This window comes from Manis javanica, chromosome 14 (assembly GCF_040802235.1).
Source record: "Manis javanica isolate MJ-LG chromosome 14, MJ_LKY, whole genome shotgun sequence".
Taxonomy (NCBI): Eukaryota; Metazoa; Chordata; class Mammalia; order Pholidota; family Manidae; genus Manis; species Manis javanica.
Genome location: NC_133169.1, coordinates 6,596,637 through 6,714,833, shown reverse-complemented (window position 1 = coordinate 6,714,833; position 118,197 = coordinate 6,596,637). Strand labels below are relative to the sequence as shown.

Genomic DNA, 118,197 nt, shown 5'->3' with positions numbered 1-118,197 from the left:
AAAGAAAGAAAGAAAGAAAGAAAGAAAGAAAGAAAGAAAGAAAGAAAGAAAGAAAGAAAGAAAAAAGAAAGAAAGAAAAGGGGGATTACTCCTTGATAGGGTAAAACTATTGGTAAATCAAAGATCAATGCATGCTTTAAATATCCTTAATGTTGATCACTCAAAGGGTGTCAGATGATCAGGTATGGAGGTACTCTTTTCTGATAATATTCCTTTCTCTTAATAAAAAAAAAAAAAAGAGCAGTTACTGTGTGCTGACCTCCAATGAGTTCTGCACAGTGGTATAGAGGGCATGTCAAAGTGTGGGCAAAGGGTCTGTTTGATTCTATGCAGAAGATCAAGGCCTAGCTTGGCTACCCAGAAAATGAACTAAGATACGATATGAGGAGGAGCTTCCGGCATCAGCACTCTCTGGAGGACTTGTGCCGGGGGATGATCATCAAAAAGCCTCCACAGGGATCCAGACGATGCTGCGGTTGTGGCTGTATCCAGCCCACCGTCTCCTGGACTTGCCATAGGAATGAGGAGGGAGATGTCTAGGCTGGCATGTGCATACAGTGAGACAACGAATTTGACCGGATCTGTACTGTTGGAACTCAGCTAGGAGTTGGGAGGGGTGCAAGTTGTAGCACTCCAAAATCTTATGACTATAGACTATCTACAGTTAAAAAAACATATGGGATGTGAACAGATCCCAGAAATGGGCTGCTTTAATTTGTCTGATTTCTCTCAGACTGTTCAAGTACAGTTGGACAATATCCATCATATCATAGACAAATTTTCACAAATGCCTAGGGTGCCTAAATGGTTTTCTTGGCTTCACTGGAGATGGATGGTAATTATAGATTTGCTTTGTTTATGTCACCGTATTCCTATTATGTTAATATGTGTGTGCAAATTAGTTAGTAGTTTAAAACCTATACATACTTAAGGTACTCTACAAGAAGATATGTCCAAGAAATAATCAATCCTCCCATGTTTCCTTCCATATGCTACATCTATAGCTTTTCTTCTTTCTTCCTAATTACAACCCTTAAATAGAATTCATGCCTCATATCGATTTTACTGAGTATCATAATTCCTCCAGGTGGTAAAGATACCTCGAGACAAGTGCTGGGCATAGAAGCCACAGGGCATAAATCTGCAAAGAAGTAAAAAGCTAACCTTTTCAAACAATATGGCTTCTTTCTCACTTACCAACTTTACATTTCCCTGTATGGCCCCGGAAGATGACTGGTTAGCGAGAGACGGGTAAGATTCCTCAAGGGAGGAACAACCTAAGACAGGCACAGTCGCAGGGGGGCCATCAGGTGAGAATTTGGGGATCAACAGAGGTGAGGCTCAGAACCTCACCCCCCCTGCTTTGAGAGAAATCTTCTGCATCCGTGGATGTTTTGCTGCCCTTGTCTAGCTTGGATTAATACTTAGTCCATAGGCACACACCTGATCATCTGATCATCTACATTTGCCCTCTTACAGCACTAAACTATGTTTTCTACCTTTATCTTGCATCTACCTACCACTTCAGCATTTTATTAAAAATAAAAATAATAAAATAATAAAGGGAGAAATGTGGGATCAACATATAAATCAAGTACAAAAATCAAACGAATATTCATATTTGACCTGATTGTTTATAGGTCATAATGTGTGATCAAAACCGAAAGTTTCTGTGATGACTGCCCTTGTACTGTTCACCATGTAAGAATTTATTCACTATGTAAGAACTTGTTCACCATGTAAGAACTTGTTCGTTATGCTTCAGAAGATTGGAGACTGACGAGAATTAGACTTGAGATGGATTAATGATTGTACATTGAGCATTGACCCCCCCTATACTGAATTTTATTGTAGTTAACAACCATTTGATCAATAAATATGAGAGATGCCCTCTCAAAAAAAAATAAATAAAATAAACTCAAAATGGATCAAAGACCTGAATGTAAGTCATGAAACCATAAAACTCTTAGAAGAAAACATAGGCAACACTCTTGAATATAAACATGAGCAACTTCATGAACATATCTCCCCAGACAAGGGAACCAAAACCAAAAATGAACAACGGAGACTACATCAAACTAAAAGGTTTTCTGTACAGCAAAGGACACCATCAGTAGAACAAAAAGGCATCCTACAGTATGGGAGAATATATTCATAAATGACATCTGATAAGGGTTTGACATCCAAAATATACAAAGAGCTCATGCACCTCAGCAAACAAAAAGCAAATAATCCAATTAAAAAATGGGCAGAGGATCTGAACAGACACTTCTCAAAAGAAGAAATTTAGATGGTCAACAGGCACATGAAAAGATGCTCCACATCGCTAGTCATCAGAGAACTGCAAATTAAAACTACAATGACATACCACCCCACATCAGTTAGGATTGCCAACATCCAAAAGACAAGGAATAACAAATGCTGGAGAAAGGGGAACCCTCCTACACCATTGGTGGGAATTTAAATTCATTCAGCCATTGTGGAAAGCAATATGGAAGTTCCTCAAAAAACTAAAAATAGAAATACCATATGACCCAGTAATTCCACTGCTAGGAATTTACCAGAAGAAAACAAGATCCCTGATTCAGAAAGTAATATGCACCCCTGTTTATTACAGCACTATTTACAATAGCTAAGATATGGGAGCAACCTATGTGCCCATCAGTAGATGAATGGATAAAAATGTGGTACATATACACAGTGGAATATTATTCAGCCATAAGAAGAAAACTAATCCTACCATTTGCGACAACATGGATGGAGCTAGAAGGTATTATGTTCAGTGAAATAAGCCAGGCAGAGAAAGACAAGTACCAAATGATTTCCCTCACTTGTGGAGTATAATAACAAAGCAAAACTGAAGGAACAAAACAGCAGCCGACTCAGACTCCAAGAAGGGACTAGCAATTACCAAAGGGAAGGGTGTGGGGAGAGTGGGTGGGGAGGGAGGGAGAAGGATTAAAGGGCATTATGATTAGCACACATAATGTAGGTGGGTCAGGGGTAAGGCAGTATAGCTCAGAGAAGACAAGTAGTGACTCTTTATCATCTTACTATGCTAATGGACAGTGACTGCAATGGGGTATGGTGCGGGGCAGGGACTTGATAATATGGGTGAATGTTGTAACAACAGGGTTGCTCATGGGAAACCATAAGATTTTATATCAATGGTATCATAATAAAAAAAAACTGACCATATTATGCTATAAAGCAAATTTCAAAGGATTGGAATTATGCAAAGTATATTCCTTGCCCTCACTGCAATTAAGGTAGAAATCTACAGAATTTTAACTAGGAAGTCCCTTTATATAGAAGTTAGGAAATATGTTTATAAATAACGCAAAAAATCAGATCATGATTGGAGTTAGAAAATAATTTGAACTGACTGGTAATAAAATACCATATGCTAAAATTTATGGAATGTGCCTAAAGCCATACTTACAGGAAAGTGTATAGTCTTAAGTGCACATATTAGGAAAAAGAATCTGGAAAATCACAATTTTTGTGTCCATCTCAAGAACCTACAATAATAAATTAAGCCCAAAGAAAGTAGAAGAAAGGAAATGTGCACATAGTCTGGAAGGATATATACTTTAAATAATAGCAGCTTTTAATCTCTTCTTATAGGATTTTCAATTAATAGCATTTCTCTGTATTGTTTAAATAAGCTGGATCAAACAAACCCAGTTTTTGTTTGAGGAAAAGAAGTGCTAGAGGAAAATAGTGATAATTTGAAAAAAGTGATCTAACACCGTTGTGGTAACACAACACCAGGAGCTATGAACAGAAGACTGATAAACAACCTCACATACGACAATTTTCCACATGGTTAAAAAAACACTATGAACCAAAGCAAAAACATGACAAATAGGAAAAATATTCACAATTCATCACAAATGGCTAATCTCTACTTTTTTTAAACTTCATACAAATCAGTAAGAAAAAAATGAGTAATGAAAATGAGCAAAATAATTTACAGAAAAGGAAATACAAATGGATACTAAATCTATGAAAAGATACCCTCTTCACTCCAAATGAGAGATGGACATTAACATTGTGTCAAGATACGGAATCTCATCATGGGATTGGCAAAAACAATGCAGCTGTGACACGCTGTTTTGGGGGAGAATTTGTCATTTCATATATTGCTAATAGTAATATAAATTGGCTTAATCTGTATGGAGAATAATTTGGCAATAGTTAACAAAATTTAAACTGCACGCTTTTGAGGCAACAGTTCTATATCTAAGTATTTATTATTGCACGTGTACTAAATGACAAGACAAGGCTATTAACTGCAGCATTGTTTGTAGTAATGAAAGACTGAACACAACCTAATTGTCCATCCATGAGGGTCTAGTTGAACAAATTATGGTAGATCTCTACAGTGGGATATCTGCTAAAGGGAGGGAGGGGGAGAAAGAAAAGAAAAAGAAAGTAGCTTTGTATACATTAATATGGAACAGCCTCCAAGATACATTATTCAGTGAAAACATTATTCAGTGCAGAAATGTGTATAGTATGCTACCATTTGTGTAAAAAGTTTTAGAAGAATGTATATGTGTGTATATATTGGTATGTTCATAGAATATATCTGGAAAGATACACAAAAAATTGCCAGAGGGGAGGGGTCCCTGGGAAAGGGAACTAAGCAGCCAAGGAATGGGGTGAGAGGGAGACTTACATTTCACTCTATAGCTTTTCGTACCTTCTGAATCTTGAGCAGGTACATGAATTACCCACTCTAAGGTAAATATTTTTGAACCACATGTATGTAAAATTTTGTTCTGATTTTATCATACTTTATAAGTATTTCCATATAGCATATTATATAGAATTAATATAACAATGTTTTTTAGGAGCTTTCCCACCTTCTGTTATGAGTAATTATCTGGATAGTAGCTATTAATATAATACTATTTTCTCTCATGCCTTCCTGCCTTATACATGTTCTGTCGGCCTAGAACTCCATTCTTCCCGTGCTCACTCCTTGACGTCACATTCAATGTGCTTATCTGGTAGTTCCAGTTCAAATGCTATCAGCCTTATCCTATTCTCAAAGTATGCTTACTCACACAATGCTGGAATACCTCCAAAACAGAGATTTGTTATTTTATGGTATTTTTGTATTAGTTTCTCCTCCCCAAATATTATGTCTTTTCATTTTTGTTAACCAAATCCTCTAGCATTCCTAACCCTTGCCCTTATCTTACCAGCTACTAGATATAAGGGAAGTCACATTAACAGTATAACTCAAAGTTCATAGTTGCAAAGTCGCATGGGTGATATAAACACCTCTCAGGGTCCTGTGCAGACTTCAGCCCTTTCCGGGGACAGAGTTGATTGTCTCAAATGTGTTCCTGCAGCTCTGCTGTGCTTGGTTAGGAGCCATGAGTCTCTGTGGTTTCAGAAACACAGGTTCATTATTAGTAACTGCCCCTTTGGGGGCCATCAATGGCCCCCAGACATCCCCTCCAAATCCTCATATCCCACCTGCTAATTTCACATTGGCCTGGAAATGGTGGAAAGGCATATTAGTTGGTTAAGGATGTGATCTCTAGAGCCGGACTGTGCCTGGGATTGAATTCCAGTTCTACCATTTACTGGCTGATTGATACAGGGTCTTCTTTCATTTAATCTGACTGTGCCTTAGTTTCTTCAAATGTAAATGAGGATAATGAGAGTAACTACACTAAGCTTGCTGCCAGAACTGAAGGAGCTAATTTTGTAAAATGTTTAGGACAGTGCCTAGCACATAGTGAGAACTGTATAAATGGGTAGATATTGTCACTCTTTTCACCAAGTTCTTTTAAGTATGGTCCCAATTCTCCACAGCATAACAAAGCCAAGTTACAATTTACAGTATTCTTTTCTGAAGTCTCCAGGCAATAACCAAAGAGAAAAATTTCCAGAACTGGCCACCTATCTACACTGACCGTCTAGAGGTGGCTCCCGCCCTGTAGTAGAGCCAGCATTTCCCTCACAATTCTGAGGTTACCTTCCAGCATAATGGAGACCAGAGCAGCCTCTTAAAGACCAGAGGAAGGACATTTTTCAATTCTTTCCCTAATCCAAGATCTATTTTGCTCAATCCAGTATTTGTTTTTCCTCGCATCCCAGGAGCTACCTTTTCCCCTGATGACTGACAATAGGGCTTTCAACTACTTTCAGGGGCTCCCCATGTACCCAACTGTCCTCTCAAAATAATGGTTTGACATCAGTGCATTTCCCAGAATTAAGCTTCCAGTTAGTCCTGTCCAATTCCTTTTTATAGTTGTTTTAGGATAATATGCATGAGGGCAAGGGCTCTGCCTGCCTTGTGCACTACTGTATTTTCAGTGCCTCGATGTAGTAGGGACTTCATAAACATTTGCTCATGAATGAGTTCTTCCTTTGAAAAAAAGATGAAGTTTGGGCCTACATATTCTTTCAGTCTTCTCAGTCTTACCTTCTGATCTCTTGTGAGAATTACGTAAAGCAAGAATAAGCTAAAATAAACAATTCTCTAAAATAAATATACTGTACCAAGATGCAGCTACGCCTACAATAATAGAGGCAGCCACCATGTCTATAACAGAGATAGTCCTTTGTATTATCATACATATTACTAACTCTGCTTTATTCAATGGTCTAATAAGGTGATTTTCCAAAACAATGAAACAAAAATAAGATGCAGATTTAAAAAGACAGCTTTTCTTGTGCTTACCTTACCTATCAAGATTTTCATTTACTTTAAAAATATTGATTGAGCACTTACTTTGCATCAGGCAATACAGTAGTCGGTTTTAGAAATACGGCAGTTAACAAGATAGACACTAGGTCCCTATCATGAGCTTCCAGTCTTTCAAGATAATTAAAGAATAAAGATGTGTGGTTACTATAGAGGAAGTGTTCTAAGGACTAGAGGTATTACTGCACTTCAACAGCAGCGGTTCTGCATTGACCATTTTTGTATTTTGAAATTCCAAGCAGGATTTTGTTTGTAAACCGGGTTCCACTACAACAAAAAGTTGAAAATTACTGCCATATTATTAATCAGAATTTCACTCCGAAAGCCTATTGTGTGAATGAATGAAGAGACATTGCATATATAGTTGTAATAACCCTATAAGCATTACTATCCTCTTTAGGTGAAAAAATGCAGTTCAGAGTTAAAGTAACTTCTCAATGTCTCTTCCCCCCAATTTTATTGAGGAAAAATTGACAGATATAATTCTGTGTGTATAAAGTGATGATTTGATATACATATATGTGATGATTTTATATACATAATACATTGTGGAATGATTACCATGCAAGATAATTAACCTCATGTGGTTAACTTTTTTGTTGTGGAGACAATGCTTTAAGATCTACTTTCAGCAGCTTTCAAATATACAAAACAATACTCTTAACTATAATCACAGTGCTGTTCATTCGATCCTCAGAATTTGTCTTATACCTGAAAGTTTGTACTCTTCGACCAACATTTCCCTACTTCCTCCTCCCCCTTTCCAAACTGTCAAATCAAAGTCTCATTCCAATTTGCTACACTCTGTACCACACCACGGCGCCTGCACCCAAAAGGGAATAAATCTTTATTTCCCCAACTAGATCTCTACTGACATATTACAAAGCTTTGAAGAGATACCGTCATACTTAAGAAACACAATGCTTTCCCCGACAAATTCAGAATTCCATAATTCGACTGTTAATTCTTCAGGGCGAGACTATGTATTTATACTTTGCTTCTCCATGGTTTCCAGTAATTACCTTCGGTTTGATAGCTGCATAAGCCCCTGCTACCTCCGCCGGACTACGTGCAAGCTGAGGAAGCTTATTTTTAGCAGAAATATGTGAATTGTGCGTTTTAGGAAAACAGTGCCCGGAATCGTGCTTAGAACAGCCTAAAATTCTAAACCCCCCCAAGTTTGGGAAGGTGTCGGGAAAGGTTTTCTGAGATTTCTTCTCTGAGCATGAGCGGAAGTGACCCTTTAAGCAGTCTGCGGGTTTTTTTTTTTACAGTAAGTGCCATTTCAGAGAGCAATCCATTCCATTCTGTTTCCCCCGCTACACCCACAAGCAGGTGACCAGATGATAAATTTGTCTTCGTTACCAGAAAATAACTCATTCAAGGAAGTCTAAAGGCAGTCCAATTCCCCCTCTTCCCACAGTTAAGATGGCGGCGCCCTGAGTGTAAACTACGGGCAACACCCCTTCCGCGTTTCTCTTGCGCCCCGGTCCAAGATGGCGGACGAAGCCACCCGGCGTGTTGTGTCTGAGATTCCGGTGCTGAGGACTAACGCCGGACCTCGAGATCGGGAGTTATGGGTGCAGCGACTCAAAGAGGAATACCAGTCTCTTATCCGGGTCAGTTGTGCTTCGGCGAACCTCGTCGCAAAAGGGTTGCGGTAATAAGTGTCCTTAGGAATAGGCTCCGTGTGGAAGCCGCTTCCGGTTATAAAGTTTGACTCCTAAATTCATAGATACTGGACAATTGCGGGGCTGGGGGACTTAGGGACGTATGGTGGGAACGAGGTAGAAGAGACTCGGGCGGGGAGCTACAGTGGGGCCAGACTTTCTGGCTGAAAGCTCTAGTTATTTTAGGGATACCCCCTCCGGAGGGTGACGTGTCCCTTTGGTTCCAGGTGTTTGCTCTTCTGGATGTAGGGGAGGTAGTCAAGAGGAATTCCTGGGGCCCTACACCCCGGTCCGCATCTCTCTGCTCTCCCCTTCACGCCAACGGAGCACATTAGAGCTGAAAATTCAAGTAGGTGTTAATTGTAGAGTTAAGAAGCTGAGCTGACAATTAGGAATGAGCCATCTTCCCAGCTGATTTCCCTGCTACAGAACGAAAAGAGTTTGTCTCCTTTGCAGTGGTCTCTGTTTCAGAGACCAGCAGCTGTCGTGCCGCGTGTATTCGTTCACTAAAAAATACTTATTGTGCAGCTAGCGCCTAGAAAGGGGATCCAAAGATGAGTAAGTTGGAGCCTGCTGAGGTAGACAGAAACAAATCGTTATGGTACATTGTTTAAATGGAGAGAGAGCAGGGGAAGGAGAGAGAAATTGCTAGGATATTTTGAGAGCTGAAGTGAAAAGAGGCAGTGCATGAACTAAGACAAAGGGTAAACATCAGTCAGCCTGATAAAACGTGAAGGTAAAAGAAGGATATTCAAAGCAAAAGGGACAGCGTGAGCAAAGGCATAAAAGCTAGAAACGGCATGATCAGGTATGAAGAAACAAATATTTCAGCGTTGTTACAGCATCAAATGTGTAGCAGGGAATGGTAGACAAAGCTTGCCAGATGATCAATCTTATCCTGGAGGCATTGGGATACCTTTAAAGGATTTTAAGCCGAGGAGTAATCCAGACTAGATTTTGGGTTTAGATCAGTGGCAGTAAAGAGGGAAATAGAATTGATAGGGATAAGACTGAAGGTAGGAGACAAGTCAGGTGACTGTCATCAATGCTCATGAAAGGAGGAGGGTGATCTAACCGTGGCAGTTTATAGGGCAGGCAGAGAGGAGAAGTAGATGTGAACTTTATTCAAAAGGTAAAACCGGCAGGGCATCGTGAAGGTTTGGTGGAGTAAAGGAGAGGGAGGGTCAAGAATGATTTCCAGGTTTTTGGCTTGGTTACCCAAATGAATACTAATACTGCCACCTGGAATGATGCAGTGGAGAAAAGGGTCTGAAAGACCACGGAGAAAATGCTGAGTTTCAGTTACTACTTGTGACATGAAGGTAGAAATTTTGGTATACAGTTGGATACTGGAGTCTTAAGCTCTGAGAAAAGATCTAGATTAAACATAAAAGATTTGGACAGCATCAGCATGTGGGTGCTAGGCAAAACCAGGACTGTATGAGGTTCTCTAGGGAGAGAGTATTCCATAAAACTGGTTGTGGGCTGAGGGGAGACACTGAGAAGTGAGAAGAGAACCCAGGTGATATCATCAAGTCTTTTGTACCTGCTAAATTGAGTGGGACCCAACCATTCTAATCTCTGCTCTGGGTAAGTCCCCTGCTTGGCAGTGTAGCTTTGTCTTCAGCTTCGTTTATGCCAGAAACGTTGGGTAAACGTACTGTGAGAGAAAGTAATCACACACTTTTCATTTGAGGAAAGGGGGACTGCCCTTGGTCCCAACTGTCCCTCAATGACCTCATTCTCTGCTTTTAGTATGTGGAGAACAACAAGAATGCGGACAATGATTGGTTCCGACTGGAGTCCAACAAGGAAGGCACCCGGTAGGCAGACCCTCTTGGGCGATGTTGGGGTGGGAATCTTACATGGCTTGAGCATTTTGGTGCCCCAAAACCCACTGCCAGGCCTTTCCTCGTATTAGCTGTCTCTAGTCCCACAGCTCCAGAGTCCTCGGTTCCCATCCCATGAGTCTCCCAGGCTGGTTCTCTAAGCCAAGAAGATGTCATTTGAGTTTGAGAAGAATGGACAAGTTGAACTGAGGTATGGACTTTTATTACAGGTGGTTTGGAAAATGCTGGTACATCCATGACTTCCTCAAATACGAGTTTGACATTGAGTTTGACGTGAGTATGATGGAGTGGGAAATATGGAGGTTAGTAGAAGTGGGGGGGGGGTGGATTAGGTGATTGTTAAGCTCAACTTAGTAGGGCACAAGAAAACTTTTTAAATGGGAGGGAAAAGCTGAGGTTTGAAGCATAAGTCATAGGTACTCATCTCCATGTCCAAAGTCCTGGTATGTACATGCTGCTTGGGGAATTCACTGAACATTACAGTTTAACCAAGAAATGTGTATGCCTGATTAGATTAGTTCCTTTCTATACTGGTTTTATTAAAGCGTGATGATTCCTACAGATTCCTATCACATATCCCACTACTGCTCCAGAAATTGCAGTCCCTGAACTGGATGGAAAAACAGCAAAGATGTACAGGTAGGAATGAACAGAAGGGAAAAAGTCAAAGAAGGCCTTAGGGAAGAACTCTGGGAAGCAGGAGTTTTCCCAGAGTCTGTTGGCTAGAGGGGCTCCAGACTTCCCTCTGCCAAGCCTGGAGAAAATACTTAGCTGACCCTGTTCTCAAGTCTGATCACTACTCATCTTCCTGTACTCCCAAGAGGCTGCTATGCTTTATAGTAAACCTTACATGTCAACACCTTCTTCCTCTGGTCCCTCTCATAGGGGTGGAAAAATATGCCTGACTGATCACTTTAAACCTTTGTGGGCTAGGAATGTGCCCAAATTTGGACTAGCTCATCTCATGGCTCTGGGGGTAAGTTTGGGATATTTGGTATTTAAGCGGGGGAGGGCCTAGGTCCTAAGCAGTAAAAGAAAAGTAACTGAGAGCAAAGAAGAACTAACAGTGCTTCCCTCTTGGGCATGTTCGCCCAGAATCTCTGTAGGAAGGAGATTCTGATGGAACAAGACAGTTGACTGGTTGTTAGTAATCTCACAGGGTCTCCCTTGTATTGCAGCTGGGTCCATGGCTGGCAGTGGAAATCCCCGATCTGATTCAGAAGGGCGTCATTCAGCATAAAGAGAAATGCATCTAGTGAAGGATCAAGCCACTGAGGCAAGACAGAGGGACCTTTGATAGGATTTGTTCCTGTTTTCCTGTGCACCACTCTTCTTACTAAGCTACCTGCTTCCCCCAAATGCCCCTTCACCCGTAATTGTTACTAAGTAGCTGCAGCAGCCATTGCTGTAACAAGGACAACAACCATATTGCTACTGAATTTCTAAGTGAGGCTACACAGGAAGGGGAAAAGACTGGGGCTTTGAAAAACCAAAGGGCAATTTTTATCCCTTCCCTAGGTGGAGCAGCATGAGATCCTGGAGGGATAGGGGTGACTGAGAGTGGGTACATAGTCTTTTTGGTTTCTGAAGATAACTCATCAATAAAAGCTGCTTCCTCTTGTGGTGGCCTGTGGTTCTCATTGGTTAGCAGAGGGTGAGCAGGCTAAGACCTACCGCACGTGAACAGCTACACTAGTTTGGGCAGAAGGGGGAAAGGGAGTATTCTTTGGTCAGAGCTGGAGAATGAAAGGAATTCTTGACTGCTCTTCCTGCTGCTGAGATCTACCTTTGTCCTTCAGCGAGATGCCTTTTGTTTTGGCCTGCAACATGCACAAGGAAAGGTTTTGCAAGGCTAGCGTTCCCCGCCCTCCAGGACTCTTCCCATACCTCTGTGGAATACTGGATGCTTCTCCACTGATTTACGGGATGGACCCACCAGACCCTGCACTTTTCTACTCAAGCATCCTTGCTCCGGGAAGGATCTGTGCTGAAAGCCTGGGGGCCATGCGATTGTCAGATCTGCATCCTTGTGGGCTACAGGATGGGGCGACGGAACCCTGTATTTCAGGGACATGCTTTGAAGCAATGGTGTGAAGACAATTCTGGTCAGGGCTGGGAACTGGAGTTCCTGAAGTTGGGTGCGTTTCCATGGTGTCGGCGGTGGAGCCAAGGGGGGCGGGTTTACGCAAGCGCGGAGGAAGCAGGTGGGTGGTGTCTGTGTGGGTGCGCAGGCGCTGTGAGAGACTGTGAAGCCGGTGGCAGGTGGCCGGGCGGGACCAACAAAGATGGCGGCTGCCCCTGCGGCGGGAGAGACCTGGGCAATAGCTGCGGCTAAAACTGCAGCCAGGCCCGCAGGGGCGCTGCACAGGGGAAGTAGGGGGTGGCCCTGAGCTGGGGCCTGGCCCCGGCTGGCCTCCCCCGCCGCCTCACCGGGGGACAGGTACGGGCTGGGGTGTTATGGCGTGGGGGTGGGGATGCCGAGAGAAGACTGCTTCAGGCCGGAGAGGATGAACTCCACAAAGGCAGAGGAGAGGGGGGCCCAGCAGGCCTGGGAGAACTGGGCTGCAGAGACAGCATCCTTGGACCGTGGGGAATCCGCCGCCGGACCCTGTAGCCAATCAGCAGCCTCGGCCTTTCTGCCCTCGAGGGGGGCGGACCCGGGCTGAAGCCTGATGTGGTGGGAGGGGAGCAGGGATTAGGGGTCAGGGAGTTGTTCATCCTCCCTCCCCGCCACTGCCCCCCGAGCCCCGCCCCCACGTTGGAGCTCAGGAGTCGGGGTGGTAGTCATTCGCAAGTCACCCATTTATTCTGTTTTATTTGCATTCCGGCGGTACAGGGGTTTGAGGATGGAATGCTGTCTTTGGGGCTTGTATCCAAATTCCCATTTGACCAGAGATCCTAAGTGACCCAGGGTACATCCTACTTGACTAGCCAGTTATGGGGACCCTTGTCATGAGCACTTAGACTATGGACCTAGCTGAAATAGGGACTATCATTGGCTTTTCAGTAAAGCTGTATTCTGCAGGAAGCTGGTGAGGAATATACATTCAAAGCCGGGGACTGGTATCATTCATTCATTTATTTACTTAATGGATACTAAGTATTTACTTTGTGTCCAATACTATGTTAGGCACTGGGGATGCAATGACATATGGATCACGGTTCCGGTCTTCAGTGCAAGTAAAAGCTAGTATGGTAGCTTAGGTTCCCACCTCTGTCCACATTCAATTACTGACCCTCTCTTCTCCTCCCAGGTCCAGTCCGTGGTGTCCGCAATGCCCCAGGCCTCTGATCACCGGCTGGGCCGGACTCGAGAGCTGCCCGTCCATGTCCAGACCCGAGTGGGACCCAAGCTACCATTTGCCCCCCGGGCCCGCAGCAAGGAGCGCCGAAACCCAGCTCCTGGGCCGAACCCCATGTTACGACCTCTGCCTCCCCGGCCAGGTCCTCCCGAGGAACGGTTCAAGAAACTGGAGCTGGGACGAGGACGTGCCTCTTGCCCGCGTCCCAGAGGCCCCCTTCGGGCAGATCACGGAGTTCCCCTGCCAGGCTCACCACCCCCGACTGTGGCTCTGCCTCTTCCATCCAGGACCAACCTAGCTCGGTCCAAGTCTGTGAGCAGTGGGGACTTGCGTCCGATGGGGATTGCCTTGGGAGGGCACCGTGGTGCTGGAGAGCTAGGGGCTGCCCTGAGCCGCTTGGCGCTCCGGCCTGAGCCACCCACTTTGAGACGTAGCACCTCTCTCCGCCGCCTTGGGGGCTTTCCTGGGCCCCCCGCCTTGCTCAGCATACGGACGGAGTCCCCTGTTTCCCATGGCTCATTCCATGTGATATCTGCCCGGCCTTCTGAGTCCTTCTACTCAGATGAGAAGATGGTGAGGACTTGCCAGCACATGTGGCCTTCCATGCCCATGCTCAATGCTTCCAGCTTCCTTGCCATCGTTCGGCTTTCCTTCTCCCTTTTCCCCCAGGTTCCTTTCTTCCCCCCGCATTACAGCAGTTCCGGCTCTCCTTTGCTCAAGGACCCTTGAGCCTCACACCCTTTGCAGGTCGTGACCCCCTAGCATGGTGTGCCATTTCAGCCCCCAGGGGGTTAACCTAACCATGTGGAATTCTTCTTTGGGTCTCCGGGCCCTTACTTTGCCTTGCTGCACCTTCTCTCCTAGGACGTTGCGGAGGCCTAATTAATCTCAGGAGCTGAAGATGGGCGGGCTCAGAGCGTCTGAGCTGGGGTGGTTGCCCATTTCCCGAGCTAACTGAGCTAGGCTGGCTGCAGTTGGAGCCATCAGGAGAGGGTGCAGGAAGGGGCCACGGGGGCAGGAGGAGGCCTTGGGGGCAGCAAGGTGGGGGTGGGGAGCAACTGGGCAACCATGCCAGTGCTTGGGGAGTTGCCCCAGGAGCTGCAGCGCCGGCTAGCTTGGCAGAGGAGTAAGTGGGGAGCAGGTGGGACAGCCATGGCCGAGTCCGTGGTTCACTCAGCTGTGATGGGCTTCCTGCTCATGGCCAGTGAGGTAGGGCGTCCCTGACACCCAGTGAGGGAAAGAGGGTAGAGTTTGGGGGTGAAGTACAGGGTCGGGGAGGCGGAGGGCAGCCTGCTGCTGAAAGGCTGAAGTGCCAGGTGAGCCACATGGGGCCCTGCTGACTGCGTTCTGACCTTCCAGGCTCATCACACTTTGCTTCTGGGCTCTGGTCATGTTGGCCTCCGAAATCTGGGGAACACGGTGAGAGCCAGCCTCCTGTCCTTCCTCTCTGAGAGAATGTGAGGTGGGGGTGGGGGTGGGGGGACCTGCGGACTCGGATCAGGAGAGCACTGCGGCTCCTCCCAGCCTCCAGCGCACCAGCCTGGAGAGGTAACGGCAGTGTCTCTGCTGCTCCCCAGTGCTTCCTGAATGCTGTGCTGCAGTGTTTGAGCAGCACTCGGCCTCTTCGGGACTTCTGTCTAAGAAGGGACTTCCGGCAAGAGGTGCCAGGAGGTGGCCGAGCCCAGGAGCTCACTGAAGGTGGGACAACACCTCCTGCACCCTCCTTTCAAGGCCCCGTGTCCCCGGTCCCTTGCAGGTGCATCTGCCAGTGCTGGTGGCCCCAGTTCTTCAGTCTGGTAGTTGCGTCTGTTTTCCCCCGTGCCTGCCTTCCTAGAGGTTGTTGTCTACCCCCTGAGCCTCCTCTCGCTCGCCTCTTCCAGTCAGTAACCTGCTTCCCTTCCCCATTCCCACCCCAACAGCCTTTGCAGATGTGCTTGGTGCCCTGTGGCACCCTGACTCTTGCGAAGCTGTGAATCCTACTCGATTCCGAGCTGTCTTCCAGAAATACGTTCCCTCGTTCTCTGGATACAGGTGGGAAAGCTGGCGGGTATGGGATTTCTTTGTGGCCATGCTTGGGGGTAGGGCCAAGCAGGGGTCCTGGCGCATTGCTCTGAGCCTTCAGATGTTCTTCATGCAGGCAGTAGGGGCCAGTGTCTGGGCGGGAGAGAGGCTGTGGATAGGCGGGGATCGCTTGCCCATACTCTGTGTCTGGCTGTAGCCAGCAGGATGCCCAGGAGTTCCTGAAGCTCCTCATGGAGCGCCTTCACCTTGAAATCAACCGACGAGGCCGCCGGGCTCCACCAGTCCTGGCCAAGAGTCCAGCTCCCTCTGCACCCCGCCGCGGAGGGGCTCTGCTAGAAGAACCCGAGTTAAGGTAAGGCCACTCTCCCTCCCTCTTCTCCCCAGTAGTTTATCAGCAGCACTCATCCTTTGCAGGACTGAGCTAGTGAAGACTGAGAATGTAGGGTCCAGAGAAATGCTTAGTCTCGAAAATGGTCTGAGAAGCAGTGCGGAGGTAGGAGGTAGGAAGGAGGAAGAGGAGGCTGAGGGGTGCAGAGGGGGGCAGAGGACAGTGTGAGGGGTGTCACCATATTGAGAGAGGAGGAGGATTAATTTTCAACCAGGGACAGAGTTAAACGCCAGGTGGAAGAAGTGGGCATGTTCTTCACTTACCTACGTTACTTTTTTTCCCTCTCACCTTGGATTGCCCCCAGGAAGTTCTCCAAAGCATTACTCCTGTGGTTCTTCCTTGAAATTTAGAGAAGGATCTGGGGTATGGTGGGGCAAAGGGCGCTGTGGATCATCTCCACGGTGTTGGGGGTGCCCAGTGTTCCTGCTGTCTCATGGGTGCTTCCCACTTCCCTTGATCTGTGGTAGTGATGATGACCGAGCCAACCTAATGTGGAAGCGTTACCTGGAGCGAGAGGACAGCAAGATTGTGGGTATGGACCGTGACAAAGCAATGGGGGAAAATTAGTGTGTAGGTGGGTGCAGGCTTGGGAGAAAAACTGTGTCAAGGGGTTTGGGAGCAAGACTGAATGATGAAAATGTGGGAAAGGTATGAGGGGTTTGTTAGGAGTGTTGGTTGTAGGAAAGGAAGGGTCAGGCAAAGGGGTGGAAATCCGAAAAAGCATCTCGGGCATTCCACAACGACTATTTATCTTGCCCTTTGCTCCTATCTAGATTTGTTTGTGGGCCAGTTGAAAAGTTGTCTCAAGTGCCAGGCCTGTGGGTATCGCTCCACCACCTTCGAGGTTTTCTGTGACCTATCTCTACCCATCCCCAAGGTGGGACTCCACGGCCGATGGGACGTGGGTTCTGGGGCCAACCCTACTTACCCAGAGTGTGGGCAGGAACCCTTTGGGCCTCTGGAGCAGAACTGAAGCCTGGATTGAGTAAGAAAGGAAATGCCGGACATGCTGATGCACCCTTCTCTCTCCCCCCAGAAAGGATTTGCTGGGGGAAAGGTGTCTCTGCGGGATTGTTTCAGCCTTTTCACCAAGGAAGAAGAGCTTGAGTCGGAGAATGCCCCGGTACGTGGGAGTCCACAAGGGAGGTAGTAAGGGTGGGGGACCTGATGTGGGGGCCGCTCCATAAGGGTAAAAAGGGTTGCATGATGTTTTTTTATGGGGAATAATATTTTTTTGTCTGTGTTATAATGGAGTCTCAGATACGTTCTAGTAGCCCTAAGGCCAAGTGGCCCAGGAATACAGACGTAATGCGGAGCGGAGCATAGTAAATTTGTATGTGAATCTGTGTCAGAAAAGCCGACTGAGTTAAGGAGCACATTAACCTAACATGATTTGGCATTTATTCAGGTGTGTGACCGATGTCGGCAGAAAACACGAAGTACCAAAAAGTTGACAGTACAAAGATTTCCCCGAATCCTCGTGCTCCGTATCCTAATATTCGAATTTTTATTTCTCCCGCCCATTCTTTTTCCTCATTCTCCATGTTTGCAGAGGCTGGACATTTGGGAATTGAATTTTTCTTGGGAAAAGCCTGCCACTTCACTTCTCCCTGCCCCTACCTTGGTCCCGGTGTTTGTTCAGGGAGGGGAGTGGACAGCATTCAAGACTTCAGTCCCCCTCAGAGGCCCTCTGCCTCCCAAATGCTCCTTAACCAGGGTTTAGATCTTAATCGATTTTCCGCCTCCCGAGGCTCCATCAAGAAAAGTTCAGTAGGCGTAGACTTCCCGCTGCAGCGACTGAGCCTAGGGGATTTTGCCAGTGACAAAGCCGGTGAGTCTGGCAGGGAAGGTCCTAAGGAGTCCGGTGAAGGGGAGGGAGAGAGTGGGAGCAGGACACAGCTCTACTTGTAGAATTTGCTCATTTCTAACCGCACAGGAAGCCCCATATATCAACTGTATGCCCTTTGCAACCACTCCGGCAGCGTCCACTATGGCCACTACACAGCCCTGTGCCGGTGCCAGACTGGTTGGCATGTCTACAATGACTCACGGTAAGAACAGCCTCCTGCTCAACTCCTGCCCCATTCCCACTGCAACCTGACACCTTTCTCTAATGGAAACCTCAGGAGAGCAGAGTGCCTGGTCAAAGGGGAGGTGGGCTCTCTCATCTCTTCTTGGATGCTGAGAGGTTGATCTCATGGGGAGGGGGTAATACACATGAATGATCACAACCCCTTCTCCATCTCCCTTCTTCGTAGTGTCTCCCCTGTCAGTGAAAACCAGGTGGCATCCAGTGAGGGCTATGTGCTGTTCTACCAACTGATGCAGGAGCCACTGCGGTGCCTGTGACACCCCCTTCAAGCCCTGGCACCTGTGACACCCTTTCAACACCCTTAAGCCCCAGGCTCCCCATTTACCTCAGAGACGTCTATTTTTGTGTCTTTTTAATCGGGGAGGGGGGAGGGGTTGGTTGTAGTTCCCATTATTTTTTTTATTAAAAACTACACTTCCACCTGGAGGCTCCATTGTCTCCCATTCCCATGTACAGAGCTCCCCAGGCCCTTGACCGTGTACAGCCCCCAGACCCCGTTACAATCTCACTTTTTGTGAATAAATTTATTAAGAAAAAGTGATGTCCTTATTTGTATTTGTGGAGATTTGCATTTTAGGGGTGGATACAGAACTGGGCCCAATTGTTGTCTTACTGGGACCCAGTGCCCTCTCCGAATAGATGGGGGTGCTCTCAGACCGTCGGGTGGGGGTGGGGATCGTGGTGTCAGACCCAGACCCACGGATGCCAACGTTTGCCCAAGCAGTGAAGATTTATATTGGGAGGAAACTTGAAATTCGTGATGCTGCGGGGAAGCGTGGAACCAGAGTGCAGGCACCGGGGCGACGGGTTTGGGCGGCCGAGGAGGGCTGCCCCTCGAGGGCGAGGCACCCAAGGACCCCTGTTGACAAACACTGGGTACGTTGCCGGGCGGCCCCAGCTCCCGTAGGCCCAGGCCGTTGCTAACATCAAGGAGCTGTTTATGGAGCCGTCTCCCCACGGACCAGCCTCCAGTGTCTATTCTCCCCACAACCAACGCTCACGGGGCCCTCCCTCCAGGGTTCTCACCCTAGCGGGGTCTGGGAAGCTCGAGCTGGGGAATGCTAACCGGGATTCTGCTCTCGCCGCCCCAGCCCTGGGGAACGCGGTGCCGGATACAGCAGCTCCCTTCAACCTGGCACCGAAGCAGTTAACCTCCAGACCTCCAGCGCGGTCTTTTACCACCACAGTCCGTCCGCCTTTGCGGGAGGGCGGGGGGGGGAAGTTGCTGCCAGTTCAATGTTTTCATTGGCGGGTGTGATCCGGGGCCTTCCAGGACCCACCAATCCTGAAGCAGGAAAGATGACGACGGACGCATGCCGCGAGAAAGGAGTGGACGGAGAGCCGGAGGGACCGAAAGGGTTGGGGGCGGAGGCAGCGACTCCCGGGGAGGTGCAGGAGGGGGAGCGCGTCAGAACCCCGGCGGCGGGTCGCGGCCCCCAGCCCTGCGCCGGCAGATAGCGTGGGTGGGGCGCCTATCTCCCTCCCTGCTGCGCCGACCGAGTGTCTTGAGACCTCTACCTCCTCCATTTCCTCTGTTCCCTCAGTAGGTGAGTCTTGGACCCTGGGCGGGGACCTCACTGTTGCACCACCCATCCGTGGGCTTTGCCTTAGTTTCCCTTAAAGCTGTGAGTGGCCCGGGGTGGAAAGCGGGCCCGGAGGGGCTTGTGGAAAGAAAGCAGGGTACCCTCTGCTCAGCCTGTCCGTGTCCTTCCCCCCCAGGTTCCCCATGGGCCGGACCGTCGTTGTGCTAGGCGGAGGCATCAGCGGCCTGGCCGCCAGTTACCACCTGAGCCGGGCCCCCTGTGCCCCCAAGGTGAGTGCCCCGCAGTGCGAGTGGGAGCCTCCTTTAACACTCTCCGCACGTTTCCGTAAGAGGAGAATGCGCCGCCGCTTTGTCCCGTGGCTGTAGGTCGTGCTGTAGTGTCCCCCTCCTGTCCCCAGGTAGTGCTGGTGGAGGGCAGCGAACGCCTGGGAGGCTGGATCCGTTCCGTACGAGGGCCAGGTGGTGCCATCTTCGAACTTGGACCTCGAGGAATTCGGCCGGCGGGGGCCCTGGGAGCCCGGACCCTGCTCCTGGTGAGCGGTTTGCGGAATGCCTCGGAGGGGTTGCCTTCACCCGAGGACAGAGTTGAGGGGAGGAAGTGTCTTTGGTGGGTCAGTCCCTTCCTTAGTTTCTCCTCCTCCTGAGGACGTGTGGAAAGCAGGTTTCTGAGCTTGGCTTGGACTCAGAAGTGTTGCCTGTCCGCGGAGACCATCCAGCTGCCCTGAACAGGTTCCTGTATGTGGGTGGCGCCCTGCACGCCTTGCCCTCTGGCCTCAGGTAACACTGTCACCCCTTTAGCGCACTCCTACTATGCTCACATCCTTTCCATTTTCCCATCTCTCAGTCTATCAGCTCTGCCAGCAAAAAAAAAAAAAATCAAAGATTCCTCCTCACTCATCTGTCCTCTGCACAGGGGGCTGCTTCGCCCTTCACCTCCCTTCTCCAAACCTCTGTTTTGGGCTGGGCTGAGGGAGTTGGCCGCGCCCCGGGGCAGAGATCCTGATGAGTCTGTGCACAGTTTTGCCCAGCGCCGCCTTGGACCTGAGGTAATACTGCCCAGAGGCCCCCAGATCACTGCCCTCCCAAACCAGCTGCAGGGCCCCTTACTCAAACCAACCACCTAGGGGCTATTTTATATCATTTGGGAAGGCCCTCTTCTTCATACCCAGTAACCCCCACAACTCAGTGTTGGGGGTGAATGCCTTCACTTCCCATCCTGCTGTTGTGGTGGTACTGCTCCCAATCCAAACCCTACCCCACCGCCGTTCCCTACCAGGCAGGGACAGTGGAAATTAATCAGTGTAGCTTATTCCTTGGCCTCTCAATTCTAGTCTCACCCTTAAGGTGGCGTCTCTAGCCATGGACAGTCTCTGCCGTGGAGTGTTCGCAGGCAACAGCCGTGAGCTCAGCATCAGGTCCTGCTTTCCCAGTGTCTTCCAGGCTGAGCAGACCCATCGTTCCGTATTACTGGGGCTGCTGCTGGGGGCAGGTGAGGGGCGGATTGGTTCAAGGGGAGAGGATACTAAGGACTACCAGAGTAAGGGACTGGAGGCAAGGGGTGCTATTTCACTGATTCTTCTCGGCTTCCTCCTCTGCAGGGCGGAGCCCACAGCCAGACTCAGCACTCATCCGCCAGGCCCGAGCTGAGCGCTGGAGCCAGTGGTCACTCCGGGAAGGGCTGGAGACGTTGCCCCAGGCGCTTAACACCCACCTGATTAGTAGGGGGGTCAGTGTTCTTAGAGGCCAGCCCGTCCGTGGGCTCAGCCTCCAGGTAGAAGGGCGCTGGAAGGTAGGTGAGCCCCTAGAGTGTAATGAACCTGTGTTAGAGTTTCCGTCTTTGCCTAAATGTTTTAAGCAGACCAGGGCTGGCACGACTGAAGTTACTCATTGTTTTCCTGCCCAAGTTATTTAAATATAGGCTACCCCAGGTCCTTAGACCTTATCCGTGGACCTTCCTCCAAGACCCGTTTGGTCCAAGACTGGATGGAAGTAGTGCCTATAGGTGACTCAGAGGCAGGGGAAGGAATAACCCAGCTCTGCAAACCATTGCAGAGTGGCTACGCTGGCTTCTGTCTAGCCACTTCCTGATTAATGGAGTGATTTTTGTGCCAACTATAGTCAATCTCTTCATCCTGGGTCGGCACACAGTCTCTCCTGCCACTTGGTGCCTGGGAAATTGAGGCAAAATCCCCATTATTTCTCTGTTTCTCAAATGTTTTCATCCTGTCAGGTGTCTCTCGGGGACAGCAGCCTGGAGGCTGACCACATCATTAGTGCCATTCCAGCTTCAGGTAATGGCCACCTCCCTCTCCCCAACCAAGGTGGGGCAAACTAGATTCCTGGAGCAGCAGGACCATACCATGCCCTTGAACGTCATCCCTATGGGAGTCTAGTCCTTAGGAAGGTTATTGAAACTGTAGCAGGAAGGCCTCCTGAAGCTGGCCTCTGCCTGCTGCCCTCCAGTGCTCAGCAGGCTGCTTCCTGCGGAGGCTGCACCTCTGGCTCACACCCTGAGTACCATCACTGCTGCATCTGTGGCCGTGGTCAATCTGCAGTACCAAGGAGCTCGTCTGCCTGTCCAGGTGTGACACCGAGGAAGCAGAGACCCAGGCTCAACTGGAACCCTTCCCTCCTGACCCGGTCTCTTCCTTTTCCCAGGGATTTGGACATTTGGTGCCATCCTCAGAAGACCCAGGTGTCCTGGGAATCGTGTACGACTCAGTTGCTTTCCCTGAGCAGGATGGGAGCCCCCCTGGCCTCAGAGTGACTGTGAGAGGCAGGGGGCTTTGCGTCGTGTGGGCTTCCAGAGGGCTGCCCTGTGCCTCAGTACGTGTAAGGCCAGGCTGGTCAGTGCCATGTCCTCCCTAGGTGATGCTGGGAGGTTCCTGGTTACGGACGCTGGAAGCCAGGGGCTGTGTCTTGTCGCAGCAGCTGTTCCAACAGCAGGCACAGGAAGCAGCTGCCACACAGTTAGGTCTGAAGGAGCCACCGAGTCATTGCTTGGTCCACCTACACAAGGTGAGTTGGGATGAGCACCCCTCAGCTCCCTATTGAAAGCCTTTAAGGCAGGAAATGGTCTATTTGTCGCTGTCCACCCAGGCCTGGGACATCAATAATAAACTCTTCCTGTGTCCTTTCTTTTCTCCCCAGAACTGCATCCCCCAGTATACACTAGGCCACTGGCAAAAACTGAGTAAGTTGGGAAAACAGCTGCACGGAGGTGGGCCAACAAATCAGACCCCTAACTGTTACCACCGCTTTTATCTTTTCCTTCCAGAGTCAGCTACCCAATTCCTGGCTGCTCAGAGGCTGCCCCTGACTCTGGCTGGAGCCTCATACGAGGGGGTTGCTGTTAATGAGTGTATAGAAAGTGGGCGCCAGGCAGCTGTCCGGGTCCTGGGCACAGAACCTAGAAGTTGAGCCCCAACTCACATCGGTTCCTGCCCCTGCTGGCGGGGGATTCTTTCACTCATGAAAATAAAAATTGCTGGAGCTAGGCTTGACCTGGCTGTTGCCACCTACAGCATATAGGGGGGGTCAGAGACAGGCAAAGGGTGCCTGAGATGCAGAAAACGGGAGCAGAGGCGAGACAAAGTCCTTTATTAGAAAAATTATCAAAATCCCAGCCCCCTGAGCCAGGTGCAGAAGAGGGAGCTACTCCAGCGCCGGCAGAAAGGCCCCAAGAGGGGCTTCCTTCACCAAACACACTTCCTGGGGTCCATAAATAGAATAAATATTCACAGAGGTCCAGGAGAAGCCAGATAACTCTTCTCTCCATGGAAGAGGAAGGGACTTGGGGGCCAGCCCTGCTCCTACCCCAAGGGTGGGAGACTCCCAGGAGTCATCACATAAAATCATGACATCAGGGATTCACAGTCATAAGCCCTGGCAGGTGACCCTAGAAAGAGGGACCCCCAGTTCCAGAGGAGCCCAGCTCCAGTCCAGCCCTTGCCCCCACCACAGCTCTAGAGTTGTCTTCCTACATCCCTCTAAGAGCAGTGAGGAGCCGAGGGCGGGGGAGACTACAACCCCGCTGATTCAGTTTCATGACGAAGCGGGCAGGAAGGAGTCAGTGTGAACCACGGGGCACTGTGTGGTTGGCAGTAGGCAGGGGGCCAGGCCTGGCTGGGGGGCGGCGCTGCAGCATCTCTTGACGGAAGGCCTGGGAGGACCCAGGTGGGTAACGGGGACCAGAGGGAGTCCGGGGACCCCGAGGGTCAGTTCCAATGTCTGCTGTTATGTTGGTATAGAGAGGGCCCAGCTCTCGAGCCAGCAACTGGTATGTCAGTGAGTTCATCCCATCTTGTGTCCAGGAATTCTGGGTCCGGACCAGGAGGTCAAATCTGAGGGTTAGAGGTTGGAGACTAAGACTGACAAATCCAGGGACCTTTAGGAGTTCCCTGGCTGGGATGCAGAACCCCGAGGATCCAGTGACAATTCCCTGGCAGTCGTCCCTTCCTACCTGTGGGGATTTTCCTCGTTGCCCTTATCTCCTCGGTGCTTCACCATCTTATAATGTCCCACAGACGTAGGGGGGCGAGAGATCTTCATCCCAGCCAGGCGGACTCTGTGGGAAAAGGGCACCTTGGAGGATCCAGAGGGAGGAGTTAAGGCTGCTAAGGGAGGGACTGCATGTTTCTGCACACAAAGAACAAGTACTATTAGGCAAAAAGTGCCAAGAACTGGAAGGGAAGCAAAGTCAAAAAGAAGGATGTGGCTGAAGAGAACAAAAGCTGGATGTATACACAATGTCAGGGCCGGGCACCGTGGGCCCTTAAATGACTGGCAGAGGCAGGCTTGCACCTCCCACCTTGCTTCCTTCACGGCTCCCAGGAGCTGCCCTTGCCGCCTGGGAAGGGCAGGAAGAGGAACCATTCTTCAGAGGCCGGCACAAGGCTAGAGCTGCAGATCTGAGCTCGGCAATTCTTACTTAGAATGGGCTGAGCTGCCCCAACTCCTCTGCCCCGCATCCCCCTGTCCACACCCCCGTGTTAAGAAATGGGCGGAACCAAGGAATAGGGACCTGCAAAGGAAGAAACCCCAACTCTGACACACAGGGGCAGGAAGTAAAGATGGCCTGGGAACGCACTGAAAGAACACATATTTAGACATTGCCAGGTGCTTTATACAGAGAACAGGAATCCACAGAGATGTCATCCCAGAGGACCCAAGGGGGAGGGGAAGCAATGGGTTCAGCATATCAAGCCAAATATTCACACCACAGACAGGAAAGTGGGTCAGCTGAGGCTGAAGGTCAAAGTGTTTCACATGCTAAAAATGAACTGGCATCATGCCAAAGGCCCAGGTTCTTTTTAAAAAAAAAAAAGTGATTCTGGGCTACACTGAGCAGAGCTCCTCCTCTCCCAGCCCCTTATGGAAGTGGTCTGGATGCAACCCTAGCAGAAAGCAGGACTGGTGTCTAAGCCCCTTTCCAGTACAACCCATCCATCTTACCCTCCCTCCCAGGGACCACTAAGCAGATGGAGGGGACTGAAGGATGACGGAATGGGGAGCAGCACACAAGCCTGACTTGGGGAGACCAAAAAAACTAAGGGAGAAGGGCGGGCCCAGTGCAGAACCCGGGAGCTAAAGGTTAGTATTAAAATGCCATGACCAGGGATGGGCTCAGAGGACAGGGATCCGGGCTGGGGGCAGAGAAGGAAGGAGGGAGGTGGTGGCAGGAAGTCTGACCTGGTAGCAATGTCGTCATCCTCGCCACCCCAACCCCAGTATTCATTGGGGAAGCCATTCATCTTCAGGTACTGGTCAGGAGTGAGTGCCGATACCCCTCCAAAGTACTGGGGATACGGGAGGCTAGGGAGAGAAAGATCTTTGGATTGCACAAATCTGGGGGGAACTGCGACTTCCCTACCCACAATCCCTTGGGCTCTCCTTCCAACAGACAGTGGGTTTCCCTGCTTCCCAGCACCTTCTCATGCCCTGTACCTGTATCCAAACTTGTTCATGGCAACAGCAACATGCCGGGGTCCCCGGGGGTCACACACATACAAATTGTGGTCGTTCTCTGGCAGGAGGTCCACATCATGCAAGAACAGGCAGTCCCACTCTTCATCGCGCAGGGCCTCCCGCACCCCGACATTCAGCAGCTTTGCCCTATTAAATGTTCCATTTCCAGCCTGGAAGATAATGGAGGAGGACCAGACTGTCTGCAGGCAGCATGGAGAAAAGGAAGCAGAAGTATAAAAGTGAAAAGTGAAATCAAAGTGGCATGTGGGGCAAGGAAAATGAAGAGAAAGACAAAATAGCTTTCATGTTTTCATGCAACAAAACTTTTTATGGCATCAGTATGTGTCTGATACTTACATGCTGCTGTCGAGCATTTAATGCTGACAGTCGGCAACCATGAGAAACAGGTGTCTATTAGTTTTCACTCTCTGCCTCATTTTAGGGGGTAAGGGTCTTGCTCAAGGTCACATATGGGACAAATGGCAAAACTAGAATTTTAGCCCATATCCAATTCTAAATTTGTACAATTCCAAATTCAACAAAGGAAAAATCATGGAAGAGTATAGGGCAGTGGGAAACAGAATATGGAGAAGTACAGGACTAACAGGTTGGCAGGGCAATGCCAGCGGCTTCCCCATATTCAACAGTTAGACTCTCTTAATTATGCCAGGACCCACTGTATGAGAGTGGAGTGGCATTTACCTGAGGCTTCCCTACAAGAAAGGAGTGGGGCCTGGGGGTACCTGGTGGATGACATAGATGCCATAAGCAAGCTGCTGCCGCTGCAGAAAGGGGTGCAGGTGGTAGAGCAGGAGGCGCAAGTGGTGCTCCCGAGCACGGTGGGGCACAATGATGGCTGTTCGGGAGCGGGGCTCACACCCTGCAGGGCGGTACCGGCCGCCTGGTTCCACTCGGGGATTCCTCTCCACAATCTCCACCAGTGATGGCACCGGGCTGAAGGACACAGACACGGGACCCACTGTTGGGAAAGATTGGCAAGGTTAGGGATTAGAGGGGCAAGGAGAAAACAAGGATCACCAGGGACTGGGAACCCTGCTGGTTCTGGGGCTCAGCTGCCCCACGGGCTCACTCAGAAATCCACAAGCCTTGAGTTTCCCATCACTGGGGCAGCTCTGCATAGTCTGGAAGGTGCAGGCTCCTTACCTAGCCTGCTTTCTTTTATGTTCCATCGTCTCTCCTGCCTCACAAGGCCGGAAGCTACAGTTAGGGGATAAGGACTCCAGCTAACTAACTAAACCAGGGCTCATCTCCGAAAGCAGCAATTCCTGGCCTAAAGGAGGAAGAGCCCATAAACGGGCAGACAGTGAAAGGCGGTGGCTCAACCTAGGAGCCTGATCTCAACTGCAAATTCAGAGTCCACGTATCTCAACCTCAGCGCACCTTTCAATCACATTAACCTCCTGTCCTAAGTCCTCCTGCCACCCTATGCCCACCCAAGCCTCACTGCCCCCACACCTGGGCTCTCCCTTCACCTTCTCCTTCCATCTGCACTCACCTAAGAAAGGAGATCGTTCTGGACAGTAGGGCAGACCTTGAGGAGCTGGAGGGGGCCCTGGGGCAACAGGAGCCCCAGGCAGGTGGCTGAGGTTACTGTAGACATCATGAGGATGAGAATAGTCAAACGTGGGCCCCTGCTCTCGGCCAAACAGAGCACTGAGGCTTCGGAAGCCCCCTAGGGACAGGTACATCATGACGGCCAGCTGGGAGCCCACAAGCAGGGCCAAAGTGCAGGGCCGCTCCAGCAGCCTCCGCAGCATCCTGGGGTGAGGTCTGGGGAGGGAGGGAGGAGCGTTCTGGGGACACACAGGAGGACAGCAAGCCAGCAGAAAGATCACAGCATAGGCGCAAAGATGGGGGGCAAAGAAGAAAAAGGCAACAAAGTCAGAGAAGGGAGCACAGGGGCTACAGTCACACAAAGAAACGAAACAGCGTAACCACCAGCAGCCCTACCACCTGCCACTTCCAGCTGTTTCACTCTCTCACCTCCTCCCCAAACCACTCCTGCCATCTACTCTGTCCCCACCCCAAGGATGCTTACATTACTCAGGTCCCTCCTCCACTTGAGGAGTCTCTGCACAACCTCCCTTCCAGTTTTAGAGGGGAGAGTCTCACCTAAATTCAAGCTGTCTTCTTCGGGATCATGGGGGTCCAAGGGGTCCCAGCGGGGCAGACATGTGAGGCATTATCTAAAATTGGAAATGTCACAGAGGACAGAGAAAGGCTCCATCCAGCACTCCAACAGCAATCCTGGGACCAGCTGGAACAGAAGTGGTCAAGGATAACCAGCCACCCGTAGAGGGGCAGCAATTAGTATCCGGATGAAAGCAGTTTCAGCTGGGGAAGTGAACGAAGGGAGCAGGAAAGCAAGCAGGAGATGCTAATTCCCTGGCCTCTTTCCGGAGCTGGAGTGTCAGGTTCAATCCGTACTTAACCATTTCCCCACCCCAACAGGGCCAACCTGTTTGGGGAGAGGGGGACAGGGCAGCTAATGGAGACATTTTTCCCCCCAGGGTGTGAGGCAGTCCTGACAGGACGGTGGAGTGGCCTCCAGAGAACCCAGGGCGGAGTAGGAAACAGGCTCCTTTCTGTTCTCCACGTACCTGGGAGCTAGCTCCGCAGGTGCAGAGAGCGTGACCACCAGGGAGCTGCGAGCAAACAGCCCTGGAGCGCGGCGGGAAGTAGGGTGGGGGTGGCGTCCTCTACCGTTCTTACCTTTCCCCAGGTCCTAGAGGGGTCAGGACAGGGGCTACTGCTAAAGGGAGGGAGGGAGGGGGGCTGAAACCTGTCGGGCGTACCTGGGCTAGCTCACCTAGAGGGGCGTGGTCAGCGCCCTGCAGGGCTTTGCAGCCCAGCTCTCTGGGAGCACCTCCACCCCACCTCAACCTCCTCTAGCGTTTGCCCTACCTTGCAATGTGAGCCAACATACTTCCAGCTGGGACCCCCTCGCTGCTCAAGCTTGCTTCAGCCTTTACCCCAAACTCTTCACTCCCTCAACAGACTGAACCTTTCTCTTGGGCCTCACACCCCACCATCCTTAGCCCACAGACCTGGTCGTCTGGTTGCCGTCGTCACCGCCACCCAGACTGCCTGGCAGGGACCGCTACCGCCATCTTGGAAGCGGGCACCTCGGGGGCGGGGCGTTGCGTCACGGGGCGGAGCCGCCCGGGTGGGCGGGGGCGGGGCACCGTACGGCGGGGCAGGCCTTGGGTCAGGCGGAGCGGGGCGGAGCGACTCCTCTCGGTCTCCCGCAGTTGGAGCGGCTCCCGCGGGATTCGGTTTCTCATCCAACATTTGCAGAAACTGCCCCTCAAACCAGGATTTTCTTCGGGGCCGCGACCGACCAAAAGGCCGGCCGGACAGTTTCTGGCGTGTCTGAAGACCTCACCCCCACCGCGGGCTTGGCCGAGCCCCTTTAGCGGGAAGTCAGTGGCGCCTCTTACAGCCTCGTGCCACTAAGTATCACAACTGTTTCTTGCTCAGGGTGCACAGTTGCAGACTGCTGTGGTGCATTTTTGTATCCCCATGGTATCCCGCAGGCCTTGAAATAGAAACGGTTACTAACACAAGGAAACATTGAGTGAGGACGCAAGGGCAGAGTCTGCTTTAATGTAAAAATGTGTTTCCCCAGATACAAAAGTGGACGCTCCATAAAAATGCAATATATTTATCTTGTGTTTTGTGTTCCTTAGAAGCAGATGATCACACTGAGGAAACGAATAACTCAGAATCAGCCTCAAAAAGTCCATGGTCTTGTGAGCGTGTGTATAGGGGGAGGAGAAGAATGTATACAATGCAGTGTGATAAATACCATAGCCCAGAATTCTCACACATGGGATTAGGGAAAGGCAGCCCAGAAAAAGTGGTGGCTGATGGGAAACCTGAAGGACTTGTCTGTAGCACATCCTTCTGCTTTATAAGATTGCGTTTCCATGGGAGCTTTTTCACAACTCTGTAACGGATCTACTTGCAAATTCTGTCCTGGATCTACTTGCAAACTCTGTCCTGCGAGAGATTCAATTAACCCCCTATTCCCCACATTGTGCAAAACAGTTTTTGCTTCCATTTTCATATTTATTTCTGTAGTCTTGATCTGTAAACGTGTGTGTTCTTCACATTTTCTTTTGAACCAGTTATATAACATCTGCCAGTTCCTTTATGAGTTAAATAAAATATTTGACACGTGTTCATTTTCATGGGGCATTGACTAAAACTCTTTTCGTTGACCGAACTTTAGACAGGCTCCTCTGAACCATCTTTTCAAATAAGCCTCCCCTTGGGCCCCTAGCCACTGTAGCAAGAATCCTGCTAAGTCAGTTTAGCAAGAATATCCACCCTTAGTATCTGATCACTCTGACCTGCCTGCAGCAAGAATCCCATTAAGTCAGTTTAGCAAGAATCTCTCTCTACTTGTAATTTTCCATCCACTGACCCTCTCATTGACTCATTGGTTATAAATAACCTCTTGTCCTTACTATATTCAGAGTTGAGCCCAATCTCTCTTGCATAGAGATTGTCTTGACACCTATCACAAAGCACTGAATAAAATATTCCTTACTGTTTTTACAAATGTCAAATAATTTTTATTTTAGCAGTGTGAAAGTCATAATTTTACCTTTTTCTAAAAATTATCTTTTAACAGATGAATCATGTTCTGGGCAGAGGAAACCGTAAGTGCAAAAGTCTGGAAATAAGGAAGAAATTAGGGAGTTTAGAAAATTTAAGAAGGATCAGCAAGTCTAGACAACAAAGTGAAGGGAATGGTAAGATATGAGATGGAAGAGGTAAATTTCTGTCAGATAATGAAAAACTCAATAAGCCACATTAAAAGTCTTTGTTTTGTTTTTTATCCTGAGCGCAGAAGGAAGGCATTCAAGTGCACTAAACAGAGGGTGCTGTGATCAGAACCATCAGACGTTAGGAAGTTTACTGTGGTGGAAACATGAAGCATTAATGGAATTGTCAAGCCTGGAAGCAGGGACACCATTTAGGAGAGGTTACGGGAAATCCAAGAATGAGCTCAATCTCATGCAAAATAAGGTAATATAGGTGGGACTAGAGGGAAGAGGATACATTTGAGAACGTTATTTATTTATTTGTTTGTTTGTTTAAGTTATCATTGATATACACTCTTCTGAAGGTTTCACAGGAAAAACAATGTGGTTATTACACTCACCCTTATTACCGAGTACCTTTGAGAACTTTAGAAGACAAACAGGACTTGTTGATTCACCAAATGTAACCAGTCTGGTCTAGAGGATTCCTGGATTTCTAAAGTAGACCACTGGGTCGATGGTGGAGCTATTTAATGAGAAACAAAACTTAGAAGAGGCACATGTGGGGGAAATGGTAGAGATGACAAGTTAAACTTTGGACTTAGTAAGTTTGAGGTGACTGTAAAGACTCAAAATGAGATAATACTGTGTTTGAGTATAATGCCAGGTTTGAAACCCATTGGCTGTGTGATGTTGAGCAATATTCGCTCTGGTTTTCATCTGCAAAATGAACCCACTCTTACAGGGTTTCGTGATAATTGGTGAGAACTACAGAAAAGTGCCAGCAGAAGCAGATGTTCAATATATCTGAATTTTGAACACAGAGTAGGAGCTGAGCAAAAAGCTCTGATTTTCTAAGGAACTCACTGTGTAGTGGAAAAGACAGATTTACACAGATAATTGAAATGTGCCTCTCCCGGAGGACCCTTCCTCTGAGCCTCCGCTCCCCCACAGTTGCAAAGCTGACCTTCACCATCTAGCTACCATCTTCTGACAACTCCCCTATGTTCATCTGTAAGCTTTCTGTTTTCAAGAGCCTTCAACTCCGCCCCATGTCACCCTGGCCACACTCTGGACTTAGTCATCACCTTGAACTGCTACAATTCTGAAAGCTTAAATTCTAGTATGCTGGTTTCTACCACAACATCCTGTCTTTCTGTATTCTGAATAAATCCTGGAGCCTCTAGTAGCCCAGTCATGACACTCAATACAATAAAAGAAACCCAGTCTAGTAATCAAAAGCTAATTTAAAATCATTTAAATCTCTACTTCATTTCTGAAGGAGACATCAGAGGTACAGCAGAGGGGGGAGTGCAGCGGGGGCACATTTTAATGCACAGCCTAATGTCTTCAAAATCTTCTCTCCCATTTCCCCATTTTCCATCCTGATAGCTGATTCGCCCCAAGATTATCGCTTCCACCCTACTCAGCTCCTCGCAGTATCATCCTCCAGCTTCAGTTCTGTTCTCTTGACTTCTCTTTGGTTTTGCACAGCAGGCAAGAGCCGGGAAGCTGGCCTAGCAAGCAGAAATCTGTCTTCCTCTACCAGCACCTTACTCTCCACGGGGTCCCTTCATCCTTATCGCTTACTTCTGGAAGGGGAGGCAGGCATCTTCTCCAGGAATACTTCTGTGACCCCATATTCTGTGCTAGGTGCCCTTTGGCTGTCATGGCACCTATCAGACAGGTAACTGGCTTAACCACCAGACCGTGAACTGTCTTAGGATAGAAACCATGTCTTCCCTTTTACCATCGCCTGAATGTAATGAGAATTTTTTTGCACAAATTCTACAGAATAGCCCAACTTGGCTCTGACTAAAGAGGTCCTTGGTATAAGTTTTCCTCATGCTAATGCAGGAATGGGAAGGGAAACAGGCAAAGGAAGAGATCTGAAGCAGGCAAAAAAATCCACATTACTAGACTTACTAGAAGCCGGACACAGAGCCAAGCATTTGTATCATTAAATTCTTACAACCTTTCCATAAGGTAGTAGTGTATCTATTTTACAGATAAAGATACCGAGGCTCACAGAGATCAAATAATTTAAGATCACATCATTAGACGTAAGCAGCAAATTTTAGAGTCAGTCTGACTCCTCACAAAAGTCTCTGTCCTTTCCAGACACTGTGAGATCATGATTTGATTCCAGTTTACAGTCCAATGGCTTATTTACTGAACACACAAATGGGATAAACAATCAGTTCTCATTGGGAAAGTGGGTCAGTTAATGTATTTTCCTCCTAACCATTTTCGGGCCAACATCCTCATATTTTCAGCTTCTCAATGCTTATTAGCATCTTACATTATCAGTAGAATGTGTAGCATATCTATGAAGGTGGACATGCGTGTATATGTCAGTGTGTGTTGTTTGTATGTTACTGGGTGTGTAGGGCGTGTTGCTGGTTGCCCAAAGCCTGTGAGGGATCCCTTACATCTACTTCCTCCCTTCCCTTCCCTTCCCAGTGCTCCTTAAGTACTCTGGGCCTGTGCCCATATAAGGTCCTGTCTGGGGAAGTTCTTTGGTATCCTTGCATCGCCCCTCCCCTTACTGGCCTCTTTCTGAGCATTTTTAGAACTAGTGGTTTCCCCCAGCTGTCAGCTGGGTCCTCATGCTGCCAGTGATTTGGGCTTCCCCCAGCGTCAGTCGATGGAGAAGGTGTTCAACTGGTTCAGAAGCGTCCTCTTAGCCAATAAAGTGTTAATACATTGAATTCCTCGGTCTCCTTTCCACCCTGACCAACAAGAATGCTGATGTTGATACTCGTTGCCAATCTGGTGTTTTAGAAGACAAAGTACTGTAACACTACGTAGAGATTGAAGAAGTGGGGCTAGAGATGGAGTGGAAGAGCAAATGTGGAGCCCAACCCACCCCCACCTCCCAGAAACCCTGGCTTTCTCACCCCACCACAAAAAAAGTGCTTGGGCAAATGCCCAGATTTCCTCTACTCGAACCACACAAGCAGAGACTCTCAGAGACAGAATTTAAAGAAAATGGCCCAACTAACAATTATTGCTTCAACTCCCTCCCCCACCTCCCTCCCTCTCTCTCTCTCTTGTGCAGGTACCATCCCATAAGATGGTTGTCCAAAGTCTGCTTTAGCTTCTCCAGGGACAAGGCGCTCCCTCCCTCAGCAGTCCCGGCTCTTCTTCAGCTCATCCTTGTTCCCTCTTTTCCCGTCTAAGACCAGATACTTGAACAGTCTGTGTGCCTTCTTCCTTCCTGTTATTCCTTTTTCTGTCCCCGCCTGCGTGCCGACAACCCAGCTCGGGCCCATGAAGCCAGTAAGTGGACAGACTAGGGAGACAGGGCTCATTTTGGCATTTGTGGGGAGATATGCACTTCCCCCACCCCTAGCAAGAACTAACTGGACAGGCACATGAAAAGATGGTCCACATCCCTGATTATCAGGGAAATGCAAATTAAAACCACAGTGAGATATCACCTCACCCCAGTCAGGATGGCCAGCACAGAAAAGATTACAAACAACAAATGCTGGCGAGGATGCAGAGAAAGGGGAACCCTCCTACACTGCTGGTGGGAATGTAAGCTAGTTCAACCATTGTGGAAAGCAATGTGGAGGTTCCTCAAAAAACTGAAAATAGAAATACCATTTGACCCAGGAACTCCACTCCTAGGAATTTACCCAGAGAAAACAACTTCTCAGATTCAAAAAGACATATGCACCCCTATGTTCATTGCAGCACTATTTACAATAGCCAAGCTGTGGAAACAACTTAAGTGTCCATCAGTAAATGAATGGATAAAGAAGATGTGGAACATATACACAATGGAATACTATTCAGCCATAAGAAGAAAACAAATTCTACCATTTGCAACAACATGGATGGAGCTAGAGGGTATTATGCTCAGTGAAATAAGTCAGGCAGAGAAAGACAAATACCAAATGATTTCCTTCATTTGTGGAATATAACAACGAAGCAAAACTGAAGGAACAAAATAGCAGCAGACTCACAGACTCCAAGAAGGGACTAGTGGTTACCAAAGGGGAGGGGTGGGGGAGGGTGGGTGGGGAGAGAGGGAGAAGGGGATTGTCGGGTATCATGTTGGTGTACATGGTGTGTGGGGGGCCACAGGGAAAACGGAAAAACAGTGTAGCACAGAGAAGACAAATAGGGACTCTGTGGCATCTTACTACACTGATGGACAGTGACTGCAATTGGGTGTAGGGGGGGACTTGATAATAAGGGTGAATTTAGTGACCACATTGTTTTTCTTGTGAAACTTTCATAGTGTATATCAATTAGGATATAATTGGACCCCTGACCTCAGGATATCAGGTAGAGTTTATATTCTGTTCTGGGAAGGGTGGTAGTGGGGAAAGCATTCCAGAATGGGGTCAGGGCTGGCCCGGGACGAGGGCTAGGACGCCATCACTCCTCTTTGAGGAGCTAGCTCTCCCCCTGTTCCTCTTTCACTGGATGCCTCCTCCCACCCACCCAATCACAGAGGGGGCCTCCAAGCTCAGTCCCTTTCTGGGAAAACTTCTTCATGCCCGTCAGAACCCTATTCAGTGAGTGAAGACCTTCCTCTTCAAATAATACCTAGGAAAGTCATTTACAAGGTGCGAATGGCCATGAGCAATAAGGAAAGGGCCCGTCAGGATGACCGGTTCCTCGGCGCCCAGCCCAAGACTCACCCTCAGACATAGTGGCACGTGAAGTCCTGGGCTCAGTCGCTGCGCTGGCCCTTCCCTACAGCTCTTCAGACCATCCCACTGTTCCTCTGTGTGGAGCTGTGGTACCGACCTCCCCCTGGGATGCGCTGAGCTCCTTCAGGTATATTTTATTTGTGTTCATGCCTCACACCTGCTCAGCATGGAGCTCCGCTTATTGTGCCATGAGTTCATGGTATTAAGGTCTGTAAACATGTTACTGGTGGCCCAGTTTTGCTGACTAGATGAAAGAGTGGAAGGCCACCTTGTCCCCCTCTCCTGTTTCTACCTTGCCCGGCCTGGCTGGGAGGAGGACAGGAGGATGGGGGGCCGAAGTACAGCAGCGGGGGCCACGTTCGCTGGAGAGAGGAGAGGGCTATGGAGCTGCTCCGGCTGCTGGGAGTGAGGAGGCGTTCCGCTGGGTGTCATGAAGTACAGCCCATCATGTGAGGCACTGCCTGGTACAGAGCATGATGGCGAAGCCCATGCCCAGCGGGCACAGCACACACCTCCTCCACTGCCTGCCTCAACCCCTGGCCCCAGTTCTATCTCCCAGCAATGTTGGAGCTGGATGGCAGGGTGAAGTGCTGTAGCCCCCCATCCTCTCCTCCTCCCCTTTCCTCAGGGTCTTCTTTACCCATTGTTTTCCCCTCACCTCTATATTCAACCCTTTCCCCAATCCCAGCAGTCCCATTACTGCCAATCAGGACTCCAGGTCCTTGCAGGGTCCACCCACCACCCATTCCCAATGCTGTGTTCGCCATGACACACACAACACTGCCCAAGGTCTACCTTAAGCAAAGTCACCTGCTCAGAAGGAAAAGTAGAACTGTTGAGAGCACACTGCTGCTGCTGCTGCGGAACACCACGCTCCCCTCACTTCAGATCCTTCTCCATGCCATTCTTTCTATCCTTCTGATGATCCCCTAGAAAACCATGTTCTGCTCTTATGAAATTCCATTCTAACCTCACATCTTTAAAGGAGTCGGCTGGGTTTGCACTGGTTATGATTCTGGGGATCCTCAGTAGTCATAAGGGGTAACATACCACCTTTACTGTTTCGAAAATATTGCAACATTTGTTCCCAAAACAACCTTGTGAGAACAGGTATTGTTAGTCCCCTTGCACATGTGCAGGACCTCAGGCTCAGCAGCAGTGACCTACCCAACACTACCAGCCCACAAGATGCTGGACCCCAGCGCAAGCTCAGACCCACCGGTTCCTGCTCCAGGGCTCTTTCTGCTACATCAGTTCCCCCACGCTGCCCAACTAGCACGCTTATTGTTAAGCACTTGTTTGTGTTGAAACAATTGTTCTTAAAGCCAAGCTGGTACTATGTCTCCATGTGATTGGGGGCCTCCAGCGATCAGAGACAGAATGGCCCTTTCTCTGATAGTCCTCAGAATCCAGGTTAGGGTTCTGCCAACCCAAACTGAGCCTGGAGGTAAGGGCAGGCACCGCAGACATTTCCCAGGGACAGTGGAGGTGGATGGAGGGGTGATGATAACAACCAAGGGCAGCCGCCATTTACTGAGCACTTACCAAGGGCTAAGCATCATGCCAGTCCTTTATTTACATTATTTAATCATCACAACACATTTCCGAGGGAGGGAGGTATTATTATTGACAGATGAGGAAACTAATGTTCAGAGACGTGGAGCTGAGGTGCAACCCACATCTGTCTGACTCCAAATGGAGCACATAAATAGCAAAATTTATTTTATAATTAAAAAATATGATAAACCCTTACTCCCTGAAGGCCTATCCTACCCTGACCCTTCCTTTCCCAGAAAATACAATTCAGGGAGACGAATAGGGCGGGATGTACCTCATACGTAAACACACACACGTTTTCTCACACACAAACACACGCATATCACTTATGCCTACCACCACCTGGATTTCCTAGCCACAGTGAGGGCTGTGAGGGGTGGGGGTCAGTTTCCCCAGGATCCTAGCCCTCATCCCCTCCCCTGGTGCTAAATAAAAGTGAATAAATACTAAATAAATACAACTGGGACCCACCCTGCCTTCCCCCTCCCGCCTGTGTCCAGCAGGGCAGAGGGGGCGGCTTAGGTAGGGGACTGCCTCCCGGCCCCTTCGGTCCACCGCCCATCACTGCCGTCCAGGGCAGGAACCGCGCCAGGGCCAGCCTGCGCTGTAGGCAGAGAGGGGGGCCAGGCGCACCCTCGCAGCCCCTCCCCACTGGGTCAGCCTAAGGCGGCTGCAGAAGCTCAGTCCGAGGCCCCGGCGCCCAGAAGGGGCAGCCGGGATAGGGAGGTTATTTCCTGCCCGCCCAGGGGCGCTGCCGGAGGATCTTCAGAATCTGCGCCTTGCGGTGCAGCCAGTCCTGGGGAGTGGGGCGGGGCGGTGAAGGCGCTGGCCGGGGCACGAAGAAGCTGTATCGGAGGCGCGCCTTCTGGGGGTTGCCGGCCACCAGGACCTGCAGCGTCAAGGGCTGGGCCAGCGGCCCGTGGCCTGACAGCGTCTCCGAGGCCGCGGTGGCCCCGCTGTAGCGCAAGCTGACCGCGCCCGGCAGGACCACGTCTGTGGGTGAGGGCATCAGCGTGTATTCACCATTGAGGGCATAGGAGCCATCTGGGAGCTTCAGGGCCAAGTAGAGGCTCCGGAGAGCAGGGGTCCCTTGCTGCCGGACAAGGATATGGGTGGCCCCTGCCGGGATGGTGACCACATCGTTGTATCCGTACCTGTGTGAAGAGAGTAGATGGGGAGCTCAGCATCTTCCTGGGTCTCCTCGGCCTGTCTGAGCTGTGTGATTACGCGTGTGCTTGTGTATGTAAGGGCTTGTCTCTCCAAACGCACATGAGGGGTCCAGCCTAGATCTAGGCTACACACAATGTGCCCTCCTCCCTCTTATCTCTGGGCCTTCACACCTGCTGTCCTCTTCTTGAGGTGCCCTTCTAAGCCCTACCTGCTTGGTGCCTGACCCATTCCCACTTTCTCTCGGGGAGGGAGGCGACCTCCTGGGGAAGGCTTCCCTGGTACCCACAAGGGTCCTCACAGCAGCCGCGGCTGCCACCTGTTGAACAGGTGGGACACTGTGCTGTAACCGCCTAACCGTCTCCCTGTGTCCCCCACTAGACCATGAGCTCTGAGAGCAGAAGCCGTGTTGAGTTCACCTCTGTATCCCAGGGCCCAGCATAGCGCCCAGGAAGAGGAAATAGTGAGTGAACCTGAATTTTCTGAAGGAGCCGGACTGCTTGCTGCAGCCAGAACCATCCCCACCGCACACCATGCACTTGTCAAACTTCTTTTTGGAGCCAATGACACGGTCACAGCCAGCATGGATGCAGCGGCCCTGGACACAGACTGATGAGCTGTCTGGGGAACAGGGGGTCCCATCTACCACCTGAGGAGAAGAAAATGAGAGATGCCAAATGTTCTTTCTAAGTCAGGAAGGGCTGGTAAGCCAAACGAGACCCATGTTCCATCAGGGAGGAGGTGGCAGGAAGGCCGGACGAGGGAGCCTGTGGATGGCGTGCGGAGCAAGCCCCAGCCACCGGAAGGGATGGTAATCATAACTACAATGGTACCTGTAAAAGCCACCATTTTCTGAGCACCTGCTATGATCAGGTGCTGTGCTGTGTTTTATAAACATACATATAAATCTCACAACCACTATTTGAAGTTTCTAGAGATGGAACACTGAGGTTTAGAAAGATTAAGAAACTGCCCAAAGGGTCACACAGCTGGCAAGCAGGGGAGGCAAGGTGGGAACTGCGGGTCTCTCTGCATCGCCACACCAAGCCCTTAACCTTGATGGTACCGTCTCCGATGGACGCTAGAGGGCAGCCGAAGTGTAGGCATTCTCCCCAGGGTAGGGCCAAGGGGCACAACCATGGCCAGGGCTGGTTCTTCCGTAGCCTTCAGCCTACGGCCCTATCACAGAGAGGGAATATCGGCCCTCACTGAGCCCAGGAGTCCTGTCCAGTGAGGGACTGACTGTCCCTGAGCTGAATGAGGGACTGTAAATCACTGTGATTTGACAGAGGATCCCACCGAAAGGGGATCAAAAACTTGCCCAAAAGGCCACATATTTCCATTCTCATGAAACAGAGCTTGGAAGGTAGGAGAGAGGGGAGAAGAACCGAGGGGGAAGGAAGAGGATGGAGCTGCTGCAGATGGCAGCTTATCCAGAGTCCTGGGCTTGTTTTCCAAATGCCCTCAGCCAGATGAATCTGAGTGGAGCCCCCTGGCTGGCCTGGCATAAATGGGAATGCCAGCAATGGTGCTGTTTTGGAGAATTTTGCCATGGGAAAGTAGAGGGACTGCTGGGGAGTGTGTGAGCATGGACAGGGTCTGGGGGTGTCCTGGCTCTCACCCGAGGCTCCAGCACATAGTAGTAGCCCAGAGCCCGGGCCTGGCACGTGAGTTTGCACTGGTCCCGGGGGGCCACACCCGCGTATCGAGGGACCCAGTCCATTGGCCCTGGGAAGTTCTTGAAGAGGTCGGTGCGGTGGTTGTAGGCAGCACACTGCTCTTCACGGAAGGTCAGTGCTGTGGGGGTAAAATGGACAGTTAGGGCTCCTCTCTCCTCACAGTGCCCCACACAAGCCCCTCCACTTAGCCCTCAGACTGCCAATAGCACCATACCTCTCTTCCCCACAGACCACCAGGGAAGGTTCCCGAAAGGTAAAGCCCCTCCCCTCAAAAGCAGAAGACAGTCAACACAGCCTGGGCCCGCAGCCCTGCCATCCCTTCCTGAGCTCGCCTGTCCCTCACCCTCACCTGAGCCACTTGGGCAGTCCTGGGCGTTGCAGGAACGGAAGCGGGTGTGGCGGCCCTCACAGTACTTGCCACCATTCCGGGGCACGGGCCGCGTGCAGTCCCGGGAGGAGAACTGGACGCCCCCTCCACAGCTCCGAGAGCAGTCACCCCATGGTCCCCAGGGGCCCCAGCCTCCAGCCTGTGGGATCTGCAGAAGCACAGAATGGAAGAGTTAGATAATATACCCTCTCTTGGACTCAGGGCCAGTCTCCACTCCCCCAGGTTCTCTGCCTCACCCCTGCCCTGGGATCTCACATTGAAGTCCTGGAGCTGGTCTATGTGGAGGCAGCGGCCACCCATGCAGGCCTGTGCTGGCCCACAAGGGGTGCCATCCGCCCAGGGTGAATGCTTGGTCTGGCACATGGCGTGGCCATTGAGATGGCCAGAGCACCAGAGGGCAGCACAGGGAGGCGGCAGCTGCGGACAATGGTGTGAGTCAGGCCCGAAGGTCAGCTGGCACTGTCGATCAGCATCATAGTCCTTGCCAGGGAATGTCACAGGCAGATGCAGGGGAGCCTCTGGCTTGTCTAAGAGACAGTGCCCTGGGAAGGAGGCAGGGGTATGAAGTCAGCAATGGGCTGAGGGGGCACTGTAGATTGCCAGCTAAAAGCCTGGGCTCCCTGGGGCCTGATACAACTGAGAATCCAAATCCTAGGCCTGGAAGAAGCTTTAAATAGCAGGTATCTGCAATTTACTGGGTGCTTATCATGTGATGAGTATTGGTTAAATGCTTGACAACACTATCTCACTGAATGGCAAACACCTATATAGTTACCATTATCATACCCATTTTACAGGATGGCTACATAGAGGTGAAGTTGAGTCTTGAAGCTGCCTCGCATCAACAATCCTGTCTGGAAGTAGTCATTCTGCAGGGCTTGCACACCTCCAGGGAAAAGGCAGTCACCTCTTTCAAACCAGCCCATTCCAGTGTTGGGCTGTTCTTAGAAGGTCAGTTCTAATTCTATTGACTCAAAACTTGCCTCCCCTAGCTGTGCTATTTATTGTGGAAGGGAGTGGGAACCACAGAGAAGACAGCAACATTTCTCACTCCAACCCACACTGCAGAGGAAGCATGTCTGAGAGGGTCCACCAGGCCCATGTGGAATGCAGAGAAGGAGATCACAGGGAGGGGCAGGCTCTGAGAGCTCCACAGGGACAAGGGACTGCCACCCGCTTACCATGGCCATTGTCCAGGAAGTCAGTGATGAAGCGGGCACTGCAGGGGGACCAGGGCTCTTCGGGATCCACGTGAGCCATCACAGGAGCCATGACGTGGCGGGAAGAGCTCCCAGGCCCGTTCAGACCGAGGCATGGCTTTGAGTTGTCATGGAGCATGTTGAAGACATGGCCTGTGAGAGCAGAGGTCCTGTCAGCAGGCCAAGGGTCCCATCTCTGTGCCCCCAGGGGCTGCAAGCCCATCACAAAGCTGGCTGCAGCTGGGGACAGTCAGATCCATTCCCCACTCCACCCTGACCTCAATATCATCTGGAGCTCTGGGGTCTCCTTAATATTTGGTCCTAATGCTCATGTCTCCCCTACCCTCAAAACACATTCAAGGCACCACCCCACCCACTTTTCCTTGTAGTCAGCATTCCCAACCCTGGACCCACCCATTCTATCATGACTGCTGTGCACACCCCCTCCAAACACACACACGCACAGTCCACAGTAGATTTCTACACACTACACATTTAACAGAAAACCCTAAATGTCTGTCTGCACCTAGAGCAGAGAAGGATGATGGCCCTAGACCTAGGCCTGAGGAGGAGAAGGAAGAAACACATTGGGACCCCTACTTGCACCCTGGTGAGCTCATTGTTCCCGCACCCCACCTCGAAGTCCTCTCTCACGCATCCCACGGGTCTCATGGCCCCAACCCCACCTTACCCAGTTCATGAGCAGCAGTGAAAGCAGATTGGAGCCCATCATCCTCCACAATAGCGCAGCTCCGAGCTGGGTCACACACGGTGCCTACATCAGCCATGCCCAGGGTGTCACAAGTGGAGACCCCACACAGGTCCTGCGGAAAGGGATCAAAGAAGATGCACGAGGAGCCGAGGCACTGGGGCCCACTGGGCAGAGACCAGATCAGTGGGGACCCAGGCACTGAGCCCCCAGTGCCGTCAGAGCCCAGATGCACTGGCAGTGGGCTGGGGCCAGGCACCATGCTGCACCAACTCCAGGGGCAACATTTACACACAGTCTACACAGGGGGGCTTCCTGGGGCCGTGCAGCGTGTGGTCTACGGTGCTGACCGGGGCCTCACCTGACGGGTAAACAGAATGGCTGTGTCAAAGTGGTCAGCATCCGAATCCTCAGGGGTATTGAGTCCTCGCTGCCAGGCACAGAAGCTGCGCAGGGTCTGGGCGGCACTGGGCCCCACTTGGGGCCCTTCCTCACCAGGCCCCAAAATCACTAGCCGAGTGACCACCAAGCTGACAGGGTTTCGGATGCTTGGATGCTTGAAGGCCTTGGCTGCCGCCGCCATAACTGTCAACAGGTAGCGCTTCAGCCCTGCCCCGTGAAATGCTGCCATCTTGTCGTCTGCCACCACCAGGGTCTCCACAAATCTACTCAGCGAAGCAAAGCGCTAGAGAGAAGAAAGGAGAGGAGGTGCCTGAAATAGCCTCCCAGGTGCTAGGGCCAGTTCTCCCTCCCTCACTTCCTGGGTCTGGACCACAGCAGAGCCAGCAGGGCGCACATACCCGACGGGATCCCTGCCTGATTTTGCTTGGGCCCTCCCCCAACCCCAAATCCCAGGGCTTTGGTGGTGATGCTGAGAAATCAGCTGCTGGTTCTGAGAAGGGGAGGAGAAGGGGGGGGCTGCCACGTCCCAAGGCTGCGTGAGCCCCAGAGGTGAAAAGCAGCTGGGACAGCCTCTGGGAGGGGCTTTGGGGTCCCCCAGGCCTGAGTGGGGCTGGGGCCTGCGGGGCTGGGGCCTGCAGGAGTGGGGTTAGAGGGCTGGGCTGCAACGTGTCTGCCCTCCATGTGGTTGGAGGAACAATTCAGTCAGCAGCTAGGGCCAGGGCCAGATCTCAGCTTGGCGGGTGTGGAGGGAGTCTGGTCTGGATTAAAGCTGAAGAGGGAGGGAGGGAGGGAAGCGTGGGGGACAGGAGTGGGAGGGAGGAGAGGCTGGGTCCCTGGGCAGCCCTGCGGTCAGTGCACAGCGTGGGACGCGGCTGACCAGAGGAGGGATGGGGTACCTTTCCTGCCGGTGCACTCCTGCCGGTGTGCAGTTTGCCAGGACAAATTTGGAGGCAGCATCCAAATCCCAACACCAATCCCTTGGGTCTCAAACTTCACTCCTTTAGTTGGTTGTGTGTGTGTGTGTGTGTGTGTGTGTGTAAATCAAATTGGGGCCACAGAAAAGAGTCAAGGCCAAGGGGTGTTCGAGCCTTATTCCTGGGGACTGTGCCGGTAGAGTGCTGCGCAGTGGCCAGGCAGGCGCGGGGTGAGCGGAGGAAGCGGTCGCTCCCCGCACAGAGCCCCTGACCCACCTCTGGGAACCCTCCTTGGGATCAGTGGTCTGGCCAGGAGAAGGGCTGGGGCAGGGAGAAGCCAGCATCTTCCCAAGAAAGGGAGGCTAGTAGAAAAAGGAAAGGCAGCCTGCAGGCAAGGAAGCAGCAGAATGGCCAGAAGTGGAAGGGGGTGGAGAGAGGGCGGATGGGGGTCAGTAGGACAGACATGGCGGGAGGATGCGGTGGGGGACAGTCTCCAGGGCTGCCTACCTTGGCTCTTCGGGGCTTGGGGTTGGGGTTCCCAGGAGGAGACTTGACGTTGCACATGGGGCCCTGGCCGCTGATAGGACTCTTCCGGCGTAGGATGTGTGCCCCAGGCCCCCCAGCAGAATTAGGGGTGCCTCCCTCCAGGGGCTGGATGTGGAGTTCAGTCCCCCGATACTGCAGCACCCCTAAGAGGGCTCCCCCGTCCCAGTGCAGAGAAGCCACTGACTCCGGATCTCCGTTGATGGTGCCAGTGAGGTAGGTGCCGGGCTCTGCCCCGCCCAGCAGCTCTGGAGCCCGGCCCAGGTACTGCACCGTCAACCCCTCGACCCGCACGCCAGGGTCCTGCTCCAGCTCTAGCAGCAGCGTCTCCCCAAAGGCAGGCAGGCGGTACAACAGCCTGGCCGGGGCGCCCAAACCAGGCAGGATGCTGCCGTTGAGCTTCTCTGGAAACACGATCTCCTCCTCCCGGGGGAGGGGACTGGCCGGCCGGGCTGAGGGCAGGAGGGACACCAGCAGCAGCAGAAACAGCCGCACCAGCCCAGAGATGGGCACAGTGGGCAGCAGAGGGCGGGTCTGCCCTCGCCACAGCCAGCAGCTCGCCGAGCCCCTCTCAGGGTGCCTGTCCGGGCGGGACATGGCCCTGGCGCTGCAGCTGGGAGGGACTGAGGCCGACGAGGCACCAAATTCTCCCCGCCTAGGCTTTGGAGCGCTCCTCTCTATAGCCTGGGGGCTCAGGCTCTTGCCGATCAGAGGCAGAGTTTTCAGAGGGGCTCGGGACCTTCAGAGGAGATGACGAAAACTTGGCCCTTAGGCTTAGGAGCGGTGCCTAGTGGTCTGGCTTCTCCGCACTCGCCTTCCACAGCCTCCTCGCCTGGATCCTTGTCCTTCCCAGTCTGTCTTCTGAAGCTTCTCTGGCCTCCCCCTCTGAACTCCCTAAGACTCTGGCTTCTCCTGTCTCTGCCTCCTTCCTCTGTGCCTTTGTCTCTGTCTCTCCTCCGCCCTCTCCCGAGTCTAAGTGCCTGTGGCCCTCCGTGGGGGTTCTTCCCAGCCTCGCACCCCGCCAGCTCTTTTAAGCATGCCGAGCCTCTGTGATTGGCTGAGCTATAAGCCATTCAGTCAAGAGCTCTGTTGGTAGCACTCAGATGGGTGTCTCATTGCTTCCCAAAAATCCTAGATTTTGTTTTCCTTTTAAAAAAAAAAATGGGACTTGCCCAGGGGAGGGGAATCTCTCGCAGCCGGATGGATCCTAGGCACTGGGCCAGCTGATGACATAGCCTTTCCTCCAACTCCGCTCTCAGCTGTCTCTTTCCCTTTTTGGTGGGACAAAGCCCCAGGAGGGGTAGGAAGTCAGAAAAAGGGCCTGGCCGGCAGGCACGGAAAGAACCATGGTCCCGGGAGAATTGTTGCTCCCACTGTCTAACCTGGCATGGTTTCCCTTTTCTCAGAGCTCCCTCATGCTGCCCTCTGCCCCTAAAGGCTGGTTTCCAGGGCTGAGGCAATTGAGCTGTTGGGAAAGAGGGTGGGGAACAGGTAAGGAAGCATCAGGTGGGCAGAACAAAGAAAGGAGGTGGCTTGACACGGCTCAGGTTGGGACCCAGCAGCTGGAGACAGCATAGGAGACAGCAATGGGGAGTTCAGTGGCCGAAGGCAGGATGGGCCCTGTGGAATGGAACATGTGGGGCAGTCAGAGGCTGAGGCAGCAGGGGTCAACGACTGTGCGTCCCCTCTCTCCTTAGGCTCCCCTTCCTGAGTTACCACAACTGGCCGTCTCCAAGGCCCCGAACAGCCCTTCTGCCTCTATTCCCCCCAGGGGTTCCCCATCCCCACTTCCTGACTCCCCATTTCCCTGGCCCAGCTCCCAGCAGCTTCCCTCGGGCTCTTGGCCCAGCCTCTGCCCACTTCCAACTGCCCTAAACCCTCCCCCAGCCTCGGGTCAGCCAGCCCCGGGCACAGAAAAGGCTTGCTCCTCGGGAACCCTGGGTCAGTCCAGCGCAGGGAATCCCCACTGGCCCCACCTTGTCTGAGAACCGGATTGTTCCTGGAATATCTAGTAATCTTTTATTTCTCATTCCTCGTGGGACATGGGGAGGGAAGAGGTAGCATTGTGGTACAGGGAAATGAGGGCACTGTAAGGAACAGGAACCCACTGCCTGGGGAGGAAGGGGCAGGGTCAAGGGAAAGGAAGCCAACCAACTGTCTTGGTTCTGGACTGGAAGAGAACTCAGCAGAGGTCCTTGGGGTGGACTCTCAAGGCAAGGAAGTAAGGGGCACACAAGTGGGGGTGATTTCTGCTCACCCCTGCTCTGGCCCTTTGTGTCCCCAGGATATCCCCAGGAAGGAGAGTGCAGTCAGCAGTCCCTTTCCTTTCCCAGAGGTGGACCACCTGCCGCTGCCCCCATTCCTCTCTTCCCTCTCCGCCCTGTCACCTCCTGTCCCCCACCATCATATCCTCTAGAGTCCTTCCTTTGCCCCTCCCTTCCTGCTCAGGTCACTAATACCTGCCCCGTGCCCATCACTTCCTGAAACACCCCCCCCTCTTGTGACTGCCAAGATCCCCCTCTTGACCACATGCCCCAACCCTGGTCCTAAGAGGAGGGGGTTGGGGCTGCAGGAGTCAGACAAAGGCTGGGAGACCAGAGGGGCAGGAGCAGGAGGAGCTGTCACCAGGGGACTCTTACTGCCATTTCCACCCCCCATCTGAGATGAGGACAAAGGGGGTGACTAAGCAGCGAGGGACAAAGGGTCTCAGAGTCCCAGCAGCAGTGCGAGTGGGGGTGTTGGCAGCAGGGAGAAGGCACAAAAGCTACAGTGTCCCAGGCAGTCCCCCAGTAGCCCTCACCCCGGTCCCAGCTCAAGTTGCACGCTGGGCCAAGCAGCCCAGACTCTACCCTGACTTCTACCAGGGTGGATTAGGGCAAATGAAGGCAGTCCTCCCCATTATCCTCCTCCACCATCACATCTGCTGGGTTCCAACTATAGAGGGGGAAATGGTCTAGGGAAAGTGGGGGGAGTGCGGGGGACAGGAAGACAGCCTCTGCTGGCTCTGTGGGGGCTGTCCACTCTACCCAGGTTCCAGTCGGTTCCGCAGCCAGGGATATGGCCCCACCCTTTGGGACGGTTCCCATTAGGTCAACTGCTAGGCTGGATGGAAGTCTGGCTCTCTCCTCTTTCTCCACAGCTGAGAATTCTGTCTCTGCCACTCTCAGTCCGTCTGCCCCACCCTGCTGCGCTGCTGGTGGGCTGTGTCCCAGGGACCCGGCCTGGGGGAGATGTGCAAGGCCTCTTTCCAGGCTGGATGGGAGGGACGCAAACGCAGCGGGTGGCCCAGCTCGGGCTGGGCTTGCGGGCAGACGGAGAGAACAGGAACTAGCTTCCAGGGCTGGAAAACTGTCTCTTCCACACAGAATTGGGATTGGGATCGTACTTCTTGGTGGTATTGCTCATCTATGCCGTTAGCTAGGACTGAGGCAGGGTCGGAAAGACATGAGGGAGAAAGAGAGTGACTTAGGATGGAAGTAGTAAGTGACGTATCTCTAAGGGTGCTTCCTGGGTCTGCGACTCGGTGGGTTCTGGAAGCCTGGCAGATATCAGGGTCACCCACAGGGGGCTGCCCCGCTTCCTCGCGGGTGAGTTGGCTCCTGCACATGCCAGCAGCCCCTTCCAATGCTGGTGGCCTTGGCGTCCCACTCTTTTTTCGTTTTGGTTCGGCGGGAGCTCTCAGACCCGCCCGCATCCACTTGGATCGCTTTTCTCTAACCCGTTTAAACCATCTGGAAATTAGCTGGCTCTCCTACGCCGAGTCTTTTGGATGCAGGGGTGGGGAGGTAATTGGCAACCCCAGAAGGGCGGGGTTCGGACTCGAACCGGGAGCGAGAGCGGCCTGCGGCTGAGCGGGCAGCGCGGGGCTCCCGCAGACGGCCTGGCGGGACGGCGCCAAAGCCGGGCTGCCCCTGGCGGAAGCGGCGCGCTTCCCCGGCTCCCGCCGGCGAGGGTCAGCGCGGAGCCGGGGCCGAGCGGAACTCGGCCAACCGTTATTTAGGCGAAAGCGAAGCCGAGGGGCAGAACCCGGATGTGGTCCGGGTCGCAGTCGGCAACCTCGCCAGCTTCCAAGAGGGCGGCTGCGGTGCGGCAATAGGTGCGAGGCGCCCCCGGAGGGGCGCAGGAGGCACTTCCGCCCGGCTCTCCTTCCCGCAGGCTGCGGCGGCTAAGATGGCGGCGCTGAGGGCGCTGTGCGGCCTGTGGGGCGCTGCGGCCCCCGTGCTGCGGCCCGGGGCTGGCGGCCGCGTGCCGACGCAGCCCAGCAGGTGAGACCTAGGCTGACCCTCCCCGCGCTGGCCCAGGGTTGGGGTTTCTCGAGTTCGGGGACCCCGCGGGCCCTGTGACACCCGTCCCCGGACAGAATGACCCAGGCCTGTGACCCCGCGCCCGGGCCCGCGCCCTCGGGCTCCGGGGTGCAGTGGCTTCCGCACCGGCCGAGGGAGGAAAGAGGGTCTCGAGCTCGTTCTGCGCGGGGTGAAAACAGCTGGTGGGGAGACCCCCAACCCCTCACCGTTGGTGATAGTGCCCTGCTGCTTCTCCCAAACCCTGGCATGGGCGGGCTGCGACTGGTGAAAAGTCTCTTTAGGCACTTTAGGGGGTTTAGGAAAACCCTCGCGATGGCTTTAGTGGGGGGACACAAACGAAGACCCCCAGGGCTGACCCCAGTGTATCGCTTTAGTCAAACTTGAGCTGAGCCGGAGGGCCGGCAGGCACCCCACCCCCTTCCGTCTCTCTCTCCCTCTCCCCGCCCCCTCCGGCTTTTCTTGATCCGGTGACCTTGAATAAACACCTTTCTCGCATTCCTATCCACCAGAACGGAAATAGGAATCCGATGGGAATTTCGAGGAGCTTGAAGCCCCAGCCTTGCATGCACAGGGGTGATGGGCGAAGTGATTCTGGGAATAAGTGGTTAGCAGGAATGCAGTGTCTGGGGTCCCGGCTGGTTCTGCCAGAGCTTCGCTAGTTCTGTGTCGGGCACCTGGCATGGAAGAATTCAGCACACCCTTCCCGGGGCCCTCCTGAGAGTGAAGGGGAACAGAGGAACCCAGCACTGGTCAGGCGCTTTGCCTAGGAGCTGTCTTTCACTCCCCAGAGGTTCTCGGCAATGGCAGCCAGATGTGGACTGGGCAGAGCAGCTTGGGAGAGCTGTCATGTACCCCACCAAGGAGACGGCCCACTGGAAGCCTCCACCTTGGAATGGTGAGTGCCTAGGGCCCCTTGTCCCACCCTGCCCCAAGCGGGCATCTCAGCGCTTTTGAGCTCTCTTGTCTTTAGGCAGGTTGGAACCCCATCCTTTTTGCTTTTTTTCATTAGGCAATTTAACAAGCATAATGATGGTGATAACTAGGTATTTGTCCAGGAGAGAAGGGAAGGAAGAACATTCCAGGGGGAAAAGAAAGACTAGGCCACAGCCAGCCCTCAAAGGCCCCTACTAAATTTATATCTTTAGCTTTAGTTTTTTTCAGAGGTTGAGTATTTCCATCTCCCTTACTTGGACAAGGTGGTTTTCCCACTGGCACCTAGATGGAACCTTCCTGAATACAAAACAGTTTTCCCCACCCACACCAGCTCTTCTTTGTGACTTTTCGACTTTAAGTAGCGGCACCTTCATTGCCCTAATCTCTCAGGACTGAAACTTTTTAGTCATCTTTGGCTCTTTTCCCCGCACTCCATGTCTGTGTCCAGTAAGCCAGCAAACCATGCAGACTCTTTTCATGTTTTACCTCTGCTCCTCTCTTCCTTTCTCACTCAGATTTATTTTGTATTAAATCTTGATTATTTCAGGAGTCCCTCCCCTGGGTTCCTGCCACCGATCTAGTCCTCTTCCAGCTCTCCAGTACAGTGTCATACTGTCATCTTCCCCGAACATCATTTTACCACGCCATTCATGCTCTTCCTCAAAAACCTTAAAAGGCTCATCCAGTTACTTTTCAATAATTTAACAATAGCTGCATGCCCACTATGTGCTAAGTGGTTTTGTATGCATTATATCTCTTAGTCTTTACAACAGCCCTGTGAGAGTGGTACTAGTTTTATACCAGTTTGGGGAAATCATGGTGCAGGGAGGTGAAACTTGATTGAGGACACCCAGGCGAATTTGTGCTTGCATCTTTCTGACTCCAGACTCCACAGCGAAGAATTCTGGTTGAAAAGGGAGGCTCTGGTTTCAAATCTCAACTCTCCATTTACCAGTGAATAAAGTACTTAGTTTATAGCGTTGGTGTAAGGATTAAATGAGATAGTAGTAACATAAACCACTTAGTGTAGTGGCTGGACACAGCAAACCCTCCGTAAGTGTCATGGTTAATAGTATCAGTGATCAAACCGCTACCCCCCATTGCCTGCCAACACCGGTCTTCTGCCTCTTGGCAGATAAGGTTCCACAGGTGTTTACTTGTTCCTAAGATTTGCCCTGTGTTGCTTCCACGGCCTGGGGTGCCCTTCTTTTTACCTATTTGAGTCATTCCTTGTATATTTTTTTAATACTTATTTTTATTAAGGTATGATTGATATACACTCTTATGAAGGTTTCACATGAAAAACAATGTGGTTACTACGTTTATCCATATTATCAAGTCCCCACCCACACCCCAATGCAGTCACTGTCCATCAGTGTAGTAAGATGCCACAGATTCACTATGTGCCTTTTCTCTGCTACACTGTTCTCCCCGTGATCCTCCCACACCATGTGTACTAAACACAATACCCCTCAATCCCCTCCGCCCTCCCACACCCGTCCCCTTTGGTAACCACTAGTCCCTTCTTGGAGTCTCCGAGTCTGCTGCTTTTTGTTCCTTCAGTTTTGCTTCATTGTTATACTCCACAAATGAGGGAAATCATTTGGCATTTGTCTTTCTCCACTTGGCTTATTTCACTGAGCATAATGTCCTCCAGCTCCATCCGTGTGGTTGCAAATGGTAGAGTCTGTTTCTTTCTTACTGCCAAATAGTATTCTATTGTGTATATGTACCACATCTTCTTTATCCATTCATCTACTGATGGACACTTAGGTTGCTTCCATATCTTGGCTATTGTAAATAGTGCTGCGATAAACATAGGGGTGCATATGTCTTTTTGAATCTGAGAAGTTATATTCTTTGGGTAAATTCCAAGGAGTGGGATTCCCAGGTCAAATGGTATTTCTATTTTTAGTTTTTTGAGGAACCTCCATATTGCTCTCCACAATGGTTGAACTAGCTTACATTCCCACCAGCAGTGTCGGAGGGTTCGTTCCCCTTTCTCCGCATCCTCACCTCATTCCTTGTATTTTAAGAACCAGCTCAGATCCCACCTCCATGAAGTCTTCACAGTGTTCTTTTCTTCATTTAAATATTGAACAGCTAAGCCACTTGGTGACTTGTGAATTTGACCCATGTTGCTAGTTGCTCACATGTACCTATTTCCCAAATTAATTTACAAGATGTCATTTAGTAGTAGTAAGAATGAAGTGTATACGTTTTCCTGACGTGTTGGCCATTCATCACATGCATCTGGACGGCTGTGTACGGGGTGGTTAAGAGTGTGTGGACCCTGGAGCTGAACCCCCTGGCTTAAATCCTGCCCCAGCCACTTACTGGCTCTGTGAGAAGTCATTTATCGTTTTTGGCTTCAGTTTTGCCGATCAAATGGGAATGATAATTGTGCCTACTACTCAGTGGTTTTATTTATGAGAGTTAAATTAATTAAAATAAGTAAAGTGCTTGGAATAGTGCCTGGCATATAACAGGGTTACATGAATGTTACCTGTTACTGTTTTTAAAAAGGTGTTCTGGGAGACGGGAAGGCTGAGCCTGAGGGTCCCGCGTCAGAGAGTTTTGATCTTATTTGCTTTTTCCCATCTAGTGGTTATTCCTGGTTATGTTGGAGATTAGGAAATTCACAGGGCATGGAACGGTGAGATGGAAGATGTGTAAGGAAAGGCCATGTCCTTGCTGGCTCCCGGGGGTTCTCAAAGGAATTACCATTTGGCTCTGACCTGTTTCCTGCCTCTCAGATGTGGACCCTCCAAAGGAAACTCTGGTGTCGAACCTGACCCTGAACTTTGGGCCCCAGCACCCAGCGGCGCATGGAGTCCTGCGGCTGGTGATGGAACTGAGTGGGGAGATGGTGCGGAAGTGTGACCCTCACATCGGGCTGCTGCACCGAGGCACTGAGAAGCTCATTGAATACAAGACCTATCTGCAGGTGTTGGGGGTGAACAGGGGCCTGCTGGCAGGACCTGGGGCTGTGCTAGCCTGGGACTCGGCCAGTTGAGTGTCCCTAGAACCCCAGGGGAGGAGGGTGTTGAGGTTGGGAGGGTGAGGGGTCACTTGGTTCGAGTCATCTGGATTTGGTCTGTCCAGCACGAGTGCTCTCCTAGCTTTTCCCTGCTGACCTTTGGCTGGCTCCTTTGCCCTTACTCTGGTGCCTCAGTTTCTCTGCTCTTAACACTAGTACGTCAAAGGCAGTGTCCCTGGGGGCAGGACAAGAGGAGAGAGACGTCAGCTCCCTAGGATTAACAGCCGATTCTTGTATCTTCCAGCTGTCTGTTCTCGAAACACTTAGTGAGTCAGTGACCGAGAGGGAGTTTGTGACAGAGCTTGCCGGTTTTAAGAGAACTGACCCACGTGGTATGGGTCAGATTTGAAGCAGTTGGATCTGGGATAGGAATTTGAAGTTTGTGTCACTGTCGTGAAGAAAGGTCTTGATAACAGAGGATGATGGGGTTTAGAACCAAGTGACTAGAATGTGATTTCCCCAGAGAGTGCAGGCAGTGATGGTTTCTGGTCTCAGAGTCCACGGAGTTAACTCTGCAGTATTATCCCACGTCACGATGACATCAGGACAAGAACTGAGTGTCCCAAAACAGGGCATCTTAGCTCCACCTCCTTCCTGGAAGCTGAAATTGGTTCAGCGGAGAGGACAGCTTTCTTGGCATTCTTGGGAAAGAACCGTTTCTACCCGGCCATTCCTACCAGAAACAAATCCCTTCTTCAGTGCTCCGTCTTCCTTAAAGCCTTGACTCCCAGACACTCCTCAGACTGATTACCTTTCTCCTTTACTATCCCAGAGGCACTGTTCTTTGACAGAGGTGTCACTTGGACCAGGGAGCTGTTGGCAGTGGTGTACTGGGGCCGGCGCATACTGGCTCATGAGAACAGATTGTTCCTGTTAAACTTTAAGGAATCTTGTGAGCCAGTTGTTAAACACAGCCATTGTTAAAATCTGAATTATATTAGCTCACGATTGAAACCTGAATTATATTAGCTTACGATTTGATACATTATAGTAAAAACCAATGTAAGAAGTACTCAAACTGATTGCTTTATTTTACTACATTTTACTATGCTGTGCTCTTAAGGTATTTACTTTTATTGTATCAATTTGGTGGAAATACTGTGTGACGGTGTGTTACTCTGCCCAGTGCTGTGTTCAATTATGTAATGTTGGTAGCTTAAAACCAGCCCTGGTAGGAGTATTGTCACCATGGAAACTGGCTGACATGGCAGTGCAGGGTTCCTCCCCACCTCTTCAGAGAGCCAGTTTTTAAACATTTACTTGCACACTGCTGGATATAGGGTTGTTTCATCCTGCCTTGCTAGAGCTCCTGAGCCTGGGAAGGCTTACGTCGCACCAACCTCTGATGCTCACTGAAAGCAGGGCTTCTGCCACCAGCCTGCGAGAGGTGACCCAGGTTCTTCCCTCTCCCCAGGCCCTTCCATACTTTGACCGGCTGGACTATGTGTCCATGATGTGTAACGAACAGGCTTATTCACTGGCTGTGGAGAAGTTGCTCAATATCCAGCCTCCGCCCCGGGCACAGTGGATCCGAGGTACGCCCCACCGCCTTCTCCCTGGGACCCACTGAGAACAGCACCATGCCCTCTCACCCCCCAGTCCCTGTCTAAAGGAGCACTGAGCTCCAGCAGAGCATGCGGACCCCAGACTCTGCCCGACGTTCCCTGTCAGCCTGGATTCTTGGCTTTATTCTTTTCTTCCTGTCTTCACCTCTCTGCAGTGCTGTTTGGAGAAATCACACGGCTTTTGAACCACATTATGGCTGTGACCACACATGCCCTGGACATTGGGGCCATGACTCCTTTCTTCTGGATGTTTGAAGAAAGGGAGAAGGTATGAGGAGGAGGAAAGGATAGGAATAGGGAAGGAGGTAAGGGAAGTGGAGAAAGTATGAATGAGACGAGATTAAAAGGGGAGAGAATATTGGGAGGTCAGGGGGAAGGTATATTTAACCTGGCTTATATTAAGGAAATCTTGTGTCGTGAGAGGTTGGTTGGGCACAGGAAGGCAGGGAGGGGACGGGAGTGGCCCACTATGTTGATGGACTTGGGGTCCCAGGTCTTTGTCGCTAATTACCAGTGTGTCCTATCAAGATGTTTGAGTTCTACGAGCGAGTGTCTGGGGCTCGGATGCATGCTGCCTACGTCCGGCCGGGAGGTGTGCACCAGGTGAGCCGGCTCCCCCAGTCCCTGCCTGTGTCCTTGTGGCCACTGGAGGGCGGTGCTGGCTGAGGGACCCACCGGCCTGCCGCCCTGGGGCGGGGAGGCTGCGCTGGCTCCCCCTAGTGGAAGCTCTGCTGTGCTCACTAGCATCCTTTATGTGGCTTCTAGGACCTACCCCTGGGGCTCATGGATGACATTTACGAGTTTTCTAAGAACTTCTCTCTCCGGGTTGATGAATTGGAGGAGGTAAGACAGGAGTCAGTGGGAAAAATCCTTTTATCCCCAAAAAGGGCTTGTGGGGTTTTAGTCCCCAGTCATAAAGAAATACAGAGGTGTTTGAAGGGTGTTCACATACCAATTTTTTTGGTCAACAGATGCTGACCAACAACAGGATCTGGCGAAATCGGACAGTCGACATTGGGGTTGTGACAGCAGAAGATGCGCTTAACTATGGCTTTAGGTGGGAGGAATAAGACTTCTTTCCTTAGGAGTAAGATTCCAGCCTAGTAGCTTAGCTTCAGGAATGTGTAACACCTTCTTTGCCACACTCAGAGTTTGTGTCCCGTGCCCAGAGTGTGGGGAAGGGAAAAGGGAGACTGGAAGAGAGAACACCTCCTTTTTTGGTTTGTGGAAAGTGATCTTGTTGCCATTATACTCCGCAGTGGGGTGATGCTCCGGGGCTCAGGCATCCAGTGGGACCTGCGAAAGACCCAGCCCTATGACGTTTATGATCAGGTGGAGTTTGATGTTCCTATTGGCTCTCGAGGGGACTGTTATGATAGGTAAGGCCCAGATCCTTTCTCAGCTCACTGTCCAGCTAGTGTCCACATCTAACTTTTCTCTTGGCTACTTTCTTCTTTCCCATACTTTCCACTGTCTTTTGGAGCTCTTGTGTGTGTTAAACTACATTGCTTTTCAAAGCCCTTTGACGGGTGGCATCCAATTTCACCCTTATATTATCCTTATGTCTTAGATAGAACTAATTTGGGCAACATTGTATAGGAGAGAAAGCTGAAGCACAAAGTTAGAGATTTGCCCAGAATTACTCTGTTAGTCATGGTTGAGACTGGAATTCGGATCCAGTGCTCTTTGTAGTGGATTCTAAACTTCAAATTTCGTTCCTGTTCATGGACCCTGAATGAGATTTGCTACTGTTTTCTTTTTAAGTCGATTTGACTCTCACCTGGTCTCTAGTCTGAAAATTGTTTAAGAGGGAAATACTACAGGACATGACGTAGTCTGAGAAAATTAGGTGAGGATTTGGGGAAGGACCCAATGCAAGAATCAGAAGCTCGCAGGTTTATATGGGCGGCCAAGCCAGGCAGGAATGCTCTGTCAGGAGAAAAGGATAGGGAAAGTCGCCTGTCCCTTTTCAGGCCAGCCAAAGGCCTCCTTCCCAGACTCACATCTGGTCCTGACGGCTCCTCTCTTACTGTGTCTCACCTACCTCAGGTACCTGTGTCGGGTGGAGGAGATGCGCCAGTCCCTTCGAATCATCTTACAATGTCTGAACAAGATGCCTCCTGGGGAGATCAAGGTCGATGATGCCAAAGTGTCTCCACCTAAACGAGCAGAGATGAAGGTGGGCTACAAGGAGAGGGAAAATTCTTGTTCAGCGAATTCCTATATAAGATTCTTAGCCTCCCGTAACCTCCTCTCTCATTCTGTGTCTCCTCTGCTCACCGACTGACGTGTAGGCTCTAGTCTTCCTTAGGGTAGAAATTATTTTCTGTGCTGGAGAAGGCCTAGCAGATGTTCGGGTCTGGCTTGTTGATGCCTCTTTGTCTTCTCTCCAGACTTCTATGGAGTCACTGATTCATCACTTTAAGCTGTATACCGAGGGCTACCAAGTTCCACCAGGGGCCACGTACACTGCCATTGAGGCTCCTAAGGTGAGGAGAAAAGGGGAAGGAAAAGAGTGGGACCGGTGAGTGGAGGCAGATGTTCACATAACTGCTTGTTCTTCAGTGAGAGTGAGGACGTGAGGGTGAATAGAAGGGCTTTGTTGGCAGAATAAAATGTCCTTCCTGTTCATGAGACAGCCAACCTTCTTCCTTGGGCAGGGAGAATTTGGGGTGTATTTGGTGTCTGATGGCAGCAGCCGCCCTTATCGATGCAAGATCAAGGCTCCTGGTTTTGCCCACTTGGTAAGAAGCAGCCCCAATAATTCTGACTCTGATAAATGAGTCCAATAATTACTGACCTTGGCTGAGATTTTTATGAACTTTCTTCTTCCACCCTGTTGACCTTGCCTGACACTGTTGCTGTCTCAATCTCTCCAGGCTGGTTTGGACAAGATGTCTAAGGGACACATGTTGGCGGACGTCGTTGCCATCATAGGTATAAGGCCTATTGGGTAGTAGCAGTGTTCTGGACAAAGGGTTTTGGGACTCCAGTTGGGGACAGAAACTCAGCACTTCCTGTTCAGCATACATGGGCATGGACTCAAATTCTCAATTTCCTGGGCACAATAATGAGTTTTGGATCCTTGGTCACACCCCTTTTTTTCTCTTCCCCCTGACCTCCTAGGTACCCAAGATATTGTGTTTGGAGAAGTAGATCGGTGAGCAGGGGAACAGCATTTGATCCCCCTGCCTGTCTGCTTCCTCGGTGGAGCCTGTCCATCATCGGAAATGGGACTGTGTGTGTGTCTGTGTCTGTGTATGTATGTATACATACATGAACACTTAGCTGTCAGGCTTCCTGTGCATGTACTAGAAAAGGAGAAATTATAATAAATGAGCCGTCTTTCGGCCCCATGCCCAAATTTTGGTATATCTTTCTCAGTATTTTCCTTTCACTTTGATGGGAAACTTAAGAATGTTTGTTAACCCTCCGCTTGTTTCTCTTAGACTCTGTTCTTAGCAGTTTTTCCTGTTCATCTCCACCCCCTTCTCTGACTCTTGTCCTTTCCACTTCTCCATTCCCCATTTCCTCTTTTTCCCTCAGTTCACCCCTGTGCAAGCTTTGCTGTCCGCACAATCAGTAAACTCCTCAAATCAGGATGGGGCAAAGTTCAGGTAGGAGGGAAGGGACCCTAGTGGGGTCTTAGGGAATCTCGAGGGATGGTTTATGCCAGTGTATCTCTGAACAGGGCCGGAGTGACATGGTGGATTCAGCCTTTCTCGAGCACCTAGGTCTGCTCTCTGCACGGTAGCAGGGGCTTGGTCACTGAAGAACTGAGGTGTGGCGCCCAAATGCCCCCACTCCCTTAGCTGGCCCTTCCGGGAGCCGCCTGGTGTCTTGGGCAGGAAGGGGAAGGGGCCAAAGCCGGGGGAAGGCGTGGCAGGAAGGAGGGAACTCTGTGGTCTGGGAGACGCTTGCTGAGCACAGCTGCGCCGAGCCCTCGGAGCGTCCGCGCCCCAGCCCGCGGCCCCTCAGCCCCTTGCCAAGATGATTCTAGCAGTGGTTCTGCTTTTACTCCTTTTGGCTGAAAAAGCAGGTGAGAGGGTTTGGTGAGGGACAGTGAACCGGACCAAGGGTGGGAATCAAGGGCATGTGTCTGAGGACTGAGGCACGGACATGGAGGAAGGCTGGCAGCGGGCAGATGGGCACGGAGCTCGCCTGAACAGTGGCCCCCCAGGCTGGGCCTGTTCAGTCCTCATCGGCACACAGCAGTCAGTTCCCTCCTTTCTGTCCTCTTGCTTTTTCGGGATTCGTGCAGGTGTAGACTTCAGGGTGGCAGGGGAGGGGAGTGGTTGACATGACAAGCTGCTCTGGAGAAAAGCCTATCTCCCATGCACAGCATTCACTAGGGCCAGTGGGGTGGGGGTGCTCTTGGTGCTGCCCGCTGGGAGCTGGCTAGTAATATTCACAAAGCCCCTTAAGGGAGGTAGGGGCCTGTCTTTGTGCTTGGAAACGAGGCACGGAGAGTCAAGCAGATTAAATTGCTGCCCCCCCTGACGGGTACCTTTCTGTCAGCGGCTGATAGGAGGGTGGGCTGTGCGGTTCTAGAGACCTCAGCGTCAGCCGAGAGGTGGAGGCAGAAATGGGAAGGTCTCAGCCGCTCTAAGGTTCCAGTTACTCTCTGAGCTCACTTCTTGCTTTCTTTGGGAGGATCTGTGTGTGTGTTGAAGAGGGATGGTTGCCCTTGAGGGCTAGGAGGGGGTTAGTGAAACTTAAGGGCAAAGGGAAATTGAGAGAGGCGGGGAGGAGTTCCACAGCCCAGCTGTGAAGGTGGAGGGAGGGATTACTGCCTCGAGATGGAGCGGGCACTGCGGCGAGAAGGAACAGACAGCAGCTTTGAGAGCAGAAAGCCCGGACTCAGTTCCAGCCCTGCCACGTAACTCCGTGGCCCTGAATGAGTTACTTAGCTTTTCCGAGCCATGGTTTCGTCATCTGTAAAATGGCGATGGTGGTGTTTCCCTCGCAGGGTAGTTTTGAGATTTATGCAATGTTGTGTGTGAGGGTGTCATGGAGTAAAAAGTACTATACGGATAACAGTCACATGTCCTGAGCCCTTCTGATGGGGCCTGGGGCAGATGAGGGCTAGAACTCAGACCCTATTTGATTTTTTTAATTGCACAAAACTGCCTCTCTCAGTGGCCCCGAGTACATGAGTAACAGGGCAGAGTACCCGGAGATGGAACCCATGCTGCTCTGGAGAAAAGCTCCATCTCCCATGACCAGCATCAACTAGGGCCAGTGGGGTGGGGGGTGCTCTTCGTTCTGCCCCCTGGGAGCCTGTGGTCACTGCCCTAAGCCTGAGCTAAGACACGTGCCAGCCTCCTGTGCGGAGCCCTTGGTATCTACAAAGCCTAGGAAAGAAGACACCTTGTTTTTACATGTTTGAAGTATCTTGCGGCAGGACAGAAAGCGAGGAGGCTGCGGCTCGGAGATGACCAATAAAAGAGTTATTAATTGCCTTCCCTCCCTTCCCCAGCTCACATCCTTCCTGTCCAGCCCTCAGCCACAGGTCACAGGACTTACGAGAGACACTCCTGTGGTTTCTTCACTGAAATTTGTCACTGCCTCCCTCATTCTACACCTCTGGGCTGAGGTTTTGGTCTTAGCCCAGTGAGCTCGGATGAGTCCCTTGAGGGCTATGAAGTGCTCAGCGGTGCCTTAGCAGCCCACAGAGCTAAAAGGAGCGGGCTGGGGGCTGGGGGGAGTCTCCGGCTCTCAGCACTTGCAGGGTCCACCACAGCAGAACCCTCCCCACGTCCTGCCCTAGCCCTGCCCTCGGGTGAGGGCGAAGTGGCAGAGGCAGCGTGAACGGAAGGAGGATCCAGAGGAAAAGCACGGGTCTCCCCGGGCAGGCGCCCCTCCAGGCTGTCCTACCTCCCCGGGCCCCCTCCCTTCTCTCTGAGAGCCAGGCCGTCCCCAACGCCCCTGACCCCATGGGCCCCCTCTCCCCCCAGCTGCCCTGGGAGAGCCTCAGCTCTGCTACATCCTGGATGCCATCCTGTTTTTGTACGGCATTGTCCTCACCCTGCTCTACTGTCGGCTCAAGGTGAGGCCGGGGCCGGGGGACGAGGGCTGCGGGGAGGGCTGGGAGGGTGGTGGGAGCCTGGCTTCCACCAGAGGGAACGGTGGGCCTCCCACAAAGTCTGCAGGGAAGGGGGATGGGACACCACGCTCACCTTCACTAACCACCCTTCCCCTGCTCCAGATCCAGGTGCGAAAGGCAGCGATAGCCAGCTATGAGGTACGGCCCGCCCGCCTGGGCGTCCACAGTTTTGCAGCCTCAGGCCTTCTGAGGCTTTGGCCTCGGGTCTGCGGCCTCTGGGAGGGTGTGTGTCTCGGGTGCTGATCTGCTTTGGAGCCCCCACGCACCCCGCCTCATTGCGCACCAATGCTGAGGGCCCCGAAGGAAGTGTGGGTCTCTAATGCTTTGTTCCTTTTCTCTCCACAGAAATCAGATAGTGTTTACACGGTGAGTGAACCTGCCCTGCTGCCACCCCCAGTCCCAGGGGGTCAGCACAAGGGGGTGGGATTTTGAGTGACCTTGGGAAAGGGTGGGATCTGTGGGGGTGATGGGCTCAAGCTCCTGACTCTCCTCTGACCTCCACCCCTAGGGCCTGAGCACCCGGACGCAGGAGACATATGAGACCCTGAAGCACCAGAAACCAGCGCAGTGATTTCAGAACAGATGCCTTGTCCCGGGTTCTCCCAGCCCTCATGGCTGGTATGGCCTATGCCTGCCCACCGTCAGTGCCATCTGACCCTATGCCTGTAACAATGCTGTGCCCCCTGTTAAGAGACGCCAGTGGCTCCTCCTCCCTGTCAAAGACCTACACTCAGATGCTGTTTGTTAGTGTTTACATTCTAATCTCACCCCCTTACCTCACCTTTCTCTTCCGCATCCCCAGCTCCCACTAAACAATGGAAAGCGAGTACAACCAATAAAGCCTGTGCGGACTGGAGTCAGTTCGCTCATTCATCGTGTAGGTATTCAGCCTCCAGTAGGCGCTAAGTTGGATACTGAAGATGACGTTTTGAGTAAGGTAGACTTGGTTCCTGCCTTAGACAGCTGACAGTCTGATAGACTTTGGGGCTATTTTGCTTGACTGAAGGATGGATGCTGGCTGCAAACTGGTGGAAGGAGGAGCTCCTGACCCCAGGCTCTCCAGCATGGAGCTGGAGCAGGCAGTCATGTGTTGGGATTCTAGGCACAATTCAGAGAATTTCAGACCTAAGAAATGACTCTGCATCCAGCCTGGTTTTCTGTGTCTGAACCGTGGCAATGGAACCAAGGTTGGGTTGTGGAGAAGCCTGGCTGTCTGACACCAAACTGTCACCAATCCGGATCAGAGTGGGCTTCGGGCAGCAGCGTAGGGGCAGCTCACAGTGTACATGCATGTGGATATCCGCAGAGCTGCAAACCCAATACTCAGAAGGGCTGGTGTGACGAAGGCTTGTGTGAGGCTCCTGGGAAGGCTGTGGAAAGAGTGAGTTTTTAGTGGGTTCAGGGGCAAGAGAGATCTTAGAGGGCCAGGCAGGGGTTGGAGGCGGGTAAAGCAAAGGGGAACAAGTTGGGTCTGGATGGGGTGTCAGGGTGGGAGGGTGTGGGTGGGGGGTGAAGGAATGCCCCTTGTCAGTGTCTGTCCTGTTTCTAGCTCTGCCTGGAGGCAGAATTTCCTGGAAGTATTTGAACCCCGTCAGATGCTGCCAGTCCCATGTCTGGCCCAGCAACCCTGTCAGAAGGCCTCTAGCATCCCCTGGCAAGTCCCCTGCTGGGTAATTCTTTACACTGCATAATGCTTCACATTTTTCAATGTGTTTCCCAGCTCTTCGTGCCATTTGTTCTGCTCACTAGCCCTGTGAGAAATTCAGGCTCTCTGAAATTAATTAACCCGTCCAACGTTATCTTGCAAGTGACAGACTGAGATCTCTTTGTCCCTGAGTACTTCTGGGCATGAGAAAAACACAGATACAGGGGAGGAAAGTAATTCTCAGTGCTGAAAGTCTTGAAGGCCAGGCTAAAGAGGTTGATCAATATAGAGAAGAAAATGGAGTCACCTCTGGTGTCTGGGAAAAGGTGATTTCAGATGAACTAGAAGAAATGAGTCAGGGTAGGGCAGTAAGTGCTTTAAAGGTAAAGTGGAAATAAACTTTATCTGGGAAGTACCTCCTTTTCCCTTGCCCTACGTTTTGGGATTGTGAATCTCTTGCATCAGCCCAGCCTGATTTTCATTCCATTTTGATTTAATCCAGGCATCACAGTTCCTAGAGTGTCTCTAGTCCCACACCCACCAAGTTGGAGACCTGTCAGGTCTTTAACTGACTGTCATGCCTACTAGTTCACAGCTCTGAGATGGCTAGTAGGCCAGATCTGTGGGTAGCACCCAGACAGTGGTGGGCCAGAGGCTTGGAATGGGTGTTCCCCAGGCAGAAGGTCTAGGTGAGAGGTTTTGAGTGTGAAGGATTAGAGCACTTTTGAGGAGAAGATTGAACCCAGGCCTTTTAACTGTAGCATCGGGGGAAGCACAGTGTTCCCCTGGCTTAGGAGGGAATTGAGAGTGACATTTTTGGGTTCACTTTTGGGAAGCTTTCTCCTGTTCATAGAATGAGCAAGAGGATATTCCGAGGGGCCCCCTGATTTCCTGGGACCTCCAGGAGTCTAGGGATTCAGCTTATGAATCTTTCCTATTGTCCACAGTTCCACGTGCAATGAAGAGGCTCTTTAGTCTCAACTACAGAGCCGCTCTCAGGCTCATGGGAAGAGTCCTTGGGTTCGGAGAAGAGTCGCAGGCACGCACCTTGTTCCCTCCGCCTCTTCAACCCCCTCTCCACCCCTTCACACCAAAGCCCTCCCACTAGAAGCAGACTCCTCCCTGCCCGCCCTCCTGCTTCTCCCCAACTGCCCCGGCTTCTCCCAGTCCTCCAAACACACCAGGCTCACAGCTGGACTCCTTCAATATTTATTGTAGAAAACAGGACTGGGTAGGAAGAGGGGCTGTAGGCCTGGCCAGTGGGTATTCTAGGGGTCATCTGGGAATGGAAGACAATGGTCTGGACACCTCACTTGGCGGCAGGCTGTGTTTTGGGGTCCAAGAAATTGCTGAAGAAGTTAATCAGATCACTTCCAGCCTTCTTGACCAGGGGTGTCAGCTGCTCCTGTGTTTTCTCGAAGTAAGCCCTGGATACGGGAGGAATTAGAGGTCAGGGTGAGGGACTCTAGGCACTGCCAGGGGCCTTATTGGCAGTGGAAGGTGAGACCCAGGTCCCCAAACTAGTGCCTGGCTCCTCCTGGCATGGCAAAGCTGCTAGGTGGAGAGGCAGCCCTCCACTGGGCAGAGGAACAGACCCTAGAAACAGAAGAAATCCCTGAACCCCTTTTGCTGAGACTTACTTGGCCTGGGCCTGCAGCTCTTGGCCCTTGGCCTTCTCCATCAGCTCCTTGCCGTAGGTGGTCACGGTCTGGAAGTACTGAGAGACCAGGCTCTGCAGGCTCGGCTCTTCTGCCTGTCTCCGAACCAGAGCCCCTGCACAAACACACACACACACGCACGCACGCACGCACGCACACATACACACACACACACACACACACACACACACACACACAGTCTTCTTAGCTGCCGCCCCAACAATGAGTCCTGGCCTCCTGCCACACCTCTGCCAGCACCCAGCCCCAGCTCTCAACCCTTCCCCAAACAGGTATCCAGCTCCAGGTCTCTGGGTGGGCTTTCTGGGCTTTACAAAGGGAATGATCCTTTTGAGCCCTCTGGTTGCCAGACCTGGGCATAGGAGCACGGACAGATGGTTAGCCAGGACCCTTAGCACCTTCTCCTCCTTGGGGCCCCTTTCTATATGACACCCACCTTCAAGGCTACAGATGGTAACAAGCAGCACAGTCATCGCAAGCAGCTTCATGGCGGTAATGGCGGGGAGGGTGGCCTGGGAACAGTTGGAGGATGCTGAAGCTGAACGGGCTTCAGCCCTTCCCCAGGGGCCCTACCGAGGTGCACCCCTCCCACCCCCCGTGGTTCCCTCCCTTCCCACAGTGAAAACCTGGTCCTCTTGAGGTCCTGCTCACACCACTTGTTCCCTTAATGTACCGAGTAGGTGCGCCTGCCCTTGCCGTCTGTGCCTGGCCTGGCAGGGGAGGCAGGGGCTATATACCTGTCTGCCTCCCCACCCTCCTGTCAGGTGATAAGGACTGTGGAAGGGACCAGTGGGGCGGGGGCTATGTTGGAGTAAACAAGTTGGAGAAATGGGGGAGGAGAGAACAAGCATGTGGGGGATGCATGGGGATGGGGTGGGAGGCGGGGTGTGGGCTGGGGTGGAGGCCAAGGGGGCATACACCGGGCCTATGTGAGAGTCATGCTTTCAGGGCTTGGGGGTAGTACTCCTCACACTTTAACGCTTCAGGGAGCAGGATTCCTAGTTTTTCTCTGGAAAGCTCTGACATAACAAGCCCTCAGCCCTCAGTATCTGTCCTGTTCTCCCCAACTATACCCCCGTTATCGCAACTTGGCAGAGAGGTATTGGGGGATAGGAGAAAGGAGTTGAAATCAGGGACAGGAGTGAGGGGAGTGAGGGTTAGTAGAATAAAGGTTGGGGCCAGGGGTCAGGTGTGACTGACTGTCTCTTTTTGAGTTAATATGTAATGAGATGAGGAAGAAAATAGGAGAGCCCAGAATGACCCTCCGTGTGCTGATCAAAGAGCACACCCCACCCCCAATAAAACAAATTCAGAAAGCAGCCTCTGCCCTTCCCCTCCTAGTTGGAGGGCTCCGGCAGAAGAGGTGGATGTGAGGCTTCTACCAAGGATCAAGGTCGAAGGACCCTGGTCATTGGACCACCTTATCAGTTCTAAGTGGTGGTCAGCCAGTATGAGTCAGCAGGGGCCACACCGTCCCTCTGACCAAGGCCTCAGGCCGTGTCCCAGGCCTGATTGTGAGGGAGGGCAGAAGTACATTCCCCAGGTCTAAGGCATTTGGGTGAAATCAGCTAAGCAGATATCAGGGGCATTTGTATCTTTCACCCTGACAGGTAGAACATTCCTGAGAGTTGGTGGAGAGGTGAGGGGGCTGCAGGAGGTGACCAGAGCCCAGGAAGTCTTACTGCATCTTCAATTATCCCCCCGTGGAGCGCTCGGTATTTGAAGGGCACTCTACTGCCTTGCCCTGGCTCTGGCATGAAGTGTATTTGGAGACCCAGAGTCCATATTCACAGATTTTATTTGTCAACTTTGCTCGGGGAATCAGGGAAGGAAGTAACTACAGGGGGCAGCTGCTGTAGGGAACAGTTTTGCTAGAACGAAGGCTGTAACCCCTGCTCCTCCATCCCAAGCTCTCACGTCCGTTCTCGTTCCACCAAGAGGACAAGAGGGAGAACTTTGAGAAGGGTAGGCCTCCAAGCGGGAGCTGTGGGTCCGTGTCCTAGGAAGGGCTGTGCTCGCGAGGAGCACTCATTCGGAAGTGTGCCGTGTGCTGTGGTGTGCTGTGCAGGGCTCTGAGGCGTCCCTGGGGTGTGCGTGCGTGCGAGGATCGATATGAACGGGGGTTCGCAGGCAGTCGTTCCCTCTGCCACCCTTCGCAAAACGCCGAGTCTTCAGGCTGCACGGTGGAGGGAGCTTCAGTGCCCCAAGCCCCAACATGCTCCCGCTAGTGTCTTGGACGCCGACAGGTTTTCCGCGACCTCGGACAGGCTGGACGATCTCAGGCCAACCACTTGAGTAAGTCGAAGCAGCTCCCCATCGAGTCCCGCCCGTCTTTGAGGTTGGCGGGGTTGGAGCTCTCTGGACGGGCGGTCGGCCGCTCCTTTGCTGCCTCTTCTCCTTATTGGCCTCTGGGAGATCGAGATCGAGGCAGCTGCCCCCGCCCGTCCATCACTGGGCGGGGCCCAATCAGGGGAGGGTTGGTCTTTGAGGTCTTTTTTGCCCGGTTCCAAGATGGCGTTCACGACTACGCTGTAAATAAGGTGTGAAGCCGCAGTTCTGCCATCACTCAAGATGGCCGCCCCCATCAAGATGACCGGGGTGTGCCGGGGGGAAACGGGTTGCATGATGGCCTGAGACAGTAAGGGCTACTGCTTCCTTGCAAACCTCGCCCTGAGGTCTAGGAATGAATAGTAGAAAGACTAGGAAGCTCGGTGAGGTCTGTGATGGGGGCTAGGATTAGAGAGTGGGGGGAGGGGACAGGGTGACAGGTGGAATGAGGGATCAAAGATGGGTCGGGAGTGGGGTTCAGTCTCCCCACCGGAGCCCTCTTCCCCAACTCTTCCTGTTCCAGGTCTAGCGTCGGACCATGTGGCAGTTTCTGGGACAGGAGAGTCGGATGATGGGGGCTGGGGCCCGCGGAGGGTAGAGGGAGCAATAGCATCCTTTCCCAGGCCAATCCCAGCCCCTCCTCTTGCCTTTGGACTGAAATGGGGAACACGTTAGGCCTGGCACCGATGAGGGCTTTGCCCCGCCGCAGCCCGCGTCGAGAGGAACCTCTGCCCAACCCTGGGAGCTTCGATGAGCTGCACCGGCTATGTAAAGGTGAGAATTTGACATTTGGGTGTCTCAAATTGAAGGGATAGAAGAGAAGAGGGTCTTGAATACTGGGTGTTCAGTGATGGGAGCAGGAAAGGGGAGATCAGAGCTGGGGCATCAGGGAGGATCAGGTGCCCCACTGGAGTGGAGCATTTCGTTGCAGGACTTGAAAGGAGGTCAGTTCCTCCAAAGAGCTTCATTTAGAATGAAGAGGGCAAACTGCTTCTTGGGGTAGGGGCCTTGTCTGTGCTTATTCCTTCCCTTCCCCTCCCCTCCACCCCCTTCAGATGTATTCCCAGCACAGATGGAGGGAGTGAAGCTCGTTGTCAACAAGGCTCTGAGCAGCCATTTCCAGGTGCTCTCCCTTCTCTGGCCCCTCCTTCCGACCCCTCTCTGCCTGTCCCTGGGTCCTCCTCTTGCTTGCTTTGTGCTCCAGCCTTAACTAGCTCGTCTGGGACAAACGAGGGAGGGTGTGGGGCTCTCTTACTCCCCTTGCCTGTGGGACTTACTGCTTTTAACCTGATGGCCCTCTGTATATGTTGGAATATTTGGGATTCTTAAGAGCCCTTCTGAACCGGGAGAAGATGAAGGGTGGGATGGGGGGCTGAAATGGAGCAGGAATGCTCTCTCCTCCAGTGACTTCTCTTTCCTTAGGTGGCTCACACCGTGCACATGAGTGCTCTGGGCTTGCCAGGCTATCACCTCCACGCGGCGTATGCAGGGGACTGGCAGCTTAGCCCCACTGAGGTGAGGGCTCCACACACCTGTGTCACCTCCCTAAAAGCCCACCTGGGACCCAGGAGGAGGAGGAAATGTGTGTGTGTTATGGGGAAGACTGAGCAGGCCACCTACCTGCTTCCCGTTTCTTCTGAATGGGAGAGGGCGGAGAAACACTTCTATCACGAGCCAGTTTGTCTTTGTGGCTCCACTAGGGGGCGCTAGGGACTGCTAAAGAAATCCCACGTAGTACTCTCTAGGTTGAGCGGTGCCATCGGGCTCAGTCTTACTGTCTACACTCTTCAACAGGTGTTCCCCACTGTGGTAGGGGATATGGACAGCAGTGGCAGCCTCAATGCCCAGGTCCTGCTCCTCCTGGCAGAGCGGCTCCGAGCCAAGGCTGTCTTCCAGGTGACCTGTGGGTCCTGCCTCCATCCACTGAAGCATTTCCTCTTTCTCCGTCCTCCATGAGTGTCCTGCTCTGGGGGCTTCAGGGCTCCAGGGGGAGTAGCAGAGGCAACAGTGATCGTAAAGAGTGGGGGAGGTTTTACTTCTTGCTCTCCCTACCCAGACGCAGCAGGCCAAGTTCCTGACGTGGCAGTTTGATGGCGAGTATCGGGGAGATGACTACACAGCCACTCTGACCCTAGGAAATCCTGACCTGATTGGGGAATCGGGTGAGGAATTGGAACAGGGTTTGTTTTATCTTGGCTGCCCACATGCTGTGCCTCTTGGTCGTCTGTGCAGTTCAAGGATTAGGAAAGAAAGTTCTTGGGCAGGCTGGGGTGGGGGCTTCTGGGGGTGAGGGGACAGGTCTGGATGTGGCCTCTAAGCTGACTCCGTGTCTCGCCCTCCCCCGCAGTGATCATGGTTGCCCACTTCCTGCAGAGCCTCACTCACCGGCTGGTGCTGGGAGGAGAGCTAGTTTATCACCGGCGGCCAGGCGAGGAAGGCGCCATCTTAACACTGGCTGGGAAGTACTCTGGTACGGGATGAGGAGGGGAAATTGTGGGCTTGGCTGGGGTTCCTGGCCTGTGTCCTACTGCAATAATTCCCCTTTTCTCCTGTACTTTGCTTTTTACAGCTGTACACTGGGTAGCTACATTGAATGTGGGATCAGGTGGGGCCCATGCGAGTTATTACCACAGGGCAAATGAACAGGTGAGACCACTGATCCCACCCCCAGCCCCAGCAAGTCAGTTGGGACCCTGTACCCGTTCAGGCCATGCGGAACCTGCTGACCTCCTCCTTCCTGCCCCCACTACACCTAAACCTCCTGCATGCCTCCATTCTGCTGAGGAGAGTCCTCTGCCAGGACCCCTCCTGTCTTCATTGAGACAGACCCCTCTTCCGTCCTTGCCCGCGGTTCTTAGGTTCAAGTTGGAGTGGAGTTTGAGGCGAACACGAGACTACAAGACACGACCTTCTCCTTCGGTTACCACCTGACTCTGCCCCAGGCCAACATGGTGTTTAGAGGTGAGGACTATTGAGATGGCACTCAAGGTGCTGAGGGACTGGGTGGGGACAGAGGGAAGGAGGCGACACGTTACTTCTGCTGACCCCTTTCTCCAAGCCCTGTGAAATAACCGAGTCTGTATTCTCCCCAACAGGCTTGGTGGATAGTAACTGGTGTGTGGGTGCTGTGCTGGAGAAGAAGATGCCCCCGCTCCCCGTCACCCTAGCCCTTGGAGCCTTTCTCAGTCACTGGCGCAACAGATTCCACTGTGGCTTCAGCATCACCGTGGGCTGAGGTTGTCCCCGAGCCAGCCCGCACAGCAGCTGGGACCTCTGAGTCAGGTGCCCAGGGCCAGAGACCAGGCCCCTCTCCAGAGCCCACCTTGCTGGGTGACCTAGGTCCCAGGAGCAGTGTGGGTGGTAGGACCATGCTCTCCTCAGAACTGCAGCTGCCACAGGGGCGGCTGATGGGGCAGTGGCATGAGGCTCCCTCTTCTGCCACCAGCCTCAGTGTCATCACCTTCATGTCTGTGGCTCTGGACTAAGGGAGAAGGATTAAGGGGTCTGTCCAGCCCAAGTTTCTCCCCTCACTCCGTGTGGATCAAAGCTCCTAGCCTCCTCCTCTTCAGAGCAGCAAAGTCTGCCTGGGATTAGCTCCCCATCCTGTTTGCCATCCCAGGGTCTCCCAAGGCTGGGAAAGAAGGGCTGAAGGGCTAAATCTCTGACCTCACAAATTGGGACCCACCCATTCCCAGAAGGAGCTTCTTTGCCTCTTAGCCCTGAGGCTTCCTCCTTCCCTGTGTTCTGTGCTTCCAGAGAACAACTTTGTCCTCCTGCTAAGCCCCGACCCCTCCCGTGACTGCATGAAGAGGCAGTTTCTCTTTAGTCTTTCATTGTATTCACTGGGCTCCCTTCCTACTGGTGCCAAGCGCTGGGCCCAGCCTTTCCCCGTTCTAGTACAGTGAGTCCGGGCAGGCCGGGCCGGAGGTGAGCGGGGGCCTCAGCTGCAGATCTCCTGGAGCAGGGGCATCATGGCGGACAGTCCCCGGACGTGCTGGATCTGGTACCCATACGCGTTGTTAATGCTCCGGAGCTCAGCCAACAGGCCCAGCAGCTTCGCGTACAGAAACCTTTGAGGTCACCGGGGGAAGAGAAGGGAAATAGGGCAGCTGAGAGTCTTGTCTCGAGACCCCGATCCCCTGACCTGCCCCTCAGTGAAGCTATGTGTGAATGCCAGAGAAAATCATGCTGTGGTATGGCAAACTTATTGACGGTTCTGCAGGTCCCTACAGCGGCCTCTGCCTGACACCGTCTTCTCTCACCGTGCTGTTTTCCTGAGGGGCAAGTGTGAAGAAAGCCCCAGACTTGGCCAGAGCGTCAGCCATGTGGGATCTGAGCATCTAGCCTTCTAGAGCAGATTCTAGAAGGTGGGTGTGTTCTGCGGTGTAAAGCAGTCCTCTTCTGGCAGCAAGGACAGAGGGGGAGCATAACTCAGAGCTTGGATAGATCAGGGACTGTTGAACCACGGACTGAGTTTGGTCATGAAACTGAATGATCGTGACTTCAAGGGGAATGAAAAATTAAAGGAACTGGCCCAGAGGAGAGGAGGGGAAAGAAAAAGGAATGAACAAGACTCTCAAACAGCTGCTTTAGACTGGGGAAGTTGGATTGGTGAGATGATGGATACCATCAATTTCAGGAATGCTGTTGGATAGAGCCTGTGAGCTACTACTTTGCATCTCTCCTGAATAAAAAAAAATCTGGAAAAAAGAGATAAAACAGCAGTAGAAGCAATTTGGATGCCAGAACTATATGAGACAGGAAGGAAGGACTAGACTCCCAAGGGACTTGGTTTCCCAAAGGGCAGGACAGCAAAGGATTCATCCTGAGCTCGGTGTTTCTCCGGCCCCCTCCTGCCCTGGGCAGCCTCCAAGCCCCCAGTCTCCCACTGTACCGATCCTGGGGCCTTGGTCGCTGTTTTTTTATGTAGCTCTGCAGGGTCAGTGCCATCTCTTCTTGCAGCTGATCAATCTGCTCCCTTCGGGTAACCCCAGGCCGGTCTGTAAGATGGGGAGTGGGGAAGAGCAAGGTTGGGGTGGGGGCTTGGGCTGCAGTTCCCCAGTGGGCCGAGGCTGGGGAAACTGTTCATAGGTTTAAAGACTAAAAGGCCTGGGATGGGTGGGTTCCGGGAGCTGGGAGTTTGGGTCCAGGTGGTGGAATAAAAGCTTCTGGGCTTTTGGGACTACTTACCGGGAGAGAAGAGGGCCATGGCAGCCATGAGCACATACTCAGGTTCCTGGAGGTGCAGTCGCCGCAGTGTCCCATGGAAGTGGAAGAGCAACTCTAAAAACTCTTCCTGGAACCCCACTGTGGGAAACACGAGGCTTAGGAGCTTCGTACTTCGCCACATACCATCCCACAAGGACACACGTCCTCTACTATTCCAGCACCGTCTCACCATGGACTCCATCTTCTATTGTGTAGCGAAGAGGCCCACAGAAGAAGTTGTGTGTTTGCAGACAGAAGGTGGTATTGAGTGCGATATGACAGATTTCTACAGCTGCTCCCTTGAGAAGGGAGATCTGGTCCTCCATGGGCAGGGACCTGTGGGGAGCAGGAAATGAGGACACTGTAGACTCTACCGTGAGCTTCAGAGACAGAGAGGGACTCTTAGCTATGACTGAGATACTTAAAGTTGGCAATTCAAGACCCAGGCTTGGAAAGGCAGAGGGATGCATTAGTTTGTCAGGGACTTTGGTGGGTGGGGCAGATTGTAATTTACCAGAGTTTTTTTTCCTGAAAGGTAAGGGGAGGTCAGTACCGGAAGAGGGGCAGGTCCTTGGTGAACTTGATGATTTGCTGCACCATGAAAGTGTTGATGTCTGCAAAGTGCATGAGCAGAGGCAGTCCCGGGGCGAGGGTGGCCAAGGGCTGGTGGTGGATGAAGAGATGAGCTGGAGGCTGTAGAGATCAGAGCCTGAGGGAGGGGCTCTGGTTGTGGTGACCTCCTTTGGGCCTTGGACAGGGTCCAGGCCAAGAAGCCTGTGTGGTCTGCGGTTCTGGAGATGTCCTGTTCTCTATTTTAGTGCATGGCACACAGCCCCCTCCCTCCGGCCAGCCTCCTGGGGCACCCCTTGGTCACATTCCAACCCAAATCCTGTGGGTGCTCACCCTGAACTGCACAAACTGGTCAAACATGGCACCCATGTGGCGGGTGTGGGCCCCGAGGAGGGTGCGAACCAGCTCTTTCTGCTCCTTGCTCAGCAGCATTGGCGCGCACTGTGCCCGTCGCCGGGCCTGCCTTGCTCGCCGCAGTGCCAGGGCTTCTGCCGACAGGATCACTGTGCTCGGACAAGGGATGTGGCAAAGCCATTGAGACCAGCAGAGAACAGCCCCGCTCTGCCAGCCCCCAGTTTGAGACCCCTCAGATGCCCTTCCCAGTGAAGATGCAGAGAGGGAGAGGAGTTCCTGAGGCCTCCTTGGTCCTGGTGGGGTCCCAGAGGCTCCAGGGGGCACGGGCTTCCTGCATGCTTTCCCTACCCTGGGAGGCCCTGCAGCGGGAAACAGTGCACTGTGGAGAGTGAAGCATGCTGGGGAGTAAGGGGGGCCACCGTGAGATGTCTGGCTTCTGGGGAACATTGCCCAGGGAGAGCTCTTGATACCTAAAACATCACCTTAAGTTTGCATGGCAAAATTTCAAACCTCCCTGGATGAAACAATCCTGTGTATAGAGAGGATAGGTGATATTAACCATATATTTTAGAAATGTAAAGAGGCTGACATTCCAGTGACAGGCCCAAGGTCACAAAATATTTAAGTGATGTAGACAATTCAAGCCAAATTTTTTTTACCTCTGCAGTTTCCTTTCCACTGCTCCATATGGAGAGCAATGTGATTTCATGGAAAAAGCAGGGATTTGGGAGTCAGATGAGTTGGCATACTGACTCTACAACTTTGTAGCTGAATGAAACTGGGCAAGCTGACTTCTGCACGGCCTAGTTACATTATCTGTTGGGAGCACAGCCTAATTCCTGGCACAGAGCAAAAGCATTAAGCAGTCAACAATTATCAAGTACCTACTAAGTGACAGGCACTGTACTTGCAAGCTAGAAGAGAAAAAGCAAACCAGGAGAGTATCTAGGGGCAGTGTTCTGGGGAGTGGGTGTGACAAGTGCGAGTGCAAGTGAATAGAGAGGGCCTGGCGTGTTTGAGGGTGGCACTGGGAGTCAGCGTGGCTGGGATAGATTGAGCAAGGGGGAAGAGTAGGAAATAAAATCTGAGAGGTGGTATGGGGGTGGGGCTGGGAACTAGACCATGAGATCATGGACCGTAAGAGATGAGGAGCCATTAGAGGTTTTGAACAGAATTGTGGCATCATCTGATTTGTTTCAAGAAGCATTCTCTGCAGGCTGTGTGGAGAATACGCTGTGGGAACAAGGGCAAAGCAGAGACATAGTGGATTCTTGGGATGGTGGGGGCCAACTCACTGTCCTTCCTCATGCCAGCATCTAGGCACTTCTGCAACCTGCAGGCCTGGCAGTGGCGCCTCTGGGCCTTGGTGACCGTGCAGCTTCCAGCAAAGGGGCAGGTGAGACAGGTGCTTTTGCTAGCTGTTCGTCTGTGGGAGCCAGGGCCCGTGTGAGGGTTGGGGATAGCGGTGAGCAGGCAGGTATGTGAGGAGCTGAGATGGCATGGAGTAAAAGAACCAGTGGTTGCACGGGCTAATCTGAGCTGTGCCCAAAGGTCCCCAAGGGTAGATGGGGTACAACACATCTCAAGTATTTCAGGGGGCACAGGGTCACTCAGGAGAGCGTAGGTCGTGCTTTGCAGGCATTCAGTACATAATAAGTACTCCTGACTAAGGGATTGTGTCCATAGGATAAACGCTCAGCCTTCCCTCTGTTATTATGCTACCTGTTTATGCAGTGTTGAGGTTGGCAGGATGTAGCGGGCTAGCCACAGGATGGTGGGGCTCTGGGATGCCGGCGTAGCGTAGCCGGGCTAGCCTGGGCACGTGCCAGCACCTTCCTCTCGGCGGAGAGCTCTCACCTGAAGAAGCCCTTGCAGCCCTCACAAGTCAGGGCGTGGAAGTGATAGCCTGTAGCTCGGTCCCCGCATACAACACAGTGCCTCTGCTCATCGTCCCCACTGACCATGGCTTCAAATGTGGTGGCTGTCACAGGCCCCTGAATGAGGGAGGGGTAGGCAGTCAGCTCTGGGACACCCTTGACCCTCTCCTCCCCTTCTGCAGAGCCTCTCCCCAGCCTGCCCTGGACCTGACCCCTTGCATTATCTGTACTTTAGTGCTTTTGGTCTCTGCTGCCCTCCCTCACTCCTCCTCCCCCGACAATTTCCTACCTGTTCCTCTTAGGCAGCCTGTCACCTGCAGGCCACAGAATCTGGTGTGGGTGCCTCTCCCCAAACTCTCCCTCTGCCCCTTCTCCCCCCTTGATGGGCTGCCAGCATGTGGGGTTAGGGATTACAGCCCTCAGTACCTGGAAAACAGAACCTTCTGTTGTGTGTGTGGCCTCCAGTTGTTCGCAGTGCCTGTTTAGGTAGGGCACAGACTCTGAACCCAGGGCAAAGGCCTGGGTGGGAGGTCTTCCCAGCATGCCCATGGTGGTGGTTGCTGGCATATGGGGAGGGACCTCGGTGGGCAGAGACCTCGTGACTTATTAGATGCTGCTCCCTCTCAGACCCATGGAGATTTTCCCTATTGCAGAACTTGAGGCTAGATCTACAGCCTCCTCTGTACGTGGATCCTGGCCAAGCTGGGAAGAGGAGAGACAGAACAAGCTCTTTCACATGCAGTTTGTCAATAGCGGGAGACTAAGCATGATAGTGGCACAAGCCTCCCCAAGGGAAAGTGCTTAGAAAGAGGCTGGGGTCTAAGAGCTCAGATAAAGAGCTAGAAGAGGTCCCACTTCGTGACTAGGGAGAGCAGAGAATTAAATCAGAGAAGTGTCTAATACATTAGAAGTAGTTGGGATTAATCTGGGGACTGGGGCCAGAGCTGGCTTCATGGGTGTGTGACCTGCACAGTCACACAAGGCCCTGTGTCTAGAGGGGTCTAGGGTTTGGTTCATTGCTCTGCTATTGCCGCCTCAGCATTCTTAATGATTTTTGAACAAAGGGCTCTGCATTTTCATTTTTCAGTAGGCTCTGCACATTTTGTACCTGGTCCTGTCTGGAGCTACGATGAAAAACTTCTAAGAAGTTTAAGGATCAGAAAATCAGAAGTAGGAGTCTCACTGGAGTTGTCCAGTATGCCACTGACACTGAAGATTTTTGCAGGTGTAAAAACTATACTCTTAACATACCCTGCCAATGTCTATGAACAGAAAAAGTAACTCCAAAAGCTATGTGGATGTTTTGGGGCTGGACACTACTTTAGGTACCTCTCTGTTGGATGAACCCAATATCACACCAGACTGGAATACAATCCAAAACTCAGTCTTTCCATCTGAAGAGCCTTTCCCACTGCAGATCTCACTGGGTGTTCACTGTTCCTGCACTTAACACCAATTTCTTTCACTAGAAATAAGTATTTTTCTTTTTTCCTTCTTTTTTCTTTGTTTTTAAAGTTAAGTTATAATTAATGTTGTTTTAAAGATGGATTAAAAGCCCAAGTGCAGGCTAGAGTCTTAAAACATACACAGAGAGACAGAGAGAAGAGACTGAGTTAAAAAGAGCCTGTTTAGGTTCCCAGAATGAGCTGGTGGAAACCTTCATCTCACATGGCACAACACCCAAGTATGCCTAACTCACTGCACTGTGAGATGAGCTGGGTTCCGGGGAGCACTGGTGCTGAGATCTGGTCCTGGGGAGGTGCTGAGCATATGTACGTGCATGTATCTGTTGGTATGTTGGCTTGAGCATGATTCTGAAAATTCATACTAACTCATTCAGGCTGTAAATACTGACTGAGAACCTACTACATGTTAGACACTAGGGATAAATAGATGTAGAAGATGCTCACTTGCCCTCATTTTTTTTTAATTGTGCTAGTGGGGAAAACAGACCTTTAAACAGAGAGAAAAAACTACCGTCAGATCAATGATGTGCTATGCATAGAGCATTACGGGACCGCAAAAGAGGGGCACCTAATCCTGCTTTGGCAAAGGGGTATTGAGGAGGCAGGAAAGGCTTCCTGGAGGAGTGACAACTGAGTTGATTTTAAAAGAATAATGAGGAGTTAATGAAATAATGAAAATAAAAGGTGGTTTAGGGTTAAGGTACAACCTGAGAAGTTCGAGAAGCTAAGTACATAAAAATGGATGTGGTTGAACCACAAACAGGCCTCTCTCCCTGGAGCATGACATTGCAGACTGGGAGAGGGGAGAGAGAAGTCTGAAGAAGTGGTCCGTGAGGCTGAGATGTAGGGAGGACCAGTTTAGTGGGGGTTCCTGTGCCCGACTAAGCACCTTGAGTTCATCAGGGTCTTTTAAAGGGTAAGCTGGGAAATGACGAGGTCATATCTCTTCTAGATAGATCTGTCTTATTCTAAACAGCTTACTTTGCTAGCTGTTTGGAAGATGGTCTTGAGAGGGCAAGACTGGAGGCAAAGAGACCAGGAGAAAACTGCTTCCATCGTTGGGTGAGAGAAGATTCAGCCTGAGTGGGGATAGTGGTAGGATGCACAGGAGGAGAGGGTTTTGAAAAACACATGAGAGTTGAAATAACCTGGAGACAATCCAGTGTCCGTCAGTGGAGACATGGATGGATGGATAAAAAATGTGAATACACACACACACACACACAGAAATGTTATTCAGTCATAAAAAGAAGGAAATCCTGTCATTTGCAACAAATGGATGAATCTTGAGGGCATTATGCTAAGTGAAATAAGTCAGATAGAGAAAGATAAATACTATATGATCTCACTTATGTGTGGAATCTAGAAAAAACTCATAGAAACAGAGATCAGATTTGTGATTGCTGGAGGTGGGGGTTGTGGGAATTGGGTGAAGGTGGTCGAAAGGTATGAACTCCCAGTTATGAGAGAGAAAAATTCTGAGGATGTCATATACAATATGGTGACTGTAGCTAACAATACATTAATAGTATTGTGTATTTGAACGTTGCTAAGCGAGTAAATCTTTTTTTAAAGGTATTATTGATATACACTCTTATGAAGGTTGCACATGAAAAAACAATGTAGTTACTACATGCACCCATATTATCGTGTCCGCCCCATGTCCCGTTGCAGTGACTGCCCATCAGTGAAGTAAGATGCCACAGAGTCACTATTTGCCTCTGAGGGAGTAAATCTTAAAGCTCTCATTACAAAGGAAAAAATTTTTGTAACTATGTGAGGTGAATCATTTCATGATATATACATACATCAAATAATTGTTGTACACCTTATACAATATTTCAATAAAACTGGGAAAAATAAAATGGAAATCACTGTCAACTCCCCACAAACTAACTCCTCCGTTGTTACCTAACTTGATGACTATGCCAACATGAGAAGGTGGAAGGAAGATGGGCTTTGGAGTCATACAGACAGGTCAAATTCTGACTCTGGCTCTTGCCAGCTGAATTACTTTTTTTTTTTTTGCACTTTTCCTAATTATTTGACATCACTGAGACCCAGCTCTGTGGGAGTCAGATATGATGAGGCTGGGCCAATCCCAGGCAGGAGAAGGGAGGCTGACTCCCCCTCCCAGATCGGTATTGAATCCTGAGGCAGCCGTTCAGGCTGGGGGAGAGATGCAGGCTGGGGGAGAGATGCTCCGGCGGAGGGCCGCCCTTTCACCTGGGGCCCGGGGATTGCCCTGAGCCTTATTCTTGCAGTTGCCCTGGGGCCACACCTCACTGAGCTTGCTCTTCTATGTACAGAATGCTCCCCGAGCTTCACAGTCTCTCCCCAGGGAGCCGACTGAGACTGGATCTGCTGCAGGATGCGCCTGGCACCCACAGTGAACAGCCTTGCGGGGTTAACTGATGTCCTTACCCTCTTTCAACATGCCTGTTCCAAGCCAGGGTCAGAAAAACATCTGTGTTGGTTGTGGCCTGGGGGGGTTAAGCTTTCTGAACTTCAGTTTTCTAATCTGGAAAATGTGGTTAATAGCACACACTAGCCAGATTTGTTGTGAAGACATATGTAAAGTAAGTAACGTATGTAAAGTTCCTTAGACAGTGCTTGGAACGTGCAAGGAAGTTGATTCAAATTCATTCTTTATCCTCTTCCTTTCCCTCCTCTTCTACTGCTACCCTTTCCCAGAGGCCAAGCCAGAAGCTGGGGAGTCACCAAGCCTCCTTTCTCTCCCTCATTCTCTAAAAATCATCAGATGCCATGCCTTGACATTCCTGTCTCCTGAACTGTACGTGCCCACTGCCTCTTAGCTGAGTTCAGGCCCTCATCATTTTCTACTTATCACCTCAGTAAGCTATTAAATCATTCTCCCTACGACTAGCCCCATCTCCTCCCAACCAACCCTCCACACTGCTGCTATTTCTAAAATGCAAATATGACCATGCCTCTTCCCTGCTTAAAATTCTTCATTTGCTTCCCATCACCTTCAGGATAAAATCCAATCTCTAGTGTGTCACACAAAGTCCTTTGTGATCTGGCTCCTATTTATCACTCTGGCCTCATCTGTTCCAATCCTGCTTCCCTCCTTTGACCTAACACATCACATTTTGGCTCTTGATGTGCTTCAGCATCTTGCATTCCCTGAACAAGTTGTGCTCACTCACCTCTGAACATCTGCCCTTGTTATTCTGTCTGGTTGGAATTATTATACACACTACCACTTCCAAATCACTGCACATCCGCCTCCCCTGGTCTTCCCTGATATTCTTGCCCCTTCAGGCCTGAGCACAGATCACCGCTGGGAGCCTGTGGGTTAGAGCTTACACGTTCATGTATACTCTGCATGCACATTGATCATAGCACTTAACATGTTACAGAGCGATTGTCTTTTTGATTCTGTCAATCAGCTGTGAGTTGGCAAAGTCAAGAGCTGCTTGTTTTATTTTCAGACCCTTAGAGTCTTGTATACTCCCAGAACATATAACAAATGTTTATGGAATGGATAAATAAATAAGTAGCTAGGATATAAATTAAGGCCTGATTGCAAACTCATGCTCTTTTCATGTGGCACCATATGTTATTATTTGAGAATGCATTAATTCATTCAACAAATACTAATGGGTATCTACTTTGTGCCAGGCATTTTCTAGCAGTGTAGGTTTCATGATGTCATCGGGATACATTCCAGTTTTCCTTTTTAGTTGCTGTGTTTCAATAGCTGATTATCCTTTGCTGTCCTGATTCTCTGACAGGATGCTCGCTAGTCTTCTAGTCTGATTCCAGATTCCTTTCTGACTTCTGAACCAGTGCTGCCAGCTGTTCCTACCTGCTATGTGTGCATTTGACATGTGACTGACCTCACTCAGGTGTCTATTGGGCCAAATTTCCAATCTGGTCCTGTTATATGCTGTTTGGCTCCCCAGGTCCTGACACAAACAGTTCTTTGAACAAAAAGGGTCCCGGCTACCTCCGCCGTTGCACCTTGCAATCTGGTTTTAATATTCCTTCTCTAAATTCACCAGTGATCTCCTGTGGCCTATTTAATTCAATGGCTTTTCTCTTATATTTCTTTCAATTAACCTCCCTACTGCTTTTGACTCCCTGACAGCCACATTATTTTCTTTGACACTTTTTCTCTGCAGCTTCGGTGATGTTATGCATCCCTGATTTTCCACTTGTTTTTCTAATCGCTCTTTTTTTCTTTCTCTTCTAGGGGATTTTCCTCTTTTCTAAGTCTGTTGGTTAGGAAAAACTGTGGGGTTTTCTCCTAAGACTCGATTGCAACCTCCCCCACCTTATTTCCCCTGCAAGAATAATCTAAAAATGAGATCGTGCAAGGCTCAGGTTTAAATTCTTTATTGTGATATTCAAGACTCTCACACATCTCCTGCAGCTTCCCCATTACAAGCCTCAGTCTATAACCCCCATCTATAAACCCCATAAACCTCAGTCTTCTTTCATTATTTGTTTTTCTCTTGTTACCACCCAGATGCCAGACAGACAGATCTTTTTTTTCCCCTTCCTCCCTTCCTTCTATCGCTTGTCTAAATTTTATCCTTCCTTTACAGCCCAAATCCCATTTTCCCCAGGAAGCTTTTGACACTTTTGGTCCTGGACAGTGTCTTTCTTCTTTGATCCATTACTGTTTATTATTATACAACTTACTGTCGTAGCATACTTGGGCCCTTAATCATCTGTGGCAGCCCTGGCAATTTATGGCCAGTGAACCAAATCTGGCTTGCTTCTTATTTTTGCACAGCCTGTGAGCTAAGAATGGTTTTTATTAAAATTTTAGAGGAAGAAAAAGACTATTCCGTGATGCATAAAAATTATATGAAAGTCACACTTTATTCTTGTCCCAAAGTAAAGTTTTATTAGGATATAGCCACACATTTATTTACATATTGTCTATGACTGCTCTCAAGCTATAGTGGGAGGCTTGAGTTGTTTCGACAGAGACCAAAAGGCCTGCAAAGCCTAAAATATGTATTACCTGTCAGTTACAGAGAAAGTTTGCTGATCTCTGACCTAGGTTCTTGAATTCTTTTCATAATCTTTGCATAGCTGTTTAAGAACTTAGGAGAGGTCTGCTTCACTAAAGACAAGCTTTTTAATGCTAATTAGCTATTCATTAGAAAGGTGGGGGATGCCAAAGGAGTAGGTTGCATAGAGTGAGTAGGAGCTAGCCTAGTTAGAGACGTGGTAGCTTAGGCAACCAGATTCCATTGGAAAGTGAGAGTCAGAGGATCTCAGGTGGATGGGGGGAAAGACATCTTTCCATCTTTGTTTCTGACTTGGCAGAGGAAATGTAACAGCACAGAGGCTCTAGCTAGAGGAAGGGTATTTTGTGTCTTATCTGAATGTGGTTGTTGAGAAGAGATCAATGGTTACTGGCTGAGAGTGGCTCAGCTATTCATGACTCAGTTATTACAGGTCATGAAAGGAACTACCAAAAGACTGTGACAGCTAAAGCCGACAGTGTTTGGCTTTGGCCGACTGGTGCTGAAAGTGGGCTAGGAGGTTTTACAATGCCTCGAAGTAGCACAGGCAAGAGAATTGAAGGATTTCCTTAAAGAAACAAAAACTAGATGCTTAGATGAACAGGAATAGCAGTTGCGGTCATCAGAAAGTTCATGACTTTTACCTTGGCATTCAATTTCTTTTCATCTTGCACTGATCTTATTTTTTTTTTCTTAAAACTGATACAACATAGTAATTATTTAGCAAGTTTCCATCTTATTGGAAGATAATACTATAGAGATTGGACTGTGGGCTTTATCTTTCATAATGTGCTCCCTACACTTGGGCAGAGTGGACTCTGGTCCACCACGGTACTGTGAAACTCAAACATGGGCCGCCAAATGCGTTGCTACCTGAATTACAGGAAAAAACAAGCTTCACTGGAGGAGACAGGACTCGCATATTGAAACCTATTTTAATATGCCATTGTAACCTAGGTGCAAGGTCATAATAAGTGTGTCTCCTTTTTGTCTCCTTTTTTAATAGCTTCACCACCAAGCCTAGCAGAGTGGAGTGCACTTTGTCAGACTGAGCTTGAATGAATAAGCAGTTGTAAACTAACTTTTGGGGGGAGCTCATTACCTATTCAAGCGGATGCTAGGGGATCATCCTTTTGTTGGAGAAGGATTTTTTGCATTATGTGGGAGGTAGGATTGATGAATCTTAAAATGTCTTTCAACTTCTAAGATCTATATGCTCTTCCAAGTCTAACTGGCACTCTATAATTTCCTTGTTGTTTTTTTTTTGTCAGAGAATACCATCCACTTTCTCTCTCTCTCTCTCTCTCCTTCCCTTCCTCCCTTGTGCCCTTCTCTTATCCAGATCGCCATTCGATTACTAAATACTAATCTGCAGTTTCTCTCGGCTTCACTCCTTTCATTCACTGTTCTGCCTTGCGTGCACCCTCTTGATTTCCTTGCAACTCTTCGTTCTCAGCTTTCTCAAACACACACTCCTTCATTTCCACTCTCTCCATCCTTCCTTCGTGCACTACTCCTTCCTCTCCCTCCTTCTTTGCCCCCCCTACTTCATTTTCCGTCCTCTCAGTCCCCAACCACCGTCTCCCCCTCCTTCCCGCTCTCCGACTTACCCTAGTTGGAAATACAGCAGACCCCTGAGCCTGCCACCATTGGATGCAAGGGGCTGTCACTCCGTTGCAGGAGGCGCTCCTATTGGTCGAGCTGGAGGAGGGCACGGAGCTGACTATAAAAGGTGGGCCCGGAGGCGGTGCGCGGAGCGGCTCCGCCGGGACGGGGTGCGCAGGGTATTCCTGGCCCGGAGCTGAGCTACCAGAGCCGGAGTGCGGGTTCTGGAGCAGCGGCTCTCGGCACTAACTCTCCGCTCGTCAGCCGCGGCCCCTGCCTGCCAGCCCGGCCACCCGCGGCCGTCGCCCGCGTAGCCCCGAGGGCCTCTCGCTTCACCTGCACGTGCGGCGCCCGCGCGCCGCGTCCGGCCGCCAAGATGAGCGAGGTGAGCGGCGCTGCCGGGCCTCGGCCTGGCGGGCCAGGGCTGCGGGGAGAGGCCGCGGCTCCGGGCCCCAGCAGGGCGCGGGAGGCTGCAACCCCGAGCCACCGAGAGCCTTCGGGGGCGCCCCACTGCCCCTCCGGGAGTCCTCCCGCCTCGGGGCGCTGGGCGGCGATCGGAAGGTGGAGGCGCCGAGTCCCCTGACTGTGGGTGGCGCTTGTGGAGGGACCGGGCTGAGGTCTCAGGTGACGCGTCGTACCCTGGGGGTACTGCCCTCTGCATCTGCCCTATCGGAGGTCACCCGGGCTTCCCTTCGCTCTCCTGACTCCCGAGGAAAACGTTCGCTTCTCTCCTCCGTCTCCCCGGCTGTATTGCCTTCCAAGCTCTTCTGTAGCATTCAACAAGAGCTCCAGCCCTTGCCCCCCGGGGTGCCCACTTTTTCCCCTGAGGAAGATGGCATCCTACCCTTTACCAGGAGCCAACCTTTGGAGGGACCATTTCTGATATCAGGGAGCCCCTGGGGAGTGCTTCCGTCGAGCTTCGGGAGAGATGCCCCCTTCAAGAGTAGACCTCCCTCTGCCATGCTTGCTACATTCTCTTGTCTTTGGGCAGCTCCGTGGTGTTCTGCCAGCCAGCCGCAGCCCATTAACTGTGATGTTCTCTTCTCAAAGAACACTCACTGTCCAGAGGCGGGAGTCAGAGCAGAGACTTGGAAAGAGCTCTGTCTTTGATGCATTTGTAGGCTTCCAGAAACAAGGCTCTTCCTCCCCAGGTGAAGTCAGCATGGGCATGGCATCACTGCCTGCTCTCTGCAACGCTTTTTCCCTGTACCCAGAATCTGGTGTTAAATCCAGCTTCTCAGCTATGTGCCAGATCCCAGCCCTACTACATAGTATGTGTGTGACTATAGGCAGGTTACTATTACTAACCCTTTCTCTGCTTCTGTGTTTATTCGATAAAATGGGGATGACACTGGTTATTCTGATGATTAAATGAGATAATATGTGCTTAGAACAAATAGTACCTGGCAGGGAGCTAACTCAATCTGTGTTAGCTATTGTTATTATCTCCCTGTTTCTTTCATTTTTTTTTCTATTTTAGAGTATTACAGAAAACTAGAACAAGAATTCTCAAAGACACCAGACTAGGGAAGGGAAAGGACCCTGGAACTTAGGTCTCAGTGTAGATTTTCACCTTTTAGTAGGAGCCCTGCTGCTTTCTACCGAAAAGTACTGCCTGGGGAGCCAATTAGTGCCAGCTGCTATGTTGTTTTGGTTGCCATGTCCACTAAGTTTATCTTGGAAAATTCAGCTAGTCTGGGGGCTAGTTGTAACTGACCATGGCAGCCTTTCAGAAGGAAGAAGAAAAAAATACTTCAATCTTTTTTTCTTTTGCCTCTTTCAGTCCTAATATGAGAAGGGAGGTTTTCTTTGCCCTCTTTTCACTGAGGTCTAGAGTTCAGCACCCCCTCTGATGTTTCTAAATCTGAAAGTTGCAATTCAAGCCATCCCCTGGGAGTTTGTGATCTGAAGCCTATGCCAGCATGAAGACCCGTGGTTAGCCTGTGCTTTGAGGGGGAAGTGCACAGCCTCTCTGCAGGACATGCTTCAGGGCTGGCATTTAGGGGGGAATTTGGTGAAATGACAAAGCTGTTTCAGTGGCAAGGAAAGCAATTCAGTGTGTAAGGAGAAATTCAAGTCTTAGCAGCTGAAAGTGGCTAGCCTCAATCAGGAGCTCAGTAGAATGATGGGAATAGGATCCTTGGAAGGGGACTAGCTATCAGTATTTGCAGGGCTGCCCAGCCTCCCAGGCTGTCAGAGTAAATTGGTTCTAACTAGCCATTTTGCTGTCGAAGTTGCCTGCTAATATGGAGCGGAGCCTGGCTTCAGGGATGAGCATTTATAAAATCCAGAAGCAGCCACCTGGGTGTACACAGAGACCAGCTGTCTCTGAACCAGATCCCCAAAGGTCTCTGCTTCTCTAGAGGCCAAGACCCAGCCTGTTTTCTTCCTCTTATAAAAGCAATGAGGAGAAGCGGAAGTATTGCCTCGGGCTCTGGAGCTCCAGGGAGACTCCAAACTGCTTCACTTCTCTTAGTCTAGCCCCAGGAGCCTCCTCTCTCAGGCTGAAGTGCCCAGCCCAGGAAAGCCTTGTGCACCCTAGATCTTACATAAGCTTCACCTCCCCCACCTGCCTATTTTCTTGCTTCAGAGAAACTGCATGAAATGAGAGGATTTGGGATCTCATTAAGAGATTCCTATTTCAACTGAAGAACAAAAAGTGAGAAGGATTCTTCAGATCTAGAGGGACTGACAGTGTAGAGGTTCTGGTGGGGCTGCTGGGGAGGGTCTCCATCTCTGTTTGCCTTCATGGCTCTTTGTTGTCACTCAATGCTGCAGGAAAGCATTGCCCTGTAAGTGTGTGTGTCTGTGTGTGTGCGCACACGCAGAGAAACTGCAGGGACTCAGCTCCAGCTTGTCTGCATTCACAGCTGCAGGCAGGACTTGATTGCTGTGAATCACAGTTTTTTCTTAGTTTAGTAACTTTTTGCTAGTTTCAGTGAAGGATGGGAATGAGAGATGCATTCAGTCTCAGAAGGCTCTTTCCAAAATCCTTTGTCAAATGGTGTAGCTAGCTGCTTAATACACAGTCAAAAGTTCTTCTGTGATCTTGTTGCATTTCTCAACTGTGAGGGGCCCAGCTGGTGAAATCCCTTGGTCCATGAGTCATTCCGTTGAAATGGGGGTCATGGATGGCTGCTAACTATCCTCATGGTGTCTGTCCTGTGTTTTGCTGGCAGGGGCTGGAGTAAGGGACAGAACAATCAGAAATCTCACTAAGGGAGAGCTTAGAACTGACACTCCACCTTTGTTATTCTTCTTGCTGTCCTCTTTGGTAACAGAAATGGGATATCGCACTTTGGGGATCATATTCTCTTTCAGGTGCATATCCGTCTGAATCTGCAACCTTCCCAGTGATGAAAGTCTGGTCAGGGTGACATCATTATATTCTCTCTTCGGTGGGCCAGTCGTCAGGGAACCTGGTAGGGACCTGGAGGAGATCCGAGTTCTTCTCTCTCATTGCTATTTTATTATTATTATAGTTATATTGGACATGTAAAATAGAAGTGCTAACTGTTGATATTGGAATACCTTCCACCTCTGGAGATAACTGTTTTCTAAAATAAGGGGAACCACAATTTGGTTCTAGAACTTGCTCATCCTTTTCTTAGTCTCCCACCCAGGCTGTCTGCTTTAGCTGCTTGAGCAGGAGTCTCTGGCTGGTAGGAGTGGATGATTTTGTTATCTCGTGACCTGGGAATATGGATAACTCTTTCCTAAGCTACAGCTGTCATCAGTTATCTCTTAGAATGTCAAGTCCCTGTTGGGGCAGGCACCCCTAAGTAATGGGGCTGGAGTCCAAATACGCAAACCTGACAGTCTTCATGTCTATCCGTGGAGGGTTTTAACTGATGAAAGTGGTGGAGACAGGGTGCAGGGGGGTTGGGGGACAAGATCAAGGCCAGAAATTGTCTTTTGAAGGCAGTGGTTTTTATTATGAATGCCTCCCCCTGTTTTCCTTCTATTTTTCTACAGTTCCAAAGTGTCTTTCATGAGTCTATTTTATCATGGAAAAAAACTTAGTTTTGTAAAAACCCCTCAGGTTAGAAATATAGGTGTATCTTTCACCAAGAAAATCCCAAGTGATATATCATTTTGGTGATATAATTTTAGATTTATTAAGGAGCCCTAATGATCATCTGGCCCAATTTTCCCATTTTACAAATGAGGGAACTGAGGCTCAAATCTATCTAAATTTTTACGGAATACTACAACCAAATAGCCCTAGCACAGAACCACTGACTTCTTTCCACAAGACTCCTGTAGTGTGTTATCCCAGTGAATATAAAATAATTTAATTTATGTGCAAGTTTTAAGGTCTATATTACAAGTATTTCCTATAGAAAATCTAAGTGGTGTCATTTAATAAATGCTGAGCAAAAGGATAGAGAAAGAGGAGAGACCAACATGGGATGATGTTTATCAACAGAGGACATTTTGATAGAATACTGGGCAGGCCGAATACTATCCTGCCCTATGCAGGATACCTAGTCACCTTAAAAACGGGTGTGGTGAAAAAGGCAAGAAATAACAAATGCTGGCGAGGATGTGAAGAGATGGGAACCCTCCTACACTGTTGGTGGGAATGTAAATTGGTGCAGCCGTTCTGGAGAGCAATATGGAGGGTCCTCAAAAAACTTAAAATAGAAATACCATTTGACTCAGTAATTCTACTCCTAGGAATTTACCTGAAGAAGACAAAATCCCTGATTCGAAAGACATGTGCATATCCTTATGTTCATAGTTGCACTATTTGCAATATCCAAGATATGGTAGTAACCTAAGTATCCATCAATAGATGAATGGATAAAGAAGATGTGGTACATATACACAATGGAATATTATTGAGCCATAAGAAGAAAATAAATCCTCCCATTTGCAACAACGTGGATGGATCTAGAAGATATTATGCTCAGTGAAATAAGTCAGGTGGAGAAAGAAATACATCAAATGACTTCACTTATTTGTGGAGTATAAAAACAAAGCAAAACAGAAGGAACAAAATAGTTGACTCATAGTCACAGAGAAGGGACTAGTGGTTACCAAAGGGGAGGGGTTGGGATGGGTGGTGGGCAGGATGGAGGGATAAAGGGACACAGTAATTCACAATCACAATATAAGTTGGTCACGGATGGTAGCACAGCATGGAGAATATAGTCAGTGATTCTGTAACATCTTACTACGTTGCTAGATAGTAACTGTACTAGAGGGGGTGAGGATTTGAACCACTGTGTTGTATGTTTGAAACCAACATAAGATCGTTTATCAATGATACTTTAATAAAAAAACACACAATGAGATTACCATCTCACACCCATTAGGATATTAACCTGAAAATAAAAAACTGTCACGAGAATTTAAAAAATTGGGTGTGGTGACCATGCCCACGTGAAGTAGGTAAGCTTATAGGAGTGAAGGAAAGGGGAGAGCCTGGGGGCCCCCTTTTCAATGATTCTTAAGTTTCTGGTGCCCATCACTGATCCCCATAACTGCAGAGCATCAAGGACCAGAGGAGAGGTTGTCTTCTGAGAAGAAAGAAATGAGAGCAGTTCTCTGAACCCTAAAGTATTTGACTTGATCCCAGTGCAAGAAGGCAGGTGCCTAAGTAAAGTTGGTGCACCTGATGACCACAGGCCCTGGACACTTTGTCCTTCATTTGGCCACTTGACTTTCAAGGAGAGTGGAAAGGCTTTGGGAGGAGAAGCCTAAGAAGGGGGAAAAGAAAAATGTGTTAGATGCTAAAGTAAGTGAGGAGAGCCTGCTAGGATTCCAGAGTCCTCAGTGCATGATTTTCTAAATCTATACCCGAGACCTGCTGCTTGAAATGGCCTGACTTGCCCTCAGATTATTTTACCTGCAAGGGTAAGCCAAGTCAGAGCAGATCCCGAGCCTGTTCCTAAGCGATCTGCATCCCTGCAGGTGCCTACGGACAAGTCTGAAAACCCTAGACCTTGTCACATTCTCCTCCCTGAAAACCTGCTTATTGCTTCGTTCTGGGCTGACCCCCGAAGGCGTGCCCACCTAGGTCTCCCAGACCCCACCCGGGGAAAGTGGTGGCATTTCCCATTCTGTTGTCCTTGGTGCTGCCTCCCTCCTGCACCAAGCCCTCCAGCTGACTGTTTGCTTTGTAGGCAGTGGGGGGATTCATGCATTTATTTTGGGACATTAACTCCATGGGTGGGATGCGCATTGAAGATTATAGTAATAAATGATGCTTTGGCACTGCTCTCTCTTCCCCACCCCCTGCCCTCAGTGTGGGGCGCAGGCACGGCTCCAGGCTGTGTGCAGAGCACCACAAATAACCACTCATTAAACTGAGGCAGCCCGTGCTGGGGGGGCCGGCCGGCTGTTGACTCACCGCATACCATGAGCTGGCATGGCCAAGGACTTCTGCCTCTGACTCCAGGGGGGGTTACTGCTATTCCAGGAAACGGGTGGGGTGGCTGCGGGGAGAGGGACAGACCAGGGCGCTTGGGAGCTTGGACTGCTTAGGTTTCATCCCTGTCTTGGGAGGTGTCTGAGATATAAAATATTTAGTCATACCCCATATGTTAGGAGAAGTATGTGCATATGTAGAACCTGGAGTGAGGATTCCTAGTTCTTTTTCTGTTATTATCTTGAGGGTGACCTTGAGCAAGTCTTTCTGAAGCTGTTTGAGGATTGCAGCTGGTTGCTGTGCTGAAAGAATTGAAACAGTTCCAACAGTGTTCCAGAAACAGCAAGCTAGGGGCTCTCAGGGGCACCAAGGATCCCAGAGCCCTCTCTGAGGGCCCTTAGCAGTCACCTGCACTTAACACTGGGGGAGAACATGTCAGGACAGAGGGGTCCCCGGGGGGGGGCTGAAGCCTCTTCGGCACCACTTGGAAGCAGATGCACTAACTCTGTCTCCCTTCACTTTCTCTGCCTCTGAAGCAAGCAGGGAGCTTATAGAGCCTAACATTTGCATCAATACAAAGGCAAGAAAGGGGCCTTTGGAGCTTGTATTTAGGAATTTTAGGATTCAGGCCCTTTTTAGGTTTCCCTGCCCTGGGCTGTAGCACGAGATCCCGTGAATCTGTCCCTCTTCATCTGAACCAAGTGCTGCTAGCAGTATTATGATGTGTAGCTACTGGGTTTTCATTGGTACAGCATCCAAGCCGCATCACGCTAACACAGGGCCCGCGTGGCCCAGGTGTGCCGGGGTGCTCCTCTGTGCCTGTCCGTGCTGCTCTGACAAGTTGCCATACCTCTTTCAGAAGCCCAGTGGGATGCGGGAAGCGGGGGGAATCTGGGTAGTTGACCTTCCCCAAGGTTAGATCTAACTTGCTGCTTGGAGCAGAGGAGGTGGCTCTCTCTTGCCTCCTCTGGTGGCACCGGTTGCTGTGGCAACACCATTGAAGATGAGGGAGACTAAAAGAAATGCAGCCCAAGGGGGAGCAGGGTGAGTCAGGCTTAGAGGTAGAGGGCATGTCTTCCCCGGGGCGGCAGCAGGGAAACAGCACCTGAGCGGCTGCGGCTTTGACTGTTTCCAGGTGCTTTGCCGAGACAACACTGACAAACTATACTTCTGAGGCAAGGGATAGATTTAGACAATCATCTTTATGATGGAAAAAAAAACATGTCTGCATCTTTGGGTTCTTTGCAGGGAAACACGAGCATTTATGGGGGTGCCATACTGGAGGGTCCCTCCTGTATATCCCCAACCTGGGAGTGGGTCCAGGAGGCTCCAGGGCTACAGACGTGGGTACTTGCTGGACAGGATACAGTTACTGTCCAAGCACATTATTGCTGGGCCTTGTACCAGAGCTTACAGCCATTGTCAGCATTTGGGGGAACACTGGGAAGAGAGGAAGATTGTGATTTCCAGGCTTGGTTTAGTATAAAAAGAGATCAGTTAGGAAGCTCTTGTGGTAGCAGACTAAGCCTCAAGGGCCCGCAGTCTCAGGCATTCTCTTCTTCCGTTGGTTCACCGTAGTGAAAACGGACTCCGCTGTAACTCAATTCTTTGATGCCAGGACTTTAACCATGCAATGCCCCAGTAACCTGACCTATTACTGTCAACCCACAGTTGTATTACTTCACAATAATAACTATTTATTTTAATATGTGCTAGGCATTTTGCATACACTTTCTCTAGTTCTTTTCACCCTTCAAGGTAGATATTAACTTTCTTCTGCAGATGAGAGGTCTGAGCACAGGAAAGCTAAATGATTTACCCAGTGTCTCGCAGCTAGGAATGTCTGCCATTTGATATCATACCTGCCATTTGCTGGGATTTGAACTGACAGTCAGTGGAACCCAGGATATGGACGCACATCTGTCTGACTGTCCCTAATATGCCATATTGCTTCTTACACATAGGGGAATTTGAGGCTTGAGAAAATTTTAATTCACATAAACATCTATTGAGTACCTACTATGTGCAAGACATGGGTTGCAATAGGAAACATGGACTGTACCTTCAGGAAATAGAATCTGGTGAGGTGGTGAGGGTGGACAAGGGACATAAACTACCTACGTGTAAGCTGAACTAGCTGCAGAATGGAGGCCCTCAGCTGCCTGGAACAAATTTGATTTCATGAATCTGGATGAGGTGGCAAATGAAACAGTGAGGGCTCCCTTCGTGCGTTCAACAAATACTGAACGTGTATCATGTATAAAGGCACTGTGCTAGGCCCTGAGAATACAGTAGTGAGTGTGACAGCCACCCCTACCCTCATAGGAACCTGCACAGAAATGAAGGAGACACACATTCAATATCTAACCATGAGATTATTACTGAATTACATTAGTAATAAGTGCTACTGAAGAGAAATACTGGGTGCCGTAGCCTAGTCTGGGGAGCTAAGAAGAGCTTTCCGAAAGAAGGATCCCTTGAGGAGAGCTCAGAAGGATAAATAGGGATTAACTAGATAAAAGGGAAGTAGGGATAAGGTGTGCCAAAGTCCTGAGATTGGAAGGAATGTGGTATGTTCCAGAGATAAGTTACTGAGATAATCAGAGGCTGTACAATGTAGGGCCTTTCAGACAATGTTAAGGATTTTGTTTATTTTCCTAAGAAGATCAGTAACTGCTGTAGGGCTACTGTAGTGGTCCGTGTGAAAAACAACTGTTAGGGTGGTAGCAGTGAAGAGAAGTGACTGCATTATGAGATTTATGGAAATTAAGTTAACAGGACTCAATATTGAATTGGGCACGCAATGTGAAGGAAAAAGGTGTCAAGAACAATTTCTAGGTTTCTGGTTTGTATAGCTGAGTGAGATAGAGAATACTTGCAGAGAACCAGATTGGACAGGTAGGACTGTGAATTCATTTTGAGGCACATAGAGTTGGAGGTTTCTGTAAAATATCCAACTGGAGATGTTTTAAAGCTCAGTGGAGAGGTTTAGAATAAAGTATACATCTGAGTCCTCAGTGGCATTCTGTAATGTTAAATATGGTAGCCACTGTGTGTAACTATTTAACTTATTAATCAATTATTAACTTACTGGTTAAAATTGAATAAAATTGTGCAATTTTATTCACACTAGCCACATTTCAAAGTTCTCAGTAGCCACGTGTGCTGGTGGGTGCCGTATATTGGACAGCATGGATATATATTGGACAGCAGAAAGGTCTGTTGCAGGGGTCTTCAAACTTCTGTATTTGTTGAAAAGATCTTCCTAACCTTTTAGTACTGGAGTTCCTCAAGGCTAGGTCCTAGACTTGCTTCTTTTTACCCATTCAAAAAAAATTTTTTAAGGTATGATTTACATGCAGCAAAATGTACCCTTTTAGTGTATAGTTCTGTGAATTTTGACAAACATATACAGTCATGTAACCACCACCGCTCTCAAGATGCAGAGTGGTTCCATCGTCCAGAAATTGCCCCATTCCCCTTTGTAGTCACCCCTCCCAGGACCTCAGCCTTTGGCAACCACTGATCCGATCTGTCTGCCCGTACAAGAGATGTTGTATTAACTGGAATCATACATACAATACATATGTAACCTTTTGGGTCTGGCTTTTTTCACTTAGAATAATACATCTGAGGCTCACCTATATTCTTTTGTGTATTAGTAATCAGTAGTTGATTCCTGCTTTTAATTGCTGAGCAGTACCACAGTGCATGGGTGTACCACACTTGGTTTATCCATTCCTTCTTTTAATTGCTGAGTTGTATCACAGTGTAATGATGTACCACACTTGGTTGACCCATTCCTCAGTTCAGACATTTGGGTTGTTTCTAGTGTTGGGTGATTACAAGTAAAGCTGTTGTAAACATTCACTTACAGGTTTCTGTGTAGATGTAAATTATAATTTCACCTGGGTAAATACCTAGGAGTAGAACCGCTGGTGCATATGATAAAGGTATGCATAAGAAACTGCCCAAGTAGCCATACCATTTTGCATTCCCACAGGCAATGATGAGAGGTTGCCAGCACATGGTATTACCATTTTAAAAAACATTCTAATAGTTGTGTGATGGTATCTCATTGGGGTTTAACTTGCATTTCCCAAGTAACTAATAATATTATACATATTTTCATGTGCTCCTCTACAATCCATGTATCCTGCCCATTTTTAATAAATGTATTCATACATACTAGTGAGATTTGAAAGTTCTTTATATATCGTGGATATGAGTCTGTTATCAGAAATGTGATTTCTAAGTGTTTTCTTCCAGTCTGCAGATGGTCTCTTCATTCTCCTAGGAGTGTCTTTCAAAGAGCAGTTTTCAATTTTGGTGAAGACCAATTCATACCTTTTTTTCTTTTATGGATTGTGCTTTTGGTATATCTAAGAAATCTTTGCCTGCCCCACAGCTGAAAGATTTTTTTTCTATATTTTCTTCTAGAAGTTTTATAGTTTTAAGTTTTATATCCATTTGGGTTAATTTTTATGTAAGCTATAATGTATATCGATTGAGGGGCTTTTTTGTTTTTTGTATATGACTGTCCACTTTTGTGGAAAAGATCTTTGTAACCCTTTAATATTGAGATTCCTCAAGGCTTGGTCCTAGACCCGCTTCTTTTTACTCTGTTGGTAGTTGGAGAAGGAATTCAGAATGAGAAGGTTTTTTTTTTTTCTATTTAAGAAGAAGGAGGGGTTTTATATATACGAGAGTGAAGAGAATTGATGGCAGAGGTTTCTGAGAAGGAGAAAAAAGGATGGAAGGAGAAGACATCATCTGCATGCTGATAAATGCACTGGAGGGGGTATCATAGGGAAAAGGAGGAGATTCCTATGTTGGATCCCTCTTTGCAGTCTCAAAGCCTGAAGGAAAAAGATCCCCCAGCCAGCAGGCCTCTCCTTTTCCTCCTTCCCCATGGGAAGGGAGAGTCCACATCTTTAAACTGCAGAGGAAACACAAGCATACTCACGGGGAAGTGGCAGCAACTGCCACGCTGATGGAATGGAACATTGGAGCATGTCGGCCCACAGGTGGGGAGAAAAGAAATACAGGAAGGTAGGCAAGGAAAGAAACTATGGCTCTCTGGGGAAAGATAAGAGTTGATGGGCCTTGCAGTTGCTAATTAGCATTTGGTGTGTGTTGAGAAGTGAGAAACATCGATTCCTGTGTGGCCAGTGAGACTGAACTGAACCAAGCACTACACTCCCCAGAAACTTGGAACAACAGGCTTGAATGTCAGCGAGGGAATCATTTGAAATGGGGCTGATCCTGCACATGGAGTTCTCTGATCTGAAGGGCTGGCTAGCGTCTGGCCTCTGAGTGAGGAACAAAGATACAGGCTTCGGCCATCCCCCAGGTGTGTGTCAGACGGTCCACTGAGCAAATATCAAGATGGAAGCCAGAATCAGGGTGATTAGATCAACTAGCAGAGCAGGAATTGAAGTCAGAGGCATGGTCTGGGATCATGTTTCGTAATAACACAAAAGATTTCTCCACAATGCAAGGACAGGGTCCTGTTCCCCACAGTCCCTGTAGAAAGTGTTGGGGACTGTGGATGGGGAGGTTCGTCCTTGGATACAGCTGCCTATTTATGGGAATGAAAGGAAATCGTGGTCCCTAGGGCTTTCCTTCCTACCTGGGGATTGCTGTGTGAGGGAACTTGCCTAGTTAAATAAATCTCACGCTGGACATCTTCTCAAGTGTATGCACACACATGTCCATGAGGGAGATGGAGAGATGGCATAGCAGGACATGCCAGAGCGTGAGCTCAGCAGTCAGGACTGTCTTGTTTCAAATCCTGGCTTTGCTACTTCATAGCTGCGTGACCTTAAGCAAGTTAATTAACTTCTCTTGACCTCAGTTACCTTACCTGTAAAATGAGAGTAGTACCAATACCTATTTTATAGGGCTGTTATAAGAATTAATGTTAGTGTTTATCGAGTGCTTAGAAAAGTGACTGGCATATGGCAAGCGTTATGTATATGAGTATAGATAAAACAAAATGAGGTGGCATGCTGAAGTCCTTGATTTCCTCCAGCTCCCCTAGCTGGGGCCTATAAGGAAAAGGAAGGATTTGCAAAACTATTGTTATTTCTGGCCCAAAGAGCTCAGAATTGAAAGAAGTAGAAGAGCACCTGAGAGTTTGTAATCCATACCTGGCTAGAATGAGAGGCTGAGAAACAGGCACTACCACAGCTCTCGTGGGTTAGCATTGATCCCGTGGAGGTGTGAGGTTTTATGAGACACTCATGGAGTGTGTGGTTTCTGGCTCCCCCAGACTGGACCTCCATGCCTCCCGGGCTTACCCGAAGTATGGTTAGTCTGACTGCTTGCAGGTGGATGCAGCAGAAGACCTTGAGTCATCTAGAATCGCTGAGTTTCTGGAACAAACAGGAGGATTGGGCGGAGAGCAGGGACCAGTAAAGGGCCGAGTACTGTACAGTGGGGGCTAACGAACTGTGATCAAACTGCTCCCACCCCCAACCTCAGAAAATCACAAACAGCTAAAGCCAGAAACCCAGTGTCCAGAGTGGCTATTTTGAGAACTGGCTGGGGAGGGTGGGGGCAGGAGGGGCAGGAGTCCCAGTGTGCTGCTTGTCAGCAGAGGGCTCTAGGGAGATTTCAGGGGGCATTGTGAGGGCTAGGGGTTTTCTTCTCCTTATGCTATCTTTTCTCGTCTCCCCAGTGACTTCTTACATGTTTAAGCCAAATGGAGCTGGGAACTCCTGGGGGTTCAGACAGCAGCTGAGCCAGGGCCCCATTCTGGGTTCAGTAATCTTGGGAGAGACTCAGGAGGGGGGCAGCTGGCAGGGCACAGGGTAGGTGGCAAAGTGGTGGCCTGTGTGGGTCAGTCCTGACATGTGTTCCTGCCCAGAGGATTCTCAAGGTCAGCTGGCATGAGAAGGAAAGTAGAGGAAGAAGCAGCCACTGGAGAGAGATTTAGAACTGGGTCCAGATTTTCCTCCAAAGGGGAGAGGCTGGAGTGAGAGCAAATAATTGATAGATTAAGGGAACGGGCATAGAGTCAGATGGGAATACTGGCTAAAGCAAGGATCAGATTTGCTAAATCAGGGATTTGCTGGCAACAGAGAAAGTACAATTAAAAGTCAGAGATCATGGGACTAGAGAATTTGTCTCTTGACCCGTGACTCTTTTGTCTGGACTCTTGGCTATTAGTCCTATTACCAAACATGCTGTCCATTTCCTGCTTTTTTGGTGTGGACAAACCTTTTACAATGATGATGGGATACCTGAGTAGAAGGTGTCACCTTGGTAACTACAGGGCCATTATATTGTTCATGTGCCAAAAAAACCCCCACAGGAACATCAAGATCACAGGGAAAGAAAGAGTAATGACTTGCCAGTCTCCCAAGAGTCTCAGGAACAACCCTTCCTCTTGTGGAAGATTTTTTTTGGTCAAAGGGAAGCTAGCTAGAATTTCAGAGGATTTCAGGGACACTTTTGTGCCTGTTCTTCCAGATTTTTAAATAAAATGTGTATGCACTCCCTGACTTCAAGCTCTACTACAAAGCCACAGTAATTAAGACAGTTTGGTACTGGCACGAGAACAGACCCATAGACCAGTGGAACAGAATAGACAGCCCAGATATAAACCCAAGCATAAATGGTCAATTAATATACCATGAAGGAGCCATGGTATACAATGGGAGAAATGACAGCCTCTTCAACAGCTGGTGTTAGCAAAACTGGACAGCTACATGTCAGCCTCTTCAACAGCTGGTGTTAGCAAAACTGGACAGCTACATGTAAAAGAATGAAACTGGATTATTGTCTAACCCCATATACAAAAGTAAACTCAAAATGGATCAAAGACCTGAATGTAAGTCATGAAACCATAAAACTCTTAGAAAAAAACATAGGCAAAAATCTCTTGGACATAAAACATGAGCAACTTCTTCATGAACATATGTCCCTGGGCAAGGGAAACAAAAGGAAAAATGAACAAGTGGGACTATATCAAACTAAAAAGCTTCTGTACAGCAAAGGACACCATCTGTAGAACAGAAAGGCATCCTACAGTATGGGAGACTATATTCATAAATGACATATCCGATAAGGGGTTGACATCCACATTATATAAAGAGCTCATGCACCTCAACAAACAAAAAACAAATAAGCCAATTAAAAATGGGCAGAGGATCTGAACAGACTCTTCTCCAGAGGAGAAATTCAGATGGCCAACAGGCACATGAAAAGATGCTCCACATTGCTAATCATCAGAGAAATGCAAATTAAAACCACAATAAGATATCACCTCACACCAGTTAGGATGGCCAACATCCAAAAGACAAACAACAACAAATGTTGGTGAGGATGTGGAGAAAGGGGAATCCCCCTACACTGCTGGTGGGAATGTATAGTTCAAACATTGTGGAAAGCAGTATGGAGGTTCCTCAAAAAACAAAATAGAAATACCAATTGACCCAGAAACTCCACTCCTAGGAATTTACCCTAAGAATGCACCAGCCCAATTTGAAAAAGACAGATGCACCCTTATGTTTATTGCAGCACTATTTACAATAGCCAAGAAATGGAAACAACCTAAGTGTCCATCAGTAGATGAATGGATAAAGAAGATGTGGTACATATACACAATGGAATAATATACATAAGAAAACAGATCCTACCATTCACAACAACATGGATGGAGCTAGAGGGTATTATGCTCAGTGAAATAAGTCAGGCAGAGAAAGACAAGTATCAAATGATTTCACTCATCTGTGGAGTGTAAGAACAAAGAAAAAACTGAAGAAACAAAACAGCAGTAGACTCACAGAACCCAAGAATGGACTAACAGTTACCAAAGGGAAAGGGACTGGTGAGGATGGGTGGGAAGGGAGGAATAAGGGGGAAAAAGGGGTATTACGATTAGCACACATAATGTAGCAGTGAGGGGACACAGGAAAGGCAGTATATACAGAGAAGACAAGTAATGATTCTATAGCATCTTACTATGCTGATGGACAGTGACTGTAATGGGGTATGTGGAGGGCACTTGATAATAGGGTGAGTCTAGTAACCATAATGTTCAACTAATTGTACATTAATGATATAAAAAAAAAAGCAAAGGACCTCCCCCCCCAAAAAGGAGATGCAATTGGAGGAGACCTTGCAAATAGTTCCACCTGTCTGCGTTTGGGCCCATACCCTCTGCCTTCCCTTTAGTTACTGTGAATGATCTGTTCTTGGCTTCTATTCAAGGGCACCCCTCTCCTAATACACTAGATCCCGTCCCTTTTCTCCTTCTCTAGCAATGATCCTCTTTCTCTCTAGTTTTTCCTTCTCTACGGGATTATTTCCACAAGAACACAAACATTCTGTAGTTTTCCATCTTAAATAAAACGTTGTGACCCCATATCCCCCTCAAGCCACACCCCACTCCCCATTTCTTTGGGATTCCTATGTTTGCTGCTTCAATTCCTCTCCTCCTTTTCTCTCATGAACCCACTATAGTCAGACTTTTGTTCCCTTCCTCCACTGCAGGTTTCATGAGTGTCACACTGACCCCCACCTAGCAGGGCCCACGGGGCAACGGTCAGTTCTCAGTCCTCCTCATACTAGGCAGAATTTGACACAGTCAGTCACTGTCTTCTCCTTTAAATAGTTTCCTTACATGGCTTCTAAATTACTATAATATCTCAGTTTTCTCCTTTTCTGACCTCTTTCTGATTTTCCTTATTGAATTTTCCTCATTTCTACAACTTCTACTCACTGGAATGTCCCAGTGTTTGACAATTTTTCTCTTGTTATCTGAACTCACTCCCTTGGTGATATCACCCAGTCTCATGGTTTTAAATGCCATCCATATGTTAAGAGCTGCCTAATTTATGTCTCTAGGCCAGACCCTTCTCTTGAACTCATCTGGAATATCTACCAGTTTATAAAATCTCCCGCTGCATAATTAATAGGTGTCTCAAACTTGTCCCAAACCAGCTCCTGATTCTTTCCCCAGAACCTGCTCCTCCTGATGTCTTCTCCATTTCAGGAAATGGCAACTCCATTTTTTTTTCAGTTTCTCAGGTCAAATACATGGGAGAATCATCCTTGACTCCTTTCTCACAACACTGCTATTCAATCAACCAATCACGTTGGCCATCGCTTGAAAATACACCAGAATGAAACCGCTTCTCATCACCTCCACTGCCGCTGTGCCGATCAAAGGACCCACTGCCTCATGCCTCATTTTCTGCCATAACCTCTTAGCAGGTTTTTCTGCTTCCTTGCTTGTGCCTCTTCTGTGCAAACTGAAGGTCTCCAGTGGCTTCCCATCTCACTTGTAGTATAAGTCAAACTCCTTCAAAAAGACGCCAAGGCCTGACGTGATCTGGCCCCCAGCCCCAGTTACTCTGATCTCGTCTCCGTGAGTCCTCCTCCCTCCTTCCTCTCTCCACTCCAGCTACCTTGGTCTCTTGCTCTTTCTCAGAAATGCTGCTCACACCCCCCACCCTGCGCAGGGCCCTTGAAGCCTCTTGCCTGGACGTCCCCAGCCGCCTCTCCACCTCCCTCAGCTGTTGGCTCCAAGGCCGCCTTTCCCAGAGGCCTTCCTGGCCGCTCTGTGTGAGACTGTATTTCTCAGTTCCACGCCAGCACTTATACCTCCCTTCCCTGTCTTTTCTCTGTAGCGCTTATCACCATTTAACATGATAATCATTGTGTTGATTCATATGTCAGACTGTATACTAGAAGGTGAACTCCACGAGGGTGGGGTTTTTGTCTTTTGTCTTCTATAGCTTCCCTAGCACCAATAAATACTTGTTGAATGAATTTTGATGATTTTTCTTCCTTCCATCGACCTCAAAACCCACTTCTTCAAAAGACTGAGGAATGGCACCTGGTAATAGGAGGCTTGAAAGTGATGATGGTGAGTCTCAATGGACGGTGTCTTAATACTTCCACAAATATCTAATGTTCTGATTTTTATTTTCCAGCTTAACACCAAAACATCCCCAGCAACCAACCAGGCACCTGGTCCAGAGGAAAAGGGTGAGTGGGTTGGGCTAGGGAGTCTGTAGAGCGGGGGCGTAAGGACAAGTAGGGCTGAAAGTCTGGGAGCTCCTAAAGTCACATGTAGTAGGAGTGGGATCATGGGTAAAGCACGAGGGTAGAACTACTGTGTCTATAGGCTTCCTTTCACATTTTCCTACGAAGTAAATCGCCAGTAGTTACTCTCTGATCTTAGAAAATGGCTTTGAAGTGCTTGGAAACTGGCACAAGGATAGGAAGAAACTCATCAGATAATACCAGCCACTGTCTCAATCAGAAACTGAGGGAAAACTGGGGAAAATAAGTATGTTATGGGACTCCAAATATGGGACTTAGGAATTAGTGGTGATAAAAAACATTTGTCACTTTGGTCCAAGAGCAGCAAAGCTCCTTAGTCACCCAGCTAGGTCTGAGCCTAGTTACCTTGACGCAACTCCAGTAGAATTACCAGGCATTCTTAGTCCTAGGAAAACGTGGGACCTCACAGAATCCAGCATAAAGTGGACTTAAGCTACCCTTATTTGAGGCCTGGACAAGGGAGCTGGGGCATTCCGCTTTACTCATTCATGAATCTCTCAACCATCTGCAGGGAAAGCAGGCAACGCCAAGAAGTCTGAGGAGGAGGAGGAGATCGACATTGATCTGACAGCACCGGAAACGGAGAAGGCTGCCCTTGCAATTCAGGGCAAATTCCGGCGATTCCAGAAAAGGAAAAAGGATCCCAGCTCCTGAATAATCAGCCTTGCCCTTGACCCTGCTCCCTTCTCTCCCTTCTCCAAGTTCTGACTCCCATGTCTCTTTGTCTCTCTAGCCTGCCCCTGGGGCAAGTTCAACCTTATATATTATTTTCTCTGGCCCCCTCAAGCCATCCCAGCAGTAGAGGCACAGGACCACGGGGAAGATGAATTCACTTGGCAGCCACTTGCCTGAGGGTGGACCAGTTTCTTCTGGGGATACGGCTCCCAGATCAGTACCTACGCTTGCCCTGTGAAGTTGAAGAGCAGAAGGCTTTGAGGCTGAGAGAGGGGCCCCGACAATGTGGGATGGAGGGGAAAGCCTTCAGAGTAGGGTGTCTGAGGGTGAGGCGTGTGCACTGTTTTGCTGGTTACAACATTCACACTTCAGGTAACCTTTTTTCCCCTTCACATCTTTCTGCACCACCGCCTCCAATTTCCCTTCTATGAGCTAAGCCACAGTGGGGGGCTAGAGAACCCCTTTCCCTGACCAGACCTAAAGCAAGCGGCTTCCACCTTAGCACCTGCCGAGTAGGTTAGTTCCAAGGAAAGGGGACTGGGGCTGATAAGGGGCAAGGAAAAGTCTCTTTCATCCAGTCTAGGACCACGAGGGCCAGAGGTGGGAAGCCTCAAGGGGCCCCAGGCAGGGACATGGAACTGGAGAAGATTCAGGGATGAAAGAAAAGTGGAATGGAGATCCCTGGAGGCACAAGTTACTGCAGGTCAGATGTACTGAGGACTATTGAAGGACTCCCGGGCCTTGCTAACCTGCCTACCTCTAATCCCCGACGTCTAGCCATCCCCAGGGGCCACATAAGTCACCTGACCCCTGTAGCTCCCACTGCCTCACTGTGGAGTCGGCAGAAGTGGAATAGCCACTCTATGTGATTTTAGCGTGTTTAATGATTATACACACACACACACACACACACAGAGCCCTCAAATTGGGTCATTTAACCTCTACTTGTGTTTTTTTCCTGCAAGGGATCTGAATGTAAGCCTGAGCTGGCATCAGGCAGGGTGGTAGAGCAACTGCGTGGATTACGTGGTAGCACGGGAAAGGGACGCTGCCTGAGCAGTTTTCAGGCTGAAGCCCACCCCTACCCTCCTTCCCCCAGCCTTGTCCTCACCTTGATTCCCCGCCCACCTTGTTTTTATCTGCTGCTGTCACCACCCACGGAGAGCACCTGCGAGGGCGCTCGCCTCCCCCTTTCCCCTTCCAGCTAAGAGCACACTGGGTGTCTGTCTCTCTGAAAACAAACCCAACCTTCCTGCCCCATCCCCCAGTGACCTATCCTAGCTGTACTGCCGGCTTTGTCTTCCTCCCACATTCCCCCTCCCCTCCCGCTGTTTATCAGACTTAGAAGGAGGAGATGACTCTGGGTCAATGTCACATGAAGATTTTAAATCATTAATTAAATAAACCTTGGCTTTCAAGTGAGCTCACATTGCTGAGAAATGATCTCTATACATTGAAACCAGAGGCCAAATGCTTGAAGGTCAAGCAAGAAATGCTTTATCTCCCCCACCCTCCTCACTTCATCGTATTCACCCTTCCTTTTCCTGACTCAAGAATACAGCAGTTGCAACCCCGTAGGAGCTGTGAGTAGGAGGCAAAGGAAAGTATCCCTGGAGGGCAACCTGTATCCCAAAGTTCATCCATGCACAGCAGCCCCTGGCTGGAGGACTGGACAGTAATTCATGAGAAGCCCTATATTAAGGGAAGTGCCTTCTCCTGGTGCCAGAGGAAAGAAGGAAATTTTACATTTGGAATTGTTTTGAATCAGTATGGTAGCTTTTAGTCTTGGCCTTTTGTGCAAATGAGAGGATAGTCTCATAGCCACACCTGGTACGTGTGCAGGCTGTCCCGATGAAACAGGACTTGAGTTGGGGATTGCCCCTTGCTCTGCCCCTAGGTACGTGGAGTGAAACAGGTATTCGCTGTTCCTAGTGGCATGGGCTGCTGAGAGCTGGCTGGTGGCGAGGCAACCGCGGAGTTCTCCCTCACCGCCCTCTAGGCTCTGAGGCTTGGAGGATGTCTGCTGATTGGGATTTTTTGCCACCCTGGTCTGGAGCATGGTGCTAAATGACTCTTCCTTCACCATTTCTTGCTCCAAAAGTAGTATGCTTATCCTCGTACATATTTCACAGAAAGAATGTAGTAGCAAACACATTTCTGGAGCTTTGGGAAAGAAAGGTTTAGGCATCTTTTGCAGACCCAATGGTAGTTCTCAGTAAAGGTTCTGAAAGCTGGTTTCTCTCTCCCAGGCTGCTTATTCCTACCATGGGGCACTCAACTTGACCATCTTCTCTCTGGTGTACGTGTAACTCCTCCTTGGGGGCCTGGGTTGCGGCTGGGATCTCTGCCTTGGGGATCTAGAACCCTGTTCCTCTTCCTGTCCCTCTAGTTCCTACTGCTGGAGAGATGATCCTTGAGAACCCATCCCTAAGGAATTATTCTCGAGTGCTTTGTTTTCTGGAACAAAACTGCAAGTCTTTGTGGGCCATTTGTGGATGCCCTTGTAATATACAGCTTAGCAGAAGAGACGGACGTTGGAAAGAGTCAAGAAAGAAAGCAACTGCAGTGATCACACCCATGCCCCTGAAATCTCAGTGCTTTCTCAGCTGTGTAGCGCTGGCAGGGTGGGAAGTACAGTCCTGAAAAGAGTGGAAGCGGTCTGGAGATCTGAGCAGGGGCTTTTTTGGAATATGTTCCCAAAGCCCAGATCTCGGGGGTGAAGATCTTGGGAGAAATTCAGACAGTTAAAGGGACAAGGATCCTGCATCCCTGAACAGTCTCCTTCAGGGACTCGGTGTTGTTGCTGCGCAAGGACTCTTGACCTCCCCCCAACTCAGAACCAGCTTTTTCCACTCGGGTCTCTTCCGTCTCTTACTGCTGCCCTAACCCCGCCCTAGCGTCCTGTAGGGGAGCTGCCCTTTCTGCCCACCTTTGCCTTTCTCTTGCCCTCGCTGTGTGTCCTTTATCTCTGGCGTTGTTTGCAAAGGGAGTGGCTCTTGACACTGAGTGGCTGTCTTCCTGTTCTTCACCATCTTCTCTCCAAATACAGCCCTTCTGCTGCCTGGGCTCTGAAAACAGAGCATTTGGGGTTCAGGAAGTCCATGTTTTGTATGAAGACGGATATCACTGTGGTTTGGGTGGTAGCTCTCACTTCAGACCTACAAAGGTGGGCTCACGGTCCACAGAGGACAGAGGGGAAGTCAGCCTGCTCACAAGGCTGCAGGAAACATTTCCTCATTCCCTCCTCGACCACTTCCCTCCTCCAGCCACTGGGTTAGGGCGGCACTCACGGCCTTCTGCTTCCTCCCAGCATTCTATTCTTCCCTGGGGGTAATAATAACAACAGTAGGAATGATAATAATAGGTCTTTCTTTTTCCCCAGTCACGAAGGTCTTCAAGGGGAGCCACCTCAGCTAGATGACAGAGAGCATCCTACCTGCACGGAGCTCTGCCGACTTAGGTCTCATCATACCAGTCAGGGTCCTCAGGGGTGCTCATCCCCCAGGGTGGGGTAACTCCTTAGCCTCATGCCCTCTGCAGGGCGGGTATGGCAACGACAATAGTAATATCTGAGATTTGTAAAGGACTATGTGCCAGATACTGTTCAAAGCACTTTTATATATATGAACTCATTTAATTTTTAGAACTGGTAACATAGACACGGTTGTCCCCACTTTACACACAAAGAAACTGAGGCAGAGAGAGATTAAATAACCTTCCCAAAGCAAAGTGAATGGTTGAGCTAGGACCAGAACTCAGAAGGTATGGCTCTGGAATCTGTGTTCTTTATGCCACCTTAATAAGGGAATGGGTGAATGAAGGGCAGACAGCTTGGCTGTCATGGATCGTGTCCAGGTTAGTTTAGAGGGCAGAGCTTCCCTTAGCAGGGCTCAGGCATACCATTTGGGCCATCATCACCCACATGGGTAAGGTCTGGACCCTCTCTGGCTCCCCATCCTTGCAGGAGAGGACCACACCCGGCTTTCCCTGACCGCTCTGCCAGACGCCTCCCAGAAGTCTATCAGTGCCTTGGTCTCAACATCCAGCTGCCTCCCCTGGTGCTCCAGGCAGCATGTGGCCAGGCGCTCTGGAATCCGGAAGTCTGAACTGAAATGGATAGAGAGATGGGGCTCAGAGTTTACGAGGCAGCGCTGATATGCAGACATAGAAAGGAGGAAGGTCAGCAGGCTCACGTTAGGGTATAAAGGTGAACGAATAAATGTGGATATCAGAATGAAACCACACTCTTCTATAATGCATGGGAGGGGTCTACGTCTCACTTATTCCCCTAAGCCAGTTCTCAACAGGGGGATACACTGCCCTTTAGGGGATGTTTTGGAAGTCCATGGGGGTGTTTGTTGGTGTTATGACATTTTGGGGTTTGGGGTGGGAATGCGAGAGGGTTTCTTGATATTTAGTGTCTAGGGGCCAAAGATGTTAGACAAACTGCAGTGACCAGGAGAGTCCTGCACAAAATAAAACCGTCCCACATCCCACATGTCTTTTAAAACTCCCATTGTGTATTAACATAGGTGACAAACCTGAGGGAGCCTAGAACCCAACTTCATTTTACATATAAACACAATGTGTTTTTTGAATCAATTTAAAACACCAGATTTCCCAGAAATGCAACTTGAAGGAACTTATCATTTGTTTCATTCAGAACTTGACCACATGCTGCTTACCTTTTTGGGAGCCCCTGCCATCCGTGTCAGTGCTGCCTGTGGCATGTGTGCGGCTGTCACCTGTGCTCCGTCAGTCTGTCTGTTGCTGGTGCATTCACAGCGTTCCTCTGTAGGTTCAAATTTCTGACTGCTGCATTTTATGCTTCCAGAGTAGTCACGTCACATGGTAAAATACTTACATTTTATTATAAAGTAATCTTTTATCTCACTTCATAATGTAGACTATTTACTTTTTGAAACTATGTATGCAGTTGATATTACATATGAATTTCATTTCAGGATAGTCAAAGGGCCACTGGATCTGAGGGGGTCGAGAACTACTGCCTTAAGCTTTTGTAAAGCCAGGCCCAGCACTAGCCTGAAGATTCAGGAGTCTCATTTTCCTGCTTCCATCCCCTTCTCTCTCAAAATGAGACCCCCAAATCTTCCTGCCAAGCTCTAAGTCTTTACCATGGGCAGGGCACTCAGGGACTGCACGATAAATAGTGGGAGCTCAGCTGGGAGCCCCATTTAATGCCTAGAAAGGAAAGCCTTCATGGGATGAAAGGATCACGTCTGGGTTGTGATGGTGTCTGAATTGTGAGGCAGACAGTGACAGACTGAGATCTGGACCAGTGGCAGTGAGTTAAGCCCTCCTCCCTGCATGCGTGTTGGGGTGAATTTTCCCCACTTCCTTCAACCGAATAGAGGAAGAAAAGAGAGGTAGAGGATGACTGAAACTAGCATGGATAGGACTTCTACTCTACGCCACATACCTAGCGACACAGTCTACATATATTCTCAATTTCTCCTTTTAAATGCACCAGGGAGTAGATGTTAAGTTACATGATTAGTAGTAGGAAGGCTTCAGGACCAGAAAGATAAATCTGACTTGAAATCTTCTAGATGGTGCCAAAGCACTTTCCAAGGAAGGAAGCTGTTATTGAAGGCTACTCAGAATCAGGCATACTCATGGGCAATAACTCTGTTTATTCTAATATGAGTCTAATGGTTTGACATTCCATATTTCTGTTGTAAATGTTCTGCTCCCGCTGCTGACAAGTGTGTGTTTGGTTTTCCCATACCACCAGGCAATTCTCCAACATCAGCTGTGTGTCCTACAATTCAACTCAGTTCTAACGCTACCTGGACCCAGTGCTACAAGACACCCCCAAACTTCAAACGCCAGTTGAAAGTCCAAGTGGTCACCTGTGCTCCTGACCAATCTGCTATAGATCGTAGGTCCCAACAAACCCTCCTTGAGTTCAATTAATTGGCTAGAATGGCTCATGGAACTCGGAGAAGCAGTTTATTTACTAGATTACCAGTTTATTCTAAAAGTATGTAACTCTGGAATAGGCAGATGGAGGAGATGCCGAAGGCAAGGTATGGGGAAAGGGCATGGAGCTTCAGTGCCTTGTGGGTGTGTCGCTCTCCCCAAATCTCATGTGGTCACCAACCCAGAGGCTCTCCAGACCCTGTCCTTTCAGGACTTATGGAGGCTTCATTACATAGTTGCAATTGAGTAACTCGCTGGCCTTTGGTGATTGATTCAACCTCTAGTCCCTCTCCCCTCCCGTGGAGGTTGGGGGGCTGGGGTGGGGATGGGACTGAAATTCCAACCCTCTAATCACATGACCTGTCCTCCTGTCATCCAGCCCCCATCCTTAGGTTATTAGGGGCTTTCCAAATGATCGCTTTGGCCACATAACAAAATAAACCTCTATCGCTGTCATCACTTAGAAAAATCCCGAGGGCTTTAAGAACTTTGTACCAGATACAGGGTGAAGACCAAATATATATTTCTTATTATAAATTACAGTGCCACACCTTGATTCTCATGAACAGTTATATATTATCACACCTATTTTATAAATTCGGAGGGGTTCAGAGGGGCTAAATAACTCCTTTAAAGCTCAGTCCTTCCTGACTCCACAGCTCATGTTTTATTCTGCTCCCCTGAAGCTCCCCTGTTGATCTCCTTCATTCAGAAATCAACTGCGTTTGATATGTGACCCTGACTCAGGTCAGGATGGTACATTCAGCTCCCTTGGGTGAATCAAGCAGAAAATGATTAGAGGATATTAGGTAACTGTGGGACATGAGCTTCCCCTCATGAACTGGGTGTTGTTTGACGTACTTAGCCATAAGATTGTGTGTACACAGCAACAATCTGTCAACAAATGGAAATGGTAGATAGAAACCATACTCGAGCAGGTCTGGAAGATGGTCTGTATTGGGCAGACGGCCCAGGCTCCCGTGACGGTGCTTCTGGTGCATTGTTTCTGCCCCTCAAAGCCTGACTGTGGCCTCTGGGATCGTCCTTTGACCAGCTGACTGAAGAAAAAAGACTCCTCAGCTTGGTCTATAGACGAGTCTGCACCATAGGCTGGTGTCACCCAGAAGTGAAGAGCCACAGCATTGTAATCCCACTCAGGGGTGCCCCTGGAGGACAATGGTAGAGAAAAATTCTCTTGGTGGAGGAAAAGGCTTAATCTCGGTGGGCAGATCTTTGAGCGCTACATTTGGTTGTCCACCACGTCTGGAGTGAGGGATGGCCGGAGGCACAGATCCACACGCATTCAAGAGCTAATGGTTTGCCAGAGAGGCCACCTCTCGATGATCAGAGCCTTGGAAGGAACAGGATTGGAAGACTGGTGACGAGGAAGTCTGGGGCAGAGATGCATGAATGGAACGAACCCTGAGAAGGGACTCGGCCTGTGTGAATGCCCATCAAAGGCCCTTTCCCTGTCCACCCCAGTGCTTGCTCACTAGTCTTGAACAAAGCAACCACGTTGGCAGGCATGGAAGCTGTGCATGAACTCAACAACACAGAACTCTCCTTATGAGGCTGACCTGGTTAATGCCACCGCGGAGTGCCTAAGAAGTGAGCAGCAGAGACCAACACCTATTCCCTGGGGGAGCCAGCCAGACATTTGATGGCAGGTTAATTACACTGGACCTCCTTCATGGAGGAGGCATGGAGTTGTCCTCACTGGAATAGACATATTTGGGACATGGATTTGCCTTCTGTGCTCATAGTGCTTCTGCTGGCACCACCTTTGGTAGATTCACAGAATGCCTTATCCGTAGTTGTGGCATTTCCCTTAGCATTGTGTCTAATGAAGGAACTTATTTCATAGCAAAGGTAGTGCAGTAATGGGTTTGTGGTCATAGGATTAAGTGGTTTTACCACACACCCCATCACCCGGAAGCAGGTGCCTATTTGAAAGGTGGAATGGCTTACTGAAGACTCAGCAACAGTTAGGACGCAAGACTGAAAGAACGGAGTTCAGTCTTAGCAGATACAATATATGCTTTGCATCGAAGACCACTGTATGGTGATGTCTCTCTCCCCCATAGCCAGAATATATGAGTCTAGGAGTCAGGGGTGGAAGTGGGGAATGGCTCATTCACTGTTACACCTAATTACCACTCAGAATTTTTGTTTTTCCCAGCAACTTTGAGAGCTGCTGGTTTGGGGACTTAGTCCCCAGAGGGAGACCGACTACTTTTTACCAGTGAAAACAATGGTTCCTTGGAAGATGAGATTTGGGGGATGAGACTGCCACCTAGTCATTTTGAGCTCTAAATACCACTGAATGAACCAAGGAGCAAAAAAAAGAAAAAAAGATTACTCAGCTGGCTGGGTGATCAATCCTGACTACCTATGGGAAATCGGGTTGCTGCTACACAATGGGAGCGAGGAGAACTATTTCTGGAACCCAGGGGATTCTCTAGGGCACCACTTAGTATTTCCATGCATAATAATAAGTGTTAATGGAAAAAAAATGCAGGGCAGTTGAGAGCTCAGACCTTACTTACATTAGTAATGGAAATTTGGCTCAGTCTACCAGGTACAGAGCCCTGAACATCGGAGGTTCTGGCTGAGGACAGGGAACTATGGATGGAATGGTGGCAGCAGTTCATAAACATCAGTTACGACTCTGGACCAGTTACAGAAATGAGGACTGTAGTAACTTGGCATATTTTCTATTCACTTGTTTTAGATATGTGTTTATCTATCTTAACCGTTTTATCCATCTCTTTGCTTTTTTACATTATCAAGTGAGCCGTTGGAAGTTAACTTTATAACTGAGTTTTCAGATAACAGAATATTTAGTGTGACTATGACTGAATGAGGAGTAACGAAAACAGCTAAGCACGGTGAGTGTTGGCCTATTTGAGGAACGGTGGAAAGCTCTCTGTGTGTAGTCTGACCATCCCCTCCCTTCTCCAACGAAATGAGAGCAGTGAGAATGTAGGTCCCTTCTGGAAGTGGGGAAACCATATGCAGTTCAAGATGATTGTTGCCCTGGGATAGTCAAATGCAGCTTTAATTTGAATCAACAAACACAGGTGGCGTGGGACAAACAAAGGATGTCTTCCAGGTTGTTTCAATCTCTACTTTAAAATTAATTCATACATTTCTCAAAGAGGTAGGAGAAAAACCAGGAGAGTGTATTTCACAGGAGCCAAGGAATAAAGTGTTGGTAGGTAGAGGAAATGCCCAATAATGCTGAATGCTGCTGAGAGGATGAGGTTCTGAAAAGGAACCATTGAATTTGGGAAAGTGGACCTCGTTAATATTCTTTGACAGGAGCAGTTTCAGTGGAGTGATGGGGAGAGTGGCTTAAAAGAGAACGTGAGGTACTGGAGGTAGTATTCTAGACTTGTTTCAAGAAGTTCTGCTATGGAGGGAAACAGAGATGTGAGGCAGTAGCTGGAGATGAGAATATGGGAGATATTAGACTATGTTATGTAGAAGAAGAATATATTTCATTTGTGTTGTTCTCCATGATTACCAACTGTCTTTTTGTTCATGTTTAAATTCTCTGCCATTCAAAAGGTTCAAGCTTTTATGTAATATGTACTTTCATTAAAATTTTTGAGCTTCTTGCCTTGCTTAAAGGCCTCCCCATTTGGAAAGGAAGTATTTTTATTTCCTCCTGATATCTGTATTTTTTTTAATGTTTATCTTTTATTAAATAATCCACTGAGCTGGAAGGTTATAATATGTTCTCACACTTATTTGCATAGTTCTGGACTCAGTATTCTGATCCTCTGATATGGAACTTTTAGCTTAGATATTCCCAACTTCTTTGAGTTGTGACTAAGCTTCTTCTCCAACCCTGCAAAAGCCACGTAGACTCTTTCGGCTTTCCTTTTCCTTTTTTTTTTCTTGTGGTAAAATACACTTAACATAAAATTTACCATATGGACCATTTTTAAGAACACAGTTCAGAGGAATTAAGTACATTCATAATGTGGTGCAGCCATCACCATTATCCATCTCCATAATTCTTCATCTTGTAAAACTGGAATTCTATACCTATTAAACAATAACTCCCCATTTGCCCTTTCCCACAGCCCCTGGCAACCACCGTCCTGCTTTTGGTCTCTGTGTGACTACTCTAAGTACCTCATATAAGTGGAATCATACAGAATTTGTCTTTTTATGTCTGGCTTACTTAACATAATAGCTTCAAGGTCATTCATGTCGTAGCATGTGAGAATTTCCTTCCTTTTTGTGGCTGAATAATATTCCATTGTGTGTATATACTATATTTTGCTTATCCAGTCATTTGTCTGTGGACATTTGGTTGCTTCCATGTTTTAGCTATTGTGACTAAAGCTGCTCTGAACATGGGTGTACAAATATCTGTTCCAGACCCTGCTTTCAAGTCTTTCGAATTAAAATACTTAGACGTGAAACTGCTGGGTCATATGGTAAGTCTGTATTTAATTTTTTGAGGAACCTCCATATTGTTTTCCACAGGGGCTGTACCATTTTACAACAGTGCACAAGGGTTCCAATTTCTCCATATCCTTGCCAACACTTGCTATTTTCTGATTTTCTGATAGCCATCCTAATGGGTGTCAAGTGGTGTCTCATGGTAGTTTTAATCTGCATTTATCCAATGGAATCTATTAGCTTTTATATTAAAATGAATTTGGGTTTTCTTTTAAAAGAAAAAGAAGACACCTTTTGAAGTAAATGAAGCAGTCTGGGTTTTGGCAAAGCCGGTGTTAAAATCCTTTCTTTAAGCTCTTAAGGTGAAGAAATGACTTGTGGGAGTCTTATTTTTTGCCATTAGTGACCTCCCCAGGGAAAATGACACATCTATGTTTTTCCACAATCATTGAAGGATTCCAGAATATTCATGGTGTCCCTAAATTAGCATAGTGACAATCAAGCTAATGAGGTATTAATAGTATGCCTAAAATAGCATGCTAACAAAACAAAGTTGTATATGCATGTGTTTGTAGGGGTGAATGGGATTCATGCTTGTTTGTAAAGTATAATCCTTTAGGCAAGATCTACAAACATCTTTAAAGGACTGATCCTTAATAGCTTAGTTGTCTGTCAGTTTATAGTTTACAGAGGTTTCCATACACAGGATCTCATTTGATTCTCACAAAAATCCTGGAAATTAAGCAGGGTAGGTATCATCTCAGTTGTTCACAAATGTATAAAAAGGCTTATCAACGTCAGATAACTAGCCCTGGGTCACACAGCTAGTTAGTGGCTGAGACGTGTTAAGAATTCAGATTTAAGAACTCCTTGGTGAAGAGGGAATCTGCGTATGCACAACCTGACACCCAGTTTAACCCACAATATAAACTCACTGGATAGTTGTTGAATGTATGAGTTTGACCTGTGAGCCTACTTCAGAATTCCTTCCACTGTACTATGTAAGCCAATACCGTGAAACCAAATTCTTAGCTTCTGAAACCAATTGAGGAGGAGAGGAAGAGAGGGAGAGGGGGCAGAGAGGAGAAGGTGGGAGGTTGTAGATGGGATAAAGCGCAGGGATTATTCCCACCAGAATGAGGAAATTGAAGGCAGCAGTTTCTGGAAATGTCAGTGTTTATTAAACATTTAAGGACATTTGGGGGTTTGAGAAGAAATATACAGAATGTAGAAAAATCTTAAGAATCTCCCATGTCTGGGAGAACAGCCTCTTTCCTTACCATCCCACTTCCCATTTGTTTTTCTTGCTTTCTCTTTGGTTGTTTAAAAGCTATTTCTTAAGGCTCATTTGCCCCCTCCTCAACTCCCTGACCTGTGAAGATCTCTCTCCCTCTCCTTCCCGCATGACCTTGAGTCCCAGAACAGTGCTCCGAAGTGGTCAGGGGACACCAGTCTTGAGGCTGAGGTTTGAGAATCCGGGGCTTGGGCTGGCTCTCCATTAAGGATTTAACGGGGATTGGGGGGGAGCGCAAAGACCACATGACGTCATCGGTACTCAGTCATGGTTGGGGAGGCAGAGCATGGGCACAGGCAAACGAACAAAAAAGAATGGATTAAAAAATAAAAATAACTAACAACCTAAATAAACCCTGAAGGAGAGTCCGATCTGGCTGATCTGGGTGTTAGCTGGGCGGACAGAGAATGCAACTGGGCCACCTGATGGAGTGGGGGAGGGTCAGAGAAGAAAGAGCCAGAGGGCCAGGCTAGGCGGTGCAGGGGATGGGGGTGCCAGGTGGCCTGGAGTTGAGGCACGCAGTGTCAAGGTCCCTTTCTTCTCGGTGCCTGAGGGTCAGGCACCAAACACACAGTCCTTGGGGCCAGTGAAGGGGAGGGGCATGAAGGGGTGAGAATCTGATGTGCCTGGGGAACGAATTTGGAATGAAACTTACATCTCGAAGGCAGGTGGGGGCAGGGCAGGGCTGGGGGGCTAAGGAGGAAAGCACCTAGACGGGGGTAAGAGGAGCCTAGGGCCCCCTGCTCTGGCAGGGCCTGCGGGCGGGTGATCACTAGTCCGAGTTCAGGCCGATCATGTTCTTGAGGGCGTTCTTGATGCTGGTTCTGCTGGGGGACTTGACAGCAGGCCGGGGCTCCGAGCTCTGCTCATCCTGTCGTAGCTCCATCTCGATGACCACCACCTGAGAGCCTTTGGAGACCTCCGCCCGCGACCCCCGATCCCCCGCCCGGCCCGCTAACCGCTATTTCTTATCTTTGCGAGACTCCCCCAGCCCCTTGGACTTCTTCTCACTGGCAGCTTTGGTGCTTCTGCTGTGGTCCAGCATGGCGTACAGCACTGGCGTCTGGGGGAAGGGTGCACACATCCGTCACCGGCCTGGGTTGGTGGGGAACTTGACTGTCCCTGTCCCTCCCCTCAGTGCTGCCCGGGGAATTCTCCCCAGCTTGTCCAGGCCCCGGGTCCCGCTAACCTGCCGGCCGCGCTTCGTCGTGTCCTTCCCAGCCTTGTGCAATTTCCCCTTCTCCATGGCACTGCGGGGAGAGCGGTGCTGTGGGTTTGGCCCCGCCGCAGCCCCGCGCACAGCGGACGCAGCTGCCGCGCCCCTCACTCAGGCCCCTTACCTGAGCCGCCTCTGCAGCGCCGCCTGCCGGCGCATCCAGCAGTACCGCGTCAGGTAGACGAGCAGCAGCACGAGGAGCACCGCCCCCAGGACGCCCCCGATCACGGCTCCCAGGACCACCCCGTACCGCGCGGGCACTGGGAGGGGCGGGAGAGAAGGCAGGCGCTGAGCAGGCACGTGCGCCTTGGTCCCGGGCCCCACACCTACTCCCTGCGGATGGGGACGAGGGACCCCGAGCCGCAGCCGCAGTCCGCCCACCTTCCCCGACCTGAAGGGCATCAGCCGGGCCACCTGCGTCTTCCCCAGCCTCAGGCCTCCCCGGTGCCTCCGCGGGCCGCCTCCCAGAGCCCTGTCCCGCCTCTTCTCACACCTTTTTCAAAGACGTAGAGCGTAACCTGCGAGGTCTTGCCCACTATGTCTGGCGGGTTTTTGACATCACATGTGAAAGTGCCGTTGTCACTATAGTCCAGGTTGTGTATGACAATGGAGCCATCCTTCCAGTGCGGGTCCCCTACCCACTGGATGCGCTCTTTGAAGGTCCCCACCTCATCGATGTAGGGCTGTCCCTTGGCATAGTGGAAGATCTACGAGGAATGAGGGAGGCGCATGGAGGTCTAACCTCGCAGTAAAGGATCTTAGGCTGCAGGGGATAGTTCTGAGGGAGGGAGACAATAGAGAGAGGCCCTAGGCAGGGTGACAAAGATTGCCGCTTCCTTGTCAAAGCTGGGATTATGGCTCATAAAAGATTCCCCTTCCTTAGCCCCGGCTCTCTTTTCTGCTCTTCTGTGAAGCTCCCTTTCTGTTACGCAGCCCCAGGACTCCCCCAGACACTCACCGACGTGGCATCGCGGCCGCCTTCAGGTTGGTAGCGCCAGGTGAAGGAGAGGTCATCTGAGACCCACTCGCTGGACCAGAAGGAACAGTGCAGGGTCACTTTGGAGCCCACAGCACCGTGGACCTCCCTGTCCGTGTAAACCACAATGGCCTGGGCGGGGGAGAGCGCTGCAAGCACAAAGGGGATCAGATGCACAGGTGGAGCCAATAAGGGACAGAGGAAGTGAGACCCACGGGAAGTCGAGGGCCAGGTCAGAGGCTGTAGCAAATACTGGGCCAGAAATGATAAATTCTGAGGGCTACATCTCTCTAGACTGAGTAGGTGAGTGGGAATGCTGTGTCAGTTCAAGCTCTTCAGCATGTTCAATTGGAGGAAAGGAAACCATAAATTACAGAGCTCTCTTGAGGACTTCCAGAAATTGGATTCTGTCTGCAAGTCTCATTCTCTCTTTGGGTTAGTATTGAACTCTTAAGTTATCCCTTATAGGCAAGCTTTAAAAAATTTTAAATTTATTGTAAATTATATAGGTAATACATAATGCATTCTTATAAACTGTTCAAGCATCAGAAATTAAGTTAGTCTCTCTTGACACCTCCCCCAACCAATTCCTTTCCTGTAGTCACCTCCCAGATATAACTACTGTTACCAGTTTAATGTGCAACCTTTTTCTAGGTATCACATTAAGATATACATGTATTTATGTGAAATAGTTATGTTCTGTGTAGCTGTCTTCTTTTTTTTTATGCATTGCGTTATATTCTGCCTTTTTTTCACTTAAGAATGTATGTATAAAAAGGGAATACATGTATATGGGGAAACTTTTCATGTTGAATCATATTGATTCCAGATTGATCTTATTGTTGACAACTGCATGGTATTTCACTGCACACCAAACTCAGCTTTCTTTCAGAAAAAAAAAAGACCACTAGAGAATGTAAGTCTCCTTCTGTGGCCCAACTGTCCTCACTGCTGAATCCCTGGTTGCCATATAACTTGTTCTTGGCCGGGGTGGGGGTCGGGGTCAGGGAAGAGAGGACATCATACTCCTCTCAGGGGAAGCTGGGTGCAGAGGAGTACCCCCAGACCCAGAGCTCAGATGACTCTGCACGTGAGCCCTTTGTGGTTTGACCCTCCTCACCCTCCTTTTGGTCATTCTGGCCCAGTGCCATTCCCAAGACTCACCCACACAAGAAAAGTCATTCCAGGGAGATTATGTGTGTGGGCTGACTCTGGGTGGGGGCAACTGTAGATGCTTTTGTTCTATGGGAAGGGGAAGAAGCAACCAAACAAACAGAGACCCATTGTCTGACCACTTTGGGGGCTCTGCCACCCCCTACTCCCCTACCTCCTGCTCCACAGTCCTGAATCTCCCACCTCAGTGTGCAGTATCGGTGGCTCGCCTCCCAGGACCTCATGAGGCCTTAAAGGCTTCCTGGGAATCCCACATGTAACAATGAAGGTCATTCACCGGATCTAATGTCTACTCATCTGGTTCTAGTATCAACCACTGCCCTCCAGCTCTGCTCCACGGTTCTCTGAGTGGGGTAGGTGCCAGGACAGAACTCTCCCCCTCATACGCCAAGATTCCCTCTGCCCATTTCACTCACCCTGCCCTTTCTCCAGCTCCTTATCCTTAACAGTGTCTCTGGGTGTCCTGGAATAGTCCAGTACAGCCCAGAAGAGCCTAGGTTCTGGGTTTTGGACACAAGGAGCTGGCAGCAGAGAGCCTTGGGCGTTCTGACCAGCACCCCACCCCCACCCCTGCATTTGCCTACAGCCCAACCATTGTGCTAGGCTTCAGGACGGGTCAGAGAAGGGAAAGACCCTTTCAAATCACCTTACTTTGACCTTCTCTTGCTCACCGGGCACCTGCCATGGGGCAAGGAAGAGGGTCAGCTGGTGAAGGAAGACAGCTTTAGATGGACAAGATCCTAGAATCTTCCCTTCTAGTCCTTTCACACACGTAATAGACAACTGATCCCCAGAGAGAAACTCAGGCACCAAGAGACAAAGCATCCTAAGAGCTGGGGCCACAAACCTTGGGCTCCTCCCTTAGATCACATTCCCTGATTTTTCTCAACAGGAAAGCTGAGGTTAAGTACTTCCTGCACTACTAGGGGATGAGTAGGGAAAGAGCCCAGGGGTCTGATCCTTCCTGTGCTCTGACACTGCCTCCTACCTGGCCCTGTCCACTGCTCTGGGCGTCTGTGACTGGGTCCAGCCTGGGTCCAGTCAGGTCCATCTCAAGGAAGCTCTGTACACTCTCTTTTCCCTTCACAAAATAAGCACCTTTACTGCCTCCCTGAAAATGTATATATATATACGTATATCTAATTATTTTTCCTCTGAATATAATTTCACCTGCCTGCCCCTGTTCACTCCTCCTCTAACTGCAGTGGGAAGCTTGCTGCAAGACACCCTGAGCCCCAGGGCCCCCAGACTGGGTCGGCTCCACTTACCCAAAGAGGAGAAGAGCAGCGCAGCCAGGATAGGACTGGGGCCAGATGAGGGAGCCCCTGGAGCCATAGCTGCGGCAGGGGCAGGGCCCGGAGCGCCTGCGGGGTTGGGAGAGTGGGGGACAAGGAACTGAGCGGGGGTTCCTGGAATCCGCTTAAAATCCCCCGGGGTCCCAGGCTGAGGGGGCTTTCCTGAGCCAGTGACCAATTGCAGCCTGGCATGTGCACTTGAGAGGTGGTGGGGAGGGGGGCAGAACGCAGGGAGCAGAAGGGGCATTGTGTCCTCTGGGTAGGGGGGTGGGGGGACACATACCACCCCATACACAGACGGCTTTGTGTCTGCTGGCCTCCTCCTGCACTAGGCTGGAATGTTGGGGAGGGGTGAAGGAGGGGGACAGAAAAAGGGACACAAACACACTTCTCTGAAGAATAAATGGGCAAGAGGACCCTGAATCTTAAGCCCATGAAAAGGGATTCCTCCCTAGTGTCCTGCCTGAGAGTGGCTCCCCCAAAGTCCCAGAAGCTAAGGCAGGTTCCCCCAGAGAACTTTGAAAACAGGACATACCTTGTTACCTTGACTACCACAGGTTGTGTGACAGGCTTCTTGAGATGAACAGGTCATTTTTCCTTTTTTGTAAGGAAGTCTTTCAATGTCTCTTGTTGCAGTTTAAGCCCATCCCAATTTAGAAAAAGCCAAAAAAAATTGTATTGAGTGCCATCTATATGTACAATGTGGGTATGCAAGCAATAGAAAAAGGAATAAAAATTAGACCCTTCCTTCAAGGAGTTCAAAATCCAGTTTGGGGAAGCAGAGAAGGAAAGATTCGAGGACAAACCCAGCAACAACCCAACATAATAACCCATAATGCTTGTTATAGTAAAGAGATGAACAGAATTCTGGGACTACCAAGGACAGCACATGAGCTGCAATGCAATGTCAGGAAGATTGAGTGAGTTCTGTAACAGAGTAAAAACAAAAATTACATCTAATAAATGAAGTTCAGAGAAAGGGGGAGTCATGTCTAGAAGACAACCTTGAGGGATATGTGCCATCCTGAAGAGGAGGAATGGGTAACGAGGGTATCTAGGCAGACAGAACAGCAAAAGCAAAGACAAAGAGGTGAGAAAGTGTGATTGCGTGTGTCTGTGTTGGATAGGCTTGTGAAGTGCTGGACATATACAAGGCAGATCTGGTGACCTCTGCTTTGACTTGATTTGGGGGATCTTGAAGAGGCATTGTAGGAAACAATAACTACAGGTAAGTTAAAGTCAGTTTGTGAAGTCAGTTTGTGACAGACAAAGAGAATGGCATTGATCTGGTGTGTCAAGAACCTCCTGAAGGTTTTGGGGTGGTGTTTGGGGTTAGGGATGGGAGTGTCTATATGGTCAGAACTGAGTTTTAAAACAAATCTGTCCAGAAAAACTGGAGCTCTCCTGATGGTTACCTCCTTTGTTTCCCTCCTTGGGATCATCTGAAATGATTTTGCCTTATGCTCAGTCTCTCACACTCCCATCTAGAATGTTTTCCCTTCTCCCCCTTCCTTTTTCTCATCTCAAGCCTTGGCTAAACCCTGCTTCTTTCTCCTGCATCTTTTTAAGGTAAGTGCTGATGATGAGGGACTTGACTTAAAATTTGGTTTGGACTTCAGTGTGATTTCTTTCCATCAATTATGGACTCTATAGGTTAATTTGAGGAAGACGCCACTGTTGTTCCTGCTATGGGACTACTGCAGCCTTACTTGTAAGGCCACAGGCTCCTGGCACCTTCCTGGCATTTCCTTACACCACACAATCTTGGTGGGTTCAGTGAGAAGTACTGGATTTGGGTTGTGGAGCTCTAAATATGGGACTTGATCATAAACTCTACAGGCAAAATCATCATCATCAATATATGTTTACAGGATGTCATAGTCAACATTCCTCCCTAAACCCACCTTTCCAGCTATAAGTAATCTCTTCTTTCATCCACCTGCTTCTTTTACCTATGCCCCTTTCATGGGATTGCTTCTTTCTTTGCTGTATTTATTTATAACATGTAAGTTGTGTAAGCTGAGACTTACAAGCTTCTTGAGGACAATTACATTTCTGTCTTTGAATCCCCTAAAGCACTTTCACATATTCTGCCCAAAAGTCAATACATACACGTTAAAATGAAATTGTTTAAAGAGCTAAGTGAAAGAGTTAAGCACTGGATTTGTTAATGTGAAGCTCCAGAGGGTCAAAGTAGAATCAAGGACTAGAAGCAAAATAGCAGAAAACTGTATTTTAACTTAACAACTTTCTAATGATTAAACTGTTCTCTAAATGAAACTTGGTTTTGAGGTACCGGTCTTGAAGGTCAGTGGTCAGCAATGTTGCAGAAGGGATCCCTGCACTGGATAGAAAATCGGGTTGGAGAGCCTCTAAGCTTCCTTTCAGTCCAAACGTCTATGAAAGTGCTTTCTTTGTTAAGCATTATAGAAATGCAAAATAGTCTTTTCTTTTGATACAGAAATAAGTGAATCTGTGCTAATTAA

At 49.8% G+C, this 118,197-nt stretch overlaps 12 protein-coding genes and 1 long non-coding RNA gene across 32 annotated transcripts; 8 read left to right on the top strand and 5 right to left on the bottom strand.

Moving 5' to 3' along the window:
- The first annotated feature begins 8,186 nt into the window (after positions 1-8,186).
- Positions 8,187-11,871, top strand: UFC1 (ubiquitin-fold modifier conjugating enzyme 1). 2 transcript variants are annotated; one of them, XM_017656199.3, is made up of 7 exons: positions 8,190-8,349; positions 8,628-8,749; positions 10,156-10,223; positions 10,460-10,523; positions 10,813-10,889; positions 11,136-11,226; positions 11,429-11,871. In XM_017656199.3, the coding sequence occupies exons 1-7, from the start codon at positions 8,307-8,309 to the stop codon at positions 11,504-11,506; spliced, it is 543 nt and encodes a 180-aa protein (XP_017511688.3). In that variant the 5' UTR covers positions 8,190-8,306; the 3' UTR covers positions 11,507-11,871. The 2 variants fall into 2 exon arrangements, with proteins under 2 accessions (XP_017511689.3, XP_017511688.3); XM_017656200.3 differs by lacking the exon at positions 8,628-8,749 and having other exon boundaries at positions 8,187-8,349.
- Positions 11,872-12,006: 135 nt separating this feature from the next.
- USP21 (ubiquitin specific peptidase 21) lies at positions 12,007-18,591 on the top strand. Of its 5 annotated transcripts, none has more exons than XM_073221723.1 (13): positions 12,007-12,388; positions 13,505-14,125; positions 14,912-14,971; positions 15,130-15,250; positions 15,472-15,583; positions 15,771-15,926; positions 16,430-16,494; positions 16,736-16,839; positions 16,999-17,085; positions 17,371-17,449; positions 17,686-17,793; positions 17,899-18,013; positions 18,221-18,591. In XM_073221723.1, exons 2-13 carry the CDS (start codon positions 13,526-13,528, stop codon positions 18,309-18,311), a joined length of 1,698 nt encoding a protein of 565 aa, XP_073077824.1. In that variant the 5' UTR covers positions 12,007-12,388; positions 13,505-13,525; the 3' UTR covers positions 18,312-18,591. The 5 variants fall into 5 exon arrangements, with proteins under 5 accessions (XP_073077824.1, XP_036879947.1, XP_073077825.1 ...); XM_037024052.2 differs by lacking the exon at positions 12,007-12,388 and adding an exon at positions 12,486-12,690 and having other exon boundaries at positions 17,945-18,013; XM_037024051.2 differs by lacking the exon at positions 12,007-12,388 and adding an exon at positions 12,487-12,690.
- Positions 18,592-19,404: 813 nt separating this feature from the next.
- Positions 19,405-23,095, top strand: PPOX (protoporphyrinogen oxidase). Of its 4 annotated transcripts, none has more exons than XM_073221725.1 (13): positions 19,405-19,443; positions 19,774-19,867; positions 19,996-20,130; positions 20,259-20,374; positions 20,511-20,643; positions 20,942-21,086; positions 21,196-21,386; positions 21,828-21,888; positions 22,061-22,179; positions 22,256-22,366; positions 22,466-22,615; positions 22,748-22,790; positions 22,875-23,095. In XM_073221725.1, exons 2-13 carry the CDS (start codon positions 19,781-19,783, stop codon positions 23,015-23,017), a joined length of 1,434 nt encoding a protein of 477 aa, XP_073077826.1. In that variant the 5' UTR covers positions 19,405-19,443; positions 19,774-19,780; the 3' UTR covers positions 23,018-23,095. The 4 variants fall into 4 exon arrangements, with proteins under 4 accessions (XP_073077826.1, XP_017511678.3, XP_036879794.2 ...); XM_017656189.3 differs by having other exon boundaries at positions 19,427-19,601; XM_037023899.2 differs by lacking the exons at positions 19,405-19,443; positions 19,774-19,867 and having other exon boundaries at positions 20,000-20,130; positions 20,243-20,374.
- An 81-nt stretch (positions 23,096-23,176) lies between these two features.
- On the bottom strand, positions 23,177-28,730 carry B4GALT3 (beta-1,4-galactosyltransferase 3). Of its 6 annotated transcripts, none has more exons than XM_017656192.3 (8): positions 28,633-28,730; positions 27,698-27,771; positions 27,081-27,378; positions 26,308-26,543; positions 25,544-25,764; positions 25,289-25,411; positions 24,060-24,164; positions 23,177-23,940 (listed from the first exon to the last, which is right to left on the bottom strand). In XM_017656192.3, exons 3-8 carry the CDS (start codon positions 27,340-27,342, stop codon positions 23,667-23,669), a joined length of 1,221 nt encoding a protein of 406 aa, XP_017511681.2. In that variant the 5' UTR covers positions 27,343-27,378; positions 27,698-27,771; positions 28,633-28,730; the 3' UTR covers positions 23,177-23,666. The 6 variants fall into 6 exon arrangements, with proteins under 6 accessions (XP_017511681.2, XP_017511683.2, XP_017511679.2 ...); XM_017656194.3 differs by having other exon boundaries at positions 27,081-27,355; XM_017656190.3 differs by having other exon boundaries at positions 27,698-27,842; positions 28,633-28,728.
- On the top strand, positions 24,877-25,899 carry LOC140846175 (uncharacterized). The gene is made up of 2 exons (XR_012125088.1): positions 24,877-25,189; positions 25,734-25,899. It is a non-coding gene; the product is annotated as an uncharacterized lncRNA (long non-coding RNA).
- A 7,849-nt stretch (positions 28,731-36,579) lies between the features above and the next one.
- ADAMTS4 (ADAM metallopeptidase with thrombospondin type 1 motif 4) lies at positions 36,580-44,625 on the bottom strand. The gene is made up of 9 exons (XM_037023961.2): positions 43,550-44,625; positions 42,088-42,411; positions 41,709-41,841; positions 41,000-41,170; positions 40,074-40,360; positions 39,780-39,966; positions 39,373-39,548; positions 38,225-38,400; positions 36,580-37,738 (listed from the first exon to the last, which is right to left on the bottom strand). Exons 1-9 carry the CDS (start codon positions 44,180-44,182, stop codon positions 37,312-37,314), a joined length of 2,514 nt encoding a protein of 837 aa, XP_036879856.1. The 5' UTR covers positions 44,183-44,625; the 3' UTR covers positions 36,580-37,311.
- Positions 44,626-47,407: 2,782 nt separating this feature from the next.
- On the top strand, positions 47,408-56,791 carry NDUFS2 (NADH:ubiquinone oxidoreductase core subunit S2). 2 transcript variants are annotated; one of them, XM_017678160.3, is made up of 14 exons: positions 47,410-47,850; positions 48,678-48,784; positions 51,579-51,769; positions 53,277-53,397; positions 53,583-53,695; positions 53,956-54,030; positions 54,193-54,270; positions 54,399-54,484; positions 54,687-54,806; positions 55,477-55,606; positions 55,821-55,916; positions 56,088-56,171; positions 56,307-56,364; positions 56,554-56,791. In XM_017678160.3, the coding sequence occupies exons 1-14, from the start codon at positions 47,756-47,758 to the stop codon at positions 56,589-56,591; spliced, it is 1,392 nt and encodes a 463-aa protein (XP_017533649.3). In that variant the 5' UTR covers positions 47,410-47,755; the 3' UTR covers positions 56,592-56,791. The 2 variants fall into 2 exon arrangements, with proteins under 2 accessions (XP_036879768.2, XP_017533649.3); XM_037023873.2 differs by lacking the exons at positions 56,088-56,171; positions 56,307-56,364 and having other exon boundaries at positions 47,408-47,850.
- A 153-nt stretch (positions 56,792-56,944) lies between these two features.
- On the top strand, positions 56,945-60,389 carry FCER1G (Fc epsilon receptor Ig). 2 transcript variants are annotated; one of them, XM_017678162.3, is made up of 5 exons: positions 56,945-57,044; positions 59,385-59,476; positions 59,636-59,671; positions 59,879-59,899; positions 60,042-60,389. In XM_017678162.3, exons 1-5 carry the CDS (start codon positions 57,029-57,031, stop codon positions 60,102-60,104), a joined length of 228 nt encoding a protein of 75 aa, XP_017533651.1. In that variant the 5' UTR covers positions 56,945-57,028; the 3' UTR covers positions 60,105-60,389. The 2 variants fall into 2 exon arrangements, with proteins under 2 accessions (XP_017533651.1, XP_017533650.1); XM_017678161.3 differs by lacking the exon at positions 56,945-57,044 and adding an exon at positions 57,122-57,466.
- Positions 60,390-62,371: 1,982 nt separating this feature from the next.
- On the bottom strand, positions 62,372-63,630 carry APOA2 (apolipoprotein A2). 2 transcript variants are annotated; one of them, XM_017678157.3, is made up of 4 exons: positions 63,481-63,630; positions 63,291-63,366; positions 62,819-62,951; positions 62,372-62,605 (listed from the first exon to the last, which is right to left on the bottom strand). In XM_017678157.3, the coding sequence occupies exons 2-4, from the start codon at positions 63,340-63,342 to the stop codon at positions 62,488-62,490; spliced, it is 303 nt and encodes a 100-aa protein (XP_017533646.1). In that variant the 5' UTR covers positions 63,343-63,366; positions 63,481-63,630; the 3' UTR covers positions 62,372-62,487. The 2 variants fall into 2 exon arrangements, with proteins under 2 accessions (XP_017533646.1, XP_017533647.1); XM_017678158.3 differs by having other exon boundaries at positions 63,528-63,560.
- A 1,779-nt stretch (positions 63,631-65,409) lies between these two features.
- Positions 65,410-69,901, top strand: TOMM40L (translocase of outer mitochondrial membrane 40 like). Of its 2 annotated transcripts, XM_017678165.3 has the most exons (10): positions 65,411-65,570; positions 65,706-65,956; positions 66,238-66,305; positions 66,605-66,697; positions 66,977-67,078; positions 67,239-67,344; positions 67,530-67,652; positions 67,752-67,828; positions 68,041-68,143; positions 68,278-69,901. In XM_017678165.3, the coding sequence occupies exons 2-10, from the start codon at positions 65,842-65,844 to the stop codon at positions 68,415-68,417; spliced, it is 927 nt and encodes a 308-aa protein (XP_017533654.1). In that variant the 5' UTR covers positions 65,411-65,570; positions 65,706-65,841; the 3' UTR covers positions 68,418-69,901. The 2 variants fall into 2 exon arrangements, with proteins under 2 accessions (XP_073077401.1, XP_017533654.1); XM_073221300.1 differs by lacking the exon at positions 66,977-67,078 and having other exon boundaries at positions 65,410-65,570.
- On the bottom strand, positions 69,114-76,468 carry NR1I3 (nuclear receptor subfamily 1 group I member 3). 3 transcript variants are annotated; one of them, XM_017678164.3, is made up of 9 exons: positions 73,618-76,468; positions 73,172-73,308; positions 72,610-72,740; positions 71,294-71,463; positions 70,944-71,053; positions 70,581-70,726; positions 70,373-70,489; positions 70,077-70,182; positions 69,114-69,252 (listed from the first exon to the last, which is right to left on the bottom strand). In XM_017678164.3, exons 1-9 carry the CDS (start codon positions 73,756-73,758, stop codon positions 69,123-69,125), a joined length of 1,188 nt encoding a protein of 395 aa, XP_017533653.1. In that variant the 5' UTR covers positions 73,759-76,468; the 3' UTR covers positions 69,114-69,122. The 3 variants fall into 3 exon arrangements, with proteins under 3 accessions (XP_017533653.1, XP_017533652.1, XP_073077400.1); XM_017678163.3 differs by having other exon boundaries at positions 70,944-71,083; positions 73,618-76,461; XM_073221299.1 differs by lacking the exon at positions 73,618-76,468 and adding an exon at positions 73,481-73,598 and having other exon boundaries at positions 70,944-71,083.
- Positions 76,469-81,519: 5,051 nt separating this feature from the next.
- PCP4L1 (Purkinje cell protein 4 like 1) lies at positions 81,520-100,825 on the top strand. The gene is made up of 3 exons (XM_037023995.2): positions 81,520-81,653; positions 98,591-98,645; positions 99,235-100,825. Exons 1-3 carry the CDS (start codon positions 81,645-81,647, stop codon positions 99,375-99,377), a joined length of 207 nt encoding a protein of 68 aa, XP_036879890.2. The 5' UTR covers positions 81,520-81,644; the 3' UTR covers positions 99,378-100,825.
- Positions 100,826-110,915: 10,090 nt separating this feature from the next.
- Positions 110,916-115,840, bottom strand: MPZ (myelin protein zero). The gene is made up of 6 exons (XM_017678156.3): positions 115,685-115,840; positions 113,226-113,392; positions 112,761-112,974; positions 112,392-112,527; positions 112,241-112,301; positions 110,916-112,114 (listed from the first exon to the last, which is right to left on the bottom strand). The coding sequence occupies exons 1-6, from the start codon at positions 115,749-115,751 to the stop codon at positions 112,013-112,015; spliced, it is 747 nt and encodes a 248-aa protein (XP_017533645.1). The 5' UTR covers positions 115,752-115,840; the 3' UTR covers positions 110,916-112,012.
- Between the last annotated feature and the right edge of the window lie 2,357 nt (positions 115,841-118,197).

What these genes read in the sequence shown, in the direction of transcription:
- UFC1 (XM_017656199.3), top strand. Translation starts at nt 8,307, where the DNA reads ATGGGTGCAGCGACTCAAAGAGGAATACCAGTCTCTTATCCGG. An exon ending in AGTTTGACATTGAGTTTGAC is followed by an intron (nt 10,524 to 10,812) that starts GTGAGTATGATG and finishes TGATTCCTACAG; the next exon opens with ATTCCTATCACATATCCCAC. An exon ending in CTCATCTCATGGCTCTGGGG is followed by an intron (nt 11,227 to 11,428) that starts GTAAGTTTGGGA and finishes CTTGTATTGCAG; the next exon opens with CTGGGTCCATGGCTGGCAGT.
- NR1I3 (XM_017678163.3), bottom strand. Translation starts at nt 73,758, where the DNA reads ATGCCAGCAACCACCACCATGGGCATGCTGGGAAGACCTCCCACCCAG. An exon ending in CAGAAGGTTCTGTTTTCCAG is followed by an intron (nt 73,309 to 73,617) that starts GTACTGAGGGCT and finishes TCCCTCATTCAG; the next exon opens with GGGCCTGTGACAGCCACCAC. An exon ending in AAGGACCTGCCCCTCTTCCG is followed by an intron (nt 70,727 to 70,943) that starts GTACTGACCTCC and finishes TGCTCCCCACAG; the next exon opens with GTCCCTGCCCATGGAGGACC.
- APOA2 (XM_017678157.3), bottom strand. Translation starts at nt 63,342, where the DNA reads ATGAAGCTGCTTGCGATGACTGTGCTGCTTGTTACCATCTGTAGCCTT. An exon ending in TACCATCTGTAGCCTTGAAG is followed by an intron (nt 62,952 to 63,290) that starts GTGGGTGTCATA and finishes GTGTTTGTGCAG; the next exon opens with GGGCTCTGGTTCGGAGACAG. An exon ending in GAGCTGCAGGCCCAGGCCAA is followed by an intron (nt 62,606 to 62,818) that starts GTAAGTCTCAGC and finishes TCCCGTATCCAG; the next exon opens with GGCTTACTTCGAGAAAACAC.
- TOMM40L (XM_017678165.3), top strand. Translation starts at nt 65,842, where the DNA reads ATGGGGAACACGTTAGGCCTGGCACCGATGAGGGCTTTGCCCCGCCGC. An exon ending in GCTGCACCGGCTATGTAAAG is followed by an intron (nt 65,957 to 66,237) that starts GTGAGAATTTGA and finishes CACCCCCTTCAG; the next exon opens with ATGTATTCCCAGCACAGATG. An exon ending in ACCACAGGGCAAATGAACAG is followed by an intron (nt 67,829 to 68,040) that starts GTGAGACCACTG and finishes CGCGGTTCTTAG; the next exon opens with GTTCAAGTTGGAGTGGAGTT.
- NDUFS2 (XM_017678160.3), top strand. Translation starts at nt 47,756, where the DNA reads ATGGCGGCGCTGAGGGCGCTGTGCGGCCTGTGGGGCGCTGCGGCCCCC. An exon ending in GCGCTTAACTATGGCTTTAG is followed by an intron (nt 54,485 to 54,686) that starts GTGGGAGGAATA and finishes TATACTCCGCAG; the next exon opens with TGGGGTGATGCTCCGGGGCT. An exon ending in CTCCTGGTTTTGCCCACTTG is followed by an intron (nt 56,172 to 56,306) that starts GTAAGAAGCAGC and finishes CAATCTCTCCAG; the next exon opens with GCTGGTTTGGACAAGATGTC.
- PPOX (XM_073221725.1), top strand. Translation starts at nt 19,781, where the DNA reads ATGGGCCGGACCGTCGTTGTGCTAGGCGGAGGCATCAGCGGCCTGGCC. An exon ending in AGGTAGAAGGGCGCTGGAAG is followed by an intron (nt 21,387 to 21,827) that starts GTAGGTGAGCCC and finishes TCATCCTGTCAG; the next exon opens with GTGTCTCTCGGGGACAGCAG. An exon ending in TAGTGCCATTCCAGCTTCAG is followed by an intron (nt 21,889 to 22,060) that starts GTAATGGCCACC and finishes GCTGCCCTCCAG; the next exon opens with TGCTCAGCAGGCTGCTTCCT.
- ADAMTS4 (XM_037023961.2), bottom strand. Translation starts at nt 44,182, where the DNA reads ATGTCCCGCCCGGACAGGCACCCTGAGAGGGGCTCGGCGAGCTGCTGG. An exon ending in CCAAGCCCCGAAGAGCCAAG is followed by an intron (nt 42,412 to 43,549) that starts GTAGGCAGCCCT and finishes TCTTCTCTCTAG; the next exon opens with CGCTTTGCTTCGCTGAGTAG. An exon ending in GGCTCCTTCAGAAAATTCAG is followed by an intron (nt 37,739 to 38,224) that starts GTTCACTCACTA and finishes CTCTTCACACAG; the next exon opens with GTACGGATACAACGATGTGG.
- FCER1G (XM_017678161.3), top strand. Translation starts at nt 57,418, where the DNA reads ATGATTCTAGCAGTGGTTCTGCTTTTACTCCTTTTGGCTGAAAAAGCA. An exon ending in CCTTTTGGCTGAAAAAGCAG is followed by an intron (nt 57,467 to 59,384) that starts GTGAGAGGGTTT and finishes CTCTCCCCCCAG; the next exon opens with CTGCCCTGGGAGAGCCTCAG. An exon ending in CAGCGATAGCCAGCTATGAG is followed by an intron (nt 59,672 to 59,878) that starts GTACGGCCCGCC and finishes TTCTCTCCACAG; the next exon opens with AAATCAGATAGTGTTTACAC.
- MPZ (XM_017678156.3), bottom strand. Translation starts at nt 115,751, where the DNA reads ATGGCTCCAGGGGCTCCCTCATCTGGCCCCAGTCCTATCCTGGCTGCG. An exon ending in GCTCTACGTCTTTGAAAAAG is followed by an intron (nt 112,528 to 112,760) that starts GTGTGAGAAGAG and finishes CGCCCCTCCCAG; the next exon opens with TGCCCGCGCGGTACGGGGTG. An exon ending in GCGCTGCAGAGGCGGCTCAG is followed by an intron (nt 112,302 to 112,391) that starts GTAAGGGGCCTG and finishes CTCTCCCCGCAG; the next exon opens with TGCCATGGAGAAGGGGAAAT.
- PCP4L1 (XM_037023995.2), top strand. An exon ending in ACCTGGTCCAGAGGAAAAGG is followed by an intron (nt 98,646 to 99,234) that starts GTGAGTGGGTTG and finishes AACCATCTGCAG; the next exon opens with GGAAAGCAGGCAACGCCAAG.
- USP21 (XM_073221723.1), top strand. Translation starts at nt 13,526, where the DNA reads ATGCCCCAGGCCTCTGATCACCGGCTGGGCCGGACTCGAGAGCTGCCC. An exon ending in TATCTCTACCCATCCCCAAG is followed by an intron (nt 16,840 to 16,998) that starts GTGGGACTCCAC and finishes CTCTCCCCCCAG; the next exon opens with AAAGGATTTGCTGGGGGAAA. An exon ending in TCCCCGAATCCTCGTGCTCC is followed by an intron (nt 17,450 to 17,685) that starts GTATCCTAATAT and finishes ACCAGGGTTTAG; the next exon opens with ATCTTAATCGATTTTCCGCC.
- B4GALT3 (XM_017656192.3), bottom strand. Translation starts at nt 27,342, where the DNA reads ATGCTGCGGAGGCTGCTGGAGCGGCCCTGCACTTTGGCCCTGCTTGTG. An exon ending in AGAACGATCTCCTTTCTTAG is followed by an intron (nt 26,544 to 27,080) that starts GTGAGTGCAGAT and finishes CTTTCCCAACAG; the next exon opens with TGGGTCCCGTGTCTGTGTCC. An exon ending in GCATCTATGTCATCCACCAG is followed by an intron (nt 25,765 to 26,307) that starts GTACCCCCAGGC and finishes TGCTGCCTGCAG; the next exon opens with ACAGTCTGGTCCTCCTCCAT.